General features: G+C 43.6%; 1 protein-coding gene across 1 annotated transcript; it reads right to left on the bottom strand.

The window, feature by feature from the left end:
- Positions 1–6896: 6896 nt before the first annotated feature.
- LOC141273819 (protein ELYS-like) lies at positions 6897–119212 on the bottom strand. Its single transcript, XM_073686199.1, has 34 exons — positions 119054–119212; positions 115159–115288; positions 114426–114679; positions 114164–114344; positions 110115–110322; positions 100073–100186; positions 99849–99930; positions 98533–98683; positions 86573–86705; positions 86315–86493; positions 85075–85136; positions 78426–78554; positions 78259–78349; positions 78067–78156; positions 69900–70040; positions 69158–69262; positions 66483–66576; positions 65434–65551; positions 61833–61889; positions 61418–61564; positions 56398–56585; positions 56117–56261; positions 44273–44404; positions 42951–43080; positions 40481–40628; positions 30930–31031; positions 30540–30741; positions 30147–30347; positions 29553–29934; positions 27155–27324; positions 19925–21356; positions 12513–12652; positions 12313–12419; positions 6897–7141 (listed from the first exon to the last, which is right to left on the bottom strand). The coding sequence occupies exons 1-34, from the start codon at positions 119063–119065 to the stop codon at positions 6961–6963; spliced, it is 6138 nt and encodes a 2045-aa protein (XP_073542300.1). The 5' UTR covers positions 119066–119212; the 3' UTR covers positions 6897–6960.
- Positions 119213–144179: the final 24967 nt, after the last annotated feature.

Below are 144179 nucleotides of genomic sequence, written 5' to 3' on the forward strand. Positions count from 1 at the left end.
AATGCCAAGAGTGTGCCAAGTAGTCATCAAAGCAAAAGGTGGCTACTTTGAAGAACCTAGAATATAAGACATATTTTCAGTTGTTTCACACTTTTTTGTTAAGTATATAATTCCACATGTGTTAATTCATAGTTTTGATGCCTTCAGTGTGAATGTACAATTTTCATAGTGAAGGAAATACAGAAAAATCTTTAAATGAGAAGGTGTGTCCAAACTTTTGGTCTTTACTGTATATATAATACATTTTATTGCCTACATAAAAAACCTACACATATTAAGTATCGATATGATTGAAATACTCTGGAAAGTGAACAATAAAAAATCTAAATAAAAATTAAACTAAACCAAAATTTTCTTCTTTCAATATTTGCGTACCAAAGAAAATTAATATAAATTCAGTACTTGCAAAGTCATTTGCATAACACTTTTAAGGTTAAGCAACATGTTTTTCAGGCAGATTCTGTTTGAAAAAGTGCCCAAACAACGCTCAACAAGAACAATGAACAATGAACATATACGGCACATTTCTATGTAAAAATACTTGCTGTTCATATATCATATATTCAGGCTGTGTCAATTCTTTCAGCTGCAGATTTCAACCATACTAATGAGTGGGGAAAAATCTGCACCAAAAAAGCAAGTAAAAAACACAGATGTAACACATTTTTGCCTTGCGTTTTTCCTGCCAAGAGATGCAGAAATCTCTGCACCAAATACTTAACGTGTGCACATACTCTTAAGCGTCTTTTAACTGGTTCAGGTTACAAACTACGCTAAGTAGCTAAAAGAACTGACCTGACCATTCTTCAATTGTTTTCCACCTGGAAGACGCTTCATAATTTACAAGATAAGACAATGGGAAGGCTCAAAAGACATCCGGTAGCCCCCTATATGTCTTTTTGAGTATTTCCCAGAATTTTTGCTTTAGAAACTGCAAGCAGTTTCTTCATTGTTGAGTGGAGGAAAAAAATGACTGGAAAATGCCAATAAAATAGACCACCAAAAAACAATGGAAAAATGCTTGAAAATAAAGGCTGGAGATCAAAAGCTAGCACTCAGGAAATTACTAAAAAGAAGCAAGAAAAGACGAAGCGTCTTCCTCTTGGAAAACTCATCGGGTTCGGCTGAGTTTACAACACGTCATGCTCTCGTACCCTAAAGTGGATTTATCTACAACTGAGTAGCGATTTTGCTTAATAGAGATATTGATTCACAGGTAATCTTATAACCAACACACGTGTGGCACCCCAGGGGTCTGGTTGCCACAGTGGTAGAAATACCATGTCTGAGAGCGAGCATGGGTTTTCCTGGTCAGGAGCATTATTGCATGCAACGCCTCCTGCCCCAGTCCAGGGAGGGGAGGAACCTGCCCTTTATAAACTGGATCTGGGGGGGGTTAGCAGAAAAGTTCGTTCCAGAGGAAGGGACAGAGGAGCAGCAAGGAGCTCTGGAGGCAACACAGGAGCTGAAGGCCATGGATTGGAGCTGATAGAGCTCATCCTGGCAGAAGACGCAGAGAACCGGACACCGGAGTCCGAGGCTGTGAGGATATCCACATCCAGCAGCAGAAACCACCTGGCAGGGGATTTCAGGTCCTCTGGCCATAGGAAGCCTGGAGGCTCAGTCACAGGCAAGGGACCGGCACCGCCATCGAGGAGCGGAAGGTACCAAAGGCCCCAAGTCACCAGCCATACGGGTGAGCACCACACGGTACATTCAGGGACGTGGGCTACTACACGACTACAGCAAGGTAGCCAGGAAGAGTGCAGTCAGACGGGAAGGCCTCACCTCCACCTGGCCAGGGGGACTCTTGTTCGCTCACAGACTGACCAGGCCTCTAATGTTAGCCAGTACTCCCGGCAGGGTCTTCTCCATTACCAACAGTAAAGACCCTGAACTGCACTGCACGGACTCTGAGTCATTTCTGCTGCGCCCATGCACCACAACCCTCACCATCTACACATGCTGCCCTGAGGCTATACTCCTCCCGTGGGGAGTTATACTACCCTCTGCTGCGTACCCAACATCAGCCTCAGCGCTCTGCCCCGCAGCGGCGGTTCCCAGTGACCGCAATCCACGGGTGGCGTAGTCGGACATTTAAACATTAAAAACCAAATAAACAGATCTGCCACTGGTTTGACCACCCTGAGCCACGGGACCGGGTCGCCGCCACGGAGACTACAAAACCCCAGCATTACACAGAGACCCGTCTCCGGGTATTCCCCCACACACGGCCCAGGGGGCGCGTCACACTTATGTACCGTAATCGGTTTGAGCTGACAGAATCCCTTTAGAGTCTAAAACATAGAGGTTCTATAAACCCTAGATAAACCTAGAAGCCCTAGAGCTCCTAAACTAAATATTCTAGAGCTCCTAAACTTTAACTCTAAAAGTCCTAAGCTATAAATCCTAATAGCAAAGACTCAGTCCTACTGCTCCTAAGCTCTAATCCTTATGAATGTGAGCTTCTTTTATCAGGTTAACATCTTGTGTTCATCTAAAAACACAAGCACGAGAATATAATTTTACCAGGTCCTCTATGGACAGGAAACACATGAGCGGTTAAAAGCCCCCCTTCACCTCACCCTCAGTGTTTTTCCAGTCCCTAGCAGGACAGGACGCAGTGGAAGACCATTGAAAAGGGTACCTGTGAGCCAGGGAGTTTGGGGGGGGGATCCATTTCTCCCCTTCCCCCTGTCAAGATGCTCCATGCTGATACCCCACTGGGCAGGGGTCTCTCAGCCAAGTTAGTGGAAGCAGGGGGGCTCCCAACTGCGCCGTTCCCTCTCATAGAGGGCTCTCGGCTGTACGCCAGCAGACTTCTAGGTCTTGCCTGATTGTATTCCAGGGGTGGCATCTCTGTCCCCGCCTTCGTACAAACAGAACATGAAGCGGAAGTCCGGCTGCAGCTGATCTTGGACTTCCTCTTCATGTTCATTTCGACAGGAGGTGGGGACAATGACGCCAGGCATCACGTCTCATTCCACCACATCACAGCACTGGGACAGAGTACAGATACCACTGGAACAGAGCCAGCATGGGAGGCGAGTAAAGGTTTATTTCATCGGGGCTGAACATTAAGAAGGGGTTGTCCTAGTAGTGGACAACGCCATTAAGCTGAACTTGCGGCGGCGATCGTGCAGGCATAGCTCAAGTCAAGAACCCCTTCCAGACCATGACGTAAACTTACAGCCATTATATAGTACGTACCAGCATTTGATGTGTCTGACCAAGTAGGAAGATGGTCAGCACATATTACAATTCCTGGCCAGGGAAGGAAGAATAAGCGATTATACAGATGACATAACTATGGTTTGCAGCTGCTGCTTTCTGCGAGGTAAAACATTGCCCCTATGTTTTATCATAGGAGTGAGTGTTTTTGCCACATCACCAGTCTCCTGAGCTATTATTTATTATTATAGCGCCATTTATTCCATGGTGCTTTACATGTTAAAAAGGGGTATAATACAAGAACAATTACAATAATCTTGAACACAATGTGACAGCGACTGGTACAGGAGAAGCGAGGACCCTGCCCGCGAGTGCTCACAATCTACAAGGGATGGGTGAGTATACAGTAGGTGAGGGTACAGCTGGTCATGCAGCGGTATGGTGGAGCGGTGGTTACTGCAGGTTGTAGGCTTGTCGGAAGAGGCGAGTCTTCAGGTTCCTTTTGAAGGTTTCCACGGTAGGCGAGAGTCTGATACGTTGGGGTAGAGAGCTCCAGAGTAGGGGGGGGATGCACGAGAGAAATCTTGCATACGGTTGTGGGAGGAGGAGATAAGAGGGAAGTAGAGAAGGACATCTTTTGAGGATCGGAGGTTGCGTGCGGGTATGTAACGGGAGACTAGGTCAGAGATATATGGAGGAGACAGGTTGTGAATGGCTTTGTATGTCATGGTTATGAACTGGAGTCTCTGAGCAATGGGGAGCCAGTGGAGAGATTGACAGAGAGGAAAGGCCAGGGAATAGCAGGGGGGACAGGTGGATTAGTTGGGCAGCAGAGTTTAGGATAGATTGGAGGGGTGCGAGAGTGTTAGAGGGGAGGTCACAGAGTAAGAGGTTGCAGTAGTCAAGGTGGGAGATGAGGAGGGCGTGCACTAATGTTTTTGCAGATGCATGGTTTATCAATGTGCGGATCCGGGAGATATTTTTGAGTTGGAGTCGGCAGGAAGTGGAAAGGGCTTGGATATGTGGTTTGAAGGAGAGTTGAGTCCAGGGTTACCCCAAGGCAGCGAGCTTGAGGGACAGGGGAGAGTGGGCAGCCTTTGACGTTGATAGGTCAGTTGGGGGGGTTGAATGAGATGGCGGAAAGATGATGAATTCCATTTTGTCCATGTTAAGTTTTAGAAATCTGGCAGAGAAGAAGGATGAAATAGCAGACAGACATTGTGGGATTTTGGTTAGTAAGGAGGTGATATCGGGTCCAGAGAGGTAGATCTGTGTGTCATCAGCATAGAGGTGATAATGAAAGCCATGAGATTCTATGAGCTGTCCCAGGCCTAAGGTGTAGATGGAGAAGAGTAGCAGTCCTAGAACTGAACCTTGGGGGACACCGACAGATAGGGGGCGAGATAAGGAGGTGGTCTGTGAGTGGGAGACACTGAATGTCCTGTCTGTTAGGTATGAGGAGATCCAGGATAGGGCCAAGTCTGTGATGCCGAGAGATGAGAGAGTCTGTAGTAATATGGAATGGTCCACTGTGTCAAAGGCAGATGACAGGTCTAGGAGGAGGAGGAGGACAGAGTAGTGTCGCTTAGATTTGGCGGTTAAGAGGTCGTTGGTGACTTTAGTCAGTGCAGTTTCAGTAGAATGGTGCGGTCGGAAACCAGATTGTAGGCGGTCGAACAGGGAGCAGGAGGAGAGGTGGGAGGACAGCTCAGAGTGGACATGTTGTTCCAGTAGTTTTGAGGCATAGGGGAGAAGTGATATGGGGCGATAGCTAGACAGAGGATGGGTCAAGGGGGGTTTTTTTGAGGATGGGTGTGATTGAGGCATGTTTGAAGCATGAGGGGAAGACACCAGTTGTTAGTGACAGGTTGAAGAGGTGGGCTAGGGTTGGGATGAAGATAGTGGTAAGGTTTGGGATGAGGTGGGATGGGATTGGGTCAAGTTTACAGGTGGTGAGGTGTGATTTGGAGAGTAAAGAGGAAAGTTTATCTTCAGAAATTGTGGAGAAGGTGATTTTGGAGGAAGAGGGTTGAGTAGGTGTGGGGAGGGGCTGTCGGGGCTTTAGGCAAGAGCTTTGTCTGATGGTGTCAATCTTCTACTTAAAGAATGAGGCAAAGTCTTTGGCTGAAATAAGAGGAGAGGGAGGAGGCACTGGGGGATGGAGGAGAGAGTTGAAGGTGTTGAATAGTTGTTTAGGGTTGTGAGACAAGGAAGATATGAGAGATGAGAAGTATGTTTGTTTTGCTGCAGTGAGTGTGGACTTGAAGGTAGTGAGGGACTGTTTGAATGCGATGAAGTGCTCATTGGACTGGGACCTTTTCCATCTACGCTCAGCAACCCTGGAGGCCCATCGCAGTTCTTCAGTTAGGCTGGTGTGCTACGGTTGTCTGTTGATTGTGCGAGCCTTGGTATGTGTGAGGGGGGGGCGACCGAATAGAGAGCTGCAGCGGTTGTGGTGTTGTATAAAGTGGCAGCAACATCTGCATCATGTAAGGAACTAATGTCTGTAAGAGGGAGGAGGGATTCAGAGAGTGTTTGAGATGTCTGAGAGGGTATGCAACTTTGTGGAGTGGGGATTGTTGCCCTGGAGAGGAGAGAGAAGAGAATGTGAGTAGGTTGTGGTCAGAAAGAGGGAGAGGTGAGCTAGAGAGGTTAGATAGGGAACAGAGGCGGGTGAAGATGAGGTCCAGTGTGTGGCCGTCTTTGTGCGTGGGTGTGGAGTTCATCATAAATCAAGTAAGCTGACATTAGGTGTCACTGACTTGATTTCCAATATGAGCAGAGTGCTAGAGACGCAGCAAAAGAACTCATTCCTGTAATAAAACAGGTAAGGAAATGTTTTGCCTCATAAAAAGAATCCGCTGCAATCCCATGCTGTCCTGTCAATATACTCTTTTGTATCCTTCCCTGGCAAGGTGCTGTGGTATGATCAGACACAGACATTTAATAATATGTAGCAGGGGCACATTTATAAGATTATCTCAGCACAGGAACATTTTAACAAATCAAATTGTGGAACTTATTATTATACCAATAGACATTGATTAAAATACACTTTGTTTATGGGACAACCTTGTAAGTATTTTTGAAGAGTTATTGAAGTGTTTTGAAAACTTTTTCTTTGTTGCAGCCATTTAATTTCACAGTGTCCAGTAGTTTGGATCGGATGTCATCAGAAGCCACTTCAAAAGTAGTGTCATGCACTTTTATTCCCCCACCAAACATTTTTTAAAACCTGAAGCGGAAAAAAACTGCATATAGAAACAGTAAACAGGTTCTACAATAGAAATGAATAGGAAGAGTCTCAAGCATTTAAGTGATATTGCAGGTTTTTTTTTAATGGACCAACTTTCAAAAACCGTGTGAATGTTCCTTTAAAATGTAGCAGACTTTCTGTGCACAAAATAACACATCAGAAAAAATGCAACATTTACATTAAGTGGATTTATGGCCTTTGCCTTGAAAAGGTCAAGGATGCAGTACATTTCAGAGAGTCATTATGGAAAACAATGATTAAGTTAACAAAAACTGCGTTTTATAGTAAAAGTAAAATATTGTTAATTCTCTCATTTATTAAACATATTAAGAAGCTATAGATACATTTTTTATAAAACGATACAAAATAGAAAAAATGTCTGGGAAGAAAATTCTAATGAAATATTAAACTTCAAGCTTTTAAGACCATTTACAATAATTTATATAAATTATTCTTCCCAGTGAGCAGATTTTAATATTTTACACAGTTTATTTTATTTTACACAGCACATTAAAATCAACAACGTTCATCAATCATCTGATGTTCCTGCGATTGACTGGTTTTGATATAATTATCCTTCTCCTGGTTTTCCTGGACTGCTTTCGATCAGAAGCTTTAGATTTTAAAGATGAAGGCTTTGTATTTTCTGAATCACCAGTTGCCTTTTCTGGGGGTGACAGCAGCTGAATCTTTATAGGAGGGTGATCTTCTGCCCTATAATATTCCAGAAGTAACAAGTTGAAGTGCACAGGAGTAGTAAGTACATTACATGCCTATAGTGAACAACGATGTGTTAACATTTTCTATGTATACAGGTATGGCTCTGCATCACGGATTGCCATAGCAGACACATAGTAGACGCAGGACGAATAACTCTGCATGCAGCACTATCAAAAGTGAGGAACACCACAACATTCCCCATTAGAAATCAACAAGGCCAGTGGGGGGTGCTATTGAGGTCAAATAAATAATCTGACACTGGGTAGTGGTTGCAGTTACTTATGGAAACTGCACCACAGATGTGAAAAAAGTCACATCTGAATATCCTTTACTGTGCCCCTTCTAAAACTTATTAGCCAACACTTACTATGCTCAATGTGTCTAAAATGCAAATATATAGCAAGATAATAGTAACTGATATATGGTATTATATTCCCTGAACATACAGAATCATATCAAACGAGCCCTTTGACGTTTCTGGTAAAGACAGCAGAGTATGTCCATATAGCTCATACATTTGAAGAAAGTAGTGTGGAGGACAGAGAGCAAACCATTTCATTAAGTTCATTAAAGGGGATATCTGGGACATTAAAAAAAGGAATGAAGTTGCTGAATCAGGCTACTACCTGCCTGTTGTACCCGGCGCCGGTCATTGACCGCTCCTGCTGGAGAGTCTGCTTCCCCCTGTCAACAGAGCAGCAGTTTCTCTTCCTGTTGACAGGACGGGACCACTGGTGTCATGCTGATTGACGGCCGGCTTCCCCCAAATAGGCAGCAGAGAGCCAGCTGTCAATCAGCATGACACCAGGAAGAGAAACTGCTGCTCTGCTGCTGTGACCTCAGTAGAAGCCTGTGACTGCTTTGGGCACAACAGAAAGGTACATCGCAACTACCTGCCTGTCCGTGGTTAGGCACTTTTTTTTTTTTTTTCCAATCCCGTATCCCCTTTGTCATATTGGTGAGCACCATCTCTCAATACTCCGTCAAACTACCAAATTTACTACATCCAGATGTTAGTTCACTTAGTAAATAAGTGTTCCAAAAACTGTAAAATGTTAGTGTATGCATACCGTGAGTCTCAGAGCAGAAATCCCACCTTTGTTATTACACTATTCACATTAGCATATACCACTTAGAATAAATACAGAATAAAAGAGAAAAAAGGGGGAGAAAAAGGTCTGGGAGTAAAGGAAGTGAATAAAATGAAAATTATATTGTTAATTAAATAAAATATTAAAATACGGCATTTTTCGGACTATAAGGGTATGTGCCCATGATGCAGACTTTAAGCAGAAATTTCCTGAGCGTTTTTTCCTCTCCCTGGCAGAAAAAACGCATGCAGATTTTACATGCGTTTTTTCTGCAAGGGAGAAGCGTTTAAGCGATTTTACATGCGTTTTTTCTGCAAGGGAGAAGCGTTTAAGCGATTTTACATGCGTTTTTTCAAGCTTTTTTAAGCATCACTTGATATCTATATCTATAATATAACACTACAAGTGTCCCTCTGTCTGAAGCCTCTATAGACTGTGCATGCGCGACACGCCTGTGCAGTCTGGCTCCAGACAGAAGCACGCATCCAGCCGTTACAGGTAAGAGGAGTGTGTATGGCACCGGAGATCACGGTATGCGTAGACACTGAGCACATACCGCGATCTTCGGCGCCATATTTACCTGACCGGGAGGAGCGTTGCTGCGGCGCCTCTCTTGACCCAGAGATCGGGGCAGGAGTGAGGCATCGGAATCGGCACATGCGCATAGAGCTATCCGGCGCCATTTTACTGAAGACACATTTACAGTGTGCCTACAGCAAAATGGCGCCGGAGCACAAGGAAGAAAGGTGAGTATAACTGTTTATTTTTTTGTATGTGTGCAGCGTGAAACTGATGAGGGGTACCACGCATACAAAGATTGGGGGGGGGGTGAGGGGTACCATGCATACAGAGATTGGGGGGGGGGTGAGGGGACCATGCATACCAGGATTGGGGGGGTGAGGGGACCATGCATACCAGGATTAGGGGGCGAGGGGACCATGCATACCAGGATTGGGGGGGGTGAGGGGACCATACATATATACCAGGATTGGGGGATGAGGGGTGCCATGCATACCAGGATTGGGGGATGAGGGGTGCCATGCATACCAGGACTGGGGGATGAGGGGTGCCATGTATACCAGGACTGGGGGATGAGGGGTGCCATGCATACCAAGATGGGGGGGGGGTGAAGGGTACCATACATACATACCAGGATAGGAGTGAGGGGTGCCATGCATACCAGGATTGGGGGGGGGGGGTGAGGGGTGCCATGCATACCAGGATTGGGGGTGAGGAATGCCATGCATACCAGGATTGGGGGATGAGGGGTGCCATGCATACCAGGACTGGGGGATGAGTGGTGCCATGCATACCAGGACTGGGGGATGAGGGGTGCCATGCATACCAAGATTGGGGGGGGGGGTGAGGGGTACCATACATACATACCAGGATAGGAGTGAGGGGTGCCATGTATACCAGGATTGGGGGGGTGAGGGGTGCCATGCATACCAGGATTGGGGGGGTGAGGGGTGCCATGCATACCAGGATTGGGGGTGAGGAATGCCATGCATACCAGGATTGAGGGTGAGGAATGCCATGCATACCAGGATTGAGGGTGAGGAGTGCCATGCATACCAGGATAGGATGGTGGGGACAGGAGGGGGCAGCACATACCAGCATGGGAGACCATATACCAATAAAAATGCTCGCCACCTGGGCGTAGAACGGGTTCAATAGCTAGTGTGTATTGATCCTTTAAAGGATAGCAATATGATTGAGACAGTAATTGAAGTGCCACCCAATAGAGAACAATGTTGCACTTTATTTCCTACAAATTGAAATGTTCAGGAACTTTGATACAGTGTATTATATGGAGAAATCTGTATAAGAAGCATGAGTGAATATATTACAGTATTAATGATATACTATATCCAGACTTTGAACAACAAAATAAGTTTAAGTAGTATAGAGGAAGTCCCCGACTTCCAAACATCCAACTTACGTATGACCCCTAATTACGTATGCCTGTTAAACAAAAACACACATGATTAAAGCTGACCTCTCCGGCTATTGTCTGATCCTCCTCTTTTTGCCATTGCGCGCTGCTTCTAAGGCCTTTTCACTATGGATTAGGACTTCATGACACATCCAGACCGCAGGTCACTGCATGTCATAAGGTCTTGTTGTATGGAATTACTGGTCTATGGTGAAGAGACCGGAGAAACAGCACGCAGCGATGCAGAAAAGTGAATCGGATGGTGGGTGCCGAAGTGGTCAGGTATGACTCTGAGACTGCAGACTTGTGAATCCTCCCAGGGCACGCACTGTGTGTTGCGAGGATTCGCCGTTCTCTGCTCCGGGAACAGCGGTCAGGTATGTAATATGCATGCTTCCAGGCTGAACCAGTCTAGTGGGCGCGACCTCGCTCAATACAACTGTATTGAGTGAGGTCGCGCCCACTAGATGGGTTTTGTCATGGAGAATGCATGTAGAGTACCTTACCGCCGTTTCCGGGGCAGGAAACGACGAATCCTCACAACACACAGTGCGTGCCCTGGGAGGATTCACAAGTCTGCAGTCGCACAGAGTGACTGCACACTTTTCATTTTAAACCAGACAATCCCTTCAATGGAATTAATAGGTGTTCATAAAAAACTGTCAAAATTGAAACATTTATTTTCTGCAAACCTATTCCTTGTATGTTTTTCCCTCCTCCCCTTTATTCTACAATCTGTAAATTTTCAGCAATCAGGTCAGACCACCTAGATATTTTGCTCCTATTAAATAGACCTCAATCAGTAATGCCAGATTCTACTGGTAAAGCAGATCCCTAGGTGATATCCTAATAGTCCTTTTTTCTTAGCTGTGGTTTAGTTGCTTTAAGTCCATAATCAGTTTAATAATTTTATTATAGCTTTCTATAGACTTCTCTATATAACTTGGTGAAGGGTGATGTTTGAAATGCCAGACATGAACACTGTGACGGCGCCCAACAGTATAAGGTAATGGACATTGCTCCTAAAGCCACTGACTATAAAAAAAGAGGAGGAGTGGAAAAGTAGACTAACACGCAAGACTGCTGTCAATCACCAATGTGCCTTATTGAAGCCATCCCATGGAGGTGGCACAAATATATTTTAGAATCTGCTGTTAAGCATACTTACCCTGTCAGAATAAAGGGCCAGATTCATTAAAACTGGAATTTTGTACACCAGTCTTAATGATGGGTGTGCAGAATTAAAATGTGCAAACCCCTTATGAATTCGGTACACCTCATCACGGACATGCATCTTGCCAAATATGCTACTCCAGCCAGCAATCATGCCAATACGTTCTCATGGATTACTGCGCATTTTATACTGTTTATATACTCAAAGCAGTAATCAATCATTGAAGAAAAGCGTAGGGCTTTATCTCCAGTGCCAATGTTTGAATGTGCTAGTCTGTTCTTACATAGGAAGTGATCAGGGAGTTCATAACTGGATCACTCTCAATGCTACATATTTACTAGCCAACCAATAATGATCCACTGATGAGAGTGCGATATGGGAATAGATGGTCTCACAACTGAGACTGGTTGATTAGATAACGTATAGAATTAAATAATATAGGACCCACTAACTATTAATGGGAACAAACTTTTAAAAAAGGGAGTTAATGTTAGTCGGTCATGGGAGAAGACTTTCATAATTGAGACTAATATTTAATACAGCATTCACAGACTACATTTGGTCCAACATTTCTATATATTTGTGATTTAGAATCACCTTATTTCTTAATAGAACTAATAATAGTTAGATTTTAATAATATGACTCCAATTGGATTAGATCAGGAATCCAGACAAACTGAAGTAACATTTCTGTTGTAAGGTATGAGCAATTTGTAATAAATTTGTCAAGCAGGTGTTACAATATTCTGTCTCGCCCCAGTTCCAAGTAATTTGGTGTAGCGGCCAAAACTGCTGTGAAAACTGCAAAAGTTTTAAAAAAAAATTGCGACATCTAAGGTATTTTAAGGCTGAATTCTGGTGGTTACACATTGATGAATCAGGCCCAAAAGTGTGTATATATGTAACAGGTTAGATGATTTTACCGAAATTAAGAAGGAAGGAAAACACTACAACAAATACTTACTGGTCGTCTTCCTTTACTCGGCATTTTGAAGGTCTGCCTCTTGGTCGCTTTAGTTCTGGTGTGTCAGGAACATGAGCTATTTCATGCGTCTCCTTAACAGTTACATCCTAAAAATTAGGGAAACGCATAATTAGGGCATAAGATTTTCTGTAATGTAAAAGGAAAGGAAAGCCCAGCAACATAAAACAATGATATCAGACCTTTTCTTCCAGCATTATACTGGTAGAGAGTTTTGGCCTTGTTGTCCTCCTTGTACTTAGAGATGGTGGAGAAAACAGGTACTCTGAAGCTATTGGTGCTGGCGTCTTAGTGGGAGAAATAAGGAGAGCTGTTTGCTGAGCTGCAGAGGGAACAAACCAGTTCATTACGTGAGAAATAGCTGTTCAGTTATTGTTACAAGTATGTCCATGTTTTTTAAAGTACTGGAAAGCTAAAAATGTGCCCATGGAGCACAAAGATTGAAATTTATGAAAACCGCAACACAGTGGCTTTTTTTCTAGTTTATTTGTTGGACCTGAAGACACAAGATTGGAACAAACTGGTTTCTTCCCCATCAGGTTTCACAAATTAATGTAGCCAGAAGTGCAGGTTCACCCATTATTGATAACATAAGAAAAGTTTGGTTTGTAAATGCCACTTAATTATCCCGATTATTGATCCAGAGTTACATTCAACATAAATGAGCGGCACTCAAATAGCTAGAGTTCTGCTCACATGCAGCAGATATGTAGTAGGTGTCGGAGGCATCAAATCTGCTCCATAAAGCTTCCTGGGGCGGCTTCTCCAGTGTGAACATGGAGTTTTACACACAATTTAGATCAGGCTATGTTCACACATTGCGTTTTTTGCTGTGTGGTTTTTTTTTCTGCAGCAAAACCTGATCTCTTGCCAGGAGGTTTGCTCAGGATTTTCTTGCTTGTTTTTTGGTGTACTTTTTTCACTGTCCTTTTGTCTCTTATGCATGTACATAAAATTCAGTGAAAAAAATGACAGCACAGAACTAGCTGAGCCGTTAGTGCGGCTCTGGGTGATGATGCAGAGTAACTGGGAATCAGCACACAAATGTAACATTTATCATTAGATTTTGATCATTCTAACTGTAAGATAATATTTAAACAAAACTATGCTAAACCTAAAACTTGGTGCCTTCGATGAACCAGTAAAGTCTCATTCACACATCTGTTTTAACATGTTCTCCATAATCACAAATAGATCATGCAGCCATAAGTGTATGTGCACACGTTCAGTATTTGGGTGCAGATATTTCTGCATCTCTTGGCAGAAAAAACGCACGGTTTTTGCATGCGCTTTTTTTACAGCAAGGAATGGAGCTAAAGATATTTGAAAAAAGATACGTGGGACATGGCTTTAACCCTTCTCTGGTTTTGCGCACCTTATTCCATGAGCCGTAACTTATTTTTTTTCAACATGTCCATGTGAGGGCTTGTGTTTTGCAAGACGAGTTGCACTTTTGAACGACACCATTGGTTTTACCATATTGTGTACTGAAAAACAGGAAAAAAATTCCAAGTGCGGAGAAATTGCAAAAAAGTGCAATTCTGCCCTTTTTTTTTACCATGTTCACTCAATGCTAAAATTCACTTGCCATTATGATTCTACAGGTCATTACGAGTTCATAGATACCAAACATGTATATGTTCTCTTATTTGAGTGGAAAAAAAAATCCAAACTTTTTTTTTTTTAATATAACAAAGGCGCCATTTTCCGAGACCAGTCGAGACTTTATTTTTCGTGGTCTGGGCTGGGTGAGGGCTTATTTTTTGTGCATCGAGCTGATGTTTTTATGGATACCACTTTGGTGTAGATACGATCTTTTGATAACCTGTTATTGCAATGTTGCGGCGACTAAAAAAAATTTCATTGTGGCATTTGGATTTTTGTTCTCGTTACGCCATTTACCGATCTGATGAACACTTTTTTTATATTGATAGATCGGGCGCTTCTGAAAGCGGGATACCAAATATGTGTATATTTGATTTTTTTATGGTTTTATTTTGAATAGGGCAAAAGTGGGGGTGGGAGTGATTTAAACTTTTAAAAACATTTTTTTTCTACTTTTTACTTGCTTCAATAATCTCCATCTTCCGATCACCTGTGTTACACATAGCAGGGCATTAGTCCCGCTATGTGCAACAAAACTGCTCATCGGCCATGAACGCCGACCGCCGAGTGGCGCTCATAGCAGATTGGCTATGACAACCACAGAGGTCTCCTGTAGACTCCGGGTTGTCATGACAACCCATCGGAGACCCCCGATCATGTGACACGCTTCCGGCATGATCATGTTAAATGCTTTTGTCAGAATTTGACAGCGGCATTTATCATGTTAACAGCTGCGGGTAGATCGCGATTCCACCTGCGGCTGTTAGGGGCATGTCCAGATCAGCTGTCATTTGCCCAGAAAGGTGCAGGCTCAGCACCGGAGCCCGCACCAAAAGGGGAGACACGACATGCGCTGTACATGTACGGCGCATGTCGTGAAGGGGATAAGAATGTGTCGGTTTTATTTCAGATAAAGTGTTTTATTCTTGGCGTGTGTGTTTATTTCACTGTTTACTTACAAGTTTAGTAATAAGGGTGTCTGTCTGACACCTCTTCATTACTAAACCTTGGGCTTTATGTCAGTGACACCTAATCCCATTACCCTGATGCATCAGGAAGAATGTGGGCTAAGTGCCAGAATTGGAACATTAAATATGAAGTGTCATTTCTGGGGCAGCGGAGGGCTGGTATTTTTTAGCTTCGAAAGAGCTATTAGGCCAATATGTCCCCTGGCTATTAACAGCTCACAGCTGTTTGGTTAAGCCTTTAGGGTACGTCCCCACGATCAGGAACCAGCAGCGCTTTGGACTACACCCAAAATGCTGAATTCTAATGCCGCACTTGTTTTGTCAGTACATGTGGATCCACTGCATGTAATGACATTTCAATCGGTCAAAATCTGCAAATTGACATGCTGCGGGTGAGTTTACACAGCGTCAAAAACAAGCAGTGGGCATGGGATTTCTTATGAAATGAATTAAGTAAAATAAATGGTGTGGGCACCCGCGTCATTTTCATATCCAGCAGAGGGAAACCTGGGGGCTGATATTACTAGCCAGGGAAGGGGCAATTAGCCAAAAATGTTCCCTGCCTATTAACAGCCCACAGCTGTTACCTTAGCGTTTACTGACTAGATACAAGAGGGACCAATGAAAAAAATTGATGTAGGGTCCCCATATAAAATCTGACCAGCAAAGGCTAAACCGACAGCTGTGAGCAGATATTAATAGCCAAGGAAGGGGCCATGGATACTGGCTCCCTCCGAGGCTAATAGTATCAGCCCTCAGCGGCCCTAGAAATGGCGCATCCGGAAGATGCGCCAAATCTGGCGCTTAGTCTCCACTCTTCCCACTTGCCCTGTGGCGGTGGCAAGTGGGGTAATAATGTTGGGGTTCATGTCAGCCTTGCATTAGCAGCTGGCATGAAGCCCAGGTTAGTAATACTGGGTGTCTATAAGACACCCCTATTACTAACCACATAGTATGGTTTTGAAAAACACACGGACTGAAAAAACTCCTTTATTTGAAATAAAAGTCCACACGGTTTTAATCATTTATTTAAAAATAAACAGTTATATTTACCTAACGCCTAATCCCCTGAAGCCATTGTCATCTGTAAAAGAAACAGAAAATAAAAATACTCACCTAACGTCCAATCCGCTGAAGCCAGTCACCTGAAAAAAATAAAATAAAACCACAACCATATCCCTCATCTGTTCGAGGTGATGACATTATCCACAGTGTCCCACGAAGATTTGGGTCAGTTCTAGAGCAGTCACAGCAGGCTATACACGGACACAGGAGTATAAAATCGCTCCTGTGACAGTGCACAGCACTGAGCTGCAGGGAGAGGAGTCATCGGAGTTCAATCAGCTGATAAGCTCTGGTGACCTCACGGCACCACCGCTGCATGAGAATTTTCTGACACAGCAACGGTGCAGTGAGTGAGGTCACCGGAGCTCATCAGCTGATTGATCTCCTGTCAGTGTATCGCTGGCTGCTGGATGATCTGATTGCCGTGGGACACTCGGGATTATGGCAGATATGTGAGTATATAGTAGTTTATTATTGTTTACAGGTGACATGGGCAAAGGGAATTAGGCAAAACCACACAAAGTTGACATGCAGCAGTTTTAAACGCATTGCAAATCCTGACTAGCGTTTTTTGCCCAATTCTGAGCGGAAAAAATGTTGCTAAAACGAACAGTGTGCACACAGCCTAAGGGTGTGCACGCGTTGAGTATTTGGTGCAGAAAATTCTGTATCTCTTGGCAGGAAAATGCAGCATCAAAAATGTTGCGATTTTGCCTAGTTTTTTTAGTGCATTCAATGGTTGAAAAACGCAGGCAAAAACGCACAGAGAATTGACATGCTGCAGATTATTTTCTATACTCAACGTGTTCATGACACTTCAGGTTTCTCATTCACTTTGCTAGCATCAGGTTTTATCACAAATTCGCGCACAAAAAAACCCGCAACAAAAAAAGCACTAAATCTGCAACATGTGCACACAGCCTAGGGGTATGTGCACACGGTTGGGACTGGCAACACTTTGAAAGCAGCATACTTTATGCTGCGTCCAAATCGCTGCACGCAAGTGAATCCGCATGTGTAAATTGAACCATGCGGATTCACCGCAATCAATAAATTGTAGTGATTTTATTTTCTGCTGCGGAGACTAGCGGCTCTGCAAGAGAAATTAACATGCTGTGGTCTGGAAAGATGCACCGCATGTCCGAGGGTGATCCGCAGGTGCACAGAGACGCATAGTGGGAATGGGATATCTTGAAATCCCATCCACTATACTGTAACATCTGGCCACTCCGGATTGCACGTAGCGCTAGTGCGCTGCTTCCAATCCGCAGCGATTACGGATTGTGTGCACGTACCCTTACACTGAAAGAATTGACATGCTGCAGATTTAAAGCTGCACCAAATCTGCAAGTCACAAATAAGCAATGTCTGCATGAGACTTCAGGATTCTCATTCACTTTGCTGGCTTCAGGAAATCTTTCAGGTTGTGACAAATCTGCACTGAAAAACGCAGCAAAAATGGCAACATATGCACATAGCCTAATAGTCTATGGTGAGGATCACGTTTTTGTGTGTCTGATTTTGTTTAAAATCACGGATAAAATCCAATCAATACAAATATATGGATCTGAAAATGCTATCAATATGCAGTTTTTAACATTTGGAAGGTAGAAAAGGCTGTGATTTTTTTAATGCATACAAGAAAATTACTGCTGAAACACTGACTGTAAAAAGGGACATAATGACCAAAAACTGAGGAATGTCAGATTCAAAATGCTGATGAAATAAAACAGACATTTAAAGGAAATCTGTCACCCCCCTGGGCGATATCAGACCTCAACTATTGGCATACAGGGTATAGAAAAATAAATCTATACATACCTGTATGGCCCATAGCAGAGGTCTGATTGCAGAGAAAACCACTTTAATCAATTCTATTTTGTACAGGCTTGGCGTCCGGGGAACGCCAAGCTATCCCCACCTATCTGCTTATTATTCCCCAAAATCCCCGCCTCTCTGCTTAATTATCATATCCCCCCTCCCCTGCATGTCACAGGACCCTGTGTGGTGCACTGTGCTTCCTGACTTCCGGGCACGCGCAGAGGGCCGCTCACATAGAGCGCGCTTTGCTTCATCCCGGCCCCGTCTGCCTTTGCACTTCGCCGCAGGGTTCTATTGCGCAGGTGCCGGGGGTCACTGTCACTTTCTGGCGCCTGTGCAATAGAAACCTGCGGCGCAGAGCACAGGTAGACGGGGCCGGGATGAAGCAAAGTGTGCTCTATGCGAGCGGCGCTTTGCACATGTGCAGAAGTCAGGGAGAACAGTGCACGTCACAGGTTCTGTCACGGGGCCCTGTGACGTGCAGGGGAGGGGGGATATGATAATTAAGCAGAAGGTGGGGATTTGGGGGAATAATAAGCAGATAGGCGGGGATTGCTTGGTGTCCCCCGGACGCCAAGCCAGTGGAAAAAAGAATTTATTAAAGCGCTTTTCTCTGCAATCAGACCTCTGCTATGGGCCATACAGGTATTTATAGATTCACTTTTCTATACCCTGTATGGCCATAGTAGAGGTCTGATATCGCCCAGGGGGTGACAGATTCCCTTGAAGGCCTTATACTTCTCTACCAACTTTAAAACGCAATACATCTTCTGTGGTCAAGTGGCATCTTGTGTCTCGTTTCGTAACTACAGCCATGGATGAAGAGTAGGAGCCCACCAATATCGCAAATGTTCCTCTAGCAAAGCTTTAAATGATTAAATGAATGCAGTGTGTCTATGAAACAATATATGTGTGGGATTTCTGCACCCATGTGTTGTACTACAGGTAGTTCCCACATGCACAGAACTGCTGTAACAGTTAGGAATTGGTATTAGCTGCAAATACACAGTTTTAAAACCTCAAATGAAGGATACAATTTAACAGGCCATACTTTAGTATATATACAAGTAGACAAGCTTTCCCCTACAAATTAACAGTAAACTTTACATCCAATGCTTTGTAAACCATACATGTTTCAGACACCCAAAAGAAAGACGTGAAACACTAATGGTTTCACTGCATTTTCAGGTGACCTTTCAGAACAAACTGATGAGTGTACAGTACATTAGGAACACTATTTCTAGCCATTATGACTTGCACAGGCATTTTCAGCAGTTTTTACCTCTGAACTAGAAGAGGCAGCAATTTCCCATGTGCTTTTCAGCTTTTATTTCCCTACAGTTTCCCTTGCCTGCCGTTTTATAACAGCAAGTGTAATTTGTTATCTCACCACAGATCAGTAGACTGATTTGAGCAGTATTGAGAATACATCAGTGCTGGGAAACAAAGTGGCTGATAAGTGGAGAAAGAATCATTTTTCTCTAATAAGATATATTACAAAAAGTTTCTGATCTCCATTTTTACTTTTGATTCATGAAACAAATAAGTGGTTTTAAAAATCAATGTATTTTCCAAATGGTCCTTTTGGAACGCAATTTTTCCTCCAAGCAAGAGAAGACTCTTTATATGATGTGTTATTACTTTGCCAGAATTCTTTTAATCTATACTTCATTCTATGTTGTTTTTGCACTTGCTATGTGAACACTGTGGTGCAATTATGTTAAGACGATCTTCCTCATTTCCTTTTTTTCCCCCTCTCTCTTTTTCTTTACTCTTCCTCCCTACCCCATTTTCTCTTTCCCTTTATTTGGTTGCCTTTCCTTTCCCTTCATCCCTTTCCTGACCCCTTGTTCGCTATACTGTAAAAATCTCCTAATAAAAAGAATTTTAAAGAAAAAATGTATTTGTCTAGAAGCCTCATATCATGGAGAATATCAGATGGCTGAAATACTCCTGCACGTTAGGGACTATTTCACAGGTTCAGCACCTATACATAGTATGAGTCTACTAAACCATGATGTTTCTATGGGGATCAGAGTTTTACCCAGTAGTACCATGATCCACATCTTGCGTCAACATTAAAGTTTCTTAGCATGGAACCATTATTTTAACAGGAAACGGAGGTCTAAACAAACCTTTTGGTTTTCTTCCACGTCTTGGTGTAAGTGATGAGAATGCAAATTCAACAGGAGTGGCATCTGGCATTGTAACAATGTTAGATTTAGTCCTTATTGAACGGGTTGTTCTCTTCTGCTCTTCATCAACATCAGCAGAATCCTCTATATCTGTTTTACCAATAGACTTTTTTGCAGTTTTTCTAGAATTGACTGTGATCACCTCTTGTGCTGTGACAATATTGTCATCTGTATCTTTTTTATCAATCTGATTTTCTGATTTGACTCTAGACCACCTTAAGAGTAACCTTTTAGGAGAATGAGGAGGGCTGGAGTCAGGTTTGTTGGAAGCCTGTGAGGCACCAAGCTCAAAGTGTTTGACCAACTCATTCACAACTTGTTTGTTCCTTAGTCCCCTTGTACGTGTAGAAATAAGTGGTTCATTCTCAACATTCTCAATGTTTGATTCACTTTCCCTCTCTTGCACTACTTTGGACGATCTAGTAATTCTAGTAGGTGTTGTTGGCATTACAGTTTTTACATCCACAATATCTCCTGTATTTATGTGGTTATCCAATGCTGCAGCTTTTCCTCTGCGGGTTCTAGCAGGAGAGGCTGGCATCTTTGTAACAGTGGTTTCACTTTCTGTGGACTGAGTTTGATCAGAAGCAGAATTTTTAGTTCTTCTAGAAATTCTTGTGGTAGTAATGGATGGTTGGTCCTCTTGTTGGATTGGTAATGTTGTACTTAAGTTTTCAGGATTATCCTTGGTTTTTCTACTGCCTCTTTTAGGGGTTGTAGGAAGTGGAAGGATATTGTTGGTATTGTTGGATACCTTAGTAGTTCTCCTGATACTTCTGCGAGGGGTTGGAGGCTTTATTAGTATAGTAGATTTGCCTTCAGTTGGAGAAGTCTGCAATTCATCCAGATTAAGCTTCTGCTCATCTACTTTTTCAGGGGGTGTTATCCTTAGAACTGTGTTAGAGTTTGTTTGCTTAACCTTGTTTACAGGTGTCCTAGCGATATCGTGTGCATTTCTGAGTTTTCTTTCAGTTTCATTTTCAGAAACTGAATCACTATTAACTTCTTCCGTAAAATCCTTATCCCTATTTTCTTTAAGAGCATCGAGCACGTTTTTTGCAATGGCTGCATTGATAGGTTCAGGCATAAAAGGCAGTGTTTCAGTAACCTTAGTCCCTTCCTCAGTGCCAAGAGCCAAGGCATTATCACAAGTTTCATCACTGCTAACTGTAGCTGTCAAATTGACCTTTTCATCACTGAGATCACATGGACCCATTGACGGTGCTTTTAAGGTTTTTAAGGCAGATTCATAATTGTTGCAATAATAACGGTCAGCATTATTCTCCCCATTAGGGTCTTCAGCGGCTGAACTTATTTGTTGATATGTCACCTCTGGTTCAGGGTCTTTAATATTCACGGTGTAATCCAAATCCTGAGAAAAAAACAACTTATAGTGTTTATAACACATAGTGACAGTTGATAAGTAAAAGAAAAGACAAGTTAGCTGTCATTTTGCTTTGCTGTCTGCAGGAGAGGAAATTGGTGTCATCCGGTTGTCTAGATGACTACTTGCTCTTCCTTATAAGTGGAAATATAATTCAAAGTCAACAAGTATATGAAATTATTCGTGCAATACAGAGGCGTAATAGAATATTGGTCTTGGCCACAAAAAAAGTAAAACCATCCCTTTATGTCCCCTGATTGCAAAGCATTTTTTTGTTTGCACCTCTGTTAACATTACTCATTCATTTGTCTGATGAATGTAGTGCAGAGTGTCAAAGAAGCATGAAAAAGACGCTGACAATCATCATAGCAGCGCCAGCAGAGTAATATTTTGACATTTAGACTATTTTGTGTCCTCTTAGGACATCAGAACAAAGCAATTTAGCAGAAGACATAGAAGATTTGGATGCCACCAAGGAGAATCAAAAGCTCCAGGTACAGATAAAATAATCTCACGATAACGATTTCACGGGATCACACCACTGAGGCCAGTTGGACAGTCCCCATACTGACCGGTGAAAACTGTCCTGTTGCCAATTCAATCAAAATTATGTCATTAGATTTGCAAACAAATGGGGCTGCAGCAGAAGAACAGAGGCAAGCAAGAGAAAAATAATGGTCTGCAATCAGAGTAAAGGAATAAAGGTGTGGTGCTAGGTAACAGAAAATAGCAGCTAATATCAGTAACACAATACAACATAAGAACACTATAATAATGGAAACTCTTGTAGATACACTTATGACAACAAGCACTGCACACCAGAAAGCTAGCATTATATGAATACAAGGTCGTTGTAGGTTAAACCACAGTGGTAAGGTTTGATTTTATTTAAAAATTATATAGTGTTTAAAGGGAAGCGGTCACCAGTGAATCGGGCTCTATGATTGCAGTCAGGTATGTTCTTCCAATAACTGCTCTGACATTTCAGATCAGAAATACTTTGAAGAGCCGGCTTCTCCTCCTACTGGTTTAGTTGATTGAAAGGTACACAGATGGGAAAGTTCAATCGACGAGAGCAGCGCAAGGAGAAGTCGGCTGGGGCATGGCGTCGTACTAGTCAGGTCGCTCCTTATGGTCCCTGACTGGCTCTTCAAACTGATTGTTCTCTCAAACACCATTGTGTTTAAAAGAATGACATACCTGGCTGTAATCATGCAGCCAAGATTCGATTCACATTTCCAATGGTTTGGGGCAGTATCATTTGAGTGACAGATTGCCTTTAAAATTCTAAAGGCCCCGTCACCTGTCAGGGATCGTTGCTGCGTCGCTATGTGGTCGCTGGTGAGCTGTCAAACAGGCAGGCTCACCAACGATCAGGGGAGCAGCGACATCGTGGAAAGAATCTTTCCACGATGTCCTGCTCCCGGTTACCAGCCTGTTGCTGAAGCAGGAGCAGGCTCGTAACCATGATAAACATCGGGTTACTAAGTGCGCGTGTGCCCCTAGCAATCCGATGTTTACCATGGATACCACTCTGCTACGGTGCGCGGGAGGTTACCGTTCACCTTAGCAGAGTCGTATCCATGGTAAACATCGGGTTACTAGGGGCACACGCGCACTTAGTAACCTGATGTTTACCATGGATACCAGCCTGACCGTTGGTCCCGCTGGTCACACACAGCGATGTGTGCTGGCCAGCGGGAGGCCAACGACCAAAAAATGGTCCAGGACACTTTGCAGCGATCAGCGACCTAACAGCAGGGGCCTGATCGCTGCAAAGTGTCACACATAGCGACATCGCTGGTGAGGTCGCTGTTGCGTCACCAAAACCGTGACTCAGCAGCGATCTCGCTATGCGAGACGGGGGCTTTAGGCTCCATTTCATCATTTGCAGGTTTTTTAAAGTCACTTTTTAGAGCCAAAAGTCACAATCTTAAAAAGAAATGTTGCATGTTAGTCTTCAACTGCACAAAATAAAGTTATATACATTGTGTTCTCTGCTAGGGGTACATGAATACATTACACAAAAACTGGCATTTTGAGAAGTCACAAATGAGGACTAAGACATCAGTATAAAGAAAACCACACACACATTGTAAAAAACAAAAGACAAAACTAAGCATAGATGGCTTTAAAATGTGCAATTTAAATAATGAATGGGAAGCAAACAAACACTGTGCATCTCAAGGATTCTCTTTCAGGCACGTAAACTGCTGCCATATCATTGGCTAGATCCAAACCCTCCAACCTTAACAGAATTTAAGAATAAAATTAATAATATTATATTTATGAAAAAAGTAGTGTATCAGAAGAGAAACGCTATGCATATACGAGTCGCTGTGGGGACCCTGGTTAGATACTAGTATGTAGGAATGCAAACCGGGAGTAAGAGATCCTTGCTATTCTCCATCCTTTTACACTTAGGCCTTGAAAAAAGGAGAAAGGAAGGAATAATCGAAATTAGGACCCTATGACAGAACAATGAATGAGAATCAGCTCTTTGTTAGATAGATGGATATTCTCTCTACTCAAAGGGCTAGTGCATACCAATTCCTGTTGATTTATTGTTGTTTTTTATTAATTGACATCTATCTATCTATATACCGTATATTCCGGCGTATAAGACGACTTTTGAAGACTGAAAAATCTTCTGTCTAGTCTGGGGTCGTCTTATACGCCGGTAATGCTTTTGAACTTTCAGAAATTGACATGCGGGGATACTCTGGGGGTGTTAATAAGCTGCCGTGGCCGTATCCCTGCCATGTCGGAGTTAATATAAGGTGGAGGGAGTTAAAATACGACGGCGGTAGGTCCAGACAGTCAGCGCTTCTGTGCTGAAACTGACACATCGCTGCGTATTCCCAGCTCCGGACACAGCGCAGGACTTCTGTGCCGACAGCTTTCACTTGTCACAGAAGCGGTGCGCTGTGTCCGGAGCAGGGAAGTTCGCATCGCTTCTGTGACAATATATGAAAAGCCGGCAATTCAGCATCTGTACCCGACAATTTATAACAGAAAGATAGAGCATCACACATAGATTAGATAGATAGAAACATGTCAGTCACATATATAAGAAGTACAGTGACAGTGCTGGTTACTGTACTTGTCATCTAGTGTTAAAATAACGGATTTATTTAAAAAAAAATTGGCGTGGGGTTCCCCGTAATTTTAGTCTCTAGCGGAGGTTAAGCAGACAGCTGGGGCAGATGTTTGAAGCCTGGGAAGGGGGTAATACCCACGGAGCTTCCCAGGCTACTAATATCAGCCCCCAGCTGAATACCTAGCCTTTACTAGCTATTAAAATGGGGGACCCCCCCAAAAAAATGACGTGGGGTCCCCCCTAATTTAATAGCTAGCAAAGGCTAGGCAGACAGCTGGGGGCTGATATTAATAGCCCAGGAAGGGAGCCATGAATATTGGCCCCCTCCCAGGCTAGAAACACCAGCCGTCAGCCACCCCAGAAATGGCGCATCCATAGGATGCGCCAATTCTGGCACTTAGCCTCGCTCTTCCACGCTGCCCTGGTGCGGTGGCAGGGGGTAATAGGGCTGGGGTTGATGTCAGCTTATAATGCCAGCTGACATCAAGCCCAGGTTAGTAATGGAGAGGCGTCTATAAGACACCCCCATTACTAACCCCATAGTAAAAGTTAAAAAAAACACAAACACCCAGAATAAAGTCCTTTAATTGAAATAAACACACAATTCTTTATTGTTCTAAATTAAACCATACTTACCATCACGCCCATTCCAGCTGAAGCCAACGATCTCCTGCAATAAAAGTAAAATAATAAAGCAACCTCATCCTTACCTCTCCATGGTTCCCAGGACCGATCCAGCTCTGCTACATTCACATGACAGGCTGGACCGCAGCAGAACGCTGCCATCCAGCCTGTCATCCCGCAGACACTGAGAAGCGCAGGCATGCTTGCGCTCTGCAGTGTCTGGCTGTGACGGCATCCAGATGAGCCGACAATGAACTCAGCTCACCTCCTGGACGTCCGTCACTGACAGCGTGGGAAACTTCTACTGCGCATGCGGGGAGCAGGAGAATTTTCCCACGCTGTCAGTGACGTGCATGAGGTGAGCCGAGTTCATTGGACATGATCTCGGCTCATCTGGATGCCGTCACAGTCAGACACTGAGGAGCACAAGCATGCCTGCGCTTCTCAGTGTCTGCCGCATGGCAAGCTGAACGGCAGCGTTCTGCTGCGGTCCAGCCTGTCATGTGAATGTAGCAGAGCTGGACCGGTCCTGGGAACCATGGAGAGGTAAGGATGAGGTTGCTTTATTATTTTACTTTTATTGCAGGAGATCGTTGGCTTCAGCTGGAATGGGCGTGATGGTAAGTATGGTTTAATTTAGAACATTAAAAAATTGTGTCTTTATTTCAATTAAAGGACTTTATTCTGGGTGTTTGTGTTTTTTTTAATTACTTTACTAGAAATTCATGGCGGTCATGTCTAATATTGGCGTGACCCCATGAATTTCGGGCTTAGGGCCAGCTGATAATGCCAAGCTGGCCTTAACCCCTTTATTACCCAGTGAGCCACCGCACCAGGGCCCTGGATGAGTTGGGTACAGCGCCAGAAGATGGCGCTTCTATGAACGCGCCATTTTCCGGGGTGGCTGCGGACTGCAATTTGCAGCGGGGGGGGGCCAGAAAGCTTGGGCCTCCCTGCGCTGCAGATTCCAGCCCCCAGCTGCCTAGTTGTACCTGGCTGGACACAAAAATAGGGCGAAGCCCCACGTCTTTTTTTTTTTTTAATTATTTCATGAAATAATTAAAAAAAAAAAGGGCTTCCCTATATTGTTGTGTCCGGCCAGGTACAAATAGGCAGCTGGTGGTTGGGGGCAGCCCGTTCCTGCCTGCTGTACCTGGCTGGACACAAAAATATGGCGAAGCCCACGTCAACATTTTTGGGAAAAATTAATTACAAAATTAATAATAATTTAGGGACTGCATCTTTATTAACCCCTCAATTGTCATTTAGTGTTAAAATAAAGGATTTTTTAAAAAGAAAATTGGCGTGGGATCCACCATCATTATAGTCTCTAGCGGAGGTTAAGCAGACGGATGGGGCAGATGTTTGAAGTCTGGGAAGGGGGTAATACCCACGGAGCTTCCCAGGCTACTAATATCAGCCCCCAGCTGAATACCTAGCCTTTACTAGCTATTAGAATGGGGGACCCCCCCAAAAAATGACGTGGGGTCCCCCCTATTTTAATATGTTTATGAGTGACAGTTTTCCTGCTATATACCTGCATGTCATAAGAATTTAAATTAAAAAAAGGACCATGTTAAATTCAAATCTGTTTTTTTTTAATTTTTACCGGTGTTTGGTATGCGTTGGAAAAGGGGTAGTCTTATACGGTGAATATATCCTAAACTCTATATTTTAACAGGAAAGTAGGGGGGTCGTCTTATACACCAGGTCGTCTTATACGCCGGAATATACGGTATATATATATATATATATATATATATATATATATATATATATAAAAATAAAAAAATATTATGATTGCTTTTAACTAAACTGTAACTATGTCAATATCTTATGTTTTTGTTTTCCTTTCCCTGTTTGGAAAAAAAACAAACGGAAAGCTCTAGGTAAAATGGTTTTGTTTAATAAAAAATGAACAAAAAAAACCCTGTTAGAAATTAATTTTACATAAAAAAAACAACAACAACAAAAAAAAAGATAGACAATGCATCGAAGCCTAACTTTTTCTCACACTTCTACAGTAAGCTTAGAAGCAAACTGTGGTAACCATTATCATTACCTGAATCTCCGCAAAGTGAGAAAATAGGGGTGCGATAGAAGGAATTTCCTCAACAATTAGAACATTCTCCTCCATAATTTGCAGCTCAGATTCATGCTCTTTCTTTTCTTGACCAAGATTTTCAGAATGGGTACTCTCAATTTCTTCACTATCATGAATACTAATCACAGCTGAAGAAAAGAAATATAATTTTTTTTTTTTTTTTTCAAAAAAAGGGCCGCCATTCAAATACATACAAGCTGTTAATACTGAGAAGTGCAGATACCCCTGTCCATTTTACCATTTTCATTTCTAATCTTGTAGAACAGGGTTCCCCAACTCCAGTCCTTAAGGCCCACCAGCAGATCATGTTTTCAGGATTTCCTTACTATTATTTTGACCGATTGTAGTGTCATTATATGCGGTGGTTTCACATGTACCGACAACAAAAATGCAGCATCAGAACACAGCGTTTTGAACGCAACAAAAATATGCTGCATTCAAAGTGCTGCTGAGTGCTGATCGGAGGGACATAGCAGCTAATGAACCAGCAGTGAGATGTTATTTAATGGCCAGGGACCAGGCACCTTCCCAGGCTAAAAATACCAGCTCACAGCAGCCGCATAATTTACATGAATAGAAATGCTAATTAAGACTGGGTGAATGTGACTAGCTTTTGATGTACAAAAACGCTGTAAAAAACGCATGTAAAACACCAAGGTTACTTACCGGTAGCCGTTTTTTCCTGAACCCATGACAGCACACCTTGAGAGGGTTCCGCCCCACCAAGGACAGGAAACTGTCTGAAATAAAAGGGCGGTACCTCTCTCTCGCTTCAGTTGGTTTCCTGTCCTTGATGGGAACCTGTCTGTGGAAGAAAAGAATGCTGTACCTGGATCTGTTCCGGTTTGAAAGAGCGGGCATCGGCCTGTGCACCGGGTTCCAGGCTTCAGAATCGCCGTCCAAGGCGCAGCGGTCTGCGGGTAGCCGGAGCCCTGCTCACCGCCTGCGCACGCTCGGACACGGCCCCAGGGAACCATGGCGGCGCTTCTGGAGCCTGGAACCCAATGCACAGGCCGGCGCCCGCTCTTCCACACCGGAACAGACCCAGGTACAGCATTCTTTTCTTCCACAGAAAGGTTCCCATCAAGGACAGGAGACCAACTGAAGCGAGGGAGAGGTACCGCCCTTTTATTTCAGACGGTTTCCTGTCCTTGGTGGGGCGGATCCCTCTCAAGGTGTGCTGTCATGGGGGAGGGGAAAAAAAAGCATGTAAAATCTGCATGTAAAATTTCTGCCACACCTCATTTAGTGACGCAGCGGTCCAGTGGGCGCAGCCTTGCTTCATACACTTGTATGGAGCGAGGCTGTGCCTCATCTCGTGACGCAGTCGTCCAGTGCGTGCAGCCTTGCTTCATACACTTGTATGGAGCGAGGCTGTGCCTCATCTAGTGACGCAGCTGTCCAGTGGGCGCAGCCTTGCTTCATACACTTGTATGGAGCGAGGCTGTGCCTCATCTCGTGACGCAGTCTTCCAGTGGGTGCAGCCTTGCTTCATACACTTGTATGGAGCGAGGCTGTGCCTCATCTAGTGACGCAGTCGTCCAGTGGGCGCAGCCTTGCTTCATACACTTGTATGCAGCGAGGCCGCGCCTCATCTAGTGACGCAGCTGTCCAGTGGGCGCAGCCTTGCTTCATACACTTGTATGCAGCGAGGCCGCGCCTCATCTAGTGATGCAGCCGCTCTGACCGTGAGTATGCAGAACACCCATTGTAGTCGATGAGCATGCTGACATCAATTTTTTGTGGACCGATTGCTTGCAAAAAAAATTGAAGACAAATATACGGATAGAAACATGTCTGCTTCTGATCTAATTTGTACATCAAATTTGTCCCCTAAATGGATCCATACAAAATAAAAGCGAACCCTCGGATCCATGTGCTAGCTGTTTTTTTTACAATTTGATGGAATGGGTAGGGAAGCTTAATTTCTTTCACTTTAGCATACAAGAAAACTGAATGCCAAAACAGAAGGTGTAAATAATCACATTGAGAAAATGGATGAGAATTGAAAAACTGATATAGTCTGGCTTTTTTCGTGCACAAAAAAAAAAAAAGAGGGGGACTCTAAATTAATTCTTAGTCTTATTTAATGCTCATGCAGAGGTTCTTGAAACTTGGTCTGAGCGCAGACCATAATGCACAAGTTATCTGCGGGTCTCACACCTTGATATGAACAACCTCATAGGCATAAATGTAGCAGAGGAGATATAATTACATTGCTAATTATGGTAAAGATTTCCTCCAAAGCCACATGTCAATCTCTGCCGCCTCTATACAATGGTGTGTGAGTATTTTATGCGCTGCACTACCTGCAATCAAACATGAGCACACACAGGACATCATGGATGTGACATACCTTTCTCTGGTGTCTCCAGGGCTTCCACAATTGGGTGGTGGACATCTCCAGTTACTAGCACACGGTCCAGCTCAGCATGTGGCTGCTGTTCACTACCTGAAGAATTCACAGTTGTTGAAACCACCTTGTCCTCAGGTGTTGGAGCATCATGATACTCTAGTGTTGTCTGGTTAGACCTTGCAGACACATTGCTTGCGTCTTGGCTAGCCTCCATTTTGCTTGGGCTTCCATCTTGAATTCCAGATGAAGATTCATCCATTTCATCATTGTCTGTATTAGCATCATTTTCGGTAAGCATAGCCACTCTTTCTGCCCACATAGTGTCTTGACCAGACTTCAGAACAGGAGAAATTCTGGGCTCTTCTTGCTCAGTTGACAAAATCTGTTAGTAAAATATTGCTTAGTATTAAAAAAAAAAAATGATGTGACAAAAAAAGAACTAGAGGAAAACTATTTAAGGTGTTAACGAACACAATTTTTTTTTTAACATGACATAAAAAGGTGCTCAATTCATAAATGTTAAAAACAGTGTAATATACTTACGTTAAGCATGCCCACATCAAATCAGACCACTATGCATAATGCGAGACTTACCCCTTTACTAAATTTCTTGCTAATTTGCTCCATAAAAGAGATTTTTAGTTCTCTGGACCGTAAAGGAGGTGTAATTGATCTTCCAGGGGAAACTGAAGGAGAGGCCAAAGGAGTTGTGTGTGTACTGGACCTCAGAACAGATTGGAGAGTGCGTGCAATATAGTCAGAAGCCCTTGTGCTTGCCATCAAGGCTTTTGCCTTCTAGAGAGAAACACACAAAAAAAACGTTACTACAATAAAATTTGATGAGCAGCATCAACAAATGAACAGACCGTAGAACAATTGTTAGGACTCAAAGCCCGAGTAATTAATGGAGTAGAGCATAAAGCTATTATGCGATGCATCTCAATCCTTTGCTAAACAAACTAAAAATGTATGATGCTGAACCCTTACCTTTACCACCAGAGGTGTCTGCAGCAAGCTAAACTCCGATGCTTTGGAAAGGTTTTTTATCGGTGTAGATTTGAGAAGACTTGATTGGACAGGGCTGGAAGTCAGCAGGAAAGATCTGCAAGGTGTTTTGTAACGGACATTTGCAAAATCTGTGCCAAAGGAGGGTTCTGCCAGGACAGGGTGGACGGGAGAGTCCAACAGCCTGTAACATACAAACAACTAGGTTTATAAAAGGCATCACAATTACACATGATAAAAAAAATGCTGTAACAATTAACAAGGTTGGTCCACACAGGACATAACTGATTACGGACGGGGAGCCCTTCTGTGTGTACAAACCAATCCAAAAGCACAGTAGGCAGCAGCATGGAAAAAAAATGTACCACTAACCTGGAGTCTCTTCTAGTTTTCAATATTGGTTTACCAACAAAAGCATCATGTATTTCCATTTTGGCATCTTGAGAAACTGGACTTGGGCTTTCATCTGTCAAACTGAAGAGCAGAAAAATCACATTCAGATATTTCCATCTCTAATAGGGTTATGGAATGGAAAAGTAATTAAAGAGTTTTTTCATAAATGGACAACCCACTATTAAATGGTCCCAGAATGGTGCTGCACAAAAGGAAAAATATCTATCTTTTTTTTCTATTTCTATTTTATTATTATTTCCTTATTTTATTTCCGCTTTACTTTATTTTTCTACTCCCTTTCTTTTACCTTCTGGTATTTTCTCGGCTTTATTTTACCTTGGCATTCTATCTTTTCATTACTTCCCCTATACAACTCATTCCACATATCCACATACACACGCCAGGAAAATATTCTCCATTCTCTCCTGTGGGAGGATCTCACTGCAGGGGGCCATCTTCTTAAGTGACCACTTGAGACATAGTGATATGTCACCTCTGGTCACATGATCTCCACCTAATGCTCCATTAAGGCGACACGTGTTGTGCTGGAGCGCAACGTCACATGTCATTAGAGGTCACACGCCTTAAACATGGCGCGGCCCACATTATCAGCTTTCTAGATAAAGCAGCAGATAACACTTTGCGCTCTACGCACTGAAAGTTATGCCATTCCTCAGCGCTGTTGCCACAGACCTTGTGCTATGTCTTTTCTCTCAGTCCTGCAATCTAGTAAAATAATAATAATCTTTACTTATATAGCGCCAACCTATTCTGCAGCGCTTTACAATTCAGAGGTTCACACACAACAGTCATAAGTAACATAGCTAAACATAATACAATAATTAAAGCAAAAATAATAATGACCCTGCTCGTAAGAGCTTACAATATACAATGAGGTGGGGGGTGACACAAAGTGCAGGGGCCTATTTACAATAATCGTCCAGCCATCTTGAGGGGATGAGGGATAGATAAAGGCTGCATGAGCTCGTCACCAGCCAGAATCTGTAGTGCTTTTGGGTTCGGTGGAGACTTCGGTTTGGAGAAATAATGAATGGGCTATAAAAATATAAAAATACCGATTAGGGAACGCGATAGGCCACACTAAACAGGTGTGTTTTTAGGGAGCACCTAAAACTGTAAGTTGTGGCTCGTCCTACTTTCTTGGGGTAGAGCATTCCAAAGAATAGGTGCAGCTTGGGAGAAGTCTTGGAGCCGGGAGTGGGACGTATGGATTAGTGCGGATGTTAGTCGATAGTCGCTTGCGGAGCGTAGAGAACGAGTAGGCTGATAAACAGAAATGAGGGAGGAGATGTAGGGGGGTGCTGCACTGTGTAGAGCTTTGCGGGTGAGAATAAGCAATTTAAATTGGATCCTATAATGTATAGGCAGCCAGTGCAATGACTGGCATAGAGCGGAAGAATCTGAGTAACGATTAGCCAGATAGATGACCCTGGCTGCAGCATTAAGGATGGACTGGAGAGGGGAAAGTTGAGTGAGGGGGAGGCCGATTAATAGAGAATTACAGTAGTCAAGGCGGGAGTGGATCAGGGCAAAAGTGAGGGTTTTTGTGGTTTTCAAGGAGAGAAAGGGGCGGATTCTAAAGATGTTCTTCAGGTGCAAGCGACAAGACCGGGCAAGAAATTGTATATGGAAGGTGAAGGAAAGATTGGTGTCAAACACAACGCCCAGACAGCGCGTCTGCTGGCTCGGCGTCATTGTGGTGCCACACACAGAGAGGGATACGTCAGATTTAGGGAGGTGAGTAAACGGTGGGAGCAGAAGTTGTTCAGTTTTAGAAAGGTTGAGTTTCAGATAAAGAGCGGACATGATGTTGGAAACTGTGGACAGACAGTCACTGGTATTCTGTAGTACAGTGGGGGTAAAATCGGGGGATGAGGTATATAGTTGTGTGTCATCAGGATAAAAATGTTACTGAAAGCCAAATTTGCTGATGGTCTTTCAAATTGGGGCAGGGTAGAGAGAGAAGAGAAGTGGGCCAAGGACTGAACCCTGAGAAACCCAAAAAGCAAGAGGAAGGGGGGAAGAAGTGGAGCCAGCGAATGATACACAAAGAGCGGTCAGATTGATAAGAGGAGAACCAGGAGAAAGCAGTGTTTTTTAAGCCAACTGAGTGGAGCATACAGAGGAGGTGGTGGTCAACGGTGTCGAAAGCTGCAGAAAAGTCAAGAAGAATGAGCAGAGAGTAGTCACCGTTACGTTTGGCTGTCAGAAGGTCATTGGTTACTTTGAGGAGTGCAGTTTCTGTAGAATGTAGAGGGCAGAAGCCGGTCTGTGATGGGTCTAGAAGAGAGTGAATGGAGAGGTAAAGGGTAAGGCGGGAGTAGACCAGGCGCTCCAAGAGTTTAGAGATAAAGGGGAGATTGGAGACTGGTCTGTAGTAGTTTGTGCAGGAAGGGTCAAGAGAGGGCTCTTTTAATAATGGAGTAATGATGACATGTTTGAAGGAGGAGGGGAAGTTACCAGATGAGAGGGAGAGGTTGAAGATTTTAGTTAGGCGAGTAGTGATGACTGAAGAGAGAGACTGGAGTAGGTGTGAGAGAATAGGGTGCATGGACTGGCATGAGAAGAAGAGAGGAGCCTGGAGACTATTTCTGTGATTGGGTCAAATGTGGAGAGTGATCCAGAGGAGATGTGGGGAGGGATGGGAGTCACGGAACATGGTGGCTGGGAGCTGATTTCCTGATGAATGTTCTCTGCGAAGTAGGAGGCCAGGTCCTCAGCACAAATGTCCGTGATAGGGGCCAGCACTTTAGGACTGAGGAGGGAGTGAAAGGTGTCGAAGAGTTTTTTTTGGGTTGCTGGATAGTGAAGAGATCAGGGTGGTGAAGTATGTCTGTTTGGCAACGTGAAGAGTTATAGGTTTTTAACAAATTCATAGTGGATAAAGTTTTCCAGTGTGCGAGTTTTCCTCCATAGGTGTTCAGCACTCCTAGAGCATCGCTGGAGAAATCGGGTTTGCGGCGTCAGCCAGGGCTGTTTTACTTTGTGTTTAGAGGTTCTGAGGGTGAGGGGCGCTACTTGGTCCAGGGTGCTTCTGAAGAGTGTCATTGTAGTGGTTTACAGCCAGATAAGGACAGGAAAAAGAGGAGATTGGGGACAGTGATGAGTGAAGGGAGTCTGAGGGTTAATGGCTTGTAAATTTCTGAATGTGTGATAGGTAGGAGTGTGCTGGGGTGGGCAATGATTTGTGAGCGTGAAGGAGAGACTGTTATGATCAGAGAGGAGAAGAGGGGAGTTATCTAGGTAGGGGATTTTACAAAGCCGTACAAAGACCAGATCAAGGGAGTTTCTGTTGTTTTGTTTCTCAGAGGATGATATTCAGATGCGATTCCAACTTATTCTTTGATTCATGCGTTTCTGGCAATTCTGGTTGTTCTATATACGCTCTGTTTCTGGATGATGTGACTGGCATAGCTCATAGCAAGCTACAAAAACATTAATCTACAGTGGGTACGGAAAGTATTCAGACCCCTTTAAATTTTTCACTCTGTTTCATTGCCATTTGGTAAATTCTAAAAAGTTCATTTTTTTTCCTCATTAAAGTACACTCTGCACCCCATCTTGACTGAAAAAAAACAGAAATGTAGAAGTTTTTGCAAATTTATTAAAGAAAAACTGAAATATCTCATGGTCATAAGTATTCAGACCCTTTGCTCAGTATTAAGTAGAAGCACCATTTTGAGCTAGTACAGCCATATGTCTTCTTGGGAATGATGCAACAGTTTTCACACCTGGATTTTGGGATCCTCTGCCATTCTTCCTTGCAGATCCTCTCCAGTTCCGTCAGGTTGGACGGTGAACGTTGGTGGACAGTCATTTTCAGGTCTCTCCAGAGATGCTCAATTGGGTTTAGGTCAGGGCTCTGGTTGGGCCAGTCAAGAATGGTCACAGAGTTGTTCTGAAGCCACTCCTTTGTTATTTTAGCTGTGTTCTTACGGTCATTGTCTTGTTGGAAGGTGAACCTTCGGCCAAGTCTGAGGTCCAGAGCACTATGGAAGAGGTTTTCATCCAGGATCTCTCTGTACTTGGCCGCATTCATGTTTCCTTTAATTGCAACCAGTCGTCCTGTCCCTGCAGCTGAAAAACACCCCCAAAGCATGATGCTGCCACCACCATGTTTCACTGTTGGGATTGTATTGGGCAGGTGATGAGCAATGCCTGGTTTTCTCCACACGTACCGCTTAGAATTATCACCAAAAAGTTCTATCTTCATCTCATCAGACCAGAGAATCTTATTTCTCATAGCCTGGGAGTCTTTCATGCGTTTTTGAGCAAACGCTATGCGGGCTTTCCTATGTCTTGCACTGAGGAGAGGCTTCCGTCGGGCCACTCTGCCATAAAGGCCCGACTGGTGGAGGGCTGCAGTGATAGTTGACTTTGTGGAACTTTCTCCCATCTTCCTACTGCATCTCTGGAGCTCAGCCACAGTGATCTTGGGGTTATTCTTTACCTCTCTCACCATGGCTCTTCTCCCACGATTGCTCAGTTTGGCTGGACGGCCAGGTCTAGGAAGACTTCTGGTGGTCCCAAACTCCTTCCAATTAAGGATTATGGAAACCACTGTACTCTTAGGAACCTTGAGTAATGCAGAAATTCTTTTGCAACCTTGGCCAGATCTGTGACTTGCCACAATTCTGTCTTTGAGCTCCTTGGGTAGTTCCTTTGAGCTCATGATTCTCATTTGGTCTGACATGCACTGTAAGCTGTGAGGTCTTATATAGACAGGCGTGTGCCTTTCCAAATCAAGTCCTATCAGTTTAATTAAACACAGCTGAACTCCACTGAAGGAGTAGAACCATCTCAAGGAGGATCACAAGGAAATGGACAGCATGTGACTTAAATGAGCAAAGGGTCTGAATACTTCTCACCATGTGATATTTAAATTTTTCTTTAATAAATTTGAAAAAATTTCTACATTTCTATTTTTTTCAGTCAAGATGTTGTGCAGAGTGTACTTCAATGAGAAAAAATATGAACTTTTTAGAATTTACCAAATGGCTGCAATGAAACAAACTGAAAAATTTAAAGGGGTCTGAATACTTTCCGTACCCACTGTACATGATACACTATAATTTATGGGATTTATACCCTACCATGCTATTAAAATACTCTGCCTCCCTATTTAATAATCTACTGAGCTACCACTGGGCGATAGTATGTAATAGTAATGTACTTTTTAATTATTATTCTACCGCATCCCAAAGCCAATTGGGAATTATGTTCTTACATTTCTTTGTATCTCATGCATACCAGGTATATACTTATACTTGTTATGCCTCATTTGTTAAATTTTTGATTATTTTGTTTTCTTTTGTATCTTTCAGTATTGATAAATGTCTAATTTTAGACAGAAGTGTCAATTTTTTTTTTTTTTTTTTTTACAGTGGATTGCTTTTCTAAATAAAAAGTATTGTTCATCAGCATTTACCCTGGAGTGCCAAGTTCTTTGTAACACTGTTCACTAAACGTACTTCGCTTTTCTTTTTCCCCCACACTTACTCTACTACCATGTTTGTATATACCCTTACAGTTTTTGTTCCACTAATACTCACTCCTTTGCTATCCCCTAACCCCAGCATCCTCTATCCAAATAATAATCTCTCAATCCCTCTTACCTCCCACCTGACCTCATCTGCAGACCTGCTCCTCAACCTCAGATCTCGCCTACTAAAAAATAAAACAAGCCGGCCTCTTTCCTTTCACCTGCTTTCTTGCACTCTGCTTGTCCTCACTGCTGGCGACATATCTCCCAATCCTGGACCCCCACACAGCTGTTACCTCCCTCTTATGCCCCCTCATATCGCTGCCTACATAATATGAACTTCCGCAATCTCTCCTACATTAAACCCGTCCCGACGTCCACCCCCCTGCTCCCCCTCTCTGGAGCACTCTGGAATGCCTGCTCTGTCTACAATGAGCTCCATGTGATTCATGACCTCTTTAACTCTCGCAATCTATCCTTCCTGGGCTGACACCCTCCGACACTGCCTCCCCTGCTGCGCTGTGCTACAGCGGCCTCCACTTCACCCATACTCCTCACCCTGGTAACAGGCATGGTGGAGCAGTGGGTCTTCTTTCTACCAACTGGACCTTCAACCCAATATCACCTCTACAGTCCCTAAACCTCCCTTCTTTTAAAGTCCACATTGTCCGCATCTACTCTCTCTCCAACATCCAAGTGGCCGTCATATACCGACCTCCCGGCCCTGCCACTGCCTTTATTGAACAATTCTCCACCTGGCTTCTTCACTTTTTCTCTGCTGACATTCCCACCATCATCATGGGTAACTTCAACATCCCCACCGACACCCGCCAGTCAGCAGTCTCCAAACTCCTGTCGCTTACTTCATCTTTTGGACTTGGTCCTCCTGAGCCACCCACACAGATGGACACTCACTAGACCTCATCTTCACTCAACTCTGCTCCCTATCTAGCCTCACAACCTCCCCTCTCCCATTATCTGGCCACCATCTACTCACGTTCTCATCCCTGTCCTCTTTACCTGTCACCCATGTCCAGCAACCATAACACCCCCGCAGAAACCTCGCACATCTAGACACTCACACACTCTGACTCTATTCTACCACTAGCATCCATATCTTCACTCCACGACACAGTCAGCGCCACTGCTTTCTACAATGCCACTCTCACATCAGCTATTGTCGCGGTCGCCCTACTCGTGCATGGCAGAGTGCGACAAATCAAAAGAAAACCCTGACACAATAACCTCACTAAAAAGCTTCGGCAAGTGTCCAGGGTTGCGGAGCGGTGATGGAGGAAAAACACATTCGAAAGATGACTTCACTGCATTCAAACACGCAACACTCGCACTCAAATCAGCCCTCACCTCTGCTAAACAGGCCCACTTTACATCCCTTGTATCTTCCTTATTCTACAAACCCAAACAGTTATTCAACACTTAACTCCCCTCCTCCGCCCAGCACTGTCCCCTCCGACCTCCCTAATCGCTGCTGAGGACTTTGCCACACACTGCAAAAATAAGATTGACCAAACAAGGCAAGTCTTTATTGTTCGACCACCACAAACTCCTTTGTATACCAGACTAATGCCCTTACGCCATAACCACCCTCTCTATCATCAATGAAGGTGAACTTCCTCATCTCCTCTCCAAATCACACCTCACTACTTGTGCACTTTACCCCATCGCATTCCACCTCCTCCCCAACCTCACCACCACACTTATTCCATCCCTAACCCATCTCTTCAACCTATCACTAACATCTGCTACCTTCCCCTCTGCTTTCAAACATGCCACAATCACGTCTATCCTCAAATAAACATTGATCGACCCAACTGCTAAGTCCAGCTATCGCTCCATATTGCTGCTCCCATTCGCCTCCAAACTCGTTGAACAGCAGTTCACGCTGAACTTTCCTCTCATCTAACTCTCTTCGACGACCTACAATCTGGCTTCTGTCCTCACCATGCCACTGAAACGGGCTTGACCAAAATCACTAACTTACTTATAGCCAAAGCTAACAGACAATTATCAATACTCCTCCTTGATTTGTCATCTGCCATCTACTACAAATCCTCTCTTCCTTTGGCATCAAAGACCTTGCCCTCTCCTCATATCTTTACAACCACACATTTAGAATCTCCCACTCTACCTCCTCATCCGGCCCTCACTCTGTTGAAGTCCCTCAAGGCTCTGTCCTAGGACCCCTACTCTTCTCCATCTATACCCTTGGCTGGAGACAACTCAAATTCCCATGGCTTCCAGTACCATCTGCACGCTGACTACACTCAGATCTACCTCTGCTGTCCAAAATCCCTGAGTATCTATTTGCCATATCCTCCTCCTCTCGCTTCAAGATTAATGTGGATAAATCTGAACTCATTATCTTTCTTCCATCTCACATATCTTCCCCACCTGATCTATCTGTAGTAATAAACTACATCAAGCTTTCCCCCGTACCGGAAATCCGCTGCCTCGGAGTAACCCTTGAATCTGCCCTATCCTTCAAACAGCACCTGTCGCCTCCAGCTTAAAAATATTTCCAGAATCCGTCCTTTCCTAAACCCTCAATCTACTACATGCTTGTGCATACCCCATCATCGCCCGCCTCAACTACTGCAACATCCTCCTCTGTGGCCTACCTGATAACACTCTTGTACCTCTCCAGTCCATCCTTAACTCTGCTGCCTGACTAGTTTATCTCTCTCCTCGCTACTCTTCTGCTTCCCCTCTTTGCAAGTCCCTTTACTGGCTCCCAATTCCCCAGCATATCCAGTTCAAACTTCTACTAACACTGACATACAAAGGCATCCATAACCTTTCTCCTCCGTACATCTCCAAACGAATATCCCGATATCTTTCCTCACGTAAACTCCAGTCCTCCCAAGACCATCTTCTCTCCTCCACACTCATTAGGTTTTCACCCAATCGCCTAGAAGACTTGTCCCCAATATTCCCCATCCTCTGGAAATCTGGCCCCAACACGTTCGATTAGCCATCACATTCGGATCCTTCAGACAGAACCTGAAAACCCATCTTTTCAAGAAAGCTTACAGGTTGCCATGACCTTGCTTGCTGCCACCTCACCAACACCAGAGCTACTGCAACCCCACGAACCTACTGTCTCCTTCCCCATCATCCTGTAGAATGTAAGCCCGCAAGGGCAGGGCCCTCTTCCTCCTGTACCAGTCTATCATTGTTAGTTTCTTTACTGTAAGTGATATGTATTTTGCATGTAACCCCTTCTCATGTACAGCACCATGGAATCAATGTTGCTATATAAATATTTAGGGTAGAATCCTACTTGAGCACACACGAAGCAGGACGGACACTCATCTTCATGTCTCCTGAGGTCACATGACTGCGGCAGTCAATCGGTGGCTGCAGATTGTAGTCAATCAGTGGCTTACATGAGTCATGAGACATTGTTCATCAAGACACTGGCGGAGTACACAATCTATGAGCAATGCAGATCCAGGAAGTAGAGAATTTTTTAATTTATGGGGCCAGCAATAAAGGAGTCTTTTAATGGGCAACCACTTTAAAAAAAAAGAACAAAAAACAACTTTTGTTTTAAACAAGTCAGTTAAAGGGGTTGTCTGGTATTGGAAAAATATATATTTGCAATGCATGTATGCACTTAAAATATGTATTTAAAAAAAAAAAAAAAAGGCACACTCACTTTCCAGCACATTACATGTCCAGTCCAGGCTGACTGCTGCAGTCAGGGGACCAAGAGCACTTCATAAGAGAAACATACTTGAATGATATTTCTATATCAGACAACCCCTTTAATGTCTCACTATTCTATTAATTTATACCATTTGAGTTTTACATGACTAAGCAGAACAAGACAAGTCTCTTGACTACAGCTACAGAACTCTACAGAAATGGTCTCCTACCAAAAGCATTTTAATGTCACTGTGCCACAAAAGATACATTTGTTCAAACATAGAAGAGCTTAAGTACTGTGTAGGAATGGGAGTACCATAAATGGATTCTCAGATGAAAGCCCAGGCACATTTCTTACCTTTTATAAGGAGAGAAGTCTCTACTCTCACTAGCTGCAGACACTTCCTTTATTTTCAGCAGCACGTTACGGATAAAGTCAGCTTCGGTAATCACACTCCCTAAGGGAGCCGGTTTTGCAACAGTAGATAAAGGCGTAGGTCTTGTCACTAGAATAAACAAGAAACTGTTGCTTAGTGTTGAATATTTTGGATATGTATTTGTATTTTAACAATGGTAGAGTAGTCAAACCTACAGACATTACAGGCCGTTATCAGGTGACAACTCTGCTGCCCACTAGAACTGTCTGCCGTCACCATGTAACGGAAGACTGCCGAATCATGACTGAGTGCAATCAGCACAAATTAACAATTCTCCTATATTCTAAACAAGAGTGGGTGGTCATGTGCCAACTTCATTGAGAGTAGTGGCCGAGAGAGTCACACCGGCTGCAACTATGCAAATTGTATAAATACCCAATTGAAAGGGAAATTGTGGCAGAGTGCGCATTGTAAACTTATCACAATTCGGCAGTGTGCAGTCACAGACTGCAGAATTCTTTTTAGCCTGGAAAACTCCTTTAATACTATTTCATCTACACTGACAAATCATCTGAAGAATGATGAATAATGAAGCCTCTTTTCTGGCCTTCATAGGACACCATAGTCAGCAGCTATGACGTCACCAGCTCCTTCCGCCCGTGTGGTTACCAGGGATGCTACGGGACGGAGTGCCCTGGCTCTACATAGCACTTATGAGATTACAGCTCCCTGCTTTACTGCATGGCCCAGGACCTGACAGCAGGTAACTGTGGGCTTCGGAGTACGTACAGGGGAGTAGACACCCCGCACTCTTTACTTACCAGGAATTCACGCCTCTAATCAAGGGACCAGCCCCACTAACTGTATGCTTTTACTAAGCACCGTATATTCATTCTTACAGACTATGAGCTATTTAGCGGCATAGCAGGCACGTTTCCAATAGCAGCAGCATTTCTTACCATGCAAACTTTAAACAGAGAAACATTATATTTATTAACGCTTTGCCTAAATATCATATATAGCTTGTCTCCTTAGGAATATTATTTTATTGTCCAAGTTAATTTCCATTGTGAAATTTGTTTAATATAAATTCTAGATATTACTTTCTGTTTTGCGTGCTCCTCTTTTCTGCTACCTCCAATCAGTGCGACAGTACCATCTATTTATGACTATTTACGGGCCGTCACACAGGACCCGTGCTTCTGGCTGCAGCCTAGTATTTCTTCCTTACCATCTCCTTTGGCGCTAGTATATGTTGATACTACATTTCTGTTTATTTTATGCATTCATTTTTGTATTAATAGGCAGACGACAATCCATAATGTTCCTGTCTTAGCATTTACACATTGGTCTATGGGCAGAACTTTTGCACATAAGAATTGAACACTATTTATCAAGCTGGAGATGAAGGTCATATGCGCAGTCCCACTATATATCGCTTTATTTTCACTGAATACGCATTGCTCTTACCTGTACATTATACATTTGGTAGTTCCATTAGTCATCTCTGACACATGCATATTGTTTTTATTTGTACGTCACACGTCGGTGCCCCTAACAGACCCATGTGGTGTATTGATCGGTCATTTCTTGCAGAGCTCAGATCAGACCTGGAGCGAGGGGTGGAACATTTGAGGCTTTATATTACTTATGTGCATCAGTGCAGAGCCAGATGTCAGTCAAAGTGCTGTGAGCTGTGACTGGCCGGGCACACCTGTATGTATGGCTTAAAGTCAGCGACTCCCTGGAGTAATATAGTTCATTTTCTCTAAGAAGCTGCACTTTCAGGACAAAGGAGCTTTAAAGGGGTTATCCACTACTTAACATTGATGCCCTATCCGTAGGATAGAGCATCAATGTATGATTGGCTGGGGTCCCGCACGCGGCACCCCTGCCGATCGGCTGTTATCGGTGTCGGTGGCAGGTGTCGCCAGCCGGAAGTCTCTACCTGCAGTGCCCGCCGCTTGTAACTGCACATCGGCCTCCCGATGAATGGGAGGAGGATGTGCAGTTACAAGCGGCGGCCACTACAGACAGACAGCCAAGCACCGCAGGCAAGGACTTCCGGCCGGCGGCCGCTGCACTGATGACAGCTGATCGGTGGGGATGCCGCGTGCGGGACCCTGGCCGATCATACATTCATGCCCTATCCTACGGATAGGGCATCAATGTTAAAGCAGTGGGCAACGCCTTTAAGTCCTGCCCAGCCTAACTTGCAGATTAACGCTATATTGCCAGGTTTGTACCATTATTAAATGTGACAGCATCCCTTTAAATGTTTTTTAAACAGCTGTAATAGAAAGTAAGCAAAGTAACCTCAAGTTCATCTGACTTGAAAACTATGAATTTCCAGCAAATGCCAAAGCAATTCCAATATCTGTCCCCTCAAAATTAATGAAGGTGAAGTTAATAAGATATTACATACAGCCGAAAGCTACAACTTTCAGTTACCTTTCTTCCAAACAATAGAAGGATAGGATCTGGCCAGAGTTTGCTGCACACTTGGGAGTATTTTGACATAGCGATCCACTATAGAGTTTCTGGCAGCTCCTCTTTCCAGCTGGCATCTGTCAAAATCATTCTGCACAGAAAAGAAAAAGTATAAAAATACATCCATAGCTGAACACATTTTTCAGATACTCTCCTCACGAAATGCAACGTAATCTTTACATAGCAAAATGACTATGGGGGATTGCTTTAGCCAACAAATATTACATAATTAATAAACCTGCTGATTGCCAAAATTGTCTGTGAGGTCTGCGTATGACTCTGCAATTTAGTTTTGGAACATACTTGCAGAATCAGCAGCTGCATGGAGATGTGCAGCAGCAGGAATGGAGAACTGCCCGTAAAGAAGGCAGAAATTACATGATCGCTGTATACATTGCTGAAAAAAGCAATGTATACAGATCAAACAAAAAGTTTATAAATTAAATGAAAAAAAGGGGTGATACGAGCGTTGCAGAGTATGACAGGCAGGTAAAGTCATCAACAGAAATTATTAAAGGAATACAAGGCTACATGTTTCAACATTGGACTGATTTCTTACTCAAGTCAGGGATGTATGCCATTTAGGAAGCCGTAATATCCCATTACACTTTGATCCCAGCGATTATATGACCAATTAGTGTCGGGAAGGAGCCAGATCAGATCGAGATGAGCTTTACAATGCATTGATGCGATAGATTTGCTCTGTAATGGGGGATAATATGCCAAGCCAACAATTAAAAAAAATAATTTTTTTTTTAATGATGTTAAAAAATGTGTGAAACACAAAATAAAAAGATATTTTACATAATTACATAGGTTGCAAAAAAGACCTAGGTCCATCAACCTTCTTCCACCAATTGTACATTTTGTCACTAAATTAACTATAACCCACAAAGTTACGTGTATCAAGGAAATCATCCAGCCTTGTATAAAAGCTGTTATAGTGTCTGCCATTACTACCTCTTGTGGTCGGGCATTCCACAGTCTGACTGCTCGGACTGTAAAGAACCCTTTCCTATGTTTCCTGAAAACAGACACCTCCAACTGGGGGTGAAGCTGCAAGCATCTATATACAGTATTTAAAAGGGGCATTATAAGGCATGTATTCGGCGCTGGCACCTCACCATCTCAGTGTTAAGATAGAACAGTCAGAGAAACTATTTTTGAAAAGGAGAGATAGCCCTTCCAGTCCTTAAAAGACAGAACTATGGAATCACTTTCACTTATTGTTATTACTTACATATATATTCATGATACTCTTTAAAATGAAACAGAGGACTTACTAGGTGATAATTGTTCAGTGACTGGTTTAGCCGCAAAGCTGGTATGTAATTTGCTCTCTGTAAATGATGTACCAACAAGATCTCTTGATTTTGAATACCTCCGTTTGTGCGCAAATATGTATGCAAGTAATCCTATAATAAAAATAAAGATTTATTAAAGCATAAGGCAAAAGGAAACCTTCACGTTCTGTCTGAATCACTGTTCCTACCGGAACAAAAGTGACAATTCTAAAAGAAACGTTGTATAATCGCACAGGGAAAATGTCCTACAATTTGTGGCAGTTAACCTTTTCCTGTCACAGCCAGTTTTAGCATTTCTGAATAGGCCATATAAAGTGTTTTTCGTGACACTGTGCTTTATTTCAGGGGTAAATTTAGGTGGATATGTCTTGAAAACATCTGAAACTTTAACCCCTTAACGACTGCCGATACGTATTAGAACGGCAGTTGTAAAGGGGCCTTATTCCTGATTTGGTTTTAAAACAGCGATTGGGAATAAGATTGTAGTGCTGCCCGTCGGCTGTATGCGACAGCTGACACCCTGCTATAATCGGCCCTGGCCGCTTTTGTAACTGATCGGGCAAATTAACCCCTCAAATACTGCTGTCAATCGCAACAGAGCTATTTAACTGGTTGTAAGGGGGTTGCAAGATCCCCTTTGTAACCATGGGACCCACAAAATGAAAACTGCGGGTACCGATGGTTATCATGGTACCTAGAGGTCATCTGATGACCCCAGGGTACGATGGTCCGTAAGATCTAGCTATAAGCCTGGTCTCACAAGCACACTCAGTGACTCACTGACCGTCTCATGCACTGCAGTACACGAAAAATGATACATGTCCCACAGTGGGACGAAGTACAAAGAAAAGTGAAAAAGTAAAATAAAATATGTAAAAAACACACACAAAAAAGCACACCCAAATCACAAAAAGTCATTTTGCCACTCAAAAAGCAGTGTTTGTGAAAAAAAACAACCCAAAAACCCCCACAATTTTTAACACCGTATCCAGAACGACCCACTTTATAAAACTGGTACGTTATTTATTCCTTATGGCGAACGGCGTTAAGAAAATAAAAAAAACACCAAAAATGACACTTTTTCATCATACTGACTCACAAAATTTTTTAATAAAAAGCTTTCAAAAAGTCATATGAAGAAAAAAAGAATGGTATAAATTAAAATCGCCAAACCGTCCCGCAAAACAAACAAACCGCAATATGGCTCATTCAGCAAAAAAAAAAAAAAAGTTACAGTTCTCAGAATATGGCAATGTAAAAACTAATTCATTTTTGTAAAACATTGTTTTTAGTGTGTAAAAATAGCAAAGCATAAAAAAAACAATATAAATCTGGTATCTCTGTAATCGTACCGACCCAATGGACAAATCAGTCTTATCACTTACCACACAGTGAACAGCGCAAAAAATAAAAAACAAATAACTAAATTACTGTTTTTTGTTCATTGTGTCTGAATATCTGAATAAAAAGCAATCATAAAACATCATGTGCCCCAAAATGGTAACAAAAAAATCTGTAACTCGTCCCCCAAAAGAGGGATTTTTGGTACTCACTGTAAAAGCTCTTTCTTTGAGCCTTTATTGGTGGACACAGGTAGCCATGAGTGTATGCATCTGTCGCTGGGAGGCCGCTAGGCAAAAAAAAGAATTAGCTCCTCCTCAGCAGTATACACCCATCGACTGGCACAAAGCTCGTCAGTTAGTGAACAAGCAGTAAGAGAAGCAACAAACAACCGAACTATATACAGGCCCAACAGAGGCACATAGGCCCAACATAGGCATAAACCAGGGAGGATGCTGTGTCCCCCAGTGAAGGCTCTAAGAAAGATTTTACAGTGAGTACCAAAAATCCCTCTTTCGTTATTGCTTCATTGGGGGACACAGGTAACCATGGGATGTCCTAAATCAGTCCCAAGGAGGGAATAGAATAACTGCCAAATCAGCTTGGACGGCAGGCGACCGCCGCTTGCAGAATCTTCATACCTAGGCCAGCATCGACCGAGGTGTAGATATCTACTCTGTAGAACCTTGTGAAAGTGTAACGAGATGACCAGGTATCAGCTTTGCAAATCTGGGTTGCAGAGGCCTGTTGGCAAACAGCCCAGGAAGCCCCCAACGCTTGGGTGGAGAGCGCTCTTACTCCCGGAAGGGGTGGCCTGGGTGTAGCGCGATATGCCTCCAGTATAGCCGAGCGAATTAAGCGATGGGTAGATTTGTAGCAGGGAGATCCTTGTGATGACCCTCAGATGACAAACAAGGTGTCAGAACATCTGAATGAAGAGGTCCTTGATAGGTAGACACAGAGCTCTGCTCAGGTCCAGCTTGTGAAGGGATCGTTCAAGGGGATGAACCAGAGATGACCAGAAAGAAGGCAGAACAATGTCCTCATTGATGTGGAATAAGGAGACTACCTTAAGAAAGGAGGAACTGGCCTGAAAACTACCTTGCCCTGATGGAGAATGAGAAAAGGAGAGCGACTAGAGAGCTGCCAGCTCAAACTCTTCTGATGGACGTGATGGCTACCAAAAAGGCAACCTTCCAGGAAAGGAATGACGACAAGATGTCATGGATAGGTTCGAAGGGGGATTGCTGAAGGACGCTTAGACCAGATTAAGGTCCCAAGGGCCTACAGGAGGGCAATATGGCAAAGCCAGGCGAGCAACTCCATGGAGGAAGGTGTTGAGCTTGGGACGAGAAGCCAAATTCCGTTGAAAAAGAATTGAGAGTGCAGAGATCTGAACCTTGAGAGTACTGATAGAAAGCCCGGAGTCGAGTCCCAACTGGAGAAAAGCCAAGATGGATGGAAGAGAAAAAGACATGTGAGCAGAAAAGGTTGTTTTCACACCATCAAAAAAAAAAAAAAAAAAAGGCCTTCCAAGTCCGATGTTAAATGCGTGAGGACGCGGGCTTTCTTGCTCTGACCATGGTCTGTATGACCTAGGATGAAAAACATGCTTCTCTCAAAACCAATGCCATTAAATTCAGAGACAGAGAATTCTGGTGGAAGAGGGGACCCTGAGAGAGAGAGAGTAGGTCTGGAAGTTTCCAGGGTACATCTGCGAGCAGATCGACTAACTTTGCATACCAGGCCCTTCTGGGCCAGTCTACAGCCACCATGATTACTGGGACTCCCTCTGCCTTGATCTTCTTGATGACTCTCGGGGTCAGTGGCAGAGGCGGAAAGAGGTAAGGAAGATGAAAATGAAATCATGGAATGAGCAGGGTGTATTAACCGACTGCCAGAGGGGTAGCGAGACCTGGCTACGAAGTGAGGCACCATTAGATAGACGTCGGTGGTGCCCCATCTGTGACAGATCTTATCGAACATGATGGGGTTGAGTGTCCACTTGCCCGAGGAGAGTCTGATGACTAAGGAAGTCGGCGGCCCAATTGTCCACCCCCAGAATGTGTACTGACGATATTGCTGGCACGTGTCACTCGGCCCAGACCAGAATCCATGAGACTGCAGTCATAACGGATTTGCGGCATGTTAAGCCCTGTCGGTGTATGTATGCCACGGCTGTGGCGTTGTCTGATTGAATGCATACTGGATAACCTGCTAGGAGATTTTGCCAGTGGAGAAGGGAGATGTAGAAGACTCCATCAGCCAAAAAATAAAAAAAGTTATAGCTCACAGAAAAAAGCGATACAAAAATTATTTTTCAATAAAACACTCTGTGTAAAAGCGCCAAAACATAAAAAAAAATCTATAAATGTGGCACTGATGTAAACGTACTGACCCAAAGAATAACGCTGCCTTATCAATTTTACCACATGCGGAAATGCATTTAAAAAAAAAAGCGTCTTTTAGTGTGTGACAGCTGTCAATCATAAAAATCTGATATGAATCTTGTATCGCTGTAATAGCACCGACCCGAAGAATAAGGTCATCTAATCACTTATACCGCACGAGGAACGGTGTAAAAAATAAACGCTAGGGTTAGGGTTGGGATTTTTTTAAAAGTGAAAAAAAAAAAAAAAAAAAAAGATGATATGGTGACTAGTGTTGAGCGGAAGTGCTCACTACTTGAGTCTGCATCGGGTGCTCAGGTATGCGCTGAGTATCGCGGATGCTCGAGTGACATGCTCAAGTCTCCGCCCCATATGCTTTGTGGCCAAAAAAAATGTTGCGTGGATTGCCTGCCATGCACGAGTGGTCCCTGCATGTTTTTTTTTTTTGGGTGTCTAACAACCATGAAACATGCGAGCGGGGACTCGAACATGTCACTCGAGCACCCGCGATACATGGTGCATACCCGAGTACTCAAGTAGCGAGCACTTGCACTTAAGACTAATGACAGCTTGATGACCTAATGTTATCAAATTCTGCGTCGTACCTCTAAGTTCAAAATGTTCACTATACCCCTTGATAAAATCCTTGAGGGGTCTAGTTTTCAAAATGGGGTCACTTGTGGGGGGTTTCCACTATTTAGGCACATCAGGGGCTCTCCAAACACGACATGGCTTCCACTCTCAATTCCAGCCAATTTTGTGTTCCTTTCTTTCTGAATCCTGCCGTGCGCCCAAACAGTGGTTTTCCCCCCACATATTGGGTATCGGAGTGCTAAGTAGAAAATTGTACAACAAATTTTGGGGTTTATGTTTTCCTGTTACCCTTGCGAAAATAAAAATTGTCGTCTAAAGTAAAATTTTTGTGAAAAAAAATAAAAATGTTCATTTTTTTCTTCCACATTCCAAAAATTCGTGTGAAGCACCTGAAGGGTTAATAAACTTCTTGAATGTGGTTTTGAGCACGTTGAGGGGTGCAGTTTTTAGAATGGTGTCCCTTTTGGGTATTTTCTGTCATAAAGGCCCCTCAAAGTCACTTCAATGTGAGGTGGTCCCTAAAAAAAATGGTTCTGCAAATTTTGTTGGAAAAACGAGAAATCGCTGATCAACTTTTAACCCTTATAACTTCCTAACAAAAAAAAAAATTGGTTCTAAAATTGTGCTGATGTAAAAGTAGAAACGTGGGAAATGTTATTTATTAACTATATTGTGCTACATATCTCTCTGATTTAAGGGCATGAAAATTCAAAGTTTGAAAATGTCTTTTTTTTTACAAATAAATGCAAGTCATACTGAAGAAATTTTACCACAATCATGAAGTACAATAGGTCATGAAAAAACAAACATTCTCAGAATCAGGGGGATCCGTTGAAGCGTTCCAGAGTTATTACCTCATAAAGTGACAGTGGTCAGAATTGTAAAAACTGGCCTGGTCATTAATGAGCCGACCACCCTCGGGGGGTTAAAGAATCTGTCACCAAATTTTTGCTATGTAATCTGAGAGCAGCATGATTTAGAATTTGGAAAATTAGAAATTTTGAAACTCAGAATTTACTGCCATGGAGCCAGATAGCTAGGTCACAAAAAAAATAGTTAAGCATTTAAGACGTTAACATAATTTTTGCAACATTTTTTTATTTTGCTTGGCTGTTAGAAGGCTTAAAAGTTAAGCAGCAATTTTTTATAGACATTTACAAAATCTATTTTTGAAGTGACTGAGGGGCATTTATATTGGAAACCCTCAAAAAGTCATACCATTGTAAAAACTGCATGACTCCAAGTGTTCAAAACTGCAGGAACTTTCTTAATCTTTCAGGTGCTTAACCCATTCACCACCAAAGCCAGGTGTCCCCTTGCTGACCAGGCAACATTTTTCAATTCTGACCGATGTGTGGCAATAATTCTGGAATGTGACACCATATCTCAGTAATTATGACACATATTAGTGGTAAATTTAGGTCAATATGCTTTGCGTTTGTGAAAAGATTGGAAATTTGACAAATTAAAAAAAAAATTTTTTTCAAACTTTTCATTTTTATGCCTTTAAAAAAAGATTGTCATACCACTAAAAATAAACTAATATTTGCCACATGTCTACTTTACATAAGCAACTTTTTTCTTAAACAATTTTTTTTTGTTACGTTAGAATTGTTAAAAGTTTATCAACAATTTTTCATTTTTCCAACAAAATAAAAAATGTTGGTTTTGTAAATTAAGTGACTTTGAGGTGCCTGTGAGACAGAAAATACCAAAAAGTAACACCTTTTAAAAACTGCACCCCTCAAAGTCTTCAAAGCCACATTCAAGAAGTTTATTAACTCTTTAGGTGCTTCGCCGGAATTAAAGCAATATGGAAGAAAGAATAAATACAATTGTAAATTTTTCCCACAAAAATGTTGCTGTTGTCCCAAATGTTTCATTTAAAATCGAGAAAAAGGAAAGAATGTACCCCAAAATTTGTTGCAATTTCTCCCAAGTACACAGATACTATGTGGAGGAAAACTACTGTTTGGGCGCACGGCAGGGCTTGAAAGGGATAGAGCAGAGGTCCCCAACCTTTTTTGCACCAGGGACCGGCTTTAAGCAAGACCAGTTTTCCATGGCCCGGTGGGGGTGGGGGCGGGGCTTTGGTCATATGGGGGTGGGGTTATGGAGGGGTGGAGCTGTATGGGGAGGATGCTGGCGGGACCTCGGTGTACAGCGCTGCTAAGTAGCAGCATTGTACATTGAGCGTCAGTGTATACAGCGCTGCTGCTTAGCAGCGCTACACACTGAACACCGGTACCGGGAGCCGCGTCACTGAAGCCAGTCTGCTGCCCCAGCACGCCCCACATAACATGTTCTGCCGGGGGCGTGTCAGTGAGGAGAGCCTGCCGCCCCACCCCGTCAGGAACACACCATGCTGTGCAGGAGGGCCGCGTCACTAAGACCCGCCCCGTGACGTACAACAGGTACCATGCTGTGCTGTGGAGGGCTGCGTCACTAAGACCCGCCCGACGCCCCACCCCGTCCTGCATAATGTTCTCTGCCGGGAGCTGCGAGCTGTCACGGCTATGGCAGAAAACATTATAAATCCATAATATCTATTGTAAATTCTACAATAGCTCAGAAACCGGTGAATCGCTCCACACAGAATAGTGGCCCCCATATAAGGCTCCATACGGAATACTGGTCCCCATATAACGCCCATACGGAATACTGGCCCCCATATAACGCTTCATACGGAATACTGGCCCCCATATAAGGCCCCATACGGAATACTTGCCCCCATATAAGGCCCCATACGGAATACTTGCCCCCATATAAGGCCCCATACGGAATACTGGCCCCCATATAAGGCCCCATACGGAATACTGGCCCCCATATAAGGCCCCATACGGAATACTGGCCCCCATATAAGACCCCATAGGGAATACTTGGCCCCATATGGAATACTGGCCCCCATATAAGGCCCCATACGGAATACTGGCCCCCATATAAGGCCCCATACGGAATACTGGCCCCCATATAAGACCCCATACGGAATACTGGCCCCCATATAAGGCTCCATACAGAATACTGGCCCCCATATAACGCTCCATACAGGATACTGGCCCCCATATAACGCTCCATACAGGATACCGGTCCCCATATAATGCTGCATGCAGGCTGTTACCCCCCACATAATGCCCCATACAGGCTGTTCCCCCCTTATAATGCTCCATGCAGGCTGTTACCCCCCACATAATGCCCCATACAGGCCCCTCCCTTTTAATGCTCCATGCAGGCTGTTACCCCCACATAATGCCCCATACAGGCTGCCCCCCCCTTATAATGCTCCATGCAGGCTGTTCCCCCCCACATAATGCCCCATACAGGCCCCCCCCCTTTTAATGCTCCATGCAGGCTGTTACCCCCCACATAATGCCCCATACAGGCTGCCCCCCTCTTTATAATGCCCCATGCAGGCTGTCACCCCTCCTCTTTATACTGCCCCATGCAGGCTGTCACCCCTCCTCTTTATACTGCCCCATGCAGGCTGTCACCCCCCCTCTTTATAATGCCCCATGCAGGCTGTCACCCCTCCTCTTTATAATGCCCCATGCAGGCTGTCACCCCTCCTCTTTATAATGCTCCATGCAGGCTGTCACCCCTCCTCTTTATACTGCCCCATGCAGGCTGTCACCCCTCCTCTTTATACTGCCCCATGCAGGATGTCCCCCCCTCTCTTTATAATGCCCCGTGCAGGCTGTTCCCCACCTTATAATGCCCCATGCAGGCTGGTCCCCACCTTATAATGCCCCATGCAGGCTGTCACCCCTCCTCATTATAATGCCCCAAGCAGGAATCCCCCCCTCTTTATAATGCCCCATGCAGGCTGGTCCCCACCTTATAGTGCCCCATGCAGGCTGTCACCCCTCCTCATTATAATGCCCCAAGCAGGAATCCCCCCCTCTTTATAATGCCCCATGCAGGCTGTTCCCCACCTTATAATGCCCCAAGCAGGATGCCCCCCCTCCCCTCTTTATAATGCCCCATGCCTCCATACACTAAAAAAAAAAAAAAAAATCAAATACTCACCTCCCTTCTCCTCACCTGCTACCTGCTGCCCGCCGCTCGCTGCTCGGCTCCGAACTCCAGCGTTGTCGTTTCTTCCCGCTCAGCGCTCCCTGTGACGGCTCAGGGGAGGGCGCGGTGTAAAGACGTCACCGCGCCCTCTGACCTGAGACGTCACAGGGAGCGCAGAGCAGGAAGACAGCTGATCTGCGGAGGCACGGGGAGAGGTAAGTATCGGGCTGCCGGGGCCCTGAGCAAGCGGCGGAGAAGGGCGGGCGCTGGCACCGCTCTCCTCCGCCCATAGCTCAGCGGGGTGCGCGACCGCCAGTGGGCCCCTCTGCCTGCTCAGAGCCCCGGCATTTGCCCGGGTGCTGACGCCGGCCCTGGTCAGCGGCGCCGCGGACCGGCTGAAAAACCCCAACGGCCCGGTCCTGGTCCGCGGACCGGCGGTTGGGGACCTCTGGGATAGAGCACCATTTGACTACAAAATTGCCTTCAATAGATAGTTAACGCCATGTCGTCTTTGCAGAGCCCCTGATGTGCCTAAACAGTGGAATCCCCCTGACAAGTGACCCAAGTTTGGAAATTACACACCTCAATGAATATTTCTAGAGGTTTGGTGAGCACCTTGAACCCAGAAGTGCTTCACAGAATTTTATAACGCTAACCCGTGAAAATGAAAGAACACATTTTTCCATCAAATATGTTGGTTTTGCCCCAAACTTTTCATTTTCACAGGAGAAGCAGGAGTAATTGGGCAACAAAATTTGTTGTGCAATTTCTCCCGAGTACGTCGATAACCCATATTTAGGGGAAAACTACAGGCAGTGCTCGGAAGTAAAGGAGACATATTTGAATTTTGGTGCGCCATTTTGACTGGAATTTATTGGAGAAACCCCCCACAAGTGACCCCATTTTGGAAACTACACCACTTGAGAAATTCATCTAGGGGTGAAACGAGCATTTTTAACCCTCAGGTGATTCACAGAATTGTATAATATTGGACTGAGTAAATTGAAGAAATTGATTAACAAATTGGATAAATTTTTCGAGTTTGGTGGTGAAGAAACAATTATCACATTTTTAACACTATAATGTTGTTTTAGCCTTAAGTTTTACATTTTTATAAGAATTAATAGGAAAAATTGCGCAACAACCTGTGAGGTCCATTTTTCCCCCAGAGCACCAATACCCAACATGTAGCAGGAACTACATTTCAGGCACAGTGGAAAGCTCAGAAGGGAAGGAGCACCATATTATAGTACAGATTTTACGGTTATGATTTACGGGTGCCATGACCCACTGGAAGAGCCCCTGAGGTGCCAGAACAGCAGAACCTTACCAAAAGTGACCCCCATTTTACAAACTACACTTCAGTGTATTCACCCTACACCACGGGTGTGTCACAGAATTTTATACCATATTTCCATTTTCACACAGGAAAATGGGTAAAAATGGTACCAAAATTTGCCACACAATTTCTTCTGAATGTGGCAATACAGCACTGTTTAGCCATACAGCGAGACTCAGGATGGAAGGAGCATTATTTGTCTCTCTTTGAACAAGTTATAGTAGAATGTGTCACAGAATAGTACCTGATGAAGACACCCGAGCAGTCTCAAAAGATTGCTATTTGTTACCATCTTTTCAGTTAGCAATTAAAAGGTATTAACCACTGAGGACTCTTAAATTTGAATATTTTTCTATCTACTGCCTAACACAGTAAAACAATATTTTTTATCCTGTATTCATACCACAAAAATGTTGTTTTACGAGGGAAAATGGGTAGAAATGGTACCAAAGTTTATCACACAATTTCTGCTGACCAAGCAATACCTCATATGTGGCTGTACAGTACTGCTTACCCACATGGTGAGACTCGGGGGGGAGGAAGCGCTAGGACTCTTGGAGAATAAATTATTGTAGAATAGTTTGTGGACTCCACATACAGAGCCCGACGTACCAGAAGGGCAGAACCTCCCCCTCGAGTAACCCTATTTTGGAAATTACACTCAATTGGGAATTTATTTACAGGTGTAGTGACAATTTTAATGGATGATGCCGAGTTAAAAATGCAAACCTGCCATTGTAGTGCCCATACATTATGCCCAACCTGTGCTTCCGGAAACATGTACCCCTGTAATTTAAGCGGGCCCTCAACGCTACAGAAGTGCCAAATTTGTGAACGCTAAACGTAGTTTAGGCACATTGTGCAGCTTTGACGGAGGGGGGCATTTGGATCTGGGAGTGCAGAATTTGCTGGATTTCTTTTGCGGTGAGCAATTTCACTTTTCCAGAGCCTTTGTGCAACCAGTAAGGTGGAAACCCTCTATATTTCCACTGATAGGTGACAGACCTGAGTGGGGACTTGTTTTTTTGTGAATTAAATCAAAGCTTTTAGTGGGAACATTTTACATAACATTTGGGATCACATCTATACTGCGCTCTACGTTGAGCACTTACATTGGGGTTTCCATCTAAATCTCCGAATGATGTGATTCAGATGAAACCCCTGAGGGATCCATTCTCCTCTATGATGATGCAACAGAGTTCCTCTGTACTCTGTCTGGTCTCTCATCATAGAGAGCAGAATAAATGTGAGCTGAGCCTTACTTAAATCTTTAGGAGGCAAAATGAACAAATCAACAGAATTGGTTTTATTTTTAACGCCTTCACTGTGGGTCAGCATGATTACAGAGACACCAGGTTTATTAGTTTTTTTGTGTTTGGCCACTTTTGCGCCCTAACCCCCCCCCCCCCTTTTTATTAAAAAAAACACAACAGTTTTTGCATCCCCATATTGTGAGAACTATTATGTTTGTATATTTCTGCTGACAGTCATGTGAGGACTATAGCTTTTTTTTTTTTTTTATTTCTCCACTGACGAAGCTGTATGGCGTCTTTTTTGTGAGGGAGAAGATGACGACGTTACCAGCTATTTAAATACGTCTTTTTTATTGCATTTTGTTCCACTTTTTTCAATGGTATGATGGAAAAGCATAGTTTGCCATTTTATGGTGTTCACTGAAGGGGTTAAGTAGTGAGTTTTATAGTTCGGGTTGTTTTGGATGTGGTAATACAAAATGAGTACTTTTTCGTTTCTCTTTACAGACATATATATATTTATTGAATTATTTTTAATTTTTTGTTCTTATTTAAAATATTTTTTCAATTTTTTTTACTTTACTTCATTCCTTTATGGGATTTTACCTTTTATTACTCTGATCACTGGGATAATGCATTACACCTGTCAGTGTTACACAAACAAAAGACTTTTAGGCCATCCTTCTTGCATGGTCTAACAGGCCACTGTAGCTGGCAGACGGAGGTCATTATTCGACCTCAGATTGCCATGACTGCCATCAGGAGCCCGTGTTTGTGTCGCAGGGGTGCTGATTGGGTGGGAGAGGGCTTCTAAAAGCTGCGATAGCGAGAACGAGACAGACAGAGTAAAGAAACTTTCTACAGTCATGGTTATGCTGGCTTTATGGCCTCTTACTTGTTCAGAATCTGTGAAGGCAAGCTTCAGCAAATCTTCCACAAGCCCCATTTCTTGACATGTTTCATACATATGTTTCAGCAGCTCTTCAACATTCAATCGGCTGGAGTGGAGCTTTTGCAGATTCCAGGCCTCAAAAATGTGCCTACAAATTGTGATAGGTCATTAAATATACAGCCAGTGGATACCATAAACCTATCGCTGTGCCCCAATTCATCATGATTCTTTAATTGTCTAAAGACAACTAGAAATTAACATGTGACAAAGGCAACAAAACTTACCTGTTTTCTAAAAATACAGTCATGTGACGTTTGACCTCTGCACTGTTGAATATTGGAGGCTTCATAGCTAGAATATAGCGTAGGGCCAGTCTGTGGTCTCCATCGCACATTAAGGTCTCTATAATCAGATTGTGCTGCCATGGCATTACCTTACTTGTGGCAGGATGGAGCAGACAGTCCACTGAATTCTAGAAGTGGAAAAAAGATCTGTTATTCTTTCTTAAAGGGAACCTATCACCTCCAAAAAACATATTTCTCAGCAAAATGAGTGGTAATAATGCCCCTCTGCAGACTGACTGGCTGCTCTGCAGAGCGTCAACTGCAGGGACAGTGATTCCAGTCACGCTCACTGTGTATTGACTAGCAGCTCCCTGCACCATCCTATGGAAGAGAGCAAAGGAAAAAAAGCTAGAATAAAACTTAACCCTTTCAGGACATGGTGATTTTTTTATTTTTGCAGTCATTTTTTTTACATTTCGCCATCAAAAAATGTATGAGGGCTTATTTTTTGCAGGACAAATTTTAATTTTGAATAGTGCCAATCATTTTACCACACAATATACTGAATAATGGTAAAACAAGCTTCAAGTGGGTTCAAATGGAGAAAAAAAAATGCATCCCAATCCTCCATTATTGGATTTTTTTTTTTTAAGGGTGTTCATTTGGCGGTTGACGGCAGTCCGATTACAGTGATACCAAACATGCAGCAATTTCTCTATATTTAAATAGAGACTTTGAGAACATTTTTCATGTTTAACTGGACACAATGGTTGCAGTGAGGAATAAATATGTTTTTTTTTTCATTTTGGCTCTGTTGCGATGATATTAGCAATGTATTTTGCACCTAACAAGTTAACAATTGTGAAGTGCAAGGGGGTGTTCTTGTTTTCACAGGGGGTTGTGCACTTTTCCTCCAATCATAAGCAGGCAGCAACAAAGCATATAAAGAACACCCCCCACCATAGCTTAGAGCAGGTTTCTCCGTGCGAGATGTACCTCTTCTAGCCTAACCTCCTGCATGAGTGGCAGTGTGCAGGGAGGGGCAGTACAGCGGAGTTTAAAGGGAATCTGCCACCCCCTGGGAGATAGCAGACCTCTACTATGGGCATACAGGGGATAGAAAACGTGCTTTTATAAAAACACATTTCTCTGCAATCAGACCTCTACTATGGGCCATACAGGTAGTATAGAGTTACTTTTCTATACCCTGCATGCCCATATTACAGGTCTCATGTCTCCCAGGGGGTGACAGCTTCCCTTTAAATGTGTCCCATAAACCCCTCTGTCAGCTCTTTTCAAATCACTGATCGCACTGCAGAGCAAGCACGACAGACATAAACGGGATTACATCCTACTCACTGACAAACCTGCTCTACGCTATGGTGGGGGCGTGTTTGCTATGTTGCTGCCGGCTTATGGATTGGTCAGCATCATACAGGTGTAAGAACCATACGTCACCAGTGACATCTCTGTGATAACTCATTAGGGGTAAAATTTAAGAAAAAAAAAGGAAAAACACAAAAAAAAACATTTTATACTGCTCTGCAACCATTATTATATCCAGTTGAACATGGAAAATTTGGTGACAGGTCCTCTAAGTGGTCTTAGAAAGCAAAACATTATTTTTTTGTGTTGCCATTTTCCTAGACTCTTGTGTGCTATCCTGACATTTTTATTGAAACCAATTTTGTGTACGTATAATGCACTGTTTGCTTATTATTAATTACTTTTTTCCAGGTTGGTGAGGTGACCCAAAAAAATGAAATTCTAGCTTTTTTTTTATTTTTATGGAGTTCACTAATGGGTTAATTCGTTACGTATTTTAATGGACTGTACTTTTATGAATGCAGCAACAACAAATGTTTTTGTTCCTTTATTTTTAAACTGAGGAAAAGGGGGCGATTTTAATTTATTCAACTTTTAAAAACTTTTTATTCACATTTTTGTGAAACCTGTGATCATTTATAGTACATACAGTAATGCAGTATATACAGTGGGGAAAAAAGTATTTAGTCACCAATTGTGCAAGTTCTCCCACTTAAAAAGATGAGAGGGGCGTGTAATTGACATCATAGGTAGACCTCAACTATGAGAGACAAAATGAGAAAACAAATCCTGAAAATCACATTCTCTGATTTGGAAAGAATTTTTTTTTCAAATTTTGGTGGAAAATAAGTATTTGGTCAATTACAAACAAGCAAAATTTCTGGCTCTCACAGACCTGTAACTTCTTTACGAGGAGCCTCTATCCTCCACTCATTACCTGTAGTACTGGCACCTGTTTGAACTTGTTATCAGTATAAAAGACACCTGTCCCCAGCCTCAACCAGTCACACTCCAAACTCCACTATGGTGAAGACCAAAGAGCTGGCGAAGGACACCAGAAGCAAAAATTGTAGCCCTGCACCAGGCTGGGAAGACTGAATCTGCAATAGGCAAGCAGTTTGGTGTGAAGAAATCAACAATAATTAGAAAATGTAAGACCTACAAGACCACGGATATTCTCCCTCCATCTGGGGCTCCACACAAGATCTCACCCCGTGGGGTCAAAATGATCTCCAGAATGGTGATCAAAAATCCCAGAACCACACGGGGGGACCTAGTGAATGACCTGCATAGAGCTGGGACCAACGTTACAGAGGCTACCATCAGTAACACACTACGCCACCAGGGACTCAGATCCTGAAGTGCCAGACGTGTCCCCCTGCATAAGCCATTACATGTCCGGGCCCGTCTGAAGTTTGCTAGAGAGCATTTGGATGATCCAGAAGAGTATTGGGAGAATGTCATATGGTCATATGAAACCAAAGTAGAACTGTTTGGTAGAAGCACAACTCAGCGTGTTTGGAGGAGAAAGAATGTGGAGTTGCATCCAAAGAACACCATACCTACTGTGAAGCATGGGGGTGGCAACATCATGCTTTGGGGATGTTTCTCTGTCAAGGGACCAGGGCGACTGTTCCGTGTACATGAAAGAATGAATGGGGCCAAGTATCATGAGATTTTGAGTGCAAACCTCCTTCCATCAGCAAGGGCATTGAAGATGAAACGTGGCTGGGTCTTTCAGCATGACAATGATACTAAGCACACCGCCAGGGCAATGAAGAAGTTTCTTCGTAAGAAGTATTTCAAGGTCTTGGAGTGGCCTAGCCAGTCTCCATATCTAAACCCTATAGAAAACCTTTGGAGGGAGTTGAAAGTCCGTGTTGCCCAGAGACAGCCCCAAAACATCACTGCTCTAGAGGAGATCGGCATGGAGGAATGGGCCAACATACCAGCAACAGTGTGTGCCAACCTTGTGAAGACTTACAGAAAATGTTTGACCTCTGTTAATTGCCAACAAAGGATATATAACAAAGTATTGAGATGAACTTTTGTTATTGACCAAATACTTATTTTCCACCAAAATTTAAAAAAAAATTCTTTCCAAATCAGAGAATGTGATTTTCAGGATTTGTTTTCTCATTTTGTCTCTCATAGTTGAGGTCTACCTATGATGTCAATTACAGGCCTCTCGCATCTTTTTAAGTGGGAGAACTTGCACAATTGGTGGCTGACTAAATACTTTTTTCCCCACTGTAGTTGAGATCGTGGTATTAAGAGGACAATGACAGAATCTTCAGCATACCACCGGCTGTCATAGTAACTAATCGGTCCCCACCAGATTGGCAGCAGTGTTTAAATTGGTAACCATCGCAACGGAAACTTCGCTCCGGCAGCGGCTGTTAGAGACTGATGCCGGCTAGGTCTTACAGCCAGCATTAGCCAAGTGTGGAAGACGCTCAGCTCCTAAGTCCCCTCCACACATGCGGACCCCTTCCTAGGATGTGAATTCATGTCCTAATTCTGGAAAATTAACTTTTTTTCATCCCTTTCTCCAGTAAGCTTTCCAGACATGATTCCATAGCCACTTACCTGCAGATTACCACTATATATGCAGATAAACAGCATATTTTTTTGGAGGTGACAGGTTACCTTAAAGATGTGCAGAAGCCGGCAGCTCAGAGAAATGAGTAATAAAATCCTTAAAAGCAGTTGTCTGGGACTTTGCTAGTGACGGATTTTCGTTACGATAGGTCATCAATATCTGAATGCTGGGGGTGTGACATTTAACTCCCCCCCACCAATCAGATGCTTTAAGTGTCAGCTGTGGAGCTGCACAGCGCCATCAACTGTAAAGTGGCCACAACCTGGTACTACACATTTGCCGCCTGTTCTAATCAATTGGTAGCAGATGTACAGTACACGGAAGAGACTACTGTGCAGTTGTCGGAGCTGTGCAATTCCGCTTCACAACTGAGTACGTCTGGCTGCCACTGCAACTGGAAGAGCTGATAAGTGGGGGTGTGGAGAGTCTCACCCCCAATGATTGGAAACTGGTGACCTATCCTAAAGATTGTGAATCAATATTAAAGTCCCAAACCCTTTAACATACATAATATCAATTATAGACTATATATACATAGACACACACTGTACATTCAATTGCCGCAGCGCCTTGAGCAATGACGATGCTGTAGTTCCCAGCGGGTGACACAGGTTGATGTGGACACAAGACAAGAATCGCAGACGTCTGCTCTGAGAAAATAGTAAAGGCTGCAGTCAATACGCTGCTGATTTGCTGCGGCAGTCATGTGAAACAACAATGTCACCTGCCAGGAATAGCAGCGCCTATCTCGCTTGACTGCCAACCGTTGCAGAAGACTAATATACATTACTTTTCATTTCTAGGGGGAATGGAGTTAAGGGTTTGTCGGTAGTGGACAACCCCTGTAAATTAAATGTGTATCTGAAGTAAAATGGTATGGATTGTGTGGAAGGACAAAACTCTAAATTCCCCGTTTTCTATTAGAGCCAGATCAGCTACATGTCAGCATTTCTGAAGGGGTTTCTTCTTTATAAAGCAAAGTGAAAAGGTATTTTTACTGAACCTGTTGAGTTCAGTAGAATTACCAGGATGATATTATCAGCCCAGATATCTACACAACCTTAAGGGTACTATAATAATTAAAAATAATACCTGATAATCATTGTGATCCAGAAGCCAAAAGCCTTGAATAAGTTTTATTAGACCACAAGGGATCGAAAAAGCTGCGGGAAATGATTCTATGGAAGAATCCGGCTTATCTGAGAAAGAGTACATGACATCCAACAAAAAATAGACCATCTGGTATACAAGTGGTTAAGGTTATTTGCAATACATAGTCTTGTAAATAATTATAAAGATTTTGCACAAAACTATATGTTTTGGTTCAGACAAGAGAACTCTAGCTTAATTTGTGAAAGAAATTGGTGAACTTTTGGCCCACAGTGTTGAACTTTAAGCCAGGCCTTTTCCACTAAACCATACGCCTTTGTCTGGCATAAATCACAAATATGGTGGAAATCATGAGACCTTTTTGTTTTAGGTCATCTGGTAAACGGAAAAAGGATACAATTGTGTGTTTGTTTATTTCATCTGTATCTTCTAGTAGATACACGTCTAGAAGTGCCTGCAACACACAGTGTTACAGATCAGTTAGCAAGAACGAAAAAAGTTAAAAAGGCGTATTCCCATCTCAAAGATCAAGCAGTAGTTATAATAGTAGCAAATACCTCCAATTAAAAATTAAGTATAGTTCTTCAGATTCGCTATGTCGCTTACCTCATGTGCATCCATGGATAATACCACTAGCAACTAACTCACTATATGATTTATCAGAACCATAGATACCCAAGTTCCTGGAATGACAACTGACAAGGTGCAGGGATGGTCTGCTGTAAGAGACAGCAGCCATCGTGATTCAGCGCAGTGACAGGACCTCGCAGCGGCGTACATGAACAGCAGTTTGCGGGAATGCACTACCCAAAGTGCCGTACATATATGGCAGATGTTGTGAAGGGGTAAATAATACCATATCGTATATCATTCTTCTTCCGAGGTAAGTTGTATGACTATCATATTTTCTGTGCATGATTATAGGGGCAGCCATCCGATATGATGCTCCATTTCTAATCGGGGATAAATGTTCCTCTTTGGGAATGAGAGTTCCACGTTGGTGTGGGTCCCAACACCCAGACACCAACCGATTAGCAAGTCATCACCCATACTGCAAATAAGTGATAAAGGGGCTGTCCGGTTAAAACTAGTTGAGAGAGATGCTTTAGGGAGATAAAAAGTAGCATAGGACTATTATGAAGAAATTGAACATTTGTAACTTTCAGCTTTACTTTTTTTTTTTTTAATTTTTCATACTACTATATTGAAAGAATAAGAAAAAAAAATCAAAAAAGATGTTCAACATACCATATAAAGTACTGAAAAATGGGAAGACAACAGCAATGTGACCCAGTATATTCAATGAGAAAGGGATTTTACAGTAAGAAAAATGCAATTTTCACAATTCTATAATTGCGAGTTACAGGACCGTGAGCATCCCAGAGAACGCCCAATGGTTGGGGAAAAACAACAAATAATAAACCGCATACCAGACTGCAGCCTGCAGCACCATATATCACAAGTTGGCAGAAGCCATAGTGTAAATCTTGTAAAATTTTACAAAAAGTGTGGACAGAGGCCAGATAGCAGCCAACCTGACGGCCCAGGAGGCTCCGACCAACCTTGTGGAATCAGCAGTAATCTTGAACAGTGGAGATTTACCCTTGGTCTTGTTAGCTTGCATAATAGTGAAACTGATCAATATGGGAATGGATGTCTTGGAGGTTGACCAGCCTAGTGTGACCCATCAGGGATCACAAAAAGAGAATTGGATCTCTGGAAGATTTCCATAAGAAAGATAGGCCCTAATGGTTCTGACCATATCTAGACAGAGAGAAAACACTCACAGGGAGCAGGAGGATAGGCACAAGGAGGGGAGAACAATGTTATCATTAATGTGGAATGACTTGATCAACTTTTGGAAAACAATGTAGCACAGAGAACAAGAACAGCTTGTCCTGATAGGGAACAAAATAAGAGAGCCCCGCAGGAAAGGGAAGTGTGCTCAGGCACGCTATCAATGGAGGTTATTGCCACAAGAAATGACACCTTTTGTAAAGAAATACGAGACACGCCACAGAAGCATGACATCAACTTGCTGCCACTTTTTAGAGTCCTGAACTTTTATCTGAGGGATACTGAATGAGAGAAGAGCAAGGTAGTGGCTCTAGACACTAGCTACCTGGGCTTCAACAGAGGGAGGTATAGAAAATTTGACAACTAATTACTCTGCGAGGAGAAAATTACCTCAAACCTCCTAGAGGAAGGCACGAGTCAGTCCATACGGCCATTCTTTGGTAAGAGAATCACCAAGTCTTCATGGTTGGAAAAGAGAATGGTTGCCGGACTTGACGGAAGGAAACTACTTTTTGGGAAGGAGAGGACACTACTTACTTGACTTCGAGGGTGGCCCTCATTGCCCAGCAAAGGTCATGCAATGCAGAGGCTAGCTTAGTATTCTGCTCAGACTCAGAATCACTCAGAGGTAACCCCTGGAGAATCAGACTGGGCAGGGGCAGATGCAATCTCATCCGCTGCGGCACTGGCCGAGGAATGCCAGAGGATGTGTGGGAAGAAATCCTATGTCTTGTGAAAGCATCTGTGCATAGGGAAGTATGCGCCTCAATTTCTATGTGAGACAGGGCAGAATTACTCGACTTAGGAAAGAAAACATTGACACGCAAGTTGGGCTAGCAAGCGATCTAGAGAAATCAACTGTGGACTGGGAGAGGGTGGCCAGGTTACTTTGAGCCAAAGTCAAAGACCTGGCACATGCTGCTCAGTTCTTTAGGGGAATCTAAGGGGTTGTGAGTAGGCGAAGCGTTAAGGCAGCCTCACTGACCACATGTTAAACATTTGTCACAGAGCAAACAAACAAAATAGGTGACCAGTGCAACAGGGGGAAAGCTTCCTAAAATAAGTTCTCCCTTGGAAAAGGACATGGCACATAGAAAAAAATTAAATAGGACCAGGACGACGCCTAAAAGTACCAGGGAGAGGTTCAAGAGCCGTAAAATCACAGAACTGCGTCCCAAAATTATGTTGGCAGCAGAAAGGTGGCTGGAGCTGTAGAAAGGAGGTGTAGACGAACATGAAGATCAGATGGAGGCAAAGGAGAAGCCCAGGACTGAAAGCCAGTAAAAAAAAAAAAAGTGGCCCTCCCACAAACAGCGTGAAAAGTGCTCATTGACAACAAAAAGTCAAGCCTCAGATTATCAAGAGCAGGGAGAGCGAGATAAAATAGTTTTATGATATAGCACTACAAATTACATTTTGAAAATTAGGAAATAGGAAATAAAAAGGAGACAATCCCCAAACAAACCCAGGAGGAAGCCCCTAAGGCAGAGGTTTGGAGGAGCAATTCAGTAGGCAACAGGGCGATTTGGGGGAGGGTGGGTTATAATACTCATCCTTCCAATTTTTTTTGGAAGTCCACAGGCTAAACCCTTCAGGAACCTCTACGGATTAGGGGCTCAATAGCACTCCACTGCAGCATCAGCCTTGGTGGATCGATGACCGGCGGAGATGGATGAGGAATAAAAGTTATTTCATGGAGTTGCTGGACAACCTTCTGTTGCTCGCTAAGCATTAGGAACTTTACATCAACTTCAGAGGCAGACATTTGAAATAGTAGCGATATATCCAATAACTTTTGTTAAAGCTACCGGATAAAGTATAAAGGTCTAAAACTGCAATGGAAAAAAGGAGGGAAAAATGTTCCAGCTTCTAACATCCAAGAATTTATTGAAGTAATCGATAAAAAGATGGTATGAAAATGTTTTCAAACGCTTAAAGAGGACCACACACCAGAACCTTTACTGATCATAATGAAGAGTCCACAGCAGAAACAGATCAGATACTTTCCATGCTGTTTTACACTGAACATGCATTTCAAATGAGGTTCAGTTGTAAGTTCCACTTCAGCACCCAATTAGCATTAACACTTTGGAAGAGAAAGAACTTGGCCTGTGATGTATAGTTAAATGGGTTTAAAGTGATTGGAACAGTACTAAACAGTTATGGCATAAACATAAGATTGCCTTATTGGTTTTTCTTACATGCAAGGTAGCAGGTGGATATTTGCCTGAGCCACCGTCTCTCTTCCATAAATGCTCAACTCTTTCTCCAAGCCGAGAAATCAGGTTATCGATCATCAAGGTAGAATTCCATTTACCTCTGTAACATAGGAAACATAAAAAGTGTTACCTTTATACCCCTAAAAGCAATAAAAAAATTTTTTGCGCAATATTATTAATCAGTTTGTATAACTCCTTAAAGGTAAGGGTCATGTTTGGCCTTCAGAACAATTTTTTAATTTTGTAATCTCTGCCTTCCGAAAATGTCTGAGAAGTTTTATTCATCTGTTATCATGGCTATATACATTTACAAATTTAAAATGTTTTCTTATATTTAATTAAATGTTACTTTTTTTCTCCCCCTTAACAGTCTCAGATTTGGATGTTGTCAATAAGTATTCAGCCCAGAGTCATTTATATACTGTCAGACCTGGACACTCCAGCGCTTCTAGAACCTTGTAATTGTGGCTTTCCAGCAGCACAAAGTAACATGTAGGTCGGACAGCAATTAACAGCCTCTGATCTATACAGAAGAACCTAATCCAATCCGGTCCCAATGATGGCATTTACACCAAAAGCTCTCTGCTCCAACTAAAATGTGTGCACTTTCATGCGGCAGAAATGGGGTGATGGAGAAGGATGAATGTGTTACCTAGCATGCAATTTTTGGGGAATAAATCCAATAAAAGGAGCAAGACTCTTTCCTTTAGTTTTTTCAATTTTGTGTCAAGGGAAAAAAAAAAAAAAAAACCACCATCAGCAAAGGGCTTATTCAGACGTCTAAGCACAGACGCTAATGCACAGACTGGCTGCGGGTCTCCAGACCCAAGCGTGACAGCTTCATGTATTTCTATGAGCCGGTCACTCTCGAGTCTGGAGAGCAGTGGCCAGAATGTGCATTGCAGTTCCATCTCAGACAGTTTTTATGGACGTCTGAATGACCTCCAATAGGAATTTCTGACAAACTGACTAGAAAAAGTGGTAGGGAACTGAAGTCCGTATTACAGAAAACAGAGCAACATTTTCACTACCTAGACAAATGCTCCAGCTTTTTCCGACGCTCAGCATAGTAGTGCTGAACCAGTTGATAACTGTAGTATGGCCTGGTCAACTGCACGGCTCCAACTGACAGAATGAACAAGGAAAAAAAAGGGAGAATAAACAAGTATATAGCAAAATGAAAAACAAAAAGTACATTCATTTTGTTTTGGTCAAGGAAATAGTGACAATTGCAGCAAAACATTTATTACTTAAGGGGGTTGTTCGGTCACAACAAATTTGATGACCTATCCAACAAGGCCATTTGCCAATTTAAAAAAAAAAATTCTTGCTCTAGATCAAAAGTGTATAATCTGTGGCCGAGGATACCCTTCCGTGTGCCCTCAACCATGTGCTTGGTCATATGTATTTTATATGTCATGGAGAAGACCAGCGAGGCATAGCACTCAAAGGGAAGGTAATTATGGTGCGCTGTGGGGTCATTTCTGGGGGAGCCGTATTGTGGCAGAATGTGCGAATCCTGATTCCTGTAGCACAGAAAGGAGTAGATCAGATGAAGAAATGTCACATGCGTGAATGGCCCTTATATTCATTGTAGTTGATGGGAGAAGGGAAACACTCGACTGTTTCAGTGTCCTACATACAGTACAGACCAAAAGTTTGGACACACCTTCTCATTTAAAGATTTTTCTGTATTTCCTTCACTATGAAAATTGTACATTCACACTGAAGGCATCAAAACTATGAATTAACACATGTGGAATTATATACTTAACAAAAAAGTGTGAAACAACTGAAAATATGTCTTATATTCTAGGTTCTTCAAAGTAGCCACCTTTTGCTTTGATGACTGCTTTGCACACTCTTGGCATTCTCTTAATGAGCTTCAAGAGGTAGTCACCGGAAATGGTCTTCCAACAATCTTGAAGGAGTTCCCAGAGATGCTTAGCACTTGTTGTCCCTTTTGCCTTCACTCTGCGGTCCAGCTCACCCCAAACCATCTCGATTGGGTTCAGGTCTGGTGACTGTGGAGGCAAGGTCATCTGGCGTAGCACCCCATCACTCTCCCTCTTGGTCAAATAGCCCTTACACAGCCTGGAGGTGTGTTTGGGGCCATTGTCCTGTTGAAAAATAAATGATGGTCCAACTAAACACAAACCGGATGGAATAGCATGCTGCTGCAAGATGCTGTGGTAGCCATGCTGGTTCAGTATGCCTTCAATTTTGAATAAATCCCCAACAGTGTCACCAGCAGAGCACCCCCACACCATCACACCTCCTCCTCTATGCTTCACGGTGGGAACAAGGCATGTAGAGTCCATCTGTTCACCTTTTCTGCGTCGCACAAAGACACGGTGGTTGGAAAATCTCAAATTTGGACTCGTCAGACCAAAGCACAGATTTCCACTGGTCTAATGTCCATTCCTTGTGTTCTTTAGCCCAAACAAGTCTCTTCTGCTTGTTGCCTGTCCTTAGCAGTGGTTTCCTAGCAGCTATTTTACCATGAAGGCCTGCTGCACAAAGTCTCCTCTTAACAGTTGTTGAAGAGATGTGTCTGCTGCTAGAACTCTGTGTGGCATTGACCTGGTCTCTAATCTGAGCTGCTGTTAACCTGCGATTTCTGAGGCTGGTGACTCGGATAAACTTATCCACAGAAGCAGAGGTGACTCTTGGTCTTCCTTTCCTGGGGCGGTCCTCATGTGAGCCAGTTTCTTTGTAGCGCTTGATGGTTTTTGCAACTGCACTTGGGGACACCAAAGTGTTTTTGGGGAAAAACCATTTCCGGTGACTACCTCTTGAAGCTCATCAAGAGAATGCCAAGAGTGTGCAAAGCAGTCATCAAAGCAAAAGGTGGCTACTTTGAAGAACCTAGAATATAAGACATATTTTCAGTAGTTTCACACTTTTTTTTGTTAAGTATATAATTCCACATGTGTTAATTCATAGTTTTGATGCCTTCAGTGTGAATGTACAATTTTCATAGTCATGAAAATACAGAAAAATCTTTAAATGAGAGGGTGTGTCCAAACTTTTGGTCTGTACTGTATACTACAATGTATAGAGCTGAATGCATGGTCTCTTACTTTCTGGTCAGCAAACCAATTAGAATGGTACCTCTATTTTCCTCACAAGTGGGAGCTCTATAAATTGAACCAGCAACTAGTTGTTATTTACGGCACATACTTTCAATATAAAGTAAATGTCTCAGAAGGTAAGTCTTTAGTACTATTGCAGGCCATGGAGTTGGTTCGATCAGACCATGTTGTTCTCGGACCCAAAAAGGCTGTGCATTGGAGATGTTTTCTGCCCTGAACGTTTATGCCGGGGTCCCACTAGCTTATGGCATCAGATGAGAAATGCTAATGAGTGTCGGCTCCTGCTCCGCTGGGAGCGTGAGCCGAGTGTCAGTGCTCTGATTCTCTCGCATGAGGGGATCGCAGCACAGCTGGAGAGGGGACGGAGAAAGTCATTTCTCCATCTCCTGTTGCCGGCGGGAATCGCACTGCACTCGGGTGATATCCAAGTGCAGTGTGATGTTTCACACGCACCCATAGACTTATATGGGCGCGTACAATCCAATTCTCGGGTAGAATAATAAGAAAATGAGAAAATAATCGCAGATGTGAGCTACACCATAGGGTAACATTGGGGTGAGTGCAATCTGATTTTTTATTGGATTGAACAGCAAGTGGGAGCAAGCCCTTACCTGGGTTATCTGGCAGAAGACCACAACGACAAAACCAAAGGACTACAGAGGCATAGTGACTTAAGAGCTTGGTCACTGAAAGCTTATTGGTTAAGTTAACTAATCCTAATGAAGAAAAATAGGAAATGTTTAAGTCAAATAATGTAGGAAATACGTTAAAATATTTTGCTGTATTTGATACACATTACTTATTTGATGATACTGCCTAGGGCAAAAATCCGCTGACAAATGAAAATTGCATTAGACTAGGTAGAAGCCAAGAAGAATAATTGTAAACTTGATTTCCTTAACTTCTGGGTACTAGAAAAACTCAATGAAATGCACCCCATGGTGAGGGAAAGTGTCTATGTAGAAAAAGTTACGTTTTTGTAGGGTTCTTAGTATTTTGTCCTAATCACAAACTAATTCAAATGTTGATACTGATTGAGAAACCTGCTGACATGTAAGAAGTTTGGATCTGAAAGGATGGTGGCAACTCAGCACTTGTAGCACTTCAGCTGTGACTGCCTGGCCTCTAACTCCACTTGCAAATCCAGCAACAGACACTCACTGCTGAGTGGTCACTGCTCTCAAAACCGAACAAATTCCCATTTGTTTCATCAGTCGATAGTTTTTATAAGTTTTAGATTTCGTAATGATAGGCAAACTTAAAATTCTAGCTTGTTTATATTATTATAATTAGAGTTGTTATGAAAAACAAAGAAAAACAAAACACAGATGCGTTAGGTAGACCTTTCTGTACCTTGTTTTGTAAGCTCTTTGGCCTCTTTCCTAAAACAGTTCAAGACAATTGTAAGGTTACTGAGGCGGAGCTGACAGTGGTGTAGAGACTGGAGTGTCTGAGAATCAATGAAATGGCATGAACCATCAAAAAGCTGTGCACCTGCGGGAGAGAGAACACGTTAGCTGATGATCGGCCTTATGAATGTTTACCATAGAAGGCCTATTCCAGTTCTGCACTACGATCACACACGGGCCTAGTTTGATACAATAGAAATATCACAGCTTTGTCTCCAGACTCTGTCACATGTGCTCAGTGTAAAGCTGCTTTCATCTGTGAAGAGTACACTTTGCCAATCCTGGTGTTCTGTGGCAAATGCCAAGCGTCCTGCACGGTGTTGGGCTGTGAGCACAACCCCCATCTGTGCATGTCGGGCCCTCATACCACCCTCATGGAGTCGGTTTCTAACAGTTTGTGCAGACACATGCACATTTGTGGCCTGCTGGAGGTCATTTTGCAGGGCTCTGGCAGTGCTCCTCCTGTTCCTCCTTGCACAAATGCGGAGGTAGCGGTCTTGCTGCTGGGTTGTTGCCCTCCTACGGCCCCCTCCACGTCTCCTGGTGTACTGGCCTGTCTCCTGGTAGCGCCTCCAGCCTCTGGCCACTACGCTGACAGACACAGCAAACCTTCTTGCCACAGCTCGTATTGATGTGCCATCCTGGATGAGCTGCACTACCTGAGCAACTTCTGTGGGTTATAGAGTCCGTCTCATGCTACAATGAGTGTGAAAGGACAACCAACATTCAAAAGTGACCGAAACATCAGCCAGAAAGCATTGGTACTGAGATGTGGTCTGTGGTCCCCACCTGCAGAACCACTCCTTTATTGAGTGTGTCTTGATAATTGGCAATAATTTCCATCTATTGTCTATTCCATTTGCACAACAGCATGTGAAATTGATTGTCAATCAGTGTGGCTTCATAAGTGGACAGTTTGATTTCACAGAAGTTTGATTTACTTGGCGTTATATTCTGTTCTTTAAGTGTTCACTTTATTTTTTTGAGAAGTGTGTGTGTGTGTGTGCGTGCGTGCATGTGAGAGTGTGTGTGTGTGTGAGAGTGTGTGTGTGTGTGTGCGCGAGTGTGCGTGTGTGTGTGAGTGTGTGTGTGCGTGCGCGAGTGTGCGTGTGTGTGCGTGTGAGTATGTGTGTACATACACACATACACATGCTGTGCTCCCCCTCGACCTGCTCAGAGCACAGCAGGGAGATCATCAAGCTGTTGTGCTCTGATCAAAACACACAGAACAGGAAGCCGTGCTGCATGGGCGCACAGGGAAGGTAAACACAAGTGTTTTTTTTCTATATGCATTGTATAGATGGGGGCCATTTACACCAGGATGGAGGGGCACTATGTGGGGACATCACCCCGTAGGGAGGGGCACTATGTGGGGCCATTATACTGTATGGAGCACTATATGGACCATTATTGTAAATAAGCCCCTGTACTTTGTGTTACCCACACCTCATTGTAGATTGTAAGCTCTTACGAGCAGGGTCGTAATTATTTTTGCTTTAATTATTGTATTATCTTTAACCATGTTACTTATGACTGTTGTATATGTCCCTCTGAATTGTAAAGCGCTGCGGAATATGTTGGCGCTATATAAAGCTTATTATTATTATATGGGGCCATTATACTGTATGGAGCACTATGTGACTGATGAGCGGTGTAGTTACATCACCGCTTATCACAGCCGCCGGGTCTCGTGGAGCACATGGGGACCTGGAGTGGCTGCTGCTACAGCCTATGGAGCGTTGCCATGGACTACGTCGGACCTGCATGGGAACTTTTTTTTTTTTTAAATAAATTGGTGAACGAGGGCCAATGTCTTGTCTATTTCTCTTTTTATTTTCTTCAGGTTTCCATTTGTGGACTACGGAGGATTCCCTGAACTACAGCGGACCAGCATGGAGTCCCCCCCCCACCACCCCAAAATAGATTGGTGAACCAGAGAAAGTGCCGGGGAATGTTTTTTTCAAATTAAATGTACTTCTCTGCCTGTGTTTTTGTCTTTCTGGGTTAGTAGTGGGGGTGTCTGATAGACACGTCTCCATTACTAACACCAGGGCTTGATGCCAGATGTGATTTTTGACAAATCACAGCTGTCAAACTCAACTACCATAACCCTGATTGCCACCGCACCAGGGCAGTCGGGAAGAGCTGGGCAAACCACTATAATTGGCGCATCTAATGTGATGCAACACTTTTAGGGCGGCTGTGGGCTGGTATTTTTAGGCTGGGAAGGGCCCAATAACCAGGAACCTTCCCAGGCTGATAATATCAGCACGCAGCTGCCTGCTTTACCTTGGCTGTTTACCAATAATAAGAGGAACCCCACGTCGTTTTCTTCATTTATTAGGGTAAACACCCTTTAGTGCCAAACGAAAGGCACTAAAGGGTGTAAGTTTATTATATGTAGAGAGCTTGTGAAATTATATATTTACAGGACATTTATCCATTCTATTACACCACTGCTCCCATAGATGTGGACAGAGCAGGGGTACACATTTCTAAGGGAGTAGAGGTGTAATGTGTGACCGTGCTCCGTCCGCTTCTATAGGAGCAGTGGTGTAATGTGTGACCCTGCTCCATTCACTATATTACTGCTCCCATACAAGTAAATAGAGCAGGGTCACACATTAAAACCAGGGGAGGAGTCCTGAGGAGATCATTTGCATATTCCCACTGCATTTTGGGGTAAGTGAAGAGTCTCCGCGAGCTCAAAGAACACTGGATTTTGGCTGTTGGAGCTGAAAAGAGGACATCGGTAAACCGCGCGCCGGTAGGCGCGCGCATTTTGAAGCTTTTTTTTAAGCTTTTTTCACTGTTTTCAGAACATTAACAATAAGAACATGGAAGAGTCCAGGAGCCATTTGGTGAGCTGCATATCCTGCTACATGTTCACAGACTTGCCAGTGGAAAAGCCAAACTTCACATGCCAGAAATGCAAGCTTGTGTCCCTGTTGGAGGAAAAGTTGCGAAATCTAGAAGAGAGGTTAACTACCTTGAAAATCATTAAGGAAGGTGAAGAGTTCTTAGACAGAGCAGAATTATCTCTTCATGATTCAGAAAGAGAAGAAATTCGAACTGCACCTGACGAAACAGAGGAATGGAAGCCTGTGACCCACAGAAGCAGGAGGATCGAGAGGCAGTCAGCACCCATACTGCTCAGGAACCAGTACCAGGCTCTCACGCAGGAGAACCAGGAAGAAATACAGCAAAATAAGACTTTGCCAGCAATGAATAACCTTGTAAGCCCTCAGAATCCTCCTGGATGGAGAAAGAAGAATGTTGTGAAGAAAAAACGGAGAGTGGTGGTCATGGGGGATTCCCTGTTAAGAGGAACAGAGGCCGCTATCTGCAGACCAGACATAACCTCAAGAGAAATGTGCTGTCTTCCAGGAGCAAAAATTAAAGATGTGTCTGACAGGATATCAAGACTCTTCAGACCTACAGATCACTACCCATTCCTGCTAATACATGTGGGAACAAATGACACCGCAAGAAAGGACCTGGAAACCATCTGCAGTGACTTTGAAGACTTAGGCAAGAAAGTGAAAGAATTGGGAGCGCAGGTGGTCTTCTCATCCATCCTCCCAGTGGATGGCCATGGAACAATGAGGTGGAATAAGATTCTACAGGTGAACAACTGGCTACGTCGATGGTGCCGTCAACAAGGATTTGGATTTCTGGATCACGGAATGAATTACCTATACGATGGACTACTTGCTAGAGATGGGGTGCACCTTACGAAGACTGGAAAACATGTATTTGGAAGTCGCCTTGCTACACTCATCAGAAGAGCTTTAAACTAGAACAATGTGGGAAGGGAAGCAAAAGGCCTGAAAAAGCCATACAGCTGACAAATACTATTGAGATCTCTGCTACTGGAAGTGGAAAGGAAGAACAAAGACAAAACAATTTAAATAATAAAAATATGGGAGGAAGAGAAACCAAACTAAAATGTTTTTATACAAATGCACAAAGCATGGGCAACAAACAAGGAGAATTGGAACTACTAATGCAGGAAAAGGAATATGATGTCATTGGAATCACTGAAACTTGGTGGGACGATACACATGATTGGAATAAAAGGCTAAAAGGATACAACTTATTTGCAAGAAACAGACTTGATAAACGAGGAGGAGGTGTTGCATTGTATGTTAGAAAAGCGTATATCTGCACAGAGATTGAAGCTTCAGAGACTGGGAGTTCTGTGGAAACTGTTTGGGTAAGAATACAAGGAGAGAACAACGGAAAGGACACCATTGTAGGCATTTACTACAGGCCACCTGGGCAAGCTGAAGATATGGATGAACTCTTTATGTATCAAATGACCAAGTTCTCCAAAAAATATGACGTAGTGGTCATGGGAGATTTCAACTATCCAGACATTTGTTGGGAATCTCTCTCAAGTAAAACTAACAGGTCAAGCAAATTCTTATCCTCTCTTGCTGACAACTTTATCTTCCAAAAGGTAGGGGAGAAAACAAGGGGATCTGCTACTTTGGATCTAATCCTTATAAACAGGGAGGAAATGGTTGAGGAGGTAAAAGTGGCTGGGACCCTAGGAGGCAGTGACCATGCTATTATAGAATTTTGGATAACTAGAGGAGGAAGACATGTGAAGACTCAAACTTCAAGGTTAGATTTTAGAAAGGCAGATTTTAAGAGACTCAGAAAGAGAATAGGAGGGATCCAATGGCTGGATGTCCTTAAGGACAAAAATGTCCAGGAAGGATGGGAAATTTTTAAAAATGAGATCCTCAAAGCACAATCGTTAACAATCCCGAAAAGTAGAAAGAATGGGAAGCATTTAAGGAAACCAGGATGGATGAACACAGAACTTAAACACATGCTAAAAAGAAAGAAAGAAATGTTTATTAAATGGAAAGAGGGAGGCATATCTAAAAAAGATTATAATGCAGTCTGCAGATCCTGCAGGGCACGTATCAGGTTAGCTAAAGCTGACAATGAATTAAGGCTTGCAAGAGATGTCAAAAGCAATAGAAAAGGATTTTGGGGGTATGTCAAAAGTAAAAGAAAAGTCAAAGATGCTATAGGATTTTTACAGGATGAAAATGGAGAAATGGTAAGAGAGGATGTTGAGAAGGCCGAACTTTTTAATTCCTATTTTGCATCTGTTTTCTCTCAGAAAGAAAATGTAACATCAACTGATCTTCACTGTCCTTTTAAAGGAATAGAGGAATCCAAGTTATCTGTAAACCGAAAGATTGTGAGGGAATATTTAGCTAACATAAATGAGTTCAAGTCTCCAGGTCCAGATGAATTACACCCCAGAGTACTGAAGGAGATCGTAGAAGAAATTTTAGAACCACTCTCCATAATCTTTGAAAATTCTTGGAGAACAGGAGAAGTCCCAGAAGACTGGAGAAGAGCAAATGTTGTTCCTATCTTCAAAAAGGGGAAGAAGGTGGACCCAGGGAACTATAGGCCGGTGAGTCTGACTTCTATACTAGGAAAGATCTTTGAACAAATTATTAAACAACATGTATGTAAGTACATGGATAAGAATGAAGTGATTAACCAGAGTCAGCATGGGTTTGTAACTAACAAGTCATGTCAGACTAACTTAATTTCCTTCTATGACAGAATCACTGACTGGGTGGATCAGGGAAATGCTGTAGATATAGTATATCTTGACTTCAGCAAAGCATTTGACAAAGTATCTCACACCATCCTTATTGAAAAAATGACCAAGTATGCAATGGACCAGGCAACTGTTAGGTGGATTCATAACTGGCTTAGTGATCGGACTCAAAGGGTGGTTGTAAATGGCTTCACATCCAGCTGGATGAATGTCTCAAGTGGGGTACCACAGGGCTCCGTCCTGGGACCTGTATTGTTCAACATCTTTATCAATGATTTAGATGAAGGAATTGAGGGTAAACTGATTAAATTTGCTGATGACACAAAGCTAGGAGGGATAGCTAATACTAGAGAAGAGAGAGAGAGGATTCAAAAAGACCTAAATAAACTGGAGCAGTGGGCAGCAACCAACAGAATGGTTTTTAACAGGGAAAAATGCAAAGTACTACATCTGGGCAATAAAAATGAAAAAAGCATATACAGAATGGGAGGAATAGAGCTAAGCAACAGTACATGTGAAAAAGACTTAGGTATACTAATAGATCATAGACTGAACATGAGTCAACAGTGTGATGCAGCAGCAAAAAAGGCAAATACAATTCTGGGATGTATTAACAGAAGCATACAGTCTAGATCACGTGAAGTCATTATCGGTCTTTACTCTTCTTTGGTCAGACCTCATCTGGAATACTGTGTACAGTTTTGGGCACCACATTTTAAAAAAGACATAGACAAACTGGAGCAAGTTCAGAGAAGAGCGACCAGAATGGTGACTGGTCTGCAAACCATGTCCTATGAGGAACGGTTGCAGGATTTGGGAATGTTTAGCTTGCAAAAAAGAAGACTGAGAGGAGACTTAATAGCTGTCTACAAATATGTCAAGGGCTGTCACATTGTAGAAGGATCATCTTTATTCTCATTTGCACAAGGAAAGACTAGAAGCAATGGGATGAAACTAAATGGGAGGAGACACAGATTAGATATTAGAAAAAACTTTTTGACAGTTAGGGTGATTAATGAGTGGAACAGGCTGCCACGAGAGGTGGTGAGTTCCCCTTCAATGGACGTCTTCAAACAGAGGCTGGACAGACATCTGTCTGAGATGATCTAGTGAATCCTGCTTTGAGCAGGGGGTTGGACCAGATGACCCAGGAGGTCCCTTCCAACTCTACCATTCTATGATTCTATGATTACACCATTGCTCATATAGAAGTGGATGGAGCAGGTTCACACATTTCTAAGGGAGCAGTGGTGTAATACAAGACCTCGCTCCGTCCACTTCTATGGCAGCAGTGGTGGCAAGCGTGACCCCGCTCCGTCCACTTCTATGGCAAAAGGGTCACATATCTATCTCCAGCTTATGATACAGCGAGCAGCACCAACTAACAGAATCGGAGCTGCCGGCCATCCTCTGTGACAGTCTACTTGTCAGTATCACTGACAGTGAGCAACAAAATGTGAGATACGCTGCAGACCGGTGTATCTAATCTAATCATGCACAATACACCCCAGACCGGTGTATCCAATCCCATCACGCGCAATACGCCCCACAGTGATGCATCCAATCCCATCATGCACAATACATCCCACTCCGGTGTATCTAATCCTATCATGCACAGTACACCACAGACCTGTGTATCCAATTCCATCATGCGCAATATGCCCCAGACTGGTGTATCTAATCCCATCATGCATCCTTGTACTTTTTAATGACACCATTCTACCACATAGTGTACTGGAAAACGAGTCAAAAATTGCAAATACGGAGAAACTGCAAAAAAAAAGTACAATTCCACAATTGTTTTTTTTATTTACCATGTTCCCTATATATTGTAAAACTGACCTAGCAATATGATTCCCCAGATCAATACAAGTACGCAGCTACCAAACATGCAGGTTTTTTTTTTTTTCCCTAAACTGGAAATTTTTTAAAAACAAAAACAAAAATATCACTTGTCGCCATTTTCAGAGACTTGTAATGTTTTCTTCATTTTTCGGGATCTGGGGCTGGGTGTTGGCTTATTTTTGCGCTCTGGGCTGATGTTTTCATTGATACCATTTTGGGTTAGACGCGATGCTTTGATTGCCTCTTATTGCATTTTTTTGCAGTGCTCCAGCATGTATTGCGGAAATGATGATTCTCCTATGAGTGATGGCCACGAGACAATGGTCACAGGATATTCACACTGTCAGGCACGTGGGTCAGCAGACCCCCGGCTGTCATGGCAACCCATTGGCACCTCGCGATCACATGACATGCTTGCGGTGGGCAAGTGTTAAATCCCACTATCAGCGATTGTCGGCGGGATTTAACAGGTTAACAGCCGCGGGTGGAGAACCGCTGCATCTGCGGAGGCACTTGATGGCTGATTAAATCAGCCATCAAGTGCAGGGAAAGATGAGAGCTCAGCATGCGATCTCACATTAAAGGCACGGACACTACCTTTGACATATATATAAGAGCCATTACCTCATGTACAGTATATACTTACAAAAAAAACAATACAAAAACTTACCAATTCTGTCAAAATTGGTTTTCGTAAGGACCACTTTATCCCACGTCCATTCAAGCAGAAAGCGAAGGTTTGGAGCTGACCTGGGTTTCTCTTCAAAGTGAATTACACAAGTCAGAACCAGGTGAGAAAAGTCAAAATAGTGTATTTTGCACAAATATAAATGTGAATACATTTTTTGTTGTTTACACTTACCTTCTACAATCCATTGCTTGATACAACGAGTTAAAAGACTGATGGAGCTAGTTTCAATGGCAGCTGATAACACAGCTCGTAGCTGTTCTTCCTAGGTATCACATAAAAGCTGTAAAGGCTGAATTTTATAGGAAGTGAAATACAACATGGCAGTAAGGGGAGCTTACCCGAGTCAGGCTGGAAGGCTGAACATCAGCAAGGCTTGGAGACAGGAGACCAGCTACTAAGCATCTGGTATAACCATCTGCAATCTCTTCATTCAAAGATGATCCAATATTCTTTAAGTAGTGCAGAGTCTTAAAACAAATAATGCAGTATGATATCTTCACCGCTAGGACAACCAACATTGTAACCAAGTATATACCTAGAGTTCACCATCACTTTATATTGGAAATGAATCTACATGAAGCATTAAAAGCACCAATTCATTAAGACGGGCGTTTTTCATGCTTGTCTTGATGGAACACCATAAGCTCATCATAAATTTTACAAACAGGGGGGGTTGCCAAACTCCGTCTCTCCAACCTTTTGTAGCTGGTAGATTTGGGTGTGAAAATGACAAAAGTTGCTAAATTTTTGAGCAGCCTCGTGTTGTACAAAAATGTTGCGACTTTTCAAGGCTTTTTACACCAGACTTAGAGTGAAGGTTTAGTTACGCATTATAGGGAACCTGTCAACAGGTTTTTACCATATGAGGTAAGACCACCACCTTCCAGCCCTGATATACAGCAGTATAACAATGCTGTATACATGCCCCTAACTCAGCCTGTAAGACAAGTAGGCATTAGTCCTACCGGTAATAGTGTTGTCATGATGGACTCCTGGAAAACCTATCAGGAGGTCGTCCTTCGTATCCTTGATAGGGACAGGAACACACAAGAGGATAAAAGGCTCTCCCTCCACCCAAACCCCAGTAATTTTCCAAGTACCACACCACGACGGACGCACTCTATTTTATTTAGTTTCCTTCTATCTATGTTACCTTCACAGACGCAGACTGGAATGTTAGGGAGGGAATGTAATAGGTGCTGTCATGATGGACTCCTGGAAAACCTATTACCGGTGGACTAATACCTACTTTCCAGAATGTCCCTCCTGACATCACCATCAGGAAAATACCAGAGTATACATTCAGGGTGGGACAACTACTTTGAGGACTTTCTTCTGAAGGCCATTTTTTGGCCTGATAGAATGTCCAGTTTATAGTGTCTGCAAAAGATGTTCAGGCTTGTCCATGTTGCAGCTCTGCAAATCTGGTCCACCGAGGCCCCTGCTCGTTCTGCCCGTGATGTGGCTACTGCTTTAGCCAAATGGGCCCTGATGTTATCCGGAGAGGATCTTCCTTCAGACGAACAGGTCAGACTTCTCACTGACCTAACCCACCTTGCCAGCACTGTTTTTGATGTCTTTTTCCCCTGGTTTTTGCCTGCAAACTGTACGAACAGGTTAGGGTCTACTCGCCAGTCCTTTGTTGTCTCCAAGTAATGGAGGACTACTCTCCTGACATCCAGGGAGTGAAGTCAGTTCTTGATTATTTTTATGGCCTTGGCAAAAAGAGGGTAAGACTATTTCCTTGCTCATATGAAAAGTTACTACTTTTGGTAAAAAAAAGCTGGATCTAGCCTGACGGTAATGTAGTCGTCTAGAGCCTTAGGTATGGATCATCGACGATGCTTGTATTTCTCCCATCCGCCTTGGTGTTATTGGTGGTTTAATAAAGTATTGCCACACTGTTTTACTCTCACCCTGTGTTGTCTGAGTAGTATTATGCCCATGAAAGACCCAGTGTCTCCACAGGCTGCAATTTGCACTTTTAGGGTGCTAGCTCTTAGGCCTTTATGAAATCCAGTCTGTAGAATCTCTAGTATATTTAGAATGTTAGGACTAGAAATCTGTCAGTTTCTTGATACTGTGCACAATTTTTTCCACAGATTTTCGTGTATATTGCTGATGTTACTGGCTTTCTACTATTTTGCATAGTTGATTTGACGGAATCTGAACGATCTTTAGATCTCAAGATCTGCCTCTCAGGATGCAGGTTGGAGGAACTTTACGTTGGGATGGTATATCAACCCCTGGATCAGCAGATCCAGTCTCTCTGGAAGAACGATTGGATCTTCTAGGGACATTTTTTCAGTAAAGGAAACCAGCTTCTCCTGGGCCAAAAAGGGTAATATTACTATTACCTTGGCTTGGTCTTCCAGTATCTTCCTTAGCACTGCTGGAATTAAGAGCAAGTGAGGAAAGGCATATGCCAAGTCCATGTCCCATTTCTGGGACAAAGCATCTACCCCTGTTGGCCTGTCTTTTGGATCGAGGAAGAAGAATTTGGCTGTTTGTGCGTTTTTCCTTGTGATTAACAGATACCACTGAGTATCCCATCGATGTATTATGCGATGGAATTCTTCCCACTTTAGTTCCCATTCTGACTGTTGCACTGTTTCCCGACTGAGGAAATCTGTCACGGAGTTCTGAGACCCCTTCAGGTGTATTGCACTTACTGATAGTACTGTTTCTTCTACCCACTAAAAAATCTTTCCTGCTAAATCTTGCAGATGGTGATGTCTTGATCCCCCTTAATGTCTGAGAAAGGCCACTGTTGTGATATTGTCTGACAGGATTCTGATGTATTGGTTCTTTAGGTCTGCCCGACATCTTTTTAATGTTTCCCAGACTGCCTGGAGTCGAGGTTTGATGATCTGGGAAGGTTTCGCCCCTACCAGGTACCTTGTAGGTACTGATCGTTTATATGGACCCCACCAGCCACTGTTGCTTGCGTCGGTGGTGACTGTTACAAATGGAGACAACTTCCACATAATCCCCTTCTGTAGGTTGGCCCTGGAAGTCCACCATGTTAATGACTTCCTGGTTATCACAGACAAGCTTATTTTCTTGTCTAGACCGTCCATCTTCCTGTTTCAGGTTGTTAGAATCTGATGTAGTGGTCTCGAGTGGAATTGGCTCCACTGAACTCTGGGTATAGAAGCGGTCATTAATCCTAAAATTTTCATGCTTTCCCAGATGGAGATTTGTGATTTCCTTCCGAAAGCAAGGACTCTGTCTCTAAGTTTGTTTTTATGACTGGTAAAAGGGATATTTTTAGTTTTGAGTCTAGGAGGATTCCTAGGAAGATGTTTCTTCTTCCTGGTATAAGATCTGATTTCTTCCAGTTTACAATCCATCCCAGATTTTTTTTTATAATCAAGACGGTTGAAGTTATACTGGCTTTTAGTCGCTGGGGTGACTCTGCAATTAATAGGAAATCGTCCAAATACTGGACAATTAATACTCCCTGCTCTCTCAGGAAAGCCATAACTTCTGCCACCAGTTTGGTGAAGATACGTGGGGCTGAGGATAGACCAAATAGGAGGCATCTGAACTGATCATGCAGAATGTTCTCCCCCTTTTTCAGTGCAAATCTTAGATATTTTTGACTGTGAGGGTGAATGGGTACATGATAATAGATCTATCGTACACATCATGTTTTATTAGTGGAATCGTTGATCTTATCGACTCCATCTTGAATTTTTTGTATGCCACTGACATGTTTAGAGAATTTAGATTTATAAATCGCCCCCCCCGTTTTTTTTTTTTATTGAAAATAGGTTTGAATAGTATTCCACAAGCCATTCTGCTTCTGGCACTGGTATTACTACTCCTGAATCCACCAATTTTTCCACATCCGTCATTCGCTTTCTGGAGACCTGTGGGGACTGCGTAGATAGGTGGAATCTTCCCTACGAAAGCTCTTCTGCATCCCTCTGCAATTGATTGGAGTATCCATGGATTGTTGGATACTTCTGTCCATGCTTTAAGTATTGGAGTCTCCCATCTACTCTCTTCGCATCATTGTCTACACGTGCCATTTCCTGCACTGGCAAAGATATTCCTTCTATTACCTTCCTTCGGGTAGCTCCATCTTCCCAGTATATTCTGGTCTTTGATAGGAACGAGGCCTCAGAAAGGATGATACTTTAGGTTTTTCTTCTGGAAACCCCTTTTTTTCCTCTGAGGCTTTTTATACCATATCGCCCAGAACTGGACCGAATACTCAAAGGCCAGAAAAGGGGATGGAACACAGTTTGTTCTTGGAGTGGCTATCACCTGACCAAGTTTTTAGCAATATTGCTCGCCTAGCCATGGTGGAAAGTGCCCCATTCCTTGCAGCAAATCTAATTGACTCGGCTGAGGAGTCAGCCATAAATCCCATTGCCATTTTTAGTAATGAAATGGATTCTAGGACCTCATCTCTGGAAGTCTTCTTCCTCAGATGACCTTCTGATTGCTTTAACTATATATTCATGTACCTTGCTACCGAGGTAGCTGCTATTTTAGCTTTTATTATTGTAGCAGAGGTCTCCCAGGTCTTTTTGAGAAGACAGTCTGCTTTCCTGTCCATAGGGTTTTTCAAACATGATGAGTTCTCAAATAGGGTGGATGCTTTCTTCGCTACTCTGGCTATCGGGATATCAATTTTAGTGATTTGTTTCCATAATTTTAATTGCCTCTGGTTCAAACGGTAGACGTGATTTGAAACTTCTGGGAATAATTAGTGTCTTTTTCATGTCTTTCCACTCCTCTAGTATCATGGCTTTAATATGATTATTAACGGGGAATACTCTGTTCATACGGCTTCTCAAACCTCGATCGTTTTATCCTGTACCGGGGAGGGCTGGTGAGTGTCATCGACTTTCATTGTGTTTCTCACGGCTGATAAAAGTACATCAGTATCTTCCCAGGAAAAAAGATTTATTTTTATCCTTTAGGGAAACGGAGATAGATCCTTCTCTTTCCTCTTGTTCAGGATCAGAGTAACCTGACAATTCTTCCTCCTCAGAACTAGATTCTTCCCACATTATGGTGCTTATATCAGTCATAAAAGAGGAATGTTCCTCCTTAACCACCTTGGCAATACAGTCAGTGCATAATTGTTTCCCATATGTATCCGGTAGCTTTGTGTTACAGATGGCAAATCATTTCCCTCTTTTCTTAGTGGCCAAAGGCATCACAGATCTTTCAGGGATCACCTTGTCCTATAAGAACAAGGGATCATATAATAAAAATACTAACGAAGACAGATGGAATCAGTGAGTGAAACAGAAAGGGAGTAATCCCCAGATAACTGACTTGTACTGGTGGTTCAGCAGGTGTATCAGAGCGACCAGTGGTTTGTCCTTCCATAGCGGTCATTCTGGATGCACTGGTAACCTCGGCTCCCCTCTAACAATACTTAAATCATCAAAAAGGCATTTCACCTTAAATTTAGGATTTGGCGCCATTTAAAAAAAAAAAAAAAGAAGAAGTGCGTTCCACGGTGGAACGCTCACCAGGCACTAGAGGTCTGCATGTCGCTACCTTTATAACCGGAAGTGCTGCGAATTCAATCTTCAGGACGCATAGGAGTTGCACGCAGGGCTTGAGCAGCATGAACTGAGAGCCCCCCGAGGGGGAAGCAGTTTTCCTCGGGAGCCATGGCTCAACCGGACAGGCTGAGGGACCCCTTGATCAGCAAGATGTCGGCCTCCGGACCACGGCAAAAGGAAGGAGGAATGCGAAGAATCCCGATCCTCTCGAGCCTGACATCAGGAGGTCCTGATCACTGGAAAACTTGTGGAGGGGTGTCGCTTGTCTTGGTTCGGTGCCTCCCTTCTTGCGATGTCATCCTCCTCCTTGCTTTGCGTGGATGACGCGTCCCGTATGTCATCTATACAGTCCCCTGGCATTGCGCTCCTGTGCACGCCTACTTCTCTGCCCTGTCGAGGGCAGAGCAAAGTACTGCAGTGCATGTGTCGGAACAGATCAAAGAGCCCAGGCGCATGCGCACTGCACTACTGTACTCTGCCCTCATCAGGACAGAGAAGTACGCCTGTGTAGGAGCACGATGCCGGGAGAATCTGTGGATGACGTACGGGACGAGTCATCCACACAAAGCAAGGAGGACAACGACGCCGGACAAGGACGGGCGACACCCTTTTTATTGTCTTGCAGGCCGGCTTGGGGGCATATACACTGCATTATAGAATGCTGTATATCAGGGCTGAAAGGTGGTGGCCATATCTTATATGGGACAAACCTTGTGACAGGTTCACTTTAATGATTTCCATTGACAAGCAGAAACATAAATGTTCAGACATTGCATTTTTGCTGCAAATGTTTCTGCCCCAAAACAAAGTGTTGGCAAAAAAAATCACTGCGTACAAACGTGCATTTTGTTGTATGTATGTATGTATGTATGTATGGTGTATGAAAAGCGTTATTTTTCCCATTCATTTCAGTAGGTGAAAAGTGTTGCAAAAACATAGCAAAAAAGTGCATCTACTGTATATAAACTGTTCTAAGAAGATTTAATTATCACAGGGAATCTCTCAGCAGATTATTGCTACCTCCTCTAAGCAGCATGATGTAGGCAAAGAGACCCTGAATCCAACGATGTACCACTTTGATTACTGGGTGCAGTAGTAGGGACACAATTTTTAGGTTTAGCAATGCAGCAGAGATGAGAAAGCTGCCCCTGCCCACACCAGGCTCTCTACAGACAGTGAGGTGCTTATCACAGAACGGGGCTGAGTTGGACAATTGCCTGCCGGATCCTCACAGCAATGTTAATCAAGGTGATTAAAGTGTAACACCACCACACAGCGTGGACATATGACACCATTGAGTTTAGTGTTTTATCCCCGTCATGCTGTCCTTAATTTACATAGCAAAAACATGCTGACAGATTCCTTTTAAAGAAAAAAATTATAATTTTCAATAAATAAAAATCTCAAGCAAATTTGTCAATTTTAGATAGGAAAGATTTCATTGTTCTTTTACCTCTTTATGAAAGCCAGTGCATGTGATGTGGATAACTCCGGAATTCAACAAGCAAGTAGCATCTTCAATATGACAGAAAACAAAAAAAATATTGTCAGAAAACTCATTAAACCTAAATTAGTTTTTAATTTTTTAAAAAAGTTTAAAATATCCAAGAAATTTCGTTCCACTTCATGATTGTGTCCCACTTGTTGTTCGTTCTTCCCAAAAAAATTAGAATTTTCTATCTTTATGTTTGAAGCCAGAAATGTGGCAAAAGGTATAAAAGTTCAAGGGGGCCAAATACTTTCACAATGCACCGTGTGTCCTGCTAATAAGGCGTGGGATGGAGAGATGGCACATCATTCCTACTGATCACAGGTGAGGACGGGAGAGGGACAGACAAGTGGTGCATCATTCCTGATGACAGGTGGGATGGAGAAGTGGCATTTGTTCTTGGTGATATATAGGGATGAGATGTGGAATGGACAGATGGCACATTATTGCTGCTGAAAGGGTGAGGAGGAGATGGGTGAGGTGGAACACTGTACCTGTTTATGACAGGGAAAAGCGAGGGGATCAACTTACAGTGTCCATTTTAGGACATGATCAGACATCAAAGTCAAACATCAGAATAATGCCAGTTTGAGGCTAAATACCTTGTCTGAGAACCGACTGACATGTGATAAAAAAAAAAGTCACTATTCGCTGGGACTTGAACCCAAAACTTTGTCCAGAAGCCAGTGCACTTACCATTGAGCTATTCACTCAATTGACGAAAGAAGTTTTTCTTGGCTTATGAGATCAACCATGAAAATACCCGAGGTGTCTAAAAGTCACTGTGATTCTGATGTTTGAAGAAAGTCAGATATCAGAATCACATATCAAAGTCACACATCATTTATATTTGGCTTGGAGGAGGTATGTGTGAAAGTCCCAATGAGTTGCAGACTGGTTTGCACTGAAAATCATATAACCAAATAGAACGCCTAGATTTATTCAGTGTATAGCTCAATGGCTACTGCACTGGCTTCCAGACAGAGTTTTCAGTTCAAATCCCAGAAGCGAACAATGACTAATAATGGCACAAAATCAGGGTGCCGTAATAATGCCAGAGCAAGTACTATCACAGGGTCAAACTGTAGCAGGAGGGGTACATAAACATTACTATATTAAAATAGGTCTAATTTATATAGGAAAAAATATATATACATTAATTTACTATTCAAGACCATCAATAATAATTAAAAATAATAATTACCAAAATTATAGGTGCTTGGAAAGTAGAACTGTTCTGGTGGTGGATATGCAGGCGGAACACCTCTACTCAAACTACGTTCATGTACAAGAACATCAAAGATGGTGTCATCAGTCATGTTTGTCAAGGCTTCAAGAGACCAAAATGCAACATATGAACAGTTTCGAAGAAACTGACCAGGCCTGTGAGAGAAAGAAATAATTGGAGTATACAATGAAAGGAATGCCATTACTCTCCTCTCCCACAAAAAAAAAATCTTACCTTAAAGAATCCGGCATCTGTGCTTGAGACCAACGATTTATATCAAACACTCCCATGTAAATTGAAGGCTTATTTTGTCCATACGTATTAACTTGCCAGCTAAATATTGACACACTGGTATCAGGCGATGTAACTGAAAAGAAATCATATTGCCAGAAATATGTATAAAAACATTATTTGCAGTCTATAATAATACCCTAGAGGGCTTTCATTTCATTGACAAATCTTGAAATAAGTTTTAACCTGCAGGTCACAATTTTTATTAGAAGATTTTAAAACTCCACAAAGTACATGCATATAAAGTACTGCATTTTCAGACAGACGCCGTCTTTAAATGGGTTGTCCACTACTTGGACAACCCCATCTCAATCCTTGTTTGGCCCAGTAAAATAACACCCATAGGGCAGAGTGAAGCAAGCGCTGATTGGCCGCAAGGATCGTATGACAATGTTATGCGAGCCCTGGGAGACCCCGTGTCGACACCTCTGGAACAGCACCGGCAACAGAGGTGAGTATATGTATTATTTTACAAGGGGAAAACATAGGGATTGAGGAGGGGGTTTCCCCGAGTGGTGAACAATCCTTTTAACTGCAGTATAAAAGTAATACATTTTAACTGGATTGGAAACCTTGTGTGTTAGTATCACAAAACCTATTTAGATGTTCTATTGCATGTGTTTTTAATGACGTAGAAGTGAATCTTACATAAAATATTACATATGTTGCATTTGATAAAATACATAATCACTGTTGCCGTTACTTTTCATTAAAATTTGCATCTGTTCTCCTGATATTAAAGGGAACCTGTCACCATGAAAATGCAGTCCTATCTGCAAGCATCATGTTATTGAGAAGGAAAATCAAATTAGAGTGATCTATAGTTTACAGAAAAAAAGTTCAGTATAACCCGTATTTTCATCACAAACCTCTGCCCTTTGAGATTTTCTGTCCAGTTGGCGGTCCTATCAGTGATTGACAACTTTCTCTGTACAAGTGTACTCACAGTGATAGATGTCAATCATTGACAGGACTGCCCACTGGACTGAAAGTCTCAGAAAGAACAGATTTAGGTGATGAAAACAGCTTATACTGAATTTTTTTTTCACAAAACTATATATCAATCTAATCTGTTCCTCCTCCTCCTCAATAACATGATGCCTGCAGATAGGACTGCATTTTCATGGCGACAGGTTACTTAAAAATTTTCTTTTTTATTGTTTACAGCTTATTGCCAAAGGAACCGGCCACAAATGCAGTCTAGCAGCAGTAGCCGAACACGCACAGTACGTGCAAGCGCTTTACAGTGAACCTGACATCTGACACTTGATGCCCAATCCACTAACTGATCTCAGCCACTGCCTGAATCATGCCACCCTCAGATTGGGCAGCAAGTATCAGATGTCAGATTCCCTTTAATAGCAGGTCATAAGCACTTAATTGAAGCGGTAGAAAAATCTAAACATCTTATTCTGAATCATAAAAGGGCGAATCCCAATAAATAAAAAAAACGCAAACCCACATTGGGTAGAGATGAAACTTCTAGATAAAGATGGGTCTGGCTCTGAAGGGTCCTGCTTAAGGGTCTTAATCTGAAATAAGCCGGAAATAGGCCAGAAGGTAGTAGTAACTATTTACTAATTGTGCTTAGTTTCTCTCTCTCATTCACACTTAAACCTTCATTATGCTTACATATGCCCTTGCTGTCTTTGCACCACTAATCCTTACTCTCCTTCGCTATCCCCCAAACCCCAGCACTCTCTAACCAAATAATAATCTCTCCTTCCCGCTTACCCCCTCACCTGACCTCATCTGCAGACCTACTCCTCAACCTCAGATCTATCTATAAACAAAAAACAAGCCGGACACTCTCCTTCTCCCACCTGCTGGAACCATATCTCCCAATCCTGGAGCCCCATAATTCACAACTACCACCAATTCCTCCTCCTATCGCTTCCAACCAACTGCAAACTACCGCAACCTCTCCTACATAAAACCCCTGCCCCTAACCCCCACCCCCACCCCCCTGCTCCCTCTCTCTGGAGCACTTTGGAACGCCCACTGTCTGCAACAAGCTCTATTTTGTCCACGACCTCTTTACCTCTCAGAGAGGCCCATCTCTCCTTCCTGGGCATCACAGAGACATGGTTGACACACGCCGACACTGTCTTCCCTGCTGCGCTGTGTTATAGTGGGCTCCACTTCACCCACACTCCTCGCCCTGGTAACAGACATGGTGGAGGAGTAGGTCTTTTCCTTTCTACCAACTACACCTTTATCCCTATCCCACCTCTACCCTCCCTTCTTTTGAAGTCCACTCTGTCCGCATCTACTCTCCCTCCAACCTCCAAGTGGCTGTCATACCGACCTCCGAGCCCGGTCACTGCCTTTATTGACCAATTCTCCTCTTGGCTTCTTTACTTTCTCTCTGCTGACATTCCCACAATCATCATGGGTGATTTCAACATCCCCACTGACATTCGCCAGTCAACAGCATCTAAACTCCTGTCGCTTACTTCATCCTTTGGACTTCGTCCTCCTGAGCTACCCACACAGACGGACACACACTAGACCTCACCTTCATCCGACTCTGCTCCCGATCTAACCTCAAAACCTCCCCCTTACCCTTATCTGACCACCATCTACTCTTTTTCTCATCCCAGTCCCCCTCACCTGCCACCCATGTCCAGCAACTAGCACACCCCCGCAGAAACCTTGCACATCTAGACACTCGTACACTCTCTGACTCTATTCTACCACTGATATCCATATCCTCACTCCACGACACAGTCAACGCCACTGCTTTCTACAATGCCATTCTCACATCAGCTATTGACTCGGTCGACCTCGACACTCATTCCCCACACTCATCCCATCCCTTACCCATCTCTTCAGCCTATCACTAACTTCTGGTACCTTCCCCGCTGCCTTCAAACATGCCACAATCACGCCCATCCTCAAAAAGCCATCCCTCGACCCAACCGCCTTGTCTAGCTACCGCCCTATATTGTTGCTCCCATTTGCCTCCAAACTCCTTGTGCAACACGTTCACGCTGAACTTTCCTCTCACTTCTCATCTAACCCTCTTCGACAACCGACAATCTGGCTTCCACCCACACCATTCCACCGAAACTAGCCCTTACCAAAATTACTAATTACTTACAGCCAAAGCTGACAATTCTCTGTTCTCCTTGACTTGTCCTCAGCCTTTGACACAGTTGACCACTGCCAGTCCTACTACAGATCCTCTCTTCCTTTGGCATCAAAAACTTGCCCCATCTTGGATCTCCTCATACCTTTTTAACCGCATATTTAGCATCTCCCACGCTACCTCCTCATCCCGCCCCCACTCTGGGAGTCCCTCAAGGCTCTGTCCTAGGACCACTACTCTTCTCAATCTATACCCTTGGCCTGGGACAGCTCAAAATCTCACGGCTTCCAATACCATTTGTACGCTGATGACACCCAGATCTACCTCTCTGGCACAGATGTCACCGCTCTGCTGTCCATAATTCCAGCATGTCTATTAGCCATATCCTCCTTTTTCTCCTCTTGCTTCCTAAAGCTCAATGTGGACAAAACTGAACTCATCTTTCCCCCATCTTGCGTATCTTCCCCACCTGATATTTCTATCACAATAAATGACGCCACACTTTCCCCAGTACCGGCAATCCGCTGCCTCAGAGTAACCCTTGAATCTTCCCTGTCCTTCAAACCCCACATCCAAGCTCTCGCCACTTCTTGTTGCCTGCAGCTCAAAAATTTCCAGAATCCCTCCATCTACTAAACTGGTTGTGCATGCCCTCATCATCTCCCGCCTCGACAACAACAGCAAGCTCCTCTGTGGCCTACCTGCTACCACTCTCACACCCCTCCAGTCCATCCTCAACTCTGCTGCGCGACTGGTTCATCTCTCGCATCGCTACTCCTCCGCTACCCCCCTTTGAAAATCTCTTCACTGGCCCCCAATTGTGCAGAATATTCAGTTCAAACTACAAACACTGACCTACAAAGCCATCCATAACCTTTCCTCTCTGTACATCTCTGAACTAATCTCCCGATATATTTCCTCACGTAATCTCCAGTCCTCCAAAGGCCACCTCCTCTCCTACACACTTATTCGTTCCTCACCCAATCGCCTCCAAGATTTCTCCCCATCCTATGGAATTCTGTGCCTCAACACGTCTGATTAGCCTCCACATTTGAATCCTTCAGACGGAACCTGAAAACCCATCTCTTCAAACAAGCTAACAGCCTGCCATGACCTAGCTTGCTGCAACCTCAACATCAAAGCTACTGCAACCACCCCCCAACCTACTGTCTCCTTCCCCGTTCCTGTAGAATGTCAAGAAATCCCTGCCTATGTGCTTATTATTCCCCTAAATCCCCGACTCTCTGTTTAGTTATCATATCCACCCCTCCCCTGCACATCACAGGGCCCTGTGACAAATATACATATGGATATAGATATAGATATATATACATACACACATACATATATTATATTATATATACAGTACAGACCAAACGTTTGGACACACCTCATTTAATGATTTTTATGCATTTTCATGACTATGAAAATTGTACATTCACACTGAAGGCATCAAAACTATGAATTAACACATGTGGAATTATACACTTAACAAAAAAGTGTGAAACAACTGAAAATATGTCTTATATTCTAGGTTCTTCAAAGTAGCCACCTTTTGCTTTGATGACTGCTTTGCACACTCTTGGCATTCTTTTGATGAGCTTCAAGAGGTAGTCACCGGAAATGGTTTTCACTTCACAGGTGTGCCCTGTCAGGTTTAATAAGTGGGATTTCTTGCCTTATTAATGGGGTTGGGACCATCAGTTGTGTTGTGCAGAAGTCAGGTGGATACACAGCTGATAGTCCTACTGAAAAGACTATTAGAATTTGTATTATGGCAAGAAAAAAGCAGCTAAGAAAAAAGATTGGCCATCATTACTTTAAGAAATGAAGGTCAGTCAGTGTGAAAAATTGGGAAAACTTTGAAAGTGTCCCCAAGTGCAGTTGCAAAAACCATCAAGCGCTACAAAGAAACTGGCTCACATGAGGACCGCCCCAGGAAAGGAAGACCAAGAGTCACCTCTGCTTCTGAGGATCAGTTTATCTGAGTCACCAGCCTCAGAAATCGCAGGTTAACAGCAGCTCAGATTAGAGACCAGGTCAATGCCACACAGCGTTCTAGCAGCAGACACATCTCTTCAACAACTGTTAAGAGGAGACTTTGTGCAGCAGGCCATCATGGTAAAATAGCTGCTAGGAAACCACTGCTAAGGACAGGCAACAAGCAGAAGAGACTTGTTTGGGCTAAAGAACACAAGGAATCGACATTAGACCAGTGGAAATCTGTGCTTTGGTCTGATGAGTCCAAATTTGAGATCTTTGGTTCCAACCACCGTGTCTTTGTGCGACGCAGAAAAGGTGAACGGATGGACTCTACATGCCTGGTTCCCACCGTGAAGCATGGAGGTGGTGTGATGGTGCTTTGCTGGTGACACTGTTGGGGATTTATTCAAAATTGAAGGCATACTGAACCAGCATGGCTACCACAGCATCTTGCAGCGACATGCTATTCCATTCGGTTTGCGTTTAGTTGGACCATCATTTATTTTTCAACAGGACAATTACCCCAAACACACCTCCAGGCTGTGTAAGGGCTATTTGACCAAGGAGGAGAGTGATGGGGTGCTACGCCAGATGACCTGGCCTCCACAGTCACCAGATCTGAACCCAATTGAGATGGTTTGGGGTGAGCTGGACCGCAGAGTGAAGGCAAAAGGGCCAACAAGTGCTAAGCATCTCTGGGAACTCCTTCAAGATTGTTGGAAGACCATTTTCAGTGACTACTTCTTGAAGCTCATCAAGAGAATGCCAAGAGTGTGCAAAGCAGTCATCAAAGCAAAAGGTGGCTACTTTGAAGAACCTAGAATATAAGACATATTTTCAGTTGTTTCACACTTTTTTGTTAAGTATATAATTCCACAGGTGTTAATTTATATACACACACACATACATACACACACAAATATATCTATCCATCAAACTATACACTGTAGCTCACAAATCAGTTATATGGATGTCTGGCACAAAAATACCACTGCTAAGTGCCACATTGCGTAACTGCAGGGCAGTGTGATTAGCACATATGCATATATAGTAGCTCTATACAGCTACTCCACTGACGTTTCAACCTCAGTCACCTTACTGATTTAATAAATGTAACCAGGGCTGTGGAGTCTGTCTCCATTTAGGTGGAGTCGGTACAAAATGGACCGACTCTGAAAATATATAATAAATTGGGTACAGTAGTATAATGCAGGATGTGCTGTAAATGTTTTCATAAGAATTTGGGAAAGTTGTGAAATGTCCTATAAAGGTCTGTTCTGTTCCTGATCTAAGGATCTCTGCTTTTAGGTGAGATGAATCTGTGCTGCACTTTATGTACACGCTCCGTAGTGAGGCCGTGCTGTGGAGTCGGAGGTTTAGCTTACCGACTCCACAGCCCGGATTATCTAACAATCTGATTATCATCATGTAAAAAAACACTCGCCATTCCCAAGTGAGCTTGTAACTATTATTTGTGCTCCTACCAATTGATGTACACATACAGCTCTCATACAAGAAGCAGGGTTTTCTTTCTTCAAAAGGTATGTTGTGCTACATGGGCCGTATAACAAGCGCAACATTTGTTTGCCCTTGATGCTAGGTCTGTAACTTATCGCCACAGAGATACAGCTAAATGAACACCATGTTGGATTTACCAATCTGTCGGCGTTGCACCTCTGCCCTCAGCCCTGTGCACTCTGCCCATCTCCTGGCATGAACAAATGTCACATGACCACGGCAGCAATTATGGGATATTTGTATGTTAAGAGACAAGCGGGGAACAGAAGGCTAAAAACAGAAGAGCAACATCATATTGCTTTTTTTCACCATTATTAATTTAGATAGCAACTTGGTCCATTATTAAAGGGAATCTGTCACCCCCTGGCACTTATCTGACCTCAGGTGATAGAAATGTAAATGTATACCTACCACTATGGCCCAGAGTAGAGGTCTAGCTGATTTAAAATGTCTTTTTATTCAATCCGTATACTGATGCTTGGGGTGAAGAAATCCCCGCCTACTTTGTGAATTAAAATGTTACCCAACCCCACTCCCCTGCATGTGACGTGCAGTCTCATCTTCCAGGTCCCGCGCACGCTCACCTCACCTTTAAAGGGAATGTGTCACCCCCCTGGGCGATATCAGACCTCTACTATGGGCATAAAGGACTTTAATCAATTCTTTTTTCCACAGGCTTGGTGTCCGGGAGACGCCTAGCAATCCCCGCCTGTGTGCTTAATTATCATATCCCCCCTCCCCTGCATGTCACAGGGCCCTGTGACAGACCCTGTGACGTGCACTGTGCTTCCTGACTTCCGGGCATTCGCAAAGCGCCGCTCACATAGAGCACGCTTTGCTTCATCCCGGCCCCGTCTACCTGTGCTCTGCGCCGCAGGTTTCTATTGCGCAGGCGCCAGAAAGTGACAGTGACTCCCAGCACCTGCGCAATAGAACCCTGCGGCGAAGTGCAAAGGCAGACGGGGCCGGGATGAAGCAAAGCGCGCTCTATGTGAGCGGCCCTCTGCGCGTGCCCGGAAGTCAGGAAGCACAGTGCACTACACAGGTTCTGTAACAGGGCCCTGTGACGTGTAGGCAGGGGTATGCTAATTAAGCAGAGAGGCGGGGATTTAGGGGAATAATAAGCACATAAGCGAGGTTTGCTTCAAGCCTGTGGAAAAAATAATTAATTAAAGTGCTTTTCTCTGCAATCAGACCTTTGCTATGGGCCCTACAGGTATATATAGATTAAGGCTGCGTGCCCACTATGCGTTTTTCAAGAGTTTTTGCCGTGGAATATCCGCAGCGAAAACGCTTAAACGCTTGGTAATATGTGCCCCATGGTCCCCAATGATAATCCGCATGTGCTGTGCGGAAATTTCCGCTGCGGATTATCATTGCGGAAAAATACGCAGCATGTCCATTAATTTTGCGGACACGCAGCGTAGTTGTAAAATGGTTCCTGTAAAAAAAAAAGCCACGGTACCTGTAAAAAAGAATTTAAAATAAAAAAATAAAGATTATACTTACCTTCTGATGTCCCTCGGTCTCCTCAGCGATGTGTACGGTGTGTTGGGCGGCTCGCGGTGGTGTGAGGACCTGACATGACGTCATTGAGTCATGAGACAGGTCACGCGACCACTGACGTCGGCGGTCGCGTGACCTGTCACATGACTCAATGAAGTCATCGCAGGTCCTTCACACCACCACGAGACACAGGGGAAACTGGACACATCAGAGAAGAAGACCACGGGCCATCAGAAGGCAAGTACAATCTTTATTTTTTACTTTTCACCATTCTTATTTTATTTTTATTATTTTTTATTTTCTTTTTTAACTATTACTTGGTCACACTATATAAATTAATGCCGGTTGCATGGATTTATATAGTGTGACCAAGTTGTCAAGCACTTTTCCAAATGATGCTAAAATCGCTTGGAAAAGCGCTTGATAACCCGCATGTAGAAATGCATGCAAAAACGCTTGACAAACTCTTCTACCTGGCGGGAAAAACCCATGTAAAATCCGCATGCATTTCTGCATCGTGGGCACATAGCCTTACTTTTCTATAACCTGTATGGCCATAGTAGTGGTCTGATATCACCCGGGGGGTGACAGATTCCCTTTAGCACGAGTCACACTTTTTTCTCCCGGTTATGTTTCCAGCAGTGATCTTGTGAGCAGACGCCAGGGAGTCACATAGCTGGGAGAAAAAAAAAAGTGCGCCTTGTGTTAAAGGTGATGTGAGCATGTGCGGGACTTGGAAGACGAGACTGCATGTCACAGGGCAAGGGAGTGGGTGTGGGGGACATTGTAATTCATAAAGTAGGCGGGGATTTCTTCCCGTCCCCCAAGCATCAGTAAACAGATTGAATAAAAAGACATTTCAAACCAACCAGACCTCTAATATGAGGCATACAGGTATGTATAGATTTACATTTCTATCACCTGTATGCCCATATTAGAGGTCTGAAAACTCCCAGGGGGTGACAGTTTCCCTTTAAGAGGTTGTCCAGCAGTGGTCACCCCCTTTAATTTCATCTAATGCACAGCATCTAGTGCTCTGAAATCTACTAAACAGCAGAAAAGGTTTAAACATTTAGATTTTTTTTTCATGCTTTTGCGGAATATAGTTACATACAGTTAGGTCCATATATATTTGGACAGAGAGAACATTTTTCTAATTTTGGTTCTAGACATTACCACAATGAATTTTAAACAAAACAATTTCGATGCAGTTGAAGTTCAGACTTTCAGCTTTCATTTGAGGGTATCCACAATAAAATTGGATGAAGGGTTTAGGAGTTTCAGCTCCTTAACATGTGCCACCCTGTTTTTAAAGGAACCAAAAGTAATTGGACAGATTAAATAATTGTAAATAAAATGTTCATTTCTAGTACTTGGTTGAAAACCCTTTGCTGGCAATGACTGCCTGAAGTCTTGAACTCATGGACATCACCAGACGCTGTGTTTCCTCCTTTTTGATGCTCTGCCAGGCCTTCACTGCGGTGGTTTTCAGTTGCTGTTTGTTTGTGGGCCTTTCTGTCTGAAGTTTAGTCTTTAACAAGTGAAATGCATGTTCAATTGGGTTGAGTTCAGGTGACTGACTTGGCCATTCAAGAATATTCCACTTCTTTGCTTTAATAAACTCCTGGGTTGCATTGGCTTTATGTTTTGGGTCATTGTCCATCTGTAGTATGAAACGACGACCAATCAGTTTGGCTGCATTTGGCTGGATCTGAGCACACAGTAGGACTCTGAATACATCAGAATTCATTCGGCTACTTCTGTCCTGTGTCACATCATCAATAAACACTAGTGATCCAGTGCCACTGGCAGCCATGCATGCCAAAGCCATCACACTGCCTCCGCCGTGTTTTACAGATGATATGGTATGCTTTGGATCATGAGCTGTACCACGCCTTCGCCATACTTTTCTCTTTCCATCATCTGGTAGAGGTTGATCTTGGTTTCATCTGTCCAAAGAATGTTCTTCCAGAACTGTGCTGGCTTTTTTAGATGTTTTTTCAGCAAAGTCCAGTCTAGCCTTTTTATTCTTGATGCTTAGGAGTGGCTTGTACCGTGCAGTGAACCCTCTGTATTTACTTTCAGGCAGTCTTCTCTTTATGGTAGATTTGGATATTGATACGCCTACCTCCTGGAGAGTGTTGTTCACTTGGTTGGCTGTTGTGAAGGGGTTTCTCTTCACCATGGAGATTATTCTGCGATCATCCACCACTGTTGTCTTCCGTGGGCGCCCAGGTCTTTTTGCATTGATGAGTTCACCAGTGCTTTTTCTTCTTTCTCAGGATGTACCAAACTGTAGATTTTGCCACTCCCAATATTGTAGCAATTTCTCAGATGGGTTTTTTCTGTATTTGCAGCTTAAGGATGGCTTGTTTCACCTGCATGGAGAGCTCCTTTGACCGCATGTTTACTTCACAGCAAAACCTTCCAAATGCAAGCACCACACCTCAAATCAACTCCAGGCCTTTTATCTGCTTAATTGAGAATGACATAACGAAGGAATTGCCCACACCTGTCCATGAAATAGCCTTGGAGTCAATTGTCCAATTACTTTTGGTCCCTTTAAAAACAGGGTGGCACATGTTAAGGAGCTGAAACTCCTAAACCCTTCATCCAATTTTAATGTGGATACCCTCAAATGAAAGCTGAAAGTCTGAACTTCAACTGCATCTGAATTGTTTTGTTTAAAATTCATTGTGGTAATGTCTAGAACCAAAATTAGAAAAATGTTGTCTCTGTCCAAATATATATGGACCTAACTGTAGATTCAATTATGTAGATAAAAGTACTTCTGGGGATTGAAAACATTCTCTCCTTAATGCAAACTGATGTATAAAACCATCATGATCAGGTCACTTTGTGCACTGCTTGAGGGATCTGTACGGTACAGCCTCAGCATCGGTGCAGCAGGAGCTCAATTGATATACACAGCCAGGATTCTGATGTGTTCTCACCAGGTTTAGCAGTTCAATCTGATATGCCGATAGTGACAACAGCACACAAAGAATCTGACCAATAAAAAGAGCGCTCCCTTTGTCAGACCATCATCAGCACCTCTAATGTGTGCAGCGGTGCCAATGGACTATGGCAACCAAGAGCCCGAAAATGGCCTTTTGGTCTGCCATACAGTACAGTTTAACAGATACTGCCAGAGTCGGGGTTTGATAGGTTGACGGGGATAAATTAGGTAATCCACTGTAGCGATGTGCGTTAACAATATGATGATGAGATTTTATGTTCAAGTTCCCTTAGGGTACTAATATTGTAGTGTAAAAAATATATATATCCTTTGAAAAACATTCCGTATCTCTGATTACTATAATGATATCAACATTTATGCGAAGCTGCATGGTGAACAATGCAAAGTGTATGTATATATGTCTGTTTTATATACACACATACATACACATATATACATACATTTGTAATTTTTTCTATTTCCACCTATAAATACAATTCATTCCACAAAAGACAGGCCCTCATTCAGCTATATCTTCAAAAAATGGGAGGAAAAAAATATATATTTGTCCTAAAGACACCAAAATTAAGGGGTTAAAGGGATTTTCCAATTTTTGAAAGTGATCGTATACAATAGCGTGTACAGACAGACCAGGATGGTCCAAATTTTTTAAATTTGAAGAAACTTAATCTAGTCTGCTTCTGATTAACAATGATGTATGAGATAAGACTTTGTTGTACTCTACATAGTCATTTTGGGGGAAATTTACAAATTTCAGATCAGTTTCTGTATATGCCTTGCAAACATAATAAAAGACATGAAAGAAAAAAAAACAGAAAAACAAACCATCATGGAGACCGTCTTCTCTTTCGCTATGAGCACGGAATTTTTCTATAGTCTGACAGCCCAGTAACTTCATGCTGTTTGTTTGACCTCTTAAAAATAGGGTATTCGCTGAAAGATCCAGGTTATACCTTTCCTCACAGTATTCCAAGTTCTGTAAAAAAAAATAAAGAAAGAAAGAATAATTGACATATAGATAGATAGATTTATATTATAGGAATAGATATACCTAGTCTAGCCTCTCCCTGCCCCACTCCAGGTGGTTGACAGGTCTGTACCATGTGTGTGTACATAGGAGGAGACCTGTCAAAATCAATCAACTGGACCGGGCAGGAACAAGTGAGCCAAGGACCATGCCGGATTTGTCAGGTCTATTTCTATAGCCCATGGCTGGCTTTTCAAACAAGTTTTTCTCTGAAATGCTGCGGGGTTCCAGTGAAAAAAAGTGTACACGGCTGTAATCGTACAACCACGATGTTTCATGCCGTCTGTAATTCAGGCAGTGTGAATCTAGTGGCAGCTCATCAAGCCTCACATTTGAATCAATTTGAAGCCCTATAGGCTCTGTTTTGGCAGATGGTGCAAAGGGTTAAAACCTAGCCCTACAGATTCTGATTAAGTGCACCTGGATTTCTCTGCATATAACCAGGCTAGGTGTTCACCTTAGTCAGTCAGCTGGGGAAGACTAAGCAGAGTGGGTTGTGTTGGAGATGTTAGAGAGAGACAAGCCAGAATTCCACTCTGAGAAGAGACTGCACAGGCCATGTGCGCCAAACTGCAAATATGAGAAGTTGATTTGGCAATAGCAGTTTTGTTTGACCAAACTTGGACTAGCTGAGTCGTGTATGAGTAGCCAAGGTCTATTTTGTTCAGTTAGTGCCTGGACAAGGCTAGGGATTTTGTGTTTATGGTTTTGTTTTCTTTAAAAAATAGAATCCAGAGCCTGTGTAAACGCTGTCTACTGCTGAGCATGAATCCCTACACAATATATGCAAGGACTTAAACATAACCAAAGACAGCAAGGGACACAGAAGAGATGTAGAGGAAAGTGAACAGTGACCACCAGCTGGAGGTGGGTGAAGATCCTAAAGCAGTCAAATGTGTATACATCCATAATGTAAATAAAGTGGTAACAGAACAAACAATGACAGTGTGAATGTTGTAATAAAACAAAGCTCCTGACCAGAAGTGTCACTCAAGGAGGAGCACTCACCAAGGAAGTAAGGAGAGTTCAGAGCTGTGAGGTGCTCTACAGACAACTTGAGAATGCCCCCTTTACATTACAAACCATACAGAATACAAATATACAGACATCTTACCTCATACATAATTTGTCCTGATGGTAAACGTTTTCTGTCCCCAAAAGCCAACTGCAGCAAATGAAAGCTTAAATCTCTACCACTATAGTAGAAAAGATTAAAAGATTATGATGAGAACATAACTGGAGAGCTAAAGAAATGACAAAATACAGAACTCTTAATTTTGAAATGTAAAATAATTTGGGGAAAGGATGCAATGTTAGTAATTGGATTTTAACAATTACCTTTGACTCGTTTGGACAGCCCAAAGGTAACAGCAGTTTCGGGGGTCATTCTCAGGTTCTTGAAAAGTGACGGAGAAAACAGGAACTCTGCCCCCTTCAATTTGAACATGGTATCTGAAAATATATATATACACACACATTAACTCATTAAAATGTCCTACACAAAAGCGACATATCATCTGGGATAAATCATAATTGTAACTGCATGCAGAGTTGCTATAATAACACATCACGGCTTCTGGATATCCGGCCTGTACAAACATGATGCAGCCCACCACACTAAGCGCCGGCAAGCACGTTTCACACAGCTTAAAGAGAACCTGCCAGCAGATTTTAGTCCTATAAACTAAAGGCATGGCCATAATAGCACGGTGATGCTGATTAATATGATACCTGGTGTGAAGGGATGCGCTCAGTAGCTGCTGATTACTCATCTTATAAAGTTTTCATAAAATGGTGTCTTGTGCTTCAGGACAGGGCGTGGGGGCTGGGTCTTCTTCTGGTTCTCCACCCCTCCACACCAGACTCCTCTATTTCTGGAGCAGGTAACAGATTATTCAGGGACCCGCATACTTTATAAAATTCCACAACGCAGCCATCACTGCATATGCAGCGCCTCTGACGCACACAAGACGTCATTTTCTGAAAACGTCATAAAGGTGAGTATTCAACAGCCACTGAGCGGATCCCTTCACATCAGGTATCAGTAATCAGCACCACAGTGCTATTATCGCCATGCCTTTAATTTAAAGGGCTAAATCCTGCTGACAGGTTCGCTTTAATCATTGTGGTCAGATGTTTGATTGAGTCTGTAGCAAAATATCAAAGTGCTCTACATAGCGCCTGCAGTGCAAATCATTTTTGGTGCTCATTCTGGTTTTTCCAAATTCTCAAAATCATTACATTAAAATGTTCAGATTTTTTAACCCCTTTGTAACATTGTGCGTAATAATACGTCCCTGTGCCATGGACCTTATGGACCAGGTAAGTATTATTACTTCTCGGCGATCGCGCCCACACACAAGTTGTGCAGCCGCGGTTGCCGGCGGGTGCCAGCTGATACCTGGAACCCAGAGCCAGGAGCAGTGTCCGCACCGCTCCCAGCACTTTAACCCCTTAAATGCTGCGATCGCAGCATTTAGCGAGCGAGCAGAAAAACAAATGCCGCTCTGCTCTTGAATCGGAGACCCAGTGACATCATTGCGGAGTCCCGATCGTTGCCATGGTGTGGAAAGAAGGAGAAAGAGACACAGGTACAAAGAGCCAAGCACCCAAATATTTGTATTACAAAAATATATAACATTTTATTGAACAGAAGTTTGACAAAAAGACATTAGACCACACAAAAATACATTAAAAGCATTTAAAAAAGGAAAGCAAAACCATGTGAGGGCGTAATATCCCACACATGCACCAACAGGTTAACTAGAATAGAAAAATCAGTCATCATTCAAGACATGTGTAATACTGACCATAAAGAAAGTCATAAATAGCCCAAGATAGAAAAGTACATGATCATAAGGTTCAATAGTGAATGACTATAAAGTGCAGTAGTATATAGAATATTCATACAATACAAGGTGCATAAATAGGATTAATCAAGAAAGAGGATATAATAAGAATATCGCCTAAACATCCTGATCATAATGTTAATCATAAACCATCTACTATGCAGGCACTCAGAGTTCAAAAGTATACAGAGTAATATAATAACTGTATGCGCTATTAAGAGGTCAAAGTTAGTATACCTGTTGTGGTCACCCACGCGTATCGCTGCCAACTAGCAGCTTCGTCAGGGGTAATCCCATAGTGTGATGTCTGGTCTAAATATAGGAGGCTCAAGGAGGAGCTGAAGTAAATCGATTCATGAATCATTAATTGAATTCCAAGTGGACACATGCATAGGCCGTCATGGTGATTGGCATCCGAAGCACGTGTCCATTTCCTGGCCTGCATTACACCACAGTGCTTGTGGAACGCAAGACACGTGTCCCCTTCCCTAGGCGTGCGTCTCACCGGGATGCTTGTGAGACACAAGACACATCATTTCCGGCCGGGCGTCTCACCACAGTGCTTGTGGAATGCAAGATGCATCATTTCCGGCCGAGCGCTCACATAAGTCGTCACTTCCGGTCCAGCCCGACTGCGTGCGTTCCATCCAAAATAGCGGTGGAACGCAAAACACGTCACTTCCAATCGGAAGTGACGTGTAGTAAAAACTAAGTGACATGTGTTCCAAAAGTATGGAACGCAAGCTTTTTTGAGGTCATGAAAGAGGAAATAAAAAAAAGATACCCATTGACACTTGTACATCACAAAATTTAACAATGGCCGAGAGACGGGCACTTATTTCTCTACAACAAAATCAGGAGTTTCTAATAAAAGAAGTAGACAAGGGGGGCAACGTTGTACCATGGCCCAGAACCATGTATCTTACAGAAGCCAAAAGACAGCAGAGTAATACCAATTTTTATTCTAAGCTCCCTTCAGATCCCACAGTAATCTTCTCTGCAAAACTTGAACGTGTCCTTAATCGAGCTGTTCAACTTGGCATCATCAATAAAGGAGAAAAGGAATTTATCTCTGTTGGGAAGCCAACCATTCCAACTTTTTATTTGATGCCTAAAGTGCACAAGAACATCCACTCTCTCCCGGGTAGGCCAATAGTGTCGGGTATTGGCAGTATAAGTGAGAAGGAGTGTGTATATATATATATATATATATATATATATATATATATATATATATATATATATATATATATATATATATATATATATATATATATATATATATACACTTTTTTTTTTTTTTTTTTTTTTTACAACCTTTAGTAACTAATCTATCTTCCTACCTTAGGGATTCATCACATCTGATACAGCTTCTGGATACGGTTGAGATCCCTGCCAATGCCTGGCTAATTACGGTGGACGTAGAATCTTTATACTCGAACATTGGCCACCAGGATAGGCTTGCAGCTGGAACGCACTTTTTGGACCTTGACAGTGGAGGTAAACCGCCTCCACGATTCTTTTGTAATTGATTATAGATTGTGCTTACGCACAACTATTTCATTTTTGATTACTCTTTTTACCGACAGGTATCTGGTACGGCGATGGGTGCACGGTATGCGCCCTCCTTTGCCAACCTCTTTTTGGGTTGGTGGGAGGGAGCACACGTGTACACGTCGCCGGCCTTTCAGCGCAGTGTCTTTAAATGGCTGCGCTTCATAGATGACATTTTGATTGTATGGACGGGAACCAGACAGGAGGCTGAATCTTTTATTGAGCAACTTAATAGGAATCCTCTAAATATTCATCTAATATTTGAAATTTCATCTATTTCAGTCAACTTCCTGGATCTCAAAATTGCCTTGATTGATGGTTTCATCACTACTGAGTTTTCATCCCAAATCTTTGAAAAACGGGATTCGATTTACTTCAGCTGATCCTCCCTCCTTGAGCCTCCTATATGTAGACCAGACATCACACTATGGGATTACCCCTGACGAAGCTGCTAGTTGGCAGCGATACGCGTGGGTGACCACAACAGGTATACTAACTTTGACCTCTTAATAGCGCATACAGTTATTATATTACTCTGTATACTTTTGAACTCTATGAGTGCCTGCATAGTAGATGGTTTATGATTAACATTATGATCAGGATGTTTAGGCGATATTCTTATTATATTCTCTTTCTTGATTAATCCTATTTATGCACCTTGTATTGTATGAATATTCTATATACTACTGCACTTTATAGTCATTCACTATTGAACCTTATGATCATGTACTTTTCTATCTTGGGCTATTTATGACTTTCTTTATGGTCAGTATGACACAGGTCTTGAATGATGACTGATTTTTCTATTCTAGTTAACCTGTTGGTGCATGTGTGGGATATTACGCCCTCACATGGTTTTGCTTTCCATTTTTAAATGATTGTAATGTTTTTTTGTGTGGTCTAATGTCTTTTTGTCAAACTTCTGCAATAAAATGTTATATATTTTTGTAATATAAATATTTGAGTGCTCGGCTCTTTCTCCTTCTTTCCACAATATGTGTTACACAGGCTGCCTTTAGCACCCCTCTTGTATATAGCTGTGCCTCCTAGTGTTTTGTAGATCGTTGCCACGGTGACTCCACCAACAAGTTAGTTTTATCATGCGCAGTGCATGATCAAAATAACTTGTGTCTGCAGCACTGACAGTTAAGAGGTATATTAATAAATATATGATTTATTCTATAAATAAATATTATAGGAAAAAAATATAAAAAAAATAAAAAAAAACAATAAAGTCCACACTTGGTATCGCTGCGTCCGTAATTACCTGACCTATAAAACTGTCCCACTAGTAAACCGCTTTAGTAAACGCCGTAAAAAAATAAATAATGAAGCAAAAAACAGTGCTTTATCATTATACCGCCAAACAAAAAGTGGAATAAAATGCAATCAAAAAGACAAATGCAAAAAATATGGTACTGCTGAAAACGTCATCTTCTCCAGTTTGCTATAGTGGATTTAGCCGCCTTCCTTCCTCTGTTCTGCCCCAGAGGTGTATAAATAGGTTCCCCTCCAATCTCCAAGACTCAGTTTGTTGAAGATAATAAAGGACAGCTCTGCAGACATTTAGGAGGTGGAACTCTGCTTCCTCCTTCTGCCAGAATCCTTCCAATCCGAAGGGAAGGATGATTTCCTGGGAACGATTGAAATCCGAAACTACCTTTGGGAGAAAGGAAGGGTCCAGGTGAAGCGTAATCCTATCCTCGGTCACGATCATGTAAGGTTCTCTGATAGAAAGGGCCTGTAGTTCTCCACTCTCTGTGCTGAAGTGATGGCTACTAAGAAGGCAGTCTTATGAGAGAGAGTCAGCATTGTGCTAGAGGAGAGAGGCACAAAGGGAGAGAGGGTTAAACCCTTGAGTACCACATTGAGATCCCAGGGTGGGACCTGAGACTGAATTATTGGGTGAAGTCTGAGTGCTGAAGTTATGAATCTCTTGATACACCTATGAGAGGCCAAATCTTGGTCGAATATGGAACTTAGGGCTGAAATCTGCACCTTAAGAGTGCTGGGTTTGAGACCCAACTCCAATCCACTCTGTAGAAAATCAAGGATCTGAGCAATGTTGGGATGTGAGGTATCAGGAATAACCGGGGCGTACCATGATAGGAATTTTTTCCATATTTTGCCGTATATCGCATTGGTTACTGGCTTCCTACTCTGTTGAAGAGTATTTATAACTTCTTCCGAGAGACCTTTGGATCTTAAGATCTCGGCTTCAGTAACCAGGCTGCCAGGTTTAGCCACTGAGGATTGGGATGGAACAGGGGCCCTTGAGAGAGAAGGTTGTTGACCTGAGGTAGTATCACCGGACCCTCTAGGCAGAGTTCTGTGATGGCCCTAAACCAAGGCCTTTTGGGCCACAGAGGGGCCACCAGAATTGTTGCCACTCTCTCTAACCTGACTTTCTGGATGGTTCTTGCCATCAGCGGTATTGGAGGAAAAGCATAGACCAGCTTGAAATGCCAGGGATGGGCTAGTGCGTCCAAATTCATGGCATGGTCTCGTCTGTCCAATGATAAGAAGAGGGGAAGTTTTGCATTTAACCGACTGGCAAAGAGATCTACCTCGGGGAGACCCGATTTAGCTACCAGCGACTGGAAAATCTGAGGATTCAGGCTCCATTCTCCTGGCTGGATATCTTTCCTGCTTAGAAAGTCTGCTTGAACATTGTTTGAGCCTTTCAGGTGGACTGCTGACAGTGATGGATGTTGTTCTGCCCACAAAAATATTCGGCCTGCAATCTGTTTTAGGCTGTGTACCTTCGTAACTCCTTGATAACGAAGGAAGGCAACTGTAGTCACGTTGTCCGAGAGAATCTTGATGTGAGAACCCTGGATTACGTTGACTGTCGCTCTGAGCGTTTTTTCTACCGCCATTAGCTCACTGAAGTTGGAAGATCTGGCATTGATCTCGGGACTCCATCTGCATTGAAAGGGAATCTGGGCCACCATAGCTCCCCAGCCTCGTAAATTGGCGTAGGTAGTCACTGTAATTAGAGGGTCCTGGGTCCAAGAAATCCCCTTCTGAAGATTTCGGGAGCTTGGCCACCAAGAGAAGCTTTTACCCGACCAGAGGTCCTGAACCGTTTGTTTAGCGAGTCCCTTTGTCTGTTCCAGGATCTTAGGATATGATCCTGGAGGGGCCTTGAGTGTGCCTGGGCCCACAACATCGACTGGATACAGGCTGTCATAGACCCCAATACAGACATTGTCGCTCTCAACTTTGGATTCTCTTGGTGTCTGAAATTTGAGATTTTGGATCTGAGAGCTGTCTGATGCTCCAATGGTAGAAAGGACATCTGTTTGTTGGAGTCCAGTAAGACACCAAGGAACTTCCTCCTTAATGAAGGGAGGAGTTCCGACTTTTTTTTTAGGCTTGGAGCCCAACCTAATGTCCGATGGGTTTTTAAAGTTATAGAGACGTGAAGATTGAGAGTTGCTACTGAAGGAGCGACAATTAACATGTCGTCCAAGTATGGAATTATGCAGACGCCCCGTTTCTGGATGAGTGCAATGACTTCTGCCATAATCTTCGTAAACACCCCGAGTGCTGAAGAGATGCCGAAGTGCAGTACATTGTACTGGTAATGAACTGTTATGTTGTCCCTGAGTACTGCAAACCGCAGGAACTTCCTGTGGGACGGATGAATCGGAACATGGTAGTACGCATCTTTTAAATCTATGGTCGCCATGATGAAGTCTTTCCCTATTAGGGGAATAGTTGATTTTATAGACTCCATCTTGAATCGCCTGTATTTGATGTGATGGTTTAGGGACTTCAGGTTGATTATGATGCGTGGGGTCCCTGATTGTTTTCGTATTAGGAATATTTTTGAGTAGTGACCCGTCCCCTCCCGGCCAGGGGGGGACCAGGGACACCACTCCCGAATCCAGAAGGTTTTTTAGGGCGACCGATAGGACTTCCTGAGCCCCCCCGAGAAGGAAGGGACGTGACCCTCAGGATCTGAGGGGGTGACTCTCGAATTCCAGTAGAAGACCCTCCTCGATGGTATTGAGGATCCACTGGCAGGAAGATATTGCCCGCCACTGGGGAAAGAAATTCGAGAGATGCCCCCCCTACACAGACCAAGTCATTGCCTGTCCTGCTGCTGGTGTTGTTGCTGGGGTACAAGGATGTTGCGGCCCTTGCCGCTTTTAGGATAGCTCCAGCGCCCAGATATTCCCTTTCCTCTATACTGTGAGGGCTGACTTTGGGAAGGCCAAAAGGAACATTTCTTAGGCTGTGTGCCCACGATACGTTTTTCAAGCGTTTACGCTGCCTCCCAAAAATCGAAATAGAAGGCGATCAAAAAACGTCAACTTGTCCCGCGAAAAACAAGCCATCACATGACTGTCGGCTAAAATATGGAAAACTTATAGCTCTCAAAATATAGAGATGCAAAAAAACAAAAATGTTTTTTAGTGTGTGACAGCTACTAAACATAAAAACCCGATCTAATCACTCACACCGCATGAGGAACGGCGTAAAAAATAAAAACAATTCTTCATCTGCTGCTTTGTTCATTCTGCCTCCCAAAGATCGCAGTATGGCTCGGCTCACATTTATCCTGCGCTCTGTGTTGAGCGCTTACGCTAGGGCTTCCTTGTAAGTATGCGATTCAGAAGGAACCCCCAGCAGAAGATTCCCTGTAATGAGGCAGATGGAGGCACCGTGGACGCCGTCTGGCCTGTGATCCAACATTGTCAGTCTTTTTATTAGGCGTGCATAAAAGTGCCGTCGGACACAGTTTTGTGAACCACTGAAAAACAGGACACAGCTAAACAGAGGCCAGACTGAGTCCAGAGTAAGGCCGGTTTCACGCGTCTTGATATTTCCGGTAAAGGAAATACTGGTACCAGAGATAACCGTGTCCGTGTGTACCTGTGTGACATACGTGTGGCAACTGTGTGCCGCATCAGGAGCACACGAACTGGCACCTGGGAATCAGTGGTAAAGTTAACGCTGTTCCCAAGCGCTGGGTGATAAATGCTGCCCTCATCATTATCCCATGCCGATGCATCAGCACGAGCAAGGAACAATGTTGACAGTAGTATTCTGCTTCCGGTGTGTCCTGGTGTAAAAATAAAATTTTACATTCAAATAGCCAAGTCAGGGCCCCTTCCCTTCCGAGCCCCGCCATGCCCCTAAACAGTGGTTTTCCCTCACATTTGGGGTATCTGCGTGCTCAGGAGAAAGTGCACAACAAACTTTGGGATCCATTTTATCCTGTTACGCTTGCAAAAATGAAAAAAAAAATGGGTCTAAAGTAGAATTTTTGTAAAGAAAAAAAAAAGTTCAAATGTTCAGTGTTTTCTTCCACATTCCAAAAATTCCTGTGAAGCACCTGAAGGGTTAATAAATGTATTGAATGAGGTTTTGAGCACCTTGAGGGGTACAATGTTTAGAATGGTGTCACTTTTGGGCATTTTCTGTCATAAAGGCCCCTCAAAGTCACTTCAAATGTGATGTGGTCCCTAAACAAATAGTTTTGTAAATTTTGTTGTAAAAATGAGAAAACACTGGTCAACTTTTAACCCTTCTAACAAAGAAAAATGTTGGTTTTAAAATTGTGCTGATGTAAAGTAGACATGTGGGAAATGTTATGTATTAACTATTTTGTGTGACATATCTCTCTGATTTAAGGGCATGAAAATTCAAAGTTTGAAAATTGCAAAATTTTCTAAGTTATCGCCAAATTTCTAATTTTTTCACAAATAAACGTAAATCATATCAAATAAATGTAACCACTATCACAAATTGCAATATGTCATGAAAAAAACAAATCTCAGAATCAGTGGGATCCGTTGAAGCGTTCCAGAGTTATTGTATGAAAGGGAGACTGGTCAGAGTTGTAAAAATTGGTCTGGTGATTAACGTTCAAACAACCTTCAGGGGTAAAGGGGTTAAGCATTTCCCACCTCCCATTGGCTTTCAATGCAACTTGGACAGAATATATATATATATATATATATATATATATATATATATATATATATATATATATATATATATATATATATATATATATATATATATATATATACACATACACTCTAGTATAGGCTGACCCGAATATAAGCACTTGAATTTTACCACAAAAAACTGGGAAAATGTATTGACTTGGGTATAAGCCTAGGGTGGGAAATGCAGCAGCTACTGGTAAATTTCCCCATCCTGGTGTGCATAGCATCCTCATCCCCAATCCTGCATGGCCCCCCATCAATGCACACATGAAAAAAATAAAACACTTCTACTCACCTTCCCTCTGCTCCAGTGCTGCGTCCTGTTCTTCCAGCAGCTGATCAGCGCATGACGCCACTGCCATGCGCCCTCAGACGCTGAGGTGAGCTGCTGGGATATTCACTTCTCTCCACGCCAGGACTATGGGTGTGGAGAGGAGTGAATATTCATTTTCTTTAATAGCGCAGTGTCAGTCGCAGCAGTCTGCTTCCTGCAGCAGCTCAGCGATACGGTGTGCTCCAATAGCGTGCACAGAGGATAACGGAGCCAGTGGCTGCGACTGACAGTGTGCGCTATTAAAGAAAATGAATATTCACTCCTCTCCACCCCCATGGGCGTGGAGAAGAGTGAATATTAATTTTCTTTAGCAGCCGGCTACTGCCTGTGCACCGCTCTTCCGCCGCAACCTCTCCCACCCCACAGCCAGAATGTAAGTATATACTCGAGTATAAGCCGAGGGTTTTTTTTTTTTTTTTCAGCATAAAAAAAAATGTGCTGAAAAAGTCAGCTTATACACGAGTATATGCCGTAGCTTTGAAGAAAATCATTATATACACACATTTTAATCAAAGTTATATATTAAATTACTATGTACAATAATGTGTGGCCAGAAAAAATACCAATTTTCCCTAATAAAACAAGCTTAATACAGCCACGTGAGGGAAAATCTTGAAATGTATCTAAGAATGAAGTAATGCATTTGAATATGGAAAACTAAACAAAACTTTACTTACTCTCGTCTTAAAGTTTTCATGTTCCATAAAGAGAGGTATCCATCAGAGAATCCTACAGCCAGGTGATTAGTTCTACCTATATAGCTGACTGTGGTGACCATGGTTCCAGAAGGTGCAAGCAGCTGAAGACATATGTGTCGTCTCTCTCGATTAGCCGCTTCTCGGAGTTTAGGGATTTCTGCAGGTATCCCACTAATGACTTCAAGGTCTATAAATAAATTGACAGAAACAAGCATTTCAACATTAAAAGGGGTTGTCACTAACACCTTCTTAAAACTAAACGTTCAGCCCTGATAAAAAAAACAAACAAAACAAACTTGTACTCGCCTCCCATGCCGGCTCCATTCCAGCGGTGTCAGCACTCGCGGTCCCGGGTCTGTGATGCGGTGGAATGACCTGTGATGCCCGGTGCCCAATCAGTGCTGGCGTCAGAGTCCCGGCCTTCAGACAAACTAAACATGAAGAAGAAATCTGGGATCCTCTTCATGTTCAGTTTGTACGAAGGCGGAGATTGACGCCAGCACTGATTGGGCGCCGGGCATCACAGGTCATTCCACCGCATCACAGACCCGGGACTGCGAGTGCTGACACCGCTGGAACGGAGCCGGCACGGGATGTGAATATAGGGTTTTTTTTATTGGGGGCTGAACATTTCGTTTAAGGGGTTGTCCCAGTAGTGGACAACCCCTTTAAGTCTATTTGCCTGTAATTACATAAGCTGTTGTGTTTGTACATAAGGAACAAAACTTTCTTGCTATTATATGAAAAGTCTCCTACATTTGTTACATTTCCTCTCTGATTTTCAGTGGAATAAGTTAAGTAAAGACTAGCTATGATGTCTCCTATACAGACATGAGGGGCTCCTGCTCTCCTGCCCCTATGCAGAACACAGAGAAAAGTAGCATGGCTATAATACAGCAGTACAACCAGCAGTAAGGTGATATAAAACACATTTTAGCTGTGGTTTGGTTTTTTCTCAGAGGGAATGGTGAGTTTTGGAAAAAAAAATCTCATCACTCTCAGATCTCACTTCCAGCATTTACAGTCATTACAAGGGCCAGGAACCCCCTGGAAAACCCCTAGGAGAAGAGCTACGCTGTCATGTCATTACATCCAACACAACCTATCCCAGGTACAGGGGAATAATACCAACAGCCGCAGAATGTTTGTTAAAAGGGAAAATAAAAAAAACTACATTTTAGTCAGCTCTTCAGCCACTTTATCAGGAGGCAGCAAGTTAAACATGCAAAAAGCGATGAGCGGTTTGCTTGTAGTATTGATTTCAGCGTTGGTTATAGAATCAGTGACCACTTAAAAGGAGTTTTGAATAACAATTGGGAATCTGAAAAAGGTCTGTCCGTATTAAGAACACTGGAGTAAAGCCCGCTCCTAGATACCCATTTTGTTCTGGACATTTTAAAATGCCCAAACTGAACCAAAACCGAAGTCCACCCTCGCCACCTCCCTGCACCATCTTGATTTGTGCTTCTCCTTACACCAAGTCTCATTATGTCCTACCAAAAGACAGATCCTGCAACAAATATAAGGACAGGAGGGAGGAGCGGAGGGTAGAAAAACAATAGGAATATTTGACACATTTTACATAGTGCAGTCTGTCCTATCCATTTTGGGTCTTCTCTATGCTGATGTCTGACTAATTCCCAAACTAAGTGAGCAAGTGCTATAATGTGTAAATGATAGATACTACTGCAGCAAATCCATCGCCTCTCTTTACTGTTTTACACTAGATTCAATTTAGCTCTTCCCTTAAATATATTACGGTTTCTTTAAATACAAGTTATACAATATTTTAATAGACTTTCTACATTAATTCTCTACCGTTTTCAATACCTCCATTTGATGTAATTGAATAGAAACCTTTCATTTGCCTAGTGAAAGTCAGTCTTGGTAATACAAGACACATACGGGCATAGCTCATAACTACAGGTGCTTCTCACAAAATTACAATATCATCAAGAAGTTAATTTATTTCAGTTCTTCAATACAAAAAGTGAAACTCATTATATAGAGTCATTACAGACAGAGTGATCTATTTCAAGTGTTTATTTCTGTTAATATTGATGATTATGACTTACAGCCAATGAAAACGCAAAAGTCAGTATCTCAGTATATTAGAATACTTTATAACAGCTTGAAAAATTAAATAAAATCCGAAATGTTGGCCTACTGAAATGTATGTTCAGTAAATGCCCTCAATACTTGGTCGGGCTCCTTTTGCATCAATTACTGCATCAATGCGGCAGCGTGGCATGGAGGCGATCAGCCTGTGGCACTGCTGAGGGGTTATGGAAGCCCAGGTTGCTGTGATAGCAGCCTTCAGCTCGTCTGCATTGTGGGGTCTGGTGTCTGTCATCTTCCTCTTGACAATACCCCATAAATTCTCTATGGGGTTAAGGTCAGGCAAGTTTGCTGGCCAATCAAGCACAGTGATACTATGGCTTTTAAACCACATATCGGTACTTTTGGCAGTGTGCTGGAGAATGAAATTTCCATCTCCAAAAAGCTTGTAGGTAGAGGGAAGCATGAAGTGCTCTAAAATTTCCAGGTAGATGGCTGCACTGACTTAGTCTTGATAAAACACAGTGGACCTACACCAGCAGATGACATGGCTCCCCAAACCATCACTGATTGTGGAAACTTCACACTAGACCTCAAGCAGCTTGGATTGTGGCCTCTCCACTTTTCCTCCAGACTCTGGGACCTTGATTTCCAAATGAAATGCAAAATTTACTTTCATCTGAAAACAACACCTTCGACCACTGAGCAACAGTCCAGGTCTTTTTCTCCTTGCCCAGGTAAGACGCTTCTGGCATTGTCTATTGGTCATAAGTGGCTTGACACAAGGAATGTGACACTTGTAACCCATGTCCTGGATACGTCCGTGTGGTGGCAGCTCTTGAAGCAATGACTCCAGCAGCAGTCCACTCCATGTGAATCTCCCCCTAATTTTTGAATGGCCTTTTCTTAATCATTTCAAGGTTGCGTTTATCCCGGTTGCTTGTGCACCTTTTCCTGCCACACTTTTTCCTTCTGCTCAACTTTCCATTAATATGCTTGGATACAGCACTCTGAACAGCCAGCTTCCTTAGCAATGACCTTTTGTGGCTTACCCTCCTTGTGGAGTGTGTCAATGACTGCCTTCTGGACATCTGTCAAGTCAGCAGTCTTTCCCATGATTGTGGAGCTTATTGAAACAGACTAAGGGACCTTTTTAAATGCTTAGGAAGCCTTTGCAGGTGTTTTTTAATTTACTGAGATAATGACTTGTGTTTTCATTGGCTGTAAGCCATAATAATCAACATTGACAGAAATAAACACTTGAAATAGATCACTGTTTGTAATGACTATATAATATATGAGTTTCACTTTTTGTATTGAAGAACTGAAATAAAATTTTTGATGATATTCTAATTTAGTGAGAAGCACGTGTGTACACAGCGCTGTAGCTATGTGCCCATCACATGACCAGTGCAAAATGTTTATCCACCAGAAGCAAACAATGAATATTACTAATAAAGGACAGCAAGCAGACATCTTAAAAACCAAGAGGAATGAATACAGACAGTATATCGCAAAGGCACTAAAGATGTTAATGGCATTATGTTGTTTTGTGAAATCATAAAGGGAATTCCAAATCAAGTAAATAGCATAATGCTGATATGTGATATGCCATCACTTGATCTCTGGGGCCCCAAACCAATTTGGGGGGGGGGGCACAGTTGGGGCTCTTAATTTTTTTTCTGCACAATGGTGGTTGTGATATCTGAACTGTGCTGGGAAAGGCAAAGAGCCCCATCCACATGAATGAAGAAGTGCCGCAGCAGGTGGCCTCACACCAATGTTCAGAAGGGAAATGTTATTCCTAGGATTGTTGGGTGCTCTAGAGGTCAGACCCCTTGTGTTTATTGTGTGCTGACAAATCCTAGTAATATGCCATCAATTACTAAAATGTGGTCACCCCTTTAACACAACTTGATTTAGTTTTGTTAAAATACATTTTAAAAATCCTGATTTATTAAGAAAAATACCTGACGCTTCCAACTCATCTTGATTGCAAGAGATATCATCTAAGCATAGATCAATAAGAAGAACATGCCCAACATCTGTAACCACAGCTGCCACGCCAAAGAACCATCTTAGACTCTGGTGTAAATGCTGAGTACTTGCATTGGCTCCGCCATCATTCACTAAGGGTTCAACAGCCGTTACCTGAAAGCACAAGAAAATATATAAATTATAACAGTTTCCCAAATAGGATCGGGCAAATCAATCAAGTTTAGAAGTGCTTACCGAGCCAGGGAGCGCCACTGCTTTAACAACTTTTGAAATGCCGACATCATACAAGCAAAGAACACTGCCTTCTGCTTCAAGCAGACCCACAAGAAGTCCTGTCTTCTTCTGCCATGAAAACTCTTTGACAGCGACAACAGTGGGAGGTCTTTCACTCACTGTGCTAAAACAGTATGCAGAAAGTCTTTCACCCGTTACTGAATTGGTAACTTCAAGCTGGGGTCCACATGCGAGCCAAGCAAGCCCAGCTCTCCCTTTACAGAAAAGAGAAATAAATTACACACATGCATTGCCAACCTTTTCTGAGCCTATAACTTCATATTTGTAAAAACAGATTAAAGATATCAGTTTTTACAAGAAACACTAGGCATATGCCCCCACAACAGAGAGTTAGCTGCATAGGGGATAATTGTTAGATCGGTGTAAGGCAGGGCTCGCACAACTGTATTTCACAGTCCGTATATGAAGCACAAGGTCCAAAACTTACCGCTTCAGACCCGAGGCTGTAAGCTAAGGTTGGGAAGCCGGCCACGAGGTCAGGCGATGCAGCCCGTATACGGACCACAAGATACGCTTGTATGAACTCCACTTTAGTCCTACTTTTACCCCAATCTAACAATCATCACTTATCAGAAAAGATTAAAGAAGACTGGAAAAAAAAACCTTTACCATTCATTTGGTAAAATAATGAGCAAACAGACCATCGTTCTATTAGATGTTACATATCTCTTACCTGTGGTAAACTTTGCACGCAAGACAGATTCCAGGTTAATTTCATCCTCCTGAAGAGCTTCTATTGTGGTCTCCGGAAATTGCAGCAAGCTGCTAGTTACTTGGGCCTCAAGATTCGGCATCTTATTTTTCTTTCAGAAGAAAAACAAGAATTTGAAATTAAACAAAGTAAATGAAAACACAGTAATATTACACCAGTATATATATATATATATATAAGCACAGAAAGGACACTCCAGTCATATGCACCCATACACAATACAGGTGCTTACGTGGCCAATAAAAACATGCTAGATTATTTCCCATAATGGGCCACTTTGCACTGAAAGGTATAGTCACCATATACCCACTGAACGTATGCCAAGCAGGGCTGTGGAGTCAGTAAGCCAAACCTTCGCCCCCTTGATGTCCGTCTCCACAGCACGGCCTCACTACTGAGCGTGTACATAAAGTGCAGCACAGATTCATCTCACCTAAGCAGAGACCCTTACATCAGGAACAGAACAGACATTTATAGGACATTTCATAACTTTCCCAAATTCTTATGAAAACATTTACAGCACATCCTGCATTGTACTACTGTACCCAATTTATTATATATTTTAGGAATAGGTCCATTTTAGACCAACTGCGACTCCACAGCCCTGAGGCCAAGACAACAAACTTGGTAACAACCTATGGATTTATTTTGTCCATACGCTTGGTGTATTTGCAGTACATGCAAAATATACAGTGTTACAAACTTAAGGAAAAGTCTTTACATATGCCACCTATTCAAGGCTTCGTTGATCTTTAGCCATGATTATAACTGGATACAATTTTGATTTTACAAAAATCTTTGCCGAATAGGCATAAAGGGCGAATTCTGAAAACCTGCGCACTTGATCTTAGCAATCAGACTCAATTTCTCAGAAATGACAAATGGTAAGGTTTTTAATATTAGAGTTAGGACTGTCCCATAAGGGTCGCCGTGAAGTGGCGGGATGACTTTCACATTATTTTGATCAAAATTATGTTAACTAAATACCCTTTATTATTTATCATTATTTTTGCACTGTGCGATTTATACATCTACTTTCAGTTATTTGGGTATTTTTCTTGTTCTTGTTTTCTCTCAATTTCTCAGAAGCCCATATGATAATTAAGGAAGTAAACTAGTTGCTATAGCAATTATTCCATTGCACCAGTTTTCCTAAATCTCTGTCGTCTCTGAATCCGGCGGTCTTACTTTCCATTACTAGGTACAACATTTCTTTTAAAAGGGAGAAAGAAAATGCAAATCTGAAACTCCCTGCACCGCTGCGGGGGGCACAAGCCACATTCTTCTGCCAGGTGCAGCAGCTGAACTCAGATTACTGTACCGTGTCTCCCATCAGTAATGTGATGTTTCATCTATTTATGGAGATCCTGTACATTACAACATAGATCAGGGACGTCAAACACACAGAGGGCCAAAATGAAAAATGTGGACAATATCGCAGGCCAACCAGTATACAATATGGGCCCCACATAGTCCTCCATACAGTATAATGGGGCCCACATAGTCCTCCATACAGAATAATGCCCCCACATAGGGGTGGTGGTTCTGGTGTCGCGGGCCAAATAAAATCACCCTGAGGGCCAGATTTCGCCCACAGGACAGAGTTTGACACGTATGACATAGATATTCAGCCACCTGTACGGATTACAGCTTTTGGAGTCACTCACAGCACAGCTACTACCAACAATCTAGAGATGATGGGGAATCCACCATTCCTTCTCACTACACAATGTCAGGGAGGAGGAGTTAGAAGGAAGAGCATGCCCATTGCTTCTCCATTCACGGACTAGAGTACAGCACTCCGGCCATTTCTTTCAGCTCCACAGACATGACCATTCCAATGGCAAGGGTCCCAGACTACTTAAAAATCTATAAAATGAAGGCTATTTTCTCCTCAGTTAAATTATGTGATCTTATGACTATGGCTGAGAAGTACCATGTTATCTAATGGAGGTCACCATTTCAGTCACCAGACCATGCTGCATAATGAGTCTAATGTAACCTTTTCCAAAAGGTAGAAACAAACTCCTATCATAGTAATGATGATGGCTACACAGCTCCAGTTAGCCAGCTACAATAAAGATGATGACCATTCAGACTCCTGACTGTAAACTGATAATCTATTTGGTCACTGATGAGAATAGTGTATGAGATGATAAGTTATAACAGAAGCCAGAAGTGGTACTAGTTCTAGCTGATTACATGATGCACAGAATGAATGGCTAGGTTTACAAGGTTTATTTCTGGAGGATTTTGAAACAGATCTGCTCCAAATTCTTCCTTAAAGAATGGAATTCTTTACATGTAGCACAGACAATGAAATAATCAGGTGTTGGTGAATTTATAAAGAAAAAAAACTACAGCAATTCTTCAGAGAATAATTCGGTACATGCAAGTCTGTTCCTAAGGGTAAAGTCCCACGATGTGCTGCCACATGTGACAAAAACCCATACCCACCTCGGGGGCCACTGTGAACGGGTTTATCAGTAATACCTCATATGTTACTGCAAATTTATGAACTCAATCGCCCCACAGGTAGGTCTGGCTAGTGTCCGCAGTATGTGCAAAACCTCATGGATCCGCACCGACTAAGGTCAGTCAGGCAGTGAAATAATGGATATGAATAGCGGTACCAGAGCGCCAATAACAGGGCAAAAATATTAAAAGGACTGATTTATTAATATACAGACAACGCGTTTCGGTGGACACAGCCACCTTCATCAGGTGTCAAAGAATTTAATTAGAATCACTACCCTGGTTTTCCAAGCTGCGCTGCCCTAACCCCTCCGGAACGCTGCCGGGGGTGTTGGTGAAGCTGGGCGTCCATCTCGGCGTTACATGCAACTAACCTGACCACGTGATCCACCACCGAGAGATCAGGATCTGTGAACGCCGCTGGAAATAGATGACAGCCACCAACAGAGCGGAGCTTGTGGAGCTTTACACTGGGGTTGTGCAGAGGTGCACAACTTCATAAGGTTAGTAGCCATCCTCACACCCCTCTAACAATTGCAATACTGAGTCACCCATTGCGCCTTGTTCTCTCCTCTCTTTACATATTGAGGCAGTGAAATAATGGCTGTCAATCACAGTCAAATAAATGATGGCAGTAATGTCCAGGCAGGAGCCTACTACAGCCATCACTACATGCCACAATGACGAGTAACGGGGCTGTCAGCGGAGTACGTGATTGTGTCTGTCAGGGCAAGGCAACGGCCCCGCTTACAGGCCAGTCAGTCGAGGACGCGGTGCCGTCAGTCAGTCAGTCAGTCGAGGACGCGGTGCCGTCAGTCAGTCAGTCGAGGACGCGGTGCCGTCAGTCAGTCAGTCGAGGACGCGGTGCCGTCAGTCAGTCAGTCGAGGACGCGGTGCCGTCAGTCAGTCAGTCGAGGACGCGGTGCCGTCAGTCAGTCAGTCGAGGACGCGGTGCCGTCAGTCAGTCAGTCGAGGACGCGGTGCCGTCAGTCAGTCAGTCGAGGACGCGGTGCCGTCAGTCAGTCAGTCGAGGACGCGGTGCCGTCAGTCAGTCAGTCAGTCGAGGACGCGGTGCCGTCAGTCAGTCAGTCAGTAGAGGACGCAGTGCCGTCAGTCAGTCGAGGACGCGGTGCCGTCAGTCAGTAGAGGACGCGGTGCCGTCAGTCAGGGCAATGGCCCTATGTACAGGACAGTCAGCAGCGGTTGATGCCAGCCCTGCACTCATAGCGGTGATGTCTGGCACTCCCCCTACAGGGGGGATATAGAATGCAGAGTCCGGGACCCCCGTGGCTGGGGAGAGGTGACAGCTTTCACTGTGGTCTGCTCTCTTTCCAGGCAGTGACACGCACGATAAAGCGGGCACGATGTTCCGTCTGCTCACCGTGAAGACCATCGCAGTCGCCGGGCTCAGCTTCTCTCCCCAGCGTCACACTGCGAGCAGGCCTGCGGGATCATCACGGCCACCATCTCTGATCACCAAGCGCCACCGGTTCCTCTTCCTTCCCACTGAGTACGTCACAGAGCCGTGCGTGCGCCGTAACAAAGGGGCGTGAGTTCTGTTCTGTCATTGGTTGGTTTGTGTTTAGGGGCGGTTCCCTTTTGCGGACGTCACAGATTGCGTGGCCCCGTCACGTTGCGTCACACGTCTCAGTAACTGCGGGATTTTGTGTTTGGAGCACATTGCCCTTTAACCCTCCGTCAGGGGCAATAGGTGTCATAACGAGTTTAGGGGCATTGCCCCTGTCCGGCACAGGCTAGGAAATTGGCTCGATTTTCCTTTTTTTAAAATGTCAATGCTGTAAAAGTGATCAGTTCCCTTAATAGGAATGTAATAAATGAGAATACACATAATCAGCTGGAAATAAATGTTTACTAACGAGAAAAGTCATATGCTTCAAAGTGCTCACATTATGCTACTTGCAAAAAAACCCGACAGTTTTCTTCAAAATCTATTAGTAAACCTAAAATATAGAGAAGGAAAATAAATTGTAAGGTTGGTGAAATAGTCCTGTCCTGAAAGTCAGTCCCTGTCAGATATTAGCTGTCCTGAAAGTCAGTCCCTGTCAGATGTTAGCTGTCCTGAAAGTCAGTCCCTGTCAGATGTTAGCTGTCCTGAAAGTCAGTCCCTGTCAGATGTTAGCTGTCCTGAAAGTCAGTCCCTGTCAGATGTTAGCTGTCCTGAAAGTCAGTCCCTGTCAGATGTTAGCTGTCCTGAAAGTCAGTCCCTGTCAGATGTTAGCTGTCCTGAAAGTCAGTCCCTGTCAGATGTTAGCGGTCCTGAAAGTCAGTCCCTGTCAGATGTTAGCTGTCCTGAAAGTCAGTCCCTGTCAGATGTTAGCTGTCCTGAAAGTCAGTCCCTGTCAGATGTTAGCGGTCCTGAAAATCAGTCCCTGTCAGATGTTAGCTGTCCTGAAAGTCAGTCCCTGTCAGATGTTAGCTGTCCTAAAAGTCAGTCCCTGACAGATGTTAGCTGTCCTGAAAGTCAGTCCCTGTCAGATGTTAGCGGTCCTGAAAGTCAGTCCCTGTCAGATGTTAGCGGTCCTGAAAGTCAGTCCCTGTCAGATGTTAGCGGTCCTGAAAATCAGTCCCTGTCAGATGTTAGCGGTCCTGAAAGTCAGTCCCTGTCAGATGTTAGCGGTCCTGAAAGTCAGTCCCTGTCAGATCTTAGCTGTCCAGAAAGTCAGTCCCTGTCAGGTGTTAGCTGTCCTGAAAGTCAGTCCCTGTCAGGTGTTAGCGGTCCTGAAAGTCAGTCCCTGTCAGGTGTTAGCGGTCCTGAAAGTCAGTCCCTGTCAGGTGTTAGCTGTCCTGAAAGTCAGTCCCTGTCAGGTGTTAGCGGTCCTGAAAGTCAGTCCCTGTCAGGTGTTAGCGGTCCTGAAAGTCAGTCCCTGTCAGGTGTTAGCGGTCCTGAAAGTCAGTCCCTGTCAGGTGTTAGCGGTCCTGAAAGTCAGTCCCTGTCAGATGTTAGCGGTCCTGAAAGTCAGTCCCTGTCAGATGTTAGCGGTCCTGAAAGTCAGTCCCTGTCAGGTGTTAGCGGTCCTGAAAGTCAGTCCCTGTCAGGTGTTAGCGGTCCTGAAAGTCAGTCCCTGTCAGGTGTTAGCGGTCCTGAAAGTCAGTCCCTGTCAGGTGTTAGCGGTCCTGAAAGTCAGTCCCTGTCAGGTGTTAGCGGTCCTGAAAGTCAGTCCCTGTCAGATGTTAGCGGTCCTGAAAGTCAGTCCCTGTCAGGTGTTAGCGGTCCTGAAAGTCAGTCCCTGTCAGATGTTAGCGGTCCTGAAAGTCAGTCCCTGTCAGATGTTAGCGGTCCTGAAAGTCAGTCCCTGTCAGATGTTAGCGGTCCTGAAAGTCAGTCCCTGTCAGATGTTAGCTGTCCTGAAAGTCAGTCCCTGTCAGATGTTAGCGGTCCTGAAAGTCAGTCCCTGTCAGATGTTAGCTGTCCTGAAAGTCAGTCCCTGTCAGATGTTAGCGGTCCTGAAAATCAGTCCATGTCAGATGTTAGCTGTCCTGAAAGTCAGTCCCTGTCAGATGTTAGCTGTCCTGAAAGTCAGTCCCTGTCAGATGTTAGCGGTCCTGAAAATCAGTCCCTGTCAGATGTTAGCTGTCCTGAAAGTCAGTCCCTGTCAGATGTTAGCTGTCCTAAAAGTCAGTCCCTGACAGATGTTAGCTGTCCTGAAAGTCAGTCCCTGTCAGATGTTAGCGGTCCTGAAAGTCAGTCCCTGTCAGATGTTAGCGGTCCTGAAAGTCAGTCCCTGTCAGATGTTAGCGGTCCTGAAAATCAGTCCCTGTCAGATGTTAGCGGTCCTGAAAGTCAGTCCCTGTCAGATGTTAGCGGTCCTGAAAGTCAGTCCCTGTCAGATCTTAGCTGTCCAGAAAGTCAGTCCCTGTCAGGTGTTAGCGGTCCTGAAAGTCAGTCCCTGTCAGGTGTTAGCGGTCCTGAAAGTCAGTCCCTGTCAGGTGTTAGCGGTCCTGAAAGTCAGTCCCTGTCAGATGTTAGCTGTCCTGAAAGTCAGTCCCTGTCAGGTGTTAGCGGTCCTGAAAGTCAGTCCCTGTCAGGTGTTAGCGGTCCTGAAAGTCAGTCCCTGTCAGGTGTTAGCGGTCCTGAAAGTCAGTCCCTGTCAGATGTTAGCTGTCCTGAAAGTCAGTCCCTGTCAGATGTTAGCGGTCCTGAAAGTCAGTCCCTGTCAGGTGTTAGCGGTCCTGAAAGTCAGTCCCTGTCAGGTGTTAGCGGTCCTGAAAGTCAGTCCCTGTCAGGTGTTAGCGGTCCTGAAAGTCAGTCCCTGTCAGGTGTTAGCGGTCCTGAAAGTCAGTCCCTGTCAGGTGTTAGCTGTCCTGAAAGTCAGTCCCTGTCAGATGTTAGCGGTCCTGAAAGTCAGTCCCTGTCAGGTGTTAGCGGTCCTGAAAGTCAGTCCCTGTCAGATGTTAGCTGTCCTGAAAGTCAGTCCCTGTCAGATGTTAGCGGTCCTGAAAGTCAGTCCCTGTCAGATGTTAGCTGTCCTGAAAGTCAGTCCCTGTCAGATGTTAGCGGTCCTGAAAGTCAGTCCCTGTCAGATGTTAGCTGTCCTGAAAGTCAGTCCCTGTCAGATGTTAGCGGTCCTGAAAGTCAGTCCCTGTCAGATGTTAGCGGTCCTGAAAGTCAGTCCCTGTCAGATGTTAGCTGTCCTGAAAGTCAGTCCCTGTCAGATGTTAGCTGTCCTGAAAGTCAGTCCCTGTCAGATGTTAGCTGTCCTGAAAGCCAGTCCCTGTCAGATGTTAGCTGTCCTGAAAGTCAGTCCCTGTCAGATGTTAGCGGTCCTGAAAGTCAGTCCCTGTCAGATGTTAGCTGTCCTGAAAGTCAGTCCCTGTCAGATGTTAGCGGTCCTGAAAGTCAGTCCCTGTCAGATGTTAGCTGTCCTGAAAGTCAGTCCCTGTCAGATGTTAGCGGTCCTGAAAGTCAGTCCCTGTCAGATGTTAGCGGTCCTGAAAGTCAGTCCCTGTCAGATGTTAGCGGTCCTGAAAGTCAGTCCCTGTCAGATGTTAGCTGTCCTGAAAGTCAGTCCCTGTCAGATGTTAGCTGTCCTGAAAGTCAGTCCCTGTCAGATGTTAGCGGTCCTGAAAGCCAGTCCCTGTCAGATGTTAGCGGTCCTGAAAGTCAGTCCCTGTCAGATGTTAGCTGTCCTGAAAGTCAGTCCCTGTCAGATGTTAGCTGTCCTGAAAGTCAGTCCCTGTCAGATGTTAGCGGTCCTGAAAGTCAGTCCCTGTCAGATGTTCTGTCCTGAAAGTCAGTCCCTGTCAGATGTTAGCTGTCCTGAAAGTCAGTCCCTGTCAGGTGTTAGCGGTCCTGAAAGTCAGTCCCTGTCAGATGTTAGCTGTCCTGAAAGCCAGTCCCTGTCAGATGTTAGCGGTCCTGAAAGTCAGTCCCTGTCAGGTGTTAGCTGTCCTGAAAGTCAGTCCCTGTCAGATGTTAGCTGTCCTGAAAGTCAGTCCCTGTCAGATGTTAGCTGTCCTGAAAGTCAGTCCCTGTCAGATGTTAGCGGTCCTGAAAGTCAGTCCCTGTCAGATGTTAGCGGTCCTGAAAGTCAGTCCCTGTCAGATGTTAGCTGTCCTGAAAGTCAGTCCCTGTCAGATGTTAGCGGTCCTGAACATCAGTCCCTGTCAGATGTTAGCGGTCCTGAAAGTCAGTCCCTGTCAGATGTTAGCGGTCCTGAAAGTCAGTCCCTGTCAGCTGTTAGCTGTCCTGAAAGTCAGTCCCTGTCAGATGTTAGCGGTCCTGAAAGTCAGTCCCTGTCAGGTGTTAGCGGTCCTGAAAGTCAGTCCCTGTCAGATGTTAGCGGTCCTGAAAGTCAGTCCCTGTCAGATGTTAGCGGTCCTGAAAGTCAGTCCCTGTCAGATGTTAGCGGTCCTGAAAGTCAGTCCCTGTCAGATGTTAGCGGTCCTGAAAGTCAGTCCCTGTCAGCTGTTAGCTGTCCTGAAAGTCAGTCCCTGTCAGATGTTAGCGGTCCTGAAAGTCAGTCCCTGTCAGGTGTTAGCTGTCCTGAAAGTCAGTCCCTGTCAGATGTTTGCGGTCCTGAAAGCCAGTCCCTGTCAGATGTTAGCGGTCCTGAAAGTCAGTCCCTGTCAGATGTTAGCTGTCCTGAAAGTCAGTCCCTGTCAGATGTTAGCTGTCCTGAAAGTCAGTCGCTGTCAGATGTTAGCGGTCCTGAAAGTCAGTCCCTGTCAGATGTTAGCGGTCCTGAAAGTCAGTCCCTGTCAGATGTTAGCTGTCCTGAAAGTCAGTCCCTGTCAGATGTTAGCGGTCCTGAAAGTCAGTCCCTGTCAGATGTTAGCGGTCCTGAAAATCAGTCCCTGTCAGGTGTTAGCGGTCCTGAAAGTCAGTCCCTGTCAGGTGTTAGCGGTCCTGAAAGTCAGTCCCTGTCAGATGTTAGCGGTCCTGAAAGTCAGTCCCTGTCAGGTGTTAGCGGTCCTGAAAGTCAGTCCCTGTCAGGTGTTAACAGTCCTGAAAGTCAGTCCCTGTCAGATGTTAGCGGTCCTGAAAGTCAGTCCCTGTCAGGTGTTAGCGGTCCTGAAAGTCAGTCCCTGTCAGGTGTTAGAGGTCCTGAAAGTCAGTCCCTGTCAGATGTTAGCGGTCCTGAAAGCCAGTCCCTGTCAGATGTTAGCGGTCCTGAAAGTCAGTCCCTGTCAGATGTTAGCTGTCCTGAAAGTCAGTCCCTGTTAGATGTTAGCGGTCCTGAAAGCCAGTCCCTGTCAGATGTTAGCGGTCCTGAAAGTCAGTCCCTGTCAGATGTTAGCTGTCCTGAAAGTCAGTCCCTGTTAGGAGTTAGCGGTCCTGAAAGTCAGTCCCTGTCAGATGTTAGCGGTCCTGAAAGTCAGTCCCTGTCAGATGTTAGCTGTGCTGAAAGTCAGTCCCTGTCAGATGTTAGCTGTCCTGAAAGTCAGTCCCTGTCAGATGTTAGCTGTCCTGAAAGTCAGTCCCTGTCAGATGTTAGCGGTCCTGAAAGTCAGTCCCTGTCAGATGTTAGCGGTCCTGAAAGCCAGTCCCTGTCAGATGTTAGCGGTCCTGAAAGTCAGTCCCTGTCAGATGTTAGCTGTCCTGAAAGTCAGTCCCTGTCAGATGTTAGCTGTCCTGAAAGTCAGTCCCTGTCAGATGTTAGCGGTCCTGAAAGTCAGTCCCTGTCAGATGTTAGCGGTCCTGAAAGTCAGTCCCTGTCAGATGTTAGCGGTCCTGAAAGTCAGTCCCTGTCAGATGTTAGCGGTCCTGAAAGCCAGTCCCTGTCAGATGTGAGCGGTCCTGAAAGTCAGTCCCTGTCAGATGTTAGCTGTCCTGAAAGTCAGTCCCTGTCAGATGTTAGCTGTCCTGAAAGTCAGTCCCTGTCAGATGTTAGCGGTCCTGAAAGTCAGTCCCTGTCAGATGTTAGCTGTCCTGAAAGTCAGTCCCTGTTAGATGTTAGCGGTCCTGAAAGCCAGTCCCTGTCAGATGTTAGCGGTCCTGAAAGTCAGTCCCTGTCAGATGTTAGCTGTCCTGAAAGTCAGTCCCTGTTAGGAGTTAGCGGTCCTGAAAGTCAGTCCCTGTCAGATGTTAGCGGTCCTGAAAGTCAGTCCCTGTCAGATGTTAGCTGTGCTGAAAGTCAGTCCCTGTCAGATGTTAGCTGTCCTGAAAGTCAGTCCCTGTCAGATGTTAGCTGTCCTGAAAGTCAGTCCCTGTCAGATGTTAGCGGTCCTGAAAGTCAGTCCCTGTCAGATGTTAGCGGTCCTGAAAGTCAGTCCCTGTCAGATGTTAGCTGTCCTGAAAGTCAGTCCCTGTCAGATGTTAGCTGTCCTGAAAGTCAGTCCCTGTCAGATGTTAGCGGTCCTGAAAGTCAGTCCCTGTCAGATGTTAGCGGTCCTGAAAGTCAGTCCCTGTCAGATGTTAGTGGTCCTGAAAGTCAGTCCCTGTCAGATGTTAGCGGTCCTGAAAGCCAGTCCCTGTCAGATGTGAGCGGTCCTGAAAGTCAGTCCCTGTCAGATGTTAGCTGTCCTGAAAGTCAGTCCCTGTCAGATGTTAGCTGTCCTGAAAGTCAGTCCCTGTCAGATGTTAGCGGTCCTGAAAGTCAGTCCCTGTCAGATGTTAGCGGTCCTGAAAGTCAGTCCCTGTCAGATGTTAGCGGCCCTGAAACTCAGTCCCTGTCAGATGTTAGCGGTCCTGAAACTCAGTCCCTGTCAGATGTTAGCTGTCCTGAAAGTCAGTCCCTGTCAGATGTTAGCGGTCCTGAAAGTCAGTCCCTGTCAGATGTTAGCGGTCCTGAAAGTCAGTCCCTGTTAGGAGTTAGCGGTCCTGAAAGTCAGTCCCTGTCAGATGTTAGCGGTCCTGAAAGTCAGTCCCTGTCAGATGTTAGCTGTCCTGAAAGTCAGTCCCTGTCAGATGTTAGCTGTCCTGAAAGTCAGTCCCTGTCAGATGTTAGCGGTCCTGAAAGTCAGTCCCTGTCAGATGTTAGCGGTCCTGAAAGCCAGTCCCTGTCAGATGTTAGCGGTCCTGAAAGTCAGTCCCTGTCAGATGTTAGCGGTCCTGAAAGTCAGTCCCTGTCAGATGTTAGCGGTCCTGAAAGTCAGTCCCTGTCAGATGTTAGCGGTCCTGAAAGTCAGTCCCTGTCAGATGTTAGCTGTCCTGAAAGTCAGTCCCTGTCAGGTGTTAGCGGTCCTGAAAGTCAGTCCCTGTCAGATGTTAGCGGTCCTGAAAGTCAGTCCCTGTCAGATGTTAGCTGTCCTGAAAGTCAGTCCCTGTCAGATGTTAGCGGTCCTGAAAGTCAGCCCCTGTCAGATGTTAGCGGTCCTGAAAGTCAGTCCCTGTCAGATGTTAGCGGTCCTGAAAGTCAGTCCCTGTCAGATGTTAGCGGTCCTGAAAGCCAGTCCCTGTCAGGTGTTAGCGGTCCTGAAAGTCAGTCCCTGTCAGATGTTAGCGGTCCTGAAAGTCAGTCCCTGTCAGATGTTAGCTGTCCTGAAAGTCAGTCCCTGTCAGGTGTTAGCAGTCCTGAAAGTCAGTGCCAGTCAGATGTTAGCGGTCCTGAAAGTCAGTCCCTGTCAGATGTTAGCAGTCCTGAAAGTCAGTCCCTGTCAGGTGTTAGCGGTCCTGAAAGTCAGTCCCTGTCAGATGTTAGCTGTCCTGAAAGTCAGTCCCTGTCAGGTGTTAGTGGTCCTGAAAGTCAGTCCCTGTCAGGTGTTAGCGGTCCTGAAAGTCAGTCCCTGTCAGATGTTAGCGGTCCTGAAAGTCAGTCCCTGTCAGGTGTTAGCAGTCCTGAAAGCCAGTCCCTGTCACCTGTAGCAGTGCACGGGCAGAGCATTGTGCGTGATTTGCAGAGCATTTCTGCATCAGACAGGCTAATAGCATTTTGGCACGTTTTCCATGCAGAATTTGAGGGTCTCCGGAGTCCTGTCTCTACAGTGCAGGTGTTGCATCTCGGTCTTTTGGGTGCTGGGGGAGCTGGTGATGCTTCGCGTTCCTGTTCTGTGGGAAGTCTTCTCTGCCGCATTTGCATGCTAGAGGGTATTCCAATTGTTGTCACCCTTCTTCTGTGAAGCTCTGCAATGACCAGTTCATGAGCCAATGTTTTTAGAGTCTTCTACGCTGTGATCCCAGCTGGTTTCCTATGTAAATAACGAGAGAATTTATTCCTGCCACATTTCGCATAATGAAATAAATGACCATTGGCCGGCGCCTGACATTACTGCAAACGCTGAAAGTAGCACACATCTGATCTGCAGGGGCTACACCACCCTTGGTTTCGTTGTAAAACGTTATCATTTCCGGCTTATTTTGTGCTTCAGACTGAGGATCGATCGCATCATCCTCATGAAGCGAGGATACAAGAGTAACATTTTTGTTCTTGCGTGGGACATAAGACACTAAAACTTTGCCATCACTAAATCCAGACATACTGTGGTATTGTTCTCTCCCTTTCACATTGATAAACTGTGGCGACAATTGTCTTTTATTTTTTCGCACAGTACCCACATATGATATTTTTTTGGATTTCAAAAAATCAATGAAACCCACATCAGTAAACCAGTTATGTGCAGTTATATTTCTCCCCGAACCCTACAAAGGCTCAGCCATTCGCTTTACCACCTCACTCGGTGTGTTGCTTACACAATATGGACCTGCTGGCTGTTTCCCCGCATAAACTTCCATATTGTAGGTAGAAGTAATCCTGGAGTCAGCAAGGGAAAACATTTTTAGCCCATATTTGTTTGGTTTAGATGGGATATATTGCCGAAAGCCACATCTACCACGAAATCCCGGGAGCATTTCATCAATAGTGACATTTTCACCTAGACAATAACTTTTTTGACAGGTTTGCACAAATGTTTCAAATATCTCATGAATCGCAGCAAGCCGGTCATATTTTTTTCGCTCAGTTCTGGTACTTCTGTCGTCAAAACGAAGACACCGCATTATAATTTTTAATCTCTTTATATTCATTATCAAGGAACATTTCTCAATGCCATCCCCATCTCTACCCCAGAGCTCCTCCAAACTCTGTCTGTTTGCCCTATAGGCGCCTGCAAGATATAGCAAACCAATAAACGCCCTCAGTTCAATTACATCAATAGGGTTGACATCTCGCTTTCTAATGAAACTGTCCCCTATGGTGTCCATGTACTGATTTGTATATGTCACAATTGTGACCAGAATGTCATCAGTGAATAAACAGTTCCAGCATTCCATTTCATTTTTAGCATTCCTTGCAGTTCCTATGACACCAGGAAGGTGGCTCAAAATGTTATGCGAGCGTGTGCGAGAACGTTTAGGGGGGGCTTTTTTATCCATTTTGTTGTTTTATCTTTGCCCAAATAATATGTTTCTATGTCTTGAGCATCCTCCTCACTCTCTCCATCTTGATCTGCATCAGACACATCTGGACATTCTTCCACATCATCTTCTGAATCAATGTCACTTTCTTCCCCTAAATCTTCTAGCTGTAAGGGGTCTGTCTCATCATCATCATCAAGCAGTATATTTTGCACTTGCTCAACATGAAGGGCATTTGACAAGTCAAATATTCTCCTCGTCATTTCAGAAGAAAAGCTGAAGCAAGAGAGAGAATATGTGTTAGGGCGCAATGTGCCTGAGAAGCACACGCTTATTTCTAACAAAACCTTCTATGGCAAATCCACAAATTTAGCACTAGCTATTCATAAAACAAGCTAAAAAAACAATTGGGATGAATAAAAACAGCAAATACTAACCGTCAAAGGTGTGACGCATTCAGGGGCAATGAGCCTGAGAAGCCAAAACACTGATATCTGATCTCCTGAAGCTCTGCAGCACAAGAGGCGTCTCAGGCTTCACACAGCCTTTAAAGTTAGGAAGGTACTGGGAGGAGGGTGTTTCCCAGACAAACCACTGAAAATAGAGAAATGAAACGAAGTGAGCTGCGCCTGTCAGATCAGCTGGAAGAGGCCTAGAACTCTAGCGCCACCTACAGGAAGCAGCAATCCTAAAAGTCAATATCGACCTTTAACAAGCCTTGTCACATGACTTAGGATAAAAGCCAAACCAGAACCTTAGTTTGCAGACACTGTGTTTCGGGCAACTGCCCCTCATCAGTGCAAAGTGTGAGATCTGGTTTGGCTGGGTGAGGGGTGTCTGACTGGAATCCAAGAGGTAACATTTCTCTTTGCGGACAGTGACATGCCGTGAGGAGCCTGGTATGTACGGGAGCTGACATAGGTTGTGTGGTGGCTTGTGCTCCCTGTGTGGAAGCCCCTCTAACATTATATGGCCTGTCCTCAGGATAGATAGAAATAAAAAGAAAGAAGGGATCGCCTACGAATAATCACAAGACCACGTGATTAAACAGCCAGATGTATACAATGCCCGACATACTCGTGAAGAGTAGATGTCTAACCTCTAATGCCTGATGAATAATACTACACTGAATTCCGAATAATATAATAAATAACAATATACTGCAATAAGATAGTATATTGTATAGCATGGTAAATAAAAAAAGACGCTGAGAATCCAAATTGCTGTTTTAGCCCCACCCTTGTTGAAAAAAAACCCGTGTCTGATATTAAATTTTAATTTATATATTTGCAGTCATATACCAAAAATGTGAAAAGCAGACATTTTCCATTATTTTCCCACCAATGTCATCCACCTATATTTTATGTTTGGAAAGTATTCATACAAATATGCATAAAAACGATGCCCCATATATCACAAAAAAAAGATGCAAAAATTATTTCCATATCCATGCAAGAAAAAAAAATTCACAGCTCTCCTGATTGCTACATTTTTATTTTGTTTTTAAAGGGAATCTGTCAGCAGGTTTTTTCTACCTCATCTGAGAGCAGCGTAGTGTAGAGAAGGAAACCCTGAATCCAACAATGTACCACTTAGATTACTGGGTGCAGCCATTCTGACTCAATCAGAGCTTTTAGATTTAGCAGTGCAGCAAAGCTGAGAAGGCTAACCCTACCCACACCAGGCTCTATATGTACTAATTCTATAGGCAGTGAGCTGCTTATCACAGAAGGGGGTGGACGAGAGCCCGGGCGCCAGCTAGTCACAGCAATGATAATCAACAGGAGATAAAACCTTGATTATGTCACGGGTGTGTCAGATGTGACAGACAGTTACTCTGGAGCCAGCTGTAGAAGGTTACTGCGCTTGGCATTGCAGACGCCTTCTTGATTTCCTCATCTCTGTTATATAGTTATAACCTTCTTCCTTTAGGACCCAGCATCGACCTCCACCTTCTGCTGCTGATTGACACACCCTTGCTGGGTAGTTAAAAAGTCTCAGTTTTTCCAGAGAGTCACCGGTGATAGTTCTCTGAACCTCTGTGTAGTCTTGGAGCACTAGCAGTCGGCTAGTTTCTTCTCTGGTGCCCTTGGAGAACAGTTGGCGTTATCTCTCTAGTGTCTGCTTAAGCTAAGTGTATCCCATTTGTTTACCTTGTTGTCTTTAGTTTGTAGTGGGGCTTGACTAGTTCTCACCATGTCCCCTCCCTATCTAGGGCCAAGCTCTAGGGACATTCAGGGCTTTGGTTCCTGCTCGGCGATAGGTGTGGAACCTACAGTGCATTGTGAAAGTATTTGGCCTCCTCGAACTTTTCTACCTTTTTGCCACATTTCTGGCTTCAAACATAAAGATATCAAATTCTATTTATTTGGGGAAGAATCAACAACAAGTGGGACACAATCGTGAAGTGGAATGAAATTTATTGGATATTTAACATTTTTTTTAAAAATTATAAACTGAAAAGTGGGGCGTGCAATATTATTCGGCCCCTTTACTTTCAGTGCAGCAAACTCACTCCAGAAGTTCAGTGAGGATCTCTGAATGATCCATTGTTGTCCTAAATGACTGGTAATGATAAATAGAATCCACATGTGTGTAATCCAGTCTCCGTATAAATGCACCTGCTCTGTGATAGTCTCAGGGTTCTGTTTCAAGTGCAGAGAGCATCATGAAGACCATACAGCCAGAGCCTCCTGCTGCATCCACCCAACGGGGACCACTACCAATATCCCCCTTCTACTCTGAGATATCTCTGGACACCCCCTTAATCATCCTAACAGTTAATTGAAGGGACCCTACTAAACCGACTGTATACTGTATCAGAGAACCTAATCAGTAAAATACCCTATTTTCTCCCCTAGACATACTTCGAACAAGCAGCCAGAACCCCCTGCTGTATCCATATAACAAGGATAACCTAGTCCCAACCAACCTCAACGGACCCCACCTCTACACAACGACTGGACTCTCTCTGGTACCTCATATAGTCCACCTACCAGGTAACCAAGTATCTCTCATTCTCTCTACTCATTGGGTATTATCCCATTCGTCTCTCCTAGACAAACCTCGGGAAGAACCCCATTCAACAGGATCATAGTCCAGGAAAGCCAGCCGCACAACCGCTCCTACAGCCTGCTGATTGCCGCATCAATAGCAGGTAATTCACCGCTAACTCACAGACAGGTCAACCACTGATAACTTAATAAACCTACCCCTACGATTCTAGCATTTTTTCTGTTCTCTACCCTAGGCATCTCACTACAGCTCACCGCCAACAAGTGACCTTACCTACTAAAAGGACCTACCAACCAAGCACAGTAGGTAAAAAAAAAAAATAGAAACGAACCAATACCCCATTAACTACCAAAATATCTAACCAATACACCTCTTATTTTTCCTACCAGATATACGAACCTCCGCCCCCCAAAACCATCTAGTCCAATCGAGCACTCCAAGACGCTGAGGAACTATAAAGCATATATTTATTTATTTATTCATTTTAATACTGAATTTTATCTAATGTTATTTACGTTTCTAATCCCGTGATATCATTATATATCACTATTTTAGACTGCTTCCTAAAATAATAATATTTTAATTACTTCACTTGTTCGTATCAATAAAAGTTTTTCTTTTTAACCAATACCTCTCCTGCCTCTCTTTTTTTTGGGTGTGTTTTTTTTCTCTCTCCCTTGGTTCATGGATCCAGTTGCAATGCTGGCAGAGCAGCTGCACAGGCGGTCTCTGGAGGTGACTGACCTCTGCTTTCAAGTTCAGCAGCAGCAACAGCGGCTGCGGGTCCCTAATTTTGGGGTCTATGCGGGTAGGCCGGTCCAGCTTGAACCCAAGGTTTCCCTCCCGGATGGGTTTTCAGGAGGTAGGGACAATTTTTTGTGGAAGGAAGCTCGCAAATTGTATTTTAAACTTCGTCCTTACTCCTCTGGAGATGAGGAGCAGCGAGTGGGGATTGTGATCTCACTGTTGCTAGGAGATCCTCAATCCTGGGCTTTCTCTTTGCCGCAGGGTTCTTTTGTCTCCAGTCAGTGGATGTTTTTTTGGGGGGGATCTAGCCCTCATCTATAATGATCCTGACCGAATCTCTTGGCTGAGTCCATGCTTCGTTGCCTTCAGCAGGGAAATCGGACAGTGGAGACGTATAGCCCCGAATTCCACAGATGGGCAACTGATGGAATGACCCAGCTCTTAGAAGCCAATTCTGTCAGGGCCTCACTGAAAGGTTGAAAGATGCCTTGGCAGTGTATGAAACCCCAGAGTCCTTGGAGGCTGCCATGTCTTTGGCTATACTAGTTGATAGACGCCTTCAGGATAGGTGGGTGAGACCACCTTCTCCGGAGCCCTCTTTTCAGGGTAATGCCCCTTTGTCGGGGGAGCGGTCTGGGGGTGAACCAGTACTGGTGGAGGTGAAAGAACCCATGCAGTTAGGGAGTGCCTCTACATCGTACGTTTCCCCTGAGATTCGGGAAAAAAAGGGCGTGCTTTTTTTTGTGTGGAAAAAATAGACATTTTATTGGGGCCTGTCCCTCGATTCCTAAGCAAAATAAAACTCGATTAACCCTTGGTAGTCTGGAGTTGGATAATCAAGGGGTGCATTTATTGCCAACCTGCAGTTCCCGGTTTGTCCTGACAGCAAAGGTAGTGCTAGAGAGCAAGACTGAGAACATTTCTGTGTTTGTAGACAATGGACCTGGAGTCAGCATGGTTGATGCTGAGTTTGTGAGAACTCATGGGTTTGTTTGCTGTACTTTAGCTAAACCTATTCCCATCTTCACCATCGACTCAGCGCCATTTGCACAGAAAGAATTAACTCAGATTGTACATAATGTAAAACTGAGGGTGGGGTCGGTTCATTGTGAAATAATCCCTTACTATGTCCTGGATAGTCTTCCCACCCCAACTGTTACCAAGGGAAGGACTCCCGGATTGAACTCCCTGAATACTCCCCTGTTCTGGGAGTGAGTGGGAAAATTGTGTGGGATTTGGTGCACCCACTGCTGGATAAAGGTTATCACCTGTACGTGGATAATTTTTATACCAGTGTCCCTCTCTTCAAGTCCCTCTATGCGCGACGTACCGCAGTCTGCGGTACTGTCCGCAAAAATCAGAGAGGCCTCCCAAAGATGCTAATTGGGCAGCTGCTCAGAAGGGGTGAGAGCAGAGCCCAATGTAGCTACCACCTGCTTGTGGTCAAGTACAAAGACATGAGGGATGTCCTTCTCTTGACCACCATACATGGTGATGGCAGCACCGTCAGCACTGTACGAGGTTCCACTACACAGGTCGTAAAACCAGACTGTGTAGTGGGGTACAATAAGTACATGGGGGGAGTTGATCTCCCTGATCAAGTCCTCCAGCCGTACAGTGCTTTGAGAAAGACCAAGGTGTGGTACAAGAAGTTGGCTGTGCAATCGTACACGATATGCAGGCCAAACTTCTACGTCGTACCTTTACTTCCAGGAGGTAGTAATCAAGGCCCTGATATTTGGCAGTGGTGACGGAGCGGGCCCCAGTACTTCCAGAACTGAAGGACCTCGAATTGTACCAGGCCAGCATTTCTCGGGGGAGGTTCCTCACAGCGGAAAAAAAGGTAAGTCACAAAAGAAGTGCCGAGTGTGTTACAAAAGGGGAATACGCAAGGATGCCATTTATCAATGTGACACCTGTCCCGACAAACCTGGCCTGTGCATGAAAGAATGCTTCAGAAGGTACCATACTTCCATGCACTACTAAATTAATTTCTGATGTATGACAATTTGTCGAACACTACACAACTGACGTAGTGTTTGTCAGGTTGTCCTACATCAGTTGTGTAGTGTTTCTCAGGTTGTCCTACACAACTGACGTATAACACTACATTATATAGTTCACAAATCAAGTATCAGTTCCAAAAAGGGGGCACTTGTTGGGCATTTCCATTGTTTAGGCACATCAGGGGCTCTGAAAATGTGACATGTCGCAGCCCATTCCATCGAAGTCTGCATTCCAAAGCGTCACTCCTTCCCTTCCGAGCTCTGACATGTGCCCAAACAGTCGTTTTCTCCAATACATAGGGTATCAGCGTACTCAGGAGAAATTGCACAACAGATTTTGAGGTCCAGTTTCTCCTGTTACCCTTGTGAACATATTTTTTTTAACATTTTTGTGGAAAAAATGTTTTATTTTTTTATTTTCACAAGTCAACGTTATAATTTTCTGTGAACACCTGGGGGTTCAAGGTGCTCACCACACATCTAGATAAATTCATTGGGGTTCTAGTTTCCAAAAAGGGGGCACTCTTTGGGCATTTTCACTGTTTAGGCACTTCAGGGACTCTGCAAACGTGACATGACACCCACAGACCATTCCATCAAAGTCTTCATTCCAAATTGTCACTCCTTCCCTTCCGAGCCCTTCCGTGTGCCCAAACCATGGCTTTCCCCCACATATGAGGTATCAGCGTACTCAGGAGAAATTTCAAAACAACTTTTGGGGTTCAATTTCTTCTGTTACCCAAAAAATTGTGGCTAAAAGATCGTTTTTGTGGAAAAAAATGTTTTTTTTTTCACGTCTCAACGTCATGAACTTTTACGAAACATTTGGGGGTTCAAAGTGCTCACCACACATCTAAATTTGTTCCTTAAGGGGTCTAGTTTCTAAAATGGGGTCACTCGTGGGGGGTTTCCACTGTTTAGGCACATCAGGGGCTCTCCAAACGCGACATGGCATCCGCTGTCAATTCCAGCGAGCTTTGCGTTGAAAACGTCAAAGGGTGCTCCCGCCTTCCATTGCGAGCCCTGCCGTTGCCCAAACAATGGCTTTCCCCCACATATGGGGTATCAGCGTACTGAGGAGAAATTGCCCAATTTTGGAGTTCAATTTCTCTACCCTTGTGAAAATAAAAAAATTGGCGTCTAAATTAAAATTTTAGTGAAAAAAAGTTAAATGTTCATTTGTTCAATTGCTGTGAAGCACGTGAAGGGTTAATAGACTTCTTGAATGTGGTTTTGAGCACCTTGAGGGGTGCAGTTTTTATAATGGTGTTTATTTTCTGTCATATAGACCCCTCAAAGTGACTTTAAATGTGGTGTGATCCCTAAAAAAAATGGTTTTATAAATTTTGTTGTAAAAATGAGAAATCGCTGGTCAACTTTTAACTCTTATAACTCCCAAACAAAAAGACATTTTGGTTCCAAAAATTGTGCTGATGTAAAGTAGACATGTGGGAAACGTTGTTTATTAACTATTTTGTGTGACATATCTCTCTGATTTAAAGAGGTTGTCCAGTACTTTTAAAAATATGTCAATGTGTTTTAATGATAAATAGAAGCTTCTTTGTAATTACCTCCTGGTGCTGTTTCTGCCTGTGAGCAGTGCTATTGTTGGCCGCTCACAGGCAGCACGTGACCCCCGGCTGCAGCCGGCTCTAACATTCGCTGACGTCACGACAAGTACAGGCTGCAGCTGAGGGTCCCTCTTCCGTGCTCCACCGGTGGCTGCTCAGTTGTGGGCGGGGTTACCCCGCGTGTCACACCCTGCATCCACTGCATGCTCTCCCTATCCCCATTCATTGGGAAAGCGCGCTGTGGATGCTGGATGTGATGCAGGGAATAACCCCGCCCACAACCCAGCAGCCACTTCGGTGACCCCAGCGCTGAGTCACGCCTCACTTCACGTGACATTAGCGGTGGGTCACGTGCTGCCTGTGAGTGGCCAGGAGGTAATTAGAAAGAAGCTTCTATTTATCATTAAAACACATTGGCATATTTTTAAAAGCACTGGACAACCCTTTTAAGAGCATGAAAATTAAAATTTTGAAAATTGCAAAATTTTCAAAATTTTTGCCAAATTTCCGTTTTTTTCACAAATAAACGCAAGTCATATCGAATAAATTTTACCACTATCATGAAGTACAATATGTCACGAAAAAACAATATTAGAATCAGGGGGATCCGTTGATGCGTTCCAGTGTTATTACTAGTGTTGAGCCACCCCCGTAGTGTTCGAGTTCGGTTCGGTTCGTCAAACACCCGTATGTTCGCCGAACTGTTCGTCGAACTGTTCGTCGAACACCTTTGAACACCGTTAAAACCAATGGCAAGCAAACAAAAACAAATAGAAATAAATAGAAAACACCTTCAAAGGTGTCCAAAAGCTGACAAACTGCTCAGAAGACACAACTAACACATGGAAAAGTGACAAGTACATATAGTCATGCGAAAAGAAAAGAGGTGGAGGAGTAAAAGGAGGGGGAAACACAGATATAGGCATGTCATGCCCTTCTAAAACCAAAAAAGTGCGAAGCCGACACGGCCAGTCCGTTCCTGCCCGTGCGACCTCCGTGTCGCCGGGTTTGTGCCAGAGCTGCTTTGGACCCTGACGGCCAGCCCCCCTCTCCCAATACTGGTGCCTGTCCGCTGGTGGGTCGAGCGAGCCCCCCTGTGGTGGAGGCAGGTCTAAGCTTTTTAATTTAAATTGTCTCTCTAATTTGAATGAATATACTTTAAATCCTTTTACAAGGATCTATTGGAGGGCAAGTCTCATGCCAGCAGCCGCGTAATTCCAGCTCCACTAAAGCTGCTGCAGTTAAAAAGCTTTTATAAGGATCGAGCTCGGCGGTCCACCGCAAGGCGTCCTACCGCCAGTCCCAGCCCCTATGCCTTGGGGTGTCTCCCCGATGCTCTTCACTGAGTGTCCCGGCAGGCCGAACCATTTCCTTTGAAAAAATTAAGTGTCCAAACTACAGGTGGTGTAGCTTGCTTAACAGCTAGGATAATCCGCTGACTAGCAGACACTGCTACTAGGCACAAAGTATTTCCTGGGCTAGATGCAGTTAAAAAATTGTAATTAGATACTCTCATTGGATGCTGAGAAAGCACTCCATGGAGTCTCCTGGCACGCCATATATTATTCCCTTAAAAAGCTTGGGGTAGGGGTCTAGGGGACCCTTTTATAGGCAAAATCACGGCCCTGTATCGCAATACGTCACCTAGGCTGAAGATAAATGGAACATTTTCATCACCTTTCATAATCACCAATGGGACAAGGCAGGGATGTCCTCTGTCCCCTCTCTTATACATCCTAGTGACGGAGCACCTGCTCTCATCAATTCGCCATAACCCCAATATTAGGTGGATTGAGGTGGGAGGCACCGAGTACAAGTGCTCTGCATTTGCTGATGATGTCCTAGTACATATCACTCGATCACATATATCCATCCCTGCTGTTATGGCTGAAATAGATCACTTTGTTACATGGTCAAATTTTAAAATCAATGCAGCGAAGTCTGAGGCCCTCGATGTCTCCCTCCCCAAACCCATACAGGATTCCATCCAGTCCAACTTTCCCTTTGCCTGGCCCTCACAGGGTATCAAATACTTAGGAATTCGTATTCATAGAGACCTCTCCCGTATATGTTATCTTAATTTTGGGCCCTTCATTGAACAACTCCATACAGACCACGGTTGGCAAGTTAGAACTGTAAGATTCACTACGTGAAACACTGGTGTTTTGTGGAAAAGCACATGTACACTGTGTTCCAAATTATTATGCAAAAAGTGTTTAGGAGTGATAAGGGAAGAATTTGTTTGTTTGTCAGTTAAACTCATTGATGGTGATGTGTGTCAGGGCTCTTTATATCATTGTAAGCAATTGCAGACACCTGTGCTAATTAGTTTGGCAGGTATGTCCAATGAAAGGAAAGACTACTTAAGAAGGCTGTCCCACATTATTAAGCAGCCTAGATTTTCTGCCAAAATGGGAAAGAAAAAGGATGTGTCGGCTGCTGAGAAGCAACAAATTGTGGAGTGTTTAGGTCAAGGCATGACTACAATCAACATTGCCAAGACACTTCATCCTGATCATCGCACAATCAAGAAGTATGTAGCTGATTCACAGTACACACGTGTGCGTGCTGATAAGGGAAAATTGAGGACTCTTTCCTCCAGGCAATTACATCAGGTTAAAAGAGTAGCGGCAAAAAAGCCTTGTCATAGCAGCAGACAAGTTTTTGAAGCTGTTGGTGCCTCCAACGTCCCCCGAACAACAAGATGCAGAGTCTTTCAGAGGTTTGCAGCTGTGCGTAAGCCATCCTGTCGACCTCCTCTATCCACTGCACACAAGCAGAAACGGCTCCAGTGGGCCAAACAATACATGAAGACTGACTTCAAAACTGTTTTGTTCACCGATGAGTGCCGTGCAACGCTTGATGGTCCAGATGGATGGAGTGGAGGATGGCTGGTTGATGGACACCCCACGCAAACACGGCTACAGCACCAACAAGGAGGAGGTGGAGTAATGTTTTGGGCTGGAATTATGGGGAGAGAGATTGTCGGCCCCTTTAGAATCCATGAAGGGGTAAAGATGAACTCCATAATGTATGTGGAGTTTCTCAAACAGCACTTCCTGCCATGGTTCAAGAAGAAGAACCGTGTATTCCGCAGCAAGATCATTTTCATGCATGATAATGCACCGTCTCATGCTGCACATAACACATCTGCATCTCTGGCTGATACGGGCATAAAAGGGGACAAACTTATGGTGTGACCCCCATGCTCCCCTGACCTCAACCCCGTTCAGAACCTCTGGAGCATCATCAAAAGGAGTGTCTATGATGGCGGGAGGCAGTTCACATCTAAGCAACAGCTCTGGGAGGGTATTCTGTCCTCATGCAAAACAATTGAAGCTGAAACCATCCAAAACCTGACAAATTCAATGGACGAGAGAGTTCAGAAGCTCCTTTCGAACAAGGGGTCCTATGTGCAAATGTAACATCATTTAGAATAAAGTTTTGAGTTGAAAACTGTTTGATTTCAGTTTCTAATAACCTGCTAATGCTTATAATTTCAAAAATTACCATTTTTTTGTTCTTTATTAAAATGAAAAGGTTGATCGAAGAGTGTGGTGGATCTAAGAGTGTGGCAACCCAGTAGTCAGGATTACTTCTAATTCTGACAATCTGAGGGTCATGTTGCAGGTAGTGCAACAAAAAGGCACTCATGTGCCTTGAGCATCTAGGAGACCCAAAATTATTTTCCGGGCTAGATGCAGCTAAAAATTATTATTAATTTGAAAGCTGGTGGAGCTTAGTATAGATGGCCTAATAGAATCAGTACTGCAAACTGCTACAAAGCCCAAATTATTTTCCAGCCAAGATACAGATAAACATGATTAGTAATTTTAAATCTGGTGGAGTTTAGTATAGATGGCCTAATAAAATCAGTACTGCACACTGCTACAAGGCCCAAATTATTTTCCAGCCAAGATACAGATAAACATGATTAGTAATTTTAAATCTGGTGGAGCTTAGTATAGATGGCCTAATAGAATCAGTACTGCACACTGCTACAAGGCCCAAATTATTTTCCAGCCAAGATACAGATAAACATGATTAGTAATTTTAAAGCTTAAAACGGTTGATGAGGTGATTTTAACAAATCATCAAGCTTTTACTCTCCCCAGGATGACACAGGGGTAGAAAAGTCGTTTCGGATCCATGATTTGTTCATCTTTATGAACGTGAGTCTGTCTACATTATCAGTGGAGAGCCGCGTGCGCTTTTCTGTCAGCACACCACCAGCAGCGCTGAACACACGTTCAGACAGAACGCTGGCTGCAGGGCATGACAAGTGTTATGACCTGCTACAAGCACTAAGGAAAGACAGGATATCTGTCCCTACAATAGAACTAAGCTGGATCCCTACGGTGTAACGGGGAACCTGATCATGCGATCAGACCCGCTAAAGTCCTCGGCTAGTCTGAACGAAGACCTATAGATGTGAGGAAGGGATCCCTACAAGAACTAGGGACTGGGAGAAAGATGGACACCTCCTAGCAGAAATTGTAGCAGAAATAAGACAAACAAACAACATAGAACATAGAGGTCCTAAGACCTAGCAAAACTGACTGAGAAAGGTAACAGAGCACCAAGCTAGCTCAAGAGTAGAAATTACAATGAAGTCCAGCAAGGCCAGGAGGGCGGAGCCGGATTAAATAGGCAAAAAGGTCATGTGACCAGCAAACTAGAAAAAACCTAACAGGAGAGTTGTAACAGTACCCCCTCTTCTAAGAGGATCCTCCGGATCCCCTAGGCCCGGGCTTATCAGGAAACCTCCTGTGAAATGCTCTGACAAGTCTGGAAGCAGAAACATCATCCTCCCTCACCCATGAGTTATTCTCGGGTCCGAAACCCTTCCAAGCGACGAGATACTGCAAACTCCCTCTATACCGTCTAGAATTTAGGATGCGGGAAATTTCATATTCCCCGTCCTCCACCACTGGAGGAACAGTGGCAGAGGCGTCACCATCCGACACATCAGCTCTTTTCAACAGAGAAACATGAAACACTGGATTAATCTTCCAGGAGGTAGGAACCTCCAACCTAACAGCAGATTGGTTAACTATCTGAAGCACCTTAAAGGGCCCTACAAACTTGGGACCCAATTTTTTAGAAGGAATCCTCAATCGCAGATTCTTAGAGGACAACCAAACCATGTCACCAATAGCAAACGAAACCTCTTGCCATTTCCTATCAAAGTACCTCTTAGATTTTTTGTTAGCCTCCTGAAGATTACCACGCACATCCGTCCAAACTCTCTCCAAATCACCGGAAAAACTCTCCTCCTCAGGCACAGCCGATAACAATTTGGAGAATGACCCAAAAGACGGATGTCTCCCAGAACAACAAAAAAAAGGCGAACACCCAGCAGAAGAGGATGTATGGTTGTTAAGAGCAAATTCAGCAAGTGGCAGAAACTCTGACCACCCCTCTTGATTGTCTGCCACAAAGCAACGCAAGAACTGCTCAACATCCTGGTTCTTTCTTTCTGTCTGGCCATTAGACTCAGAATGATATCCGGATGAAAACGACAAATGAACTCCCAACCTGTCACAAAAGGCACGCCAAAAACGAGCCACGAACTGAGGTCCCCTATCAGAAACAATGTCAGTAGGAACGCCATGTAGTCTGACAATTTCCTTGACAAAGGCCTTAGCGAGTGTCTTAGCGCAAGGCAGTTTGATGAAGGGAACCAAGTGACACATCTTGCTAAAACGGTCCACGACCACCCAGATGACCGTGAAACCCTCAGAGGAGGGAAGGTCAGTAATAAAGTCCATAGCCAGATGTGTCCAAGGTGCACTAGGAACCTCCAGAGGGCAAAGCAACCCTGCAGCAGGAGCATGTGAAACCTTAGATCTAGCACACACAGTACATTGACGCACCCACTTAATGACTTCCTTCTGCCATCCAGGCCACCAAAAACTGCGACCCACAAGTCTCTTGGTCTCAGAAATTCCTGGATGACCTGCCAACCGAGACTCATGACACTCAACAAACAAATCTCTCCTAAAGGTCCTAGGCACAAACAACCTCCCATGGGGAGTGTTAGATGGGCATTCTCCTGAGCTTTAACAATCTCATCCTCCAAAACGGAGTCCAAAGCAGCAATCACAACACCTTCTTGTAAAATGCTCTCCTCCTCCTCCTCAGCACTGACCATGGGAGAAAAGCTGCGAGACAAAGCATCAGCTTTAACATTCTTGGTACCCGGGATGTAAGTAACGGAAAAATTAAACCGCGGGAAAAAAAGTGCCCACCTAGCCTGACGGGCATTCAAGCGCTTGGCAGCATCAAGATAGATCAGATTTTTATGATCAGTGAAAACCTGAATGGGAAATTCAGCACCTTCCAAGAGATGACGCCAGTGTTCAAATGCGAGTTTAATAGCCAACAATTCCCGATTACCAATATTGTAATTAAGTTCAGTCTCAGAAAAAATTTTTTAAAAAAAGGCACAGGGATGTACTCCATCCTTGTTTTCCTGAGACAACACCGCACCGACCCCCACAGAAGAAGCATCAACCTCAACCAAAACCGGCTTAGTCACATCAGGCTGAATAAGGTTGGGGGCAGAGCTGAACCTCTCCTTTAGAAACACAAAAGCTTCAATGGCCTCAGTTAGTCCACTGAACCGTATTAGCACCTTTCCTGGTGAGATCGGTCAGTGGTTTGACAATAATATAATTTTTTTTTATGAATTTTCTGTAATAATTGGCGAAACCCAAAAACCTCTGTATCGATTTCAAACCAATAGGCCTAGGCCATTCCTGCACAGCTTGAACTTTAACCGGATCCATCTCAAAACCTTCACTGGAGATAATGTAACCCAAAAAACTAATTCTCTGTACAGCAAACTCACATTTCTCTAGCTTAGCAAAAAGCGAATTGTCCATTAATAACTGTAAAACCTCACGTACGCTCCGCCAATGAGACTCCAGATCCGGCGAATAAATCAAAATGTCATCCAAATACACAACCACATTTTTGCCGATCAAAGGTCTAAGGATGTCATTAATAAGATTCTGAAAAAATGCTGGAGCATTGGTAAGACCAAAAGGCATAACCAGATTCTCAAAATGATCCACAGGAGTGTTAAAAGCAGTCTTCCATTCATCACCCTCCTTCATGCGCAACAAATTGTATGCCCCCCGGAGATCAATTTTAGAGAACCACTTGGCCCCCACTAACTGGTTAAACAAATCAGGAATCAATGGCAGTGGGTAAGGATTGCGTACAGTAATTTTATTAATCTCACGAAAGTCCAGACAAGGACGTAAACCGCTGTCCTTTTTTTTAACAAAAAAAAATCCAACCGCCACAGGAGACTTGGAAGGCCTAATGTGACCGGCGACCAAGCTTGTCTGTATGTATTCCTCCAAAGCCTTTCTCTCAGGAATAGTAAGATTAAATAAACGACTTTTAGGAAGAGTCGCTCCAGGGACAAATTCAATGGTACAATCATAGTCTCTATGGGGAGGAAAAATTTGCGATTCTTTCTCAGAAAAAACTTTCCAAAAATCCTGAATAGGTACAGGTAATTCCCCTTTATCCACAGCAGCAATGCGCCCGTTACAACACTTGTCATAACACTTAGGGCTCCAGGACTTAATTTCATTGGTAGACCAATCCAGTACAGGATTGTGCAATTTTAACCAGGGTAACCCCAACACTACTGGAGAAGGCAAATTATTTAATACTACCAAATCCAAATTCTCTTGGTGAATACCATTAATAGTGAGGGGAAATTCACAGACCTTGTGAGTAACACTCTTTAAGGGAGAGCCATCGACAGAAACCACGGCAATAGGGGATGACAAAGGTTTGGGTTTTAATTTAAGTTTTTCCAAGAACCCCCCATCAATCACATTCAGAGTAGAACCACAATCCACAAATACCCGAAATTCAATTAATTCTTCCTGAGCAGTGGTAGTAGCAGAAAGAAGTACCCCCTTAGTATTTAAACAGGCTATACGGGTGTAACTGACCTTTTTTTTTTCTTTGTTCACACGAAGCACACAGTTCCTAATGAAATGGTCAGATCCACCGCAATAAAAGCACAAACCTTCAGAAAATCTGCGGTCTTTTTCCTGAGAGCGGGGTGACATCGCCTCAATCTCCATCGGCTCTCCAATGTCAGTACAGACACTCTCAAGACTCGGAGCTGACATGGCAGAGGATTTACTCTCATTAACCCTTGCACGCAGTCTCCTGTCCACCCGTGTAGCTAATTGCATTGCCTCCTGCAAGTTTCCAGGTGAAGGATAAGCAATCAGCAGATCCTTAACCCTTTCACCTAGCCCCGCAAGAAACAAACTTTTCAAAGCTGAATCGTTCCACCCTACCTGAGCAGACCACCGACGGAAGTGAGTACAATAATTTTCCACATTACCTGATCCCTGCCTCAAACATCTTAATTCAGAC

This window comes from Phyllobates terribilis, unplaced genomic scaffold (genome assembly GCF_046119375.1).
Source record: "Phyllobates terribilis strain yellow unplaced genomic scaffold, ASM4611937v1 Scaffold_5__5_contigs__length_657084704, whole genome shotgun sequence".
Taxonomy (NCBI): domain Eukaryota; kingdom Metazoa; phylum Chordata; class Amphibia; order Anura; family Dendrobatidae; genus Phyllobates; species Phyllobates terribilis.

Excerpts from the sequence above, each read along its gene's own strand:
- LOC141273819 (XM_073686199.1), bottom strand. Across the intron at positions 44,405-56,116 it reads CCTTCACAGATTCTGAACAA|GATTACTTGCATACATATTT; the intron begins GTAAGAGGCCAT and ends TTTTTATTATAG. Across the intron at positions 40,629-42,950 it reads TTCTATTGTTTGGAAGAAAG|TGACAAGACCTACGCCTTTA; the intron begins GTAACTGAAAGT and ends TGTTTATTCTAG.